We start from the raw sequence: 121,896 nt of genomic DNA, 5'->3' as shown, positions 1-121,896 counted from the left end.
TAAATGCTGGCATTTTAGCATGTATGGTTTGGGCTCTGAGAAAGAGCATGTCACCTTTCCCATATAACAGGGCTCAGTTAATATTACTATTAGTCTCATTAAAATGTAGGTTTTAATAAATGTTCGCTATTAAATTGTTGGGAAAAGTCTATTTCTGGAAAACTTTCCATCATTTCCTTAATCAGACTATTTATTTTTGTAAAGAAAGGGAAAGAGAAAAGTTAATCACTTATTAGGTTAAGAGTAGCTGGATCCATTAGTTTCAAAGAACCTCAAACTATTCATTTATTTAACATTTTAAAAAGACACTATGAACGTGTTAAATTTTTAAATGACTTAAGAAAATGAGTGTTTTTGTATTACATGAATACATGCTTTTAAGTTCAATTGTTATTTACCTAATAAATGGACAATGAACTGTTAATTTACATGAAAAGTTAAGTATTTACTGAGTGTTGATTATACAGAAAGCTCCGTGACCTTCACGGGGCTCTTACCAGGGCAAATCGAGGGTCCCCACTACTCCACAAAGGTTTAAAACTCATTTTACCTTGAGTTTAGTCTACCCAGTCGCACTTTCTTTTAGGGAGGAGTGTGGGGAAAGGGGAGAAAAGTATGAAAACACACCCCAGAAGTGCAAAAATTCGTGCACAGGTATCTTGAATCCGTTATCATTTACTAGAGAATTGGGTAACAGCTGAAAGTCCACAAAAAGTTAAAGTTTCACTCGTTTGATGTAATGTATGCAGCCGTTAAAATGAATCCTGCATTTCCCCATATTTCCAGTTAACAAACAAACATTATTTTTGCAATTAGGAAAATACAAGTGAAAAAAGCGAAAGTAAGTCACACTTCGCTTGCTCCACTAGGTGTTTTCGGAGCTAGGGGCCTGTCTGCGGGCTCCGATGAATTGTCAGCACCGGGAAACGCGTTCGCTCGCAATCTCGTAGGCAACATACCAGGTGCACCCCACAGGGCGGACCGTGGCGTTACCACGGGCGGCTCACTTCTAGAGTCGGGCGCCGGGTGCCGGGAGAGGCCGAACCCTGCCAGCCGGACCCACGCGCGGACGACTAGTGTAGCGCGCCTGCGCGCTCAGTCACGTGTTGGGCGCTCCGCGCAGAGCAGGTTAAAAGTCACGACCGCGGCAAGCCGTGAGCGCCCGGCTGGTCGGCGCGGTACTCTCCGCCTTCCTTACGCCGATTCTTACGGAGGCCGCTCCGCTGCTGTCGACCACCTCCCAGCCCCTCGGCCCGTTACAGCTCGATGCGACGAGCGGAGCCGCCTAGCGCTCTTCCTCGCCGACAACACAGGCGCGCGAAACCGCGTCTTTCAACTGACAATGAAACTGTACCCGCGCAAGCACGGCCGCTCCGGACGAATCGGCGCGAGGCCGGGAGGAGGAGGGGGGAGAACGGTTGGGTCAAGCCCCGCCCCAGCTCCTGCCCCTATTGGCGGGCCCAGCTATTATGGCCCCGCCTCCTAACGGACCTGTCGCATTGTGACAGGTGGAAAGGCCAGTTCCTGTTGGGTCGGGGCGGAGTCAGAGGCGGAGTAAAAGGCTTCCTGAGCTCCGCCCGGACTCCAGGGGGGCTCCTCCTCCTGCTCCTCACCGCGGGGCGGGCGGCGAGTGCGAGGAGGAATGTCATTGCTGCTCCCAGCGAGGTGCCGCCTCCGTCTGATCCTGCTCCTTCTCTGGCGCCCTCGTCCCGTCGGCTTTCGCCGCTGCCGCAGCTGAAGTGAGGATACGGATGGCTAGTGGGGCGCTAGGGCCATCCGAGTTGAGACAGCAGCGGTCGCGGCCGCTGCTGAAGCGTAGACTCCCCGCCGTCGCCTCCACCCCCTGTTCCACGGCCTCGCGGCGCTGAGGGCGGGAGCGCGCGGGGCTCTTCCCTCCTCCTCTTTTTTCTTCCTCCTCCTCCTCCTCCTCCTCCTCCGGGTCCCCGCCCAGCACCCCTCGCACCAGGCGGCGGCGGCGGCGGCGGCGAACGAGACCCGCCGCCGGGGCACAACATGGCGGAGCCCTCGGCCCCGGAGAGCAAGCACAAGTCGTCCCTCAACTCGTCCCCGTGGAGCGGCCTCATGGCCCTGGGGAACAGCCGGCACGGCCACCACGGGCCCGGGGCCCAGTGCGCGCACAAGGCGGCGAGCGGCGTGGCGCCGCCGAAACCGGCCCCTGCGGGGCTGTCCGGGGGTCTGTCGCAGCCGGCCGGCTGGCAGTCGCTGCTCTCCTTCACCATCCTTTTCCTGGCCTGGCTGGCCGGCTTCAGCTCGCGCCTCTTCGCCGTCATTCGCTTCGAAAGCATCATTCACGAGTTCGACCCATGGTAAGTGCCCCGCCGCCCCTCCCCCGCCCTCGGCCCGCGGGGACCCCGGACCCGCGCCTCTCTGTTCCCGGTGGCTCTCCTCGGACTTGGCCCCGCGCCGCCGCCGAACCCCGCTCGCGACCGGGCTGAGGCGGGAGCGGGTCCCGGAGCTCCGGACGCGCCCCTTGCTCGTGGGCGAAGTTTCCCCCGAGTAGTCCAAGGCGGGGCGTCGGGGTCCCCGAGTGGGATCTTGACCCTCGGTGGGGCAAGTGTGGCGACTTGCAAGAGGGTGAACGAAGCCCCTCACAGCCGGCTCGGGTCGCAGAGTCAGGACGGGCCACGCCGGGAGCCGGCAGGTCGCTGCTCGGTCGACTCGTGGCGGACTGCCCGCCTCCCCTCCCGCGGCTTTCGCGTTCTTTCATTTTTGCGGGCGCGTGTTTGCTGGCGGGGTGGGATCCGCCAGGGGTTGCCCTGTTGCGGTGAGTCCAGATGTGCAGGGGCTCTGTCTGCTCAGCCTCGCAGTTGAACGCTTTTACTGTTTCTCGTCTTGCTCTCATTATACAAGAATGGAAAAAGAGTGAGTGAGGTGTTTAGGAAAGGAAATAATATCCCTGAATGTGCAAGCTGGGGACTCTTATTTATTTAATGTTAGGTATTTTCAAGAGTGGCTTTTTTCAAGGCCTTTAAGTGCACTCAGCACCTCACTGTTCCACAATTATGCTGGGTTGCCTTTTAGAGCAAGATCATTACTCTCTTAGCCAAACTGTCACCCTCAGTATGTAGTGCACAATATCCGAAAGCATTGCATTAGTTCCTTTATTGGTCTCTGCAGGAAGGTTTGTGGGTAAGAGAACAAACAGTACCACAGTGATGAGGAGCCCTAGATTGTAATACCAGAGTTGCACATGGTGTCAGGCACTGACCTGAGTGTTTTAGGAAATTATCCCGTTAAAGGCACTAGCAATTTAGACACTATACTGGTCTGTGAACTATCTAGATAGGAAGATTGCTTTAATATTTTTCTTCCAACTTGCCCAACCTGAGGTTTTTGTTTGTTTTTTAACCTAAGCGTATGCCTTTTAAACTAACTTATTTCGTTGACCTACCAGCCTTGAGTTAATCTAACTTTCTAGACCTAACTAAACTTTAGGATATTTATTTATAATTTGAAATACAGAGAGAAAATCTTGAACGTTAACTAAGTACATAGATAATATTGTGTGGAGTGAGTTACCCATATATTCAAAATACTGGATTGGAGTTCTGTTATGAATAGCAAAATTGGTAGGTCATCTATTGAACACCAGAGAGGCCCACTCATGGCGAATTCTGAACTTAGGAAAACAGGTAATTACTGGGACATTCTTTCCTGAAACATTTTAATTCCATTTTAGAAGTTTTGAATTTTTCTAACACTTTTTAAAGACTATTATGTTATTTAGAATCACATAAGAAAATAAATTATTATGAAGCCTTGTGAACTAAGCTTTGAAACACCAAATTAGCTAAAAATGAAATTGGAACTAGAAAATGAAAACTGCTAGTGTTTTACTGAACAATGTGAAAAGAGAAAGTTCTGTCTTTTCAGATTACAAAAGAAGTGCATGGCTGACCAAACATTCCTTATAACAAAAAAGCGAATATTTTCAGGGTATCATTTTTACAATACTGTTTAGCAGTAATGTTGAAGCTGAAATTAAGGATTGCAGAAAAATTCACATCTGATCAGTTAAGGTGGTTTTGTCATTTTTCCTTATTTTGAAGGGAGATTAGAAATCTGCATTAAGTCAGCCAAAGATTACTACTAAAGTTGAGTATTGTAATCATGGAAAGTCTGATGGGGTTGCTTCACAGATAATACTCCCCCCCCTTTTTTTTTTCAAGTATGGCAAAGAATTGAAAGTTGATTTCTTCCTCTGGTTTCAAGAATATACTTGGAGAGCATAATAACCCTTTTTTATCCACGTGAAAATTTGTTTCACTTCTATTTTTCTATGTATAAAAACACATTTCAGAAACATTATCCTGTAGCTAAATGTGTAATATTTGAATTCTAAATCACATACATTAATCTAAAGGTATATATACTTCTGCAGTCTGAAAGATCTACTTAATTTTGATGTTCTGCTTTACTGATAGTTTGTTTTATTATATTTTAATAAATTTTATTAAATTTTAATATATTTTATTATATATGTATGTTTTATTATATTTCTGATTAAATGTTTATGTTTATATAATGTTAGGTAATTCCGATTAGTAGTAAACAGCCTTTTATGATAAAGGAATTGTCTCTATATCTTATTGAGAAGACGGATAAACCTAATTCTAATTCAGGTGACTTTAATGAGAGAATTAGGTTTCAGACCAAAAAAAAGTCCTTGTTGGCTTACTTTTGTTTTTCTTTTCATATCTTTTAAAGGTTTCAAGTAGTTAGACTCCTCATTCTTAAAATCCATTTTTAAAAGGGGGGGGATTGGGTGTAGATTGCCTGTCATTCATTATTACTTTGGACTTTTAAAGCACTTTTCCTTCAAAACCACCAATAGTACCAATACTTTGATTTTCTGTCTAACACCCTAGTGTTATCCTAGCTTGGGAGTCTCCCAGATTACTGTTTTAACATTTAGTAATGACATGTACTTTTAATAATATTTAAATGTTCCTCTCAGGTTCTGTATCCACAAACCAAATTATTATGGCCTTCCCTGATCCCTTTTTTCATGTCTCTTACAAACTTCATTTCTGAAGTATTTATAGTGAAAAGTTTACTTTCTTTGTTTGATTATTTCTCTAAATTTTATAGTAGTTCTTAAATTGTGCAAAACTGTAGTTAACTGCTGAAGGTGACTCATTGTCACAGTTATACTTGTTTTTTAAATTGTCACTCAGGTTTTTTAAAATAAATCTTGCCAGTTATAAGAGGTATATGATGTTGAATATTTTATATGTATTAAATTTTAAAGTACAATGCACTGGTTTTTTTTTTTAGAATTTAGCAACATTTTTGGTAATGATTTTCTTACCACTTATCTTCAGTAATTTCCTCCCTTATCAGTTGAGTTGATCAGACATGAGGAAGCAGTTTGAGAATATGTTCTTTGTACTTGCCAAACATTTGGTTGATCAACTAGTTTAACAGCACCTAATTTTATTTTTATCTGAAGCAAAATGTAGTTTTTACCTATTGTAATTGTTAATACTTTTACATTGTATTAAGCAAGTACTTGTTCCATAACCATTATCTTGGTAAATGTGGCAGCTTTTCCATTCAGAGGCAATGTAAAATCTCCCTGTGTAAGGAGAGCTGCCCTGTCCTCTGCCTGCACAGGTTGTAGTAGGTTCCCCCTAGAGCTGTAGAGAGAGAATTCTCTGAGCCTTGAGTTTGGGCTGCATGCAGTTAGCTGTAAAAGAAAGGGCAGCAGTTGCCTTTTTGCAGGGCAGAAAGCTGCAGTTTAGAGTTGAAACTTACAATGCTATTTTTCATAGAAACTATGATATAAATACGTTAATTAGTACAGAACATGTTTTCAAAGGGGTGATAAACCTTTGGAACATAAGCTGTTTGTAAGATGGGGACTACTTCCTGTGCTTTGAGGTCTCCATGTTTTTCTTCATTTTGCAGATGACAAAAAGAGGCTAGTGACCTCAGTTCTGAAGAAGACAAAATGGGTAACAAAACCAGTTTTAGAACACAAACATCTCTAAACCTTAAAAAGTCACTTTGTGGAATCATTAGCAACAGCAGTCCAGCTGCACTTCAGAACAGGTATACTGTGACTGATTTCATTGTAATTGAAGATTTTTCTAACCTTGAGCTCTTGATCATTCTAAGTTACAGAACGTGTAGGGAGGAGGTGTAGGGAGTACCTTGAGATTCTGTATTGGATGATGGGATTGATTAAACCTGTTCCCACTGGGTAAGTGTGCTGGCTCCTCCTGTAAGTAGGTAATAATCATGGGTTTCACGATGCATATAATAGGTCCTGGGGTAGTTAGAATCTGTCAGCAAAGTCTTTGAAACTTTTCCTTTCCCTTAAGGGCTTTCATATCTTGAGGGCTAACTTGGATAAGATTGTATACCCCTTACTGCCATATATAGTTTACATAAAGATAACATTGGTTGTAGACCAAGCATTAGAAACTCAGAATAAGGATTTACAGTTTAGGCTCTGACCCAGGTGTTATGAATGTGGGGAAATTTACTAGCTTGTCTGAACTTAATCTGTCTCTGATTTTTATGCTCAGTAAGTTTTGAGTGCTTTGGAATATGAGAAAATGTTAAAAGTTCTTTTCATTGTAGTGGCTTGGTATTCTTCAGTGCATACGTGCTCTCAGATATAGTGGAAAGATTAATATTTTTGAGTGACTGAATCATTTTTCCCCTCATTTCGTGTACTTTGAAAATGTAATACTCTTAGAGACAATACTGCAGGTTAACCTGGATTTTCAAGTACCCCACAATTCAACAGATCTATATATTGTTAAATTGTTATATTATGAAAATTTTCAAACATACAGAAAAGTTGAAAGAATTTTGTAGTGAGCAGTCATACTCAACACCTAGATTCTACAGTATTTTACTTCATCGTATCTTCCTATCTTTCCATTACTGCTCTTAAATCTTGCTTGTAGACACTGACCGTGCACTGTTCACTGTAATACGGAAGAATGTTATCTTTGTTCCCCAACTCCATGATAAAGAGGCTCTCTTATTTCTGGATAGCATTTGTTTTCTATAATACTTGAACATAATGAGTATAAATACTCTTTCTATATGATCCTAAATTGGACTGCAGATTAGAATCAGATTCAGTCATTCTGGGTTTTGGTACAAGTCAATACATTAGCCCATGTCTGTTGTATAACTTGACTTTGCTGAATTTGATATCTGAGGAGAAACTCAGAAGTTGTTAGAAGGGTATTTATGATGGTTTTATTAAACCTAATTTATGTGGAACTCCTAAATTCTCTTGAATTAGAAGCCTTTTATTGGTTAGCCTGTTCCTTACCCTGAGTTTTATTTATGCTCGTTCTTTGCCATGTTTTATCCAGATGTAATGCTTAATTTAGTTTTATGTATGGTTTCAAAAGTGAATATTATGCGTCCCTACAACAAATAGGAAAAAGGGGAAACATTTTCAAGTATTATAGGAACCCCAAATATGATGCATGGACCAAATTAATATTATTAATACTAAATGGAAATGGTTACTCTATCTTCACTCATTTATTTGATTTACCTGATTCTGGTGGATATTTTCCCTTTTAAAGTCAGTCTTTTCTGAGAAGGTTTCTGTGCCCTAAGTTTAACTACTTCTGACCACGAATAATTTCCAGGGTTTTAAAAATTGATAGAAAATGGCAGTACTGTAGAATGGGGGGTGTGGGAGCGGGGAGAAGCAGTGTGTTAGGTGAGGGTAAGAGTTAGAAGAGGCTCTTATATTTAGGTAACTGTAGGTTAACTGGCATTTGTAGACTTGCCAGGAAACCTAACCACTATTTGAAATTTTATTTCTTTGGAAAAATGCTTTCATAGTTTAAAATGAAAGATAGCTAAACATATTTTGGAATATAACCTGTATATAAGTTGGTGAATGCCTTTATGTTGGTCAAGTTTGTGCTATTTTTAGATACATGAATTTCTAAAGAATTGCAACTGGTACCCTAATTAAATTGACCATATCTGTGACCATTTTTTTTCCTGTGGAACTTAATGTTGCAGGATAACTTTAATATATGGCCTAAACAGTAGTAAACTGAGTTTTTACAGTGTCTTGCAACTTGATTTTAGAGATTAGAATTGAGGAAATAAGGTAGCATCTTTTGTTTCTGTGCATAAAAGATATTTCAATTTAGTATTCCCCACAAGGATTGAATAATACAGGTCTGCCAGTCTCCAAAATCTATGTCCTTTTTATTGTATCCTCTGCCTCCAAGGCCAGCTTAAATGAAAGTGTGCTCCACTTAATTTATGTTTTTTAATCAGCTGCCCTGATTTAAGTCTTAACATATTGGCCTGTGAAAATGTCTGGGCACAATCTGCGCTCTAGCTAAGCTCACTAGTTGGGTGGTTGCTAATTACTTTGTTTTGATGTAGGAAAAAAAAAGAGTTGATGGTGGTTTGAAGTTTTTAACCCAGAATGACTAGGGAATTTTCCAAGATGGGGCTAGTAAAGGAATAAATGAATGAAGAGGGAGAGAAAAAGTCGACTGCATCCAAGTGAATTGTTTTCATTTAGATTTATTTGGTCTGTAAAAAGTTCATAATAATGAGGTTGGAAGTATTAAGCCATTTCAGTTAAGGAAATTATGGGGTGGAAGCTAAACTTTCAGAGTAGACCCAGAATTCTATAGCCTAAAGGACTTTTATTAGAGTACTTACATAGCTTGTTTTGTTTTCTGGGCAAAGCTGACTACCAGTGGGGTGAAGTACTTTTTCTAAGGTGCTAGCTACAGTTGTAGCTTGGCTAGATTCTTTTCTATTTTCTTTGCACCTGTTTTTGCATTAGAGGGAGTTTTTTGAGAAGTTGTTTGAAATTGTTATTTCAGAAGATGAGGGGAAATTAGTTTCTACCACTTACTTTAAGTTGACAGTATTGGAAAATTTGGCGATTCAGGTTTTGCTATAGAAACAGCTTTCGTGTAAAGTTTGACTTTAGAATTAGTGATTTAAAAAATTGTGTTCATCAGTTATCTGTAACTTCCATAAGTTAAAAGTTTCCATACTTTAAATTCTCAAACATTTTTTTGACTTTTTTTTTCATTCTTATCCAAAGGGGAAATATTACATGAAGACATAAAGTTTATGTTTATATTAGTAGTGTAAATGATTTAGTTGATAATCAAGTTGATAATATTTCTTTTGGGGTTTTGTTTTTAATTTCTTTTTCATTCCTTACAGGCTTATTAACTATTCTCAGGTCATTAAATATTTTTCTTAACGGTACTGTGTTGTTTTCCTTAGTGATATCTAGCAATTTCTCCACCCTACAAGTTTCTTCAAATGAATGTGGTTTTTAGCTCAAATTATTGGATCCCTCTCTCTCCATAAATAGTTAATATTGCAGCATATACTGTTTTCCGTACTATTTTAAAAATTAAAATATAGTAATTCATAATTTCTAAAGTTTCCGTACATGCACAGCTTAAATTACTGTTTGTTGCAGGCCAAAAGGGTGGAATGGAGTTGGTAGAAAGAATTATGACTGGAAACTCACTTGTGACCACCATGTTTACTTGATGCTTTTTCTTTTTTAGTTGAGGTATAATTGATGTATATAATATATTAGTTTCAGGTGTATGACATAGTGATTAGATATTTGCATACATTTTGAAATGATCACCACGATAAGTCTAGTTAACATTCGTCACCTTACATAGTTACAAAAAAATTTTTTTTCTTGTGAGAACTTTTAAGATACACACTCTATTCTTAAAACACCAGTAACTCCTGTAAAGTACAGAATATCCTATTTAAGAAGGTTTAATTAAACTGTTATACCATCTTACCTGTGTAATTCATAGGAAAATAAAGGAGTACAGAATTATTGGAAGGCAGCACTCTTGTAGTTTTTGAGATATCCCTTGGAAGTGTCTTAAATGTTTACATAAGCAAGGGAAAAGAAATGTCTTCCACAAAGGCTTTTATTATCAATGGGAAGGTGTTCAGTTTCAGTCTTTAAAACTTTACCTTTTATGGTGAAATATGAACGTTCTGAAAAGTATATAAACCTAATTTACATTATAGTGTATAACATTCTGAAAGGTATATAAACCTAATTTGCATTATAAAATAAACACCCGTATAACTATCACCCAGATCAAGAAATAGAACATTGCCACCACCTCAGAAGTCTTGGTGTGTATTTTCTCATCCCTTCCCCTGCCCCTCCCTATTTTATAGTAAATACAACCTTGCTTCTTCTCATAGGGGTATAATTCTGTGTGCATTCCTAAATAATATAATTTAGTATTGTCTATTTAAAAACTTTATATAAATGCACTTGTGCTTCTATGTCTTGCTTTTTTGCTCAGCATTGCTTTAAATGTTCATCTTCATTGATCAAAGAGTCGAAATGTGTGGGTAATAAAGTTGAGCAATGATTTGATTAACCAGGCTTCTTACCCACCTGAAGATATTGCCTGCTCTTTTGCAGCAGGAAGTACTCAGGAAAGGGAAGGCATTCATCTCTTCACTGGAGATCAAAAGTTATTTCAAGATTGAACTCTTGAGCGGGAGTTAACCTTGCCTTTAGATAACCTTGACAACTTTTTTAAAGGTACTGGCCAGAGAGATTCAATCTCACAACATACATTGCAACTATAAGGAAGAGGCGGCAGGGGAGGAGACATCACTCTCTCGAGACAAATGATAAATAAGCAGATAAATTAGTTTTTAAGCTATGGCTTTTGCCAATTGTTCATTTTATAGTATATAAAAATTTACATAAGGCAAGGAGTGGTTGTGGTTAGTTCTTGATGGAAAAGGAAAGGAAAAAAGGAAGTTTAGAAGGAATGCTGGAAGGGGATACGAACTGAAGGAATTTAGGAAAACCCTGGGAATGGACTGTTGAATGTATTGGTATTTTTGTAGAGGACTGCTGAGCCTGGGCTGTGTGTGATTTTGTTTGGGTAGATATGGGATCTTGAATAACTTGCATTTCTCTTACATTGTTTTCTTCTTCCAGCCTTGCACGGCTACCGCTTTTATTTTTTCCCTAATCTATATTTCCTTTATTGATTTACTAGCTGCCTTGGTCTTCAGGAAGAATGGGTGAGGTATGATAGTAGTAGGATCCTTTCAGAAGCTGTTTTCAGCGGGTGTAAAGTTTTAGTCAAAGAAAGGTAAAGGAAAGGTCATGGAACTTTATGTAGAAGCTTACAATCTATTGGTGTGTGGAAATATGGCATTGCGTGTTAGCACGTGACTAAGGATATTGGAAATGTGATCCCAGCTTAAGGTTTTCTTTTCATGAGAAAGCAGTTCTTAAGTGAAACAAACTTGAATGCTCCCTAATGCGTTTCTGTTTATTGGTCAGAATGATTTTGATCAGAATCTGTGTGTTGTTGTTTTTGTTTTTTCTGCATGGTACTTGAATGGATAACAGCTGATTTCTTTGTGAACAAATACAGGACTGTTATTTATTCATTGTTACTTGGAGAAGAATTTAAATCTGGGAGTACCTTTCTTCAAACTTCCTATTTTGTCAACCAATATTTCTACATTATTCAAACTTAAAATTTAAACCAATTATAAGGAAGGTATACATTCTTATTATCCCTTCTCCCCCAAATCCCATGTAATGTATGCCAGAGAGAAATATGAATTACGTTGAATTTAGGCTCTAGTTGGATAATGGTCCAACTTAATGATTTAAGCTATTTTAATACCTCTCGTGTTCCTCTTACATGAATTCTCCAAGGAAGTAGAGATTCTTTTCTGAAATGTATTAACTGTTAGAAAAGATGCCAGGCATACTTATTTCATAAATAATAATCACATGTAGCTTCTCTGTCTTACGTGAGAGGTATAGGTACAGATTTTAGTAATCCCAATATAAAACATTTCAGTTAAATTTTGTTCAGGACTGTTCATTTAACAATTAAATAGGCCAGAGCCATTTTGAAGAATATTTTAACACCTGTAATGTAAAAACACTCAAGGAGACTTGTTTCTTGTTCTTTGCCTAAACTGGTAAGATACTGTTAATGGTGATGGGTTGCTCACTTCCCCCTCTAATGGTAATAATGTTAATAACTTATTGTTACAATTATTGAGACAGACAAACGAAGATCTTTTAGAAGATTAGAAGAACTTTTTTTCTAATCTTCCTAGAATATCCTACACCATATTGGAAACATAGTGTTCAATTTATATTAACATTGATCCTTTATTCTTAATAACCACATTTTATGTTTTGGTGATAATAGCGATAGTACAGGAAGTTATGTAATACCTTGAGAAACCTTGGATTTTACTGTGATGTCAGTAAAATCACGTGTAGTTGTTATATTGTGATTTATAATAATAAATATTTGTATGGTCTTCATCTCATTTCTGGTACACAGCTCCTAAAACGTGCAATTTCCTAAATGATGGGAGGAGGGGAGGTGTCTTATTATCTTAATGAGGTGACTTTTGGAAAGCCTCTAGGTAATCTAAGTATGGGGGCTGGTTGCCAGTAAAGCCAACCACTTGATCAGAGGGTTGCAACTGGAAGTTGCCGCCCCCTGACCTTCTGGGACGGGAGTGGGACTGGAAGTTGAACTACCAGTGACCAGTAATTTAATCAGTCCTGCCTGTGTTATGGAGCTTCCATAAAAATGCAAAAGGACTGAGTTCGGAGAGCCCCCAGGTGGGTGAACATGTGCAGATTCGGGGCGAGAGGTGCTCGTAGAGGGCACGGAAACTCCATGCCCCTTCCCACAGACCTTGCCCAATGCATCTCTTCCTTCTGGCTGTTCCTGAGTTTCATGCTTTTATAATAAACGGGTGATCTAGTAAGTAGAATGTTTCTCTGAGTTCTGTGAGCTGCTCTAGCAAATTCATTGAACCCAAAGGAGAGGGTCATTGGAATCCACATTCCACAGCCAGTTTGTTAGCAGCACAGGTGACAACTTGAACTTACAGTTGGAGCCTGAAATTGGTGTGTGTGTGGAGGTGTTGGTCTTGTGGACCTGGGCCCTGAACCTGTGGGACCCGATGCGATTGCCAGGTAGATGGTGTCGGAATTGAGCTGAATTGTAGAACCCCCAGCTGGGGTTGGAGAATTGTTTGGTGGTGTGGAACCCCCCCCCCCCCCCGCACACACACACATTGGAATTATTGGTGAACCTCTTATTAGTGAACATTATAATCTCTCAATTAAGATGTCACTTTAATCTTTTTCATTTATTCGTCCACTGATTTTTTTCTTTTTTTAAAATTAGTTTCAGATGTACAAAACAACATAATGATTAGACATTTATACCCCTCACAAAGTGATAACCACAAGCCTACTACCCCTCTGACACTGTACACAGCTGTTACAATATCACTGACTATGTTTCCTATGTGGTATTACACATCCCGTGACTGTGTGTGTGTGTGTGTGTGTGTGTGTGTGTGTGTGTGTATACACACACATATAGATACATATGTATATGTATATATGTATATAATTATAGTTGACATTCAGTATTATTTTATATTAGGTTGGTGCAAAAGTAATTGCAGTTTTAAAGGCATAGTTTCAGGTGTACAGCGCAGTGGTTAAGTGTCATTTTAATCTTGTAGAAAGAAAGACTTGATGAAGAGGCTTGCAGAAGTAATTTATGTGAGTGTCAGTGATTGCCATCAGCAGTTGGGAGACGGCTGGCTGGCTGGATAACTTAGGAAGGATTTTAAAGGAGGGAAATTTTAGTTCCATGAGTATTTCTTTCAAGCACAAGTAACTCTTAACTCGGTCTCAAGTGTTAACTCACTAGTTAAACATTGAATAAGGAAAGACTAATTAATATCCAAAAAATATATGAATGATAAAAGTTTCAGTGCTGTTAACTTTTAAGATAACTGAAAAAGACAGATGTCAGCAACAGAAGTAAAATCTTGGAGCTGGCATTTTGCTTGGACTTGAAATCTGTCTTGATGTGGAGGAGGGGTAAGGATAGAAATTATCATTGTATATATAGGCATTAGAATATACTAAATTCATGCAAAGGATGAGTTTGGGTGGGGTTAGATTAATGATCCATTTGGTTTCTTAGCTCTTGATTTAACTTTATGATTATAGGTAATTAATATGGAAATTAAGCAACACTTTAGAAAAGCATCACAGCTCTGGCCTTATTGAAACTTTATCATAAGAGGTTAAAAGGATACTAAATAAAAATACTCATTAGGGATGAAATAAGTTTCTTGTCTCCATTAAAGTGTCTGCAATGGAAATCGCTTTGTCTAAGTACTGGGACGATCGTTGAATATTGTAGATCTTGGATTGAACTCTAACAAAATGACTGGTCGGCTCTTTAATTATATTGTTATTCTATGTACCAATATTCCTCTGAATCCTAAAACTGATATGCTATGTTTTTTATTGAAACTGATGTTTATTAGTGATGTTTACTAATAAACTGACGTTTATTAGTTTATTAGTTTAAAGATTTAAAAAAAATCTTTATTAGTGTGTCTTTAAAAAAATCTGTTCTAGTGAACAGGGTTTGTGGTATACATATATTGACGATTACAACATTTCATATGTTCTTAATTTTTAAAATTTAATAAACTTGCTTCATGGAAGTTTAATTTCAATAATAAAATTATTTTTACTTTAGACCATCGCTAAAGAAAACTTTTATTTAACATGCTACCCAGCTTCCTGGTATTTGAAGGAACAGGATAATGAAGCAGTGTGGTTGATGAAATAAATCCAATTTTAAAATTGTGTAAAGGTCAGTCACTTGTTCAAAGTAGACGAATGAGCTTGAGGAGTTACTAAAATCTTTTTAACTAAAGATATTTGAAGGTTGTTAAAATGAGTCAGTCACTTCATTAGAAATGGAGCTTTTTTCTCCTGTTTAAGATACTTAATTTTGGTTGTTAAAATAATTTACCACATTTAAATAGTGTCTAATATCAACAGCATTTTAAAACAAAGCAGGATTTTCCTTTAGAAGTAAAAATCATTCTAGACTTTTAAAAAATTTGTGTAGTAAGTGTTTGATGTTATAACTTGGATAAGAATTGCAACCTAATAGAAAATTACAGAACTTTTATAAATCAAGCTATATCGAAAATTCTACTTGCACATAAAAGAATGTATATACCATAAATGTAATTACGAACATAATGATAAACACCTGTGAACTGCCCTGCCCAACTGTAGAACCAGTTGGGTTCTACCAGTTTCATATCTGTTCATGTTCCTTCTCTAGCCTATCCTCCTGGTTTTCCTCTTAGCACTAGGAAACTGTCCTGAGTCTTGTTAAACATTTTCTTTGATGTATTAAAAATACTCATATGCATGTACCTCTAGACAATATATTGCCAAGTTTTGCTTGCTTGGAGCTTTAAAAAATAGTATTCTCTATATAATCTTCTTTGACTTGCATTTATACATTTGCTAGTTGATGGACCTTTGGGTTCTGAATTTTTTGCTTTTTATGAGTAGTGCTACTATGATGCATATATGTGCGTGTTTACGAGTATATGTACCTAGTAATTTTGTCATAATACGTTTCAGTTATTTATAAAAATATAATACACCACCCCAAAACTTAGTGACAAAACACCATTTCATTATTTCACAATTCTGTGGGTTGAGTGTGAGGTCCTTCTGCTTCATGGTGTCAGTTTGTGGTGCTGGGATGATTGCAATTAATTATCTGGAGGTTCAACAGCCAACAGTCGTCTGGGGCTAGAATTGCTGGGATGCTGGACAGTTTAGAGTAATCTGGAGTTGACTGGGCGCTCAAATGGGCTTTTAGCTCCTTCGCTGGCTGCTTGGGCTGCCTCACAGCAGGGGGACTGGGTTCTAAGAAGGAGCGTTCCAAGAGAGGAAGCTGCCAGGCCATTTTAGGGCTAGGCTTGGTTGGAATGATCAGTGTTACTTCCGCTGTGTTTTATTGTTCAAAATAGACCCAGGCCTAGCTCGCAGTCAAGGGAGAAGATGCATGTGCAAGAAAGGACAGAATCGTTTAGGGCCATCTTTGGAGACTGGCTACCACAATGTGTTTATCATTTTTATTTCTTTTTCTGTGAAATACCTGTTCATTTCTTTGGTTAGTTTTTTTATTGGTTTGTTTTAATTTATTTGGGGGGGGGACAGATACTAATTGTGGGTTACATTTGTTGCAAATCTTAATGCATTTTGTAGCTTATTGATCTTTAAGCAGTCTTATAAAAAATACATTTTATTACCCACATTTTACAAACAGGAGGAAGCACTGCTTAGTACGTTAAGAGAATAGGCCTTGAAGTCAGACAGCCTCAGGCGATATTTTTGGCATAAAGAATAGCATGTGCAAACATGTACAGTTATGAAATGGCTTGACGCTTCCATCAGTTTACTTGTCACACCCCTCCTTCTCTAAAAGATGGAGGCTTAGAAAAATTTACAAGTATTTCTTATTCATTTATGGTCATTACAATGTTTTAGATAAAGTGTGACTTTTGTTCTGAGGAGACTCAGGCCAGGCTAGCCCAGTGACTTGCTCAGAGGGAAGGTGCTAGAACCAGTACACTACATTCAGCTCCAAGTTCTTTCTAGTCTTACCTGCCTTCCCCATTCCTCAATATCTTTTCCTCTAAATTATTCAGTTGGTCAGTCAGGATCTGCCAGTACATTCCAAACACTTGTGTTTTTGATGGTCAAATTAGTTCTGCTCTCAGTCCTCCCACTTTGAGGGTGTGCTGGAGTTCTCAGAAGAGAGGGGAAAGGAATTGGCTGATATTTGAGATTTTCTTCACTTACTCTACATCCAGACTTTATTGTGGAAATTAAGACTCTTAAGTGTTGTAGCCAGAATATTTTTACAAAATTATTACGGAAGCCAGAGATTCACAATTAATATTCAGACATTTCCCTTAGGTACTTTTAAGTTGCTTTAAAATTCTGAGTTGCTTTAAAATTGAAAATGTCACAGAGCAATTCCGAATTCCACAATTCAAGACTTTAAATAAAATGAACAATTTGCTTGAACATATACAAAATATACAGAAATAAGCTTGTAGATACTTCTTCCCAACCCTCAAATTTAGGAAGATTGTTCTGTATAAAATTATCGTTTCTGATTATTACAATCTGTATGTCGAAGATAGACACTTCAGTACATCCGTCAGTGTAGAAGCAGTGCTTCAGTCAGCATGACTTATTTTCATGTCACTTCAGATTTCTTGGATCTAAGATTCAAAGACAAACGAAAGTTATAACAGTACTACTTATTGGAGGAATTCTGTGACATGTAGTGGAACACAGAGCATGTTTCAGACTTTGACTCAGGGATGTTTTCCGCCACTGATACCAGCCATTGTGTGACTGAGCCTCTCATTCATTTTTATTCTTTCCTATCCCAGATTCTTCCACTTGCAATGTCATGCATGACAATTACCCTTCCTCAAGAAGTGTAACTTATTATAAGGTTGATACAGTGTTATCATGATAAAGCATAGGTACCAAGTAATTTGGCAAAAAGCGTAACGCCAGGTTCCACAAGATTGAGCATAGTATATAAAAAAAGAAAAATTAAGTCCATTTAAAATTCAATAAATGCATTTGTAACAGTTCCACGTTTTAAAATAGAGTACCAAAAACATACTAATCTGAGTTTAATATATAATGTTTCATAAAAATTAATAAAATATACTTTAGATATGTGAAGGATACCAAAGCTTTCTTATAGTTCAGTATTTCCCGTTTCCTCTCTTTCAACCCCTTTCAGGGGGAGGAGAAAACTCCCTTTTATTCTTTTTGCTCTTAATTCTTTGAGTATGTTTTCTCATACTTTTCTGTTTGAAATGGGGTGAGTAACTAGGTAAATTGTATCACTTTTGGTTTCTCCGGAATATAGAGTGAACTTCATACCTAGAGGAGAACATAGACATTATTTGTTATGGTGCTTACCAAACAAAGCATGTTCTGGAGAACATACATCCCAGGAATTGGAAAAAAAGTGCATACTCCATCCACTTATCTTTACAGTGCTTGTTACTGTGGTAGAGGCTGGGAAGTTCTTGAGTACAGTGTTAATTTTATTTAACCTAGTTTTGCCATATTTAATTTAGAAACCACTGAAGGATTTTTTGAATTAATGTGCCATGCAACGCAGTTTGGGAAAGACTGATCTATCTAGTTGCTTTATTTGATAGATGAGGAGTCTGAGGCCTAAGCATACTGAGCTGCTTTCTCAAAGTGGTAGAGCTACAACTAGGACTGACAGACAGTCTAGCAGGTTTGAAATCTTCATCTTTTCTCTTTTGAATTACTGTGTAGTGAACATCAAGTACATCCACATTATGGGAGCATATGTATTTTTTAAAACTAACCACATTACTACCGTGTTTCCCCGAAAATAAGACCTAGCCGGACCATCTGCTCTAATGCGTCTTTTGGAGCAAAAATTAGTAAAATAAGACCAGGTCTTATATTAATTTTTGCTCCAAAAGACGCATTAGAGCTGATGGTCCGGCTAGGTCTTATTTTCGGGGAAATACGGTATCTGCCTATTTATACCATCCCCCTGATTTATGTTGGTGACTAAGTACTTTGATACCCAGCTCTTCAGTACTTAGTAATTTGTCAAATTGTAGCATTGCACTGTAGCTTATGAATAGGCTGTCCTATAAGTCTTAAAGCTTAAGATGTCTAGACAAGCCTATATACATTGCTCATTTGGTGTGATTGTTTTGTTTTAGTGTATTCCTTGATGTTGCTTTCACCCCTGAATGTTCATTTTGATTTTGAGTTTATCAGTTGGCCAAACTATTTTGGTTCTTTTATCATAGCAAATTGTGGGTCATGGGATATTATTACTATAGGTAATGCTTGCTAGTTGGAAATCTTCTTTCTATAGTACATGAATATTTGTCTTGACTTAAATATATGTATTATAATATATATTTACATATATAATTCTTGTTAGTTGGAAATCTTATTTATATAGTATATGGCAGTTAGATATCTAATAATAAATAAATGTAAATATAACATGCTTATATGTAATGTTTGTTGGAGATCTCATTTCTATAATAAATGAACTTGTGCCTGACTTAAATATGTATTGCAAACACACATATGTGCTGGATAGAGAGAATACATGCAAGCACATGCACTTGTCCCTTTATCTTAAGCTTCTTAGATTTCAATCTGTATTGGATTTAACGGAGCAAAAAAGTATCATTGGATAGTTTTAACTTATCAAATATACTAGTATTTTATATGTACTCTTAGAATTTTTTTGAATGACATTAGAACATTTATATCAGCTTCTTATTTTGATGTAATTTTTTGGTCCGGCTTCTCATTGTTCTTTCCTTTTTTCCAATAAGTTTAATTGTCCTTTATAAAATAGAAGATACCCTCCTTTTAAAAATGGATACTTATGGAAATTGATAGCTGTCACTGCCAGTTGAGGCAGAAGAAATAGGACTGAAATATGGATCTTATTATCTATTAATACGTGTTTGCAGTTTTGCTCTGTGTGTTTGTGTGAATTCTAATGTCTTTTGATTTGTAATGCATCTCACCTTGAGTGAGAAGGTATAGAGAAGCTTTAAGAAGTCTGTAGGACCTTTTCAGCTTTTGAACAACCTTTGGTTTTTCCATGTGTTGCTCTGAAGTAGAGAAACCAGTAGTTTGTCAATCTGACACATACAGCCTGCTCTCTGTTTATGAAAGATCTTGAATCAGAATGACCCACCTATCAGTTGTAAGAGCAAGGAGTTTAGTGAGAGTATTCTTAACACCCAGTTGGAACTGCTTGTACATAAATGAGTAGTGGTGATTTGACGGTGTGACAGTGGTTAATCTGTGTATTTGTGGGGCTTTTCAAACTTCAGAATTGACTTAGTGAAACAGTAAAAAATGACTTTATTGTGTATCATTAGTAATCCCTTGAAATTTTATTGTTTTGCTGTTAAACACTGATAATGAATCTCTATAATTACAGTAGACTTGAACATATCCTCATGTGTGAGTTTCCATAGTTTAAATTATAAAATTAGCTTTGTGTTTAATATGATTTTCTAGACAATATTCATATGTATTATGTAGCAGGAAGGGATTTAGGTTGTTAGTCTTAGTAGTTTTAGTAAATTGGGTTTTTTTCCTCCGTGTGTTCTTGTTTAGCACATTAATCTGGCATGCTTTTGTTTTTGATCCTGCCACTAGATGGCAGGAATAATAAAAGGTAGATTGAAATGCCAACTTTAGCTTGTGGTGTTAGCTGCTTTGTACTTTTCTTTTACCTCGGTGGTTCTCTATTCCCGTTAGTGCTGAATTTGGGGTATATATAAGGTATGCCAACTAGTGGGACTTAAGTAAATCTGGTACCTTGTGCCTGAGAGTACCTAGTGATCATGGTGTTCCCACACTTTGCTTTTCATTTTTTCATTTTCTCTCTGTGGAATTCTATTCCTTTCCTTTATTTCTTGATTCTCTTACACTTACATAGGCATTCATAATTGGTCATTTCTGTTGGTGGCACTAATTGCCTTCTCATTTACTAGGTGAATACATGTTAACTTTGCCAATTTTGATAAATCTTAACGCTCTGCTTTGCAAACAGATTCTGAGAGTTATAATTGACAATATAAATCTTCACAGAATGCATTATTTTCTAAAGAGCCTGTCTGCTCATAGCCTTTGAAGAACAGAGGTGGACAGAGTCTAGGGTGATGTGATGTAGCTTCCATGGGTATGTTGTATAAGACTTTTACTAGTGGACTTGCACCCTTTTCTCCTTGCTGGCGTTGTGGTGTAAGCAGCCACGTTGGAGAAGTCCATGTGGCGAGGAACTGCAGGCAGCCTCTGTGAGGCTCCAACCAAGAGCCTGCAAGAACCAGACCTCACTCTATAGCTTCAAGGAAATGGGTTCTGCCAGCAACCTAATCAGTGACCTTGGAAGTAAATTTTTTCCCTAATTCAGTCTCCAAATGAGAACCCCATCCTGGTGACACCTTGATTGCAGCCCTGTGAAACTCTACACAGAGGATCCTCTTAAGCTATGCCTGGACTTCTGACTCGTGAAATCATGAGATAATGAATGTATGTTGTTTTAAGCATTGAGTTTGTTTTAATGTGTTATGCAGCAGTAGAAAACAAATACAAATAACCCTTGATAAACCTTTCCCATCTTTAAATGGTACCTATCTGTCAGGAGCTATGAATTCAATGATGTGAATTATTGAATCCATAGCATCCATAGTCTAGTGGGGGAGATAGATTTGAAACAATTAAGAATGACAAATGCAGTAAAGGCCCATGACACCATGAGAGCATCTAATAGAGATTTAATTAAATACAAATACCTCTGTAAGACTTTTTACAATTTATTTAACGTTTAATTGGGGTGACAATGGTTAGTAATGTTACATAGATTTCAGGTGTACAATTCTGTATTACATCATCTATATATCACATTTTCTGTGTTTACCACCCAGAGTCAGTTCTCCTTCCATCACCATATGTTTGATCAAGATTTTAAAACATACTCTTCCTAGGTTGCTTTCTCATTTTTTCTTTTGAAGCATATTTTTGCCATCAGAAAACTTGATCTAGCTTTATTTTCTATTAGTATCATGAAAACGATCCATGTGCATTTTTTACCCTTGCACATGTTCTTTCTAGACCATTTCTAGTCTGTGTTTTTGCTCAACAATCCATTAAGGTTTAAGTTAGATGTCAGTTGTAAACGCCTTCCATGAGAGCTTTGGGAGGACAGGTCCATACTGTTTACCAGTATTCCCAATATGCAGCCCAGTGCTGGTAGTAGACTCTAAAAAATGAAAAAGAAAAAAAAAATACTTGATATGGAGGAAGTAGAACTCTTATGCATTGCTGGTGGGAGTGTAAACGGTACTACTTTGGATAACTTTAATATTTTTAAATATATGTGTACTCTTATAAGTAGGAGTGGAATTGCTAAATATTTACTCAAAGAAATGAAAACACTTGTCCTCAAAAAAGACTTTAATATTTCATAAGAACAAGAATGTACAGCCTTATTAATTATTGCCTTCACTGAAAATGCATATGCACTTCCATAAGAGAATGAGTTGTAGTATTCATAAAATGGAGTACTACTCATCAATACAAAAGGAACATACTGCTGCTACGTGAATAAATCTCAAAGATATTATGTTGCGTGAAAGAAGCCAGACACCTATAGAAAGTAGACTCTGTGATCCAGTTATATTAAATCTGAAAACAAACGAATCTGGGGTAAAAGAACTAGAAGTATTTGGGATGGGGAAATAACTGGAAAGGTGCATGTGGGAACTTTCTTGGGTGGTTGTTTTGGGTGATATTTATGGTTGGTGGTATGTATAACATTGTCAAAATTCATTGAATCAAACATATAAGATTGATGTATTTTAATGCATGTAAATTATACGTCAGAATTAAAAAAAGAAAAAATGTCAGGTGTCCTTTATCCCATGTGTTCCCTTCTCCCCTTGATTATATTTGCTTACTGCCTGTCCCTCCTGCAAGATTGTCAAGGATGGTCAACTTCATGACATCAGGGACCAAGTTTGCCTTTGGCTCTTCAAATTGTGTACTTGTATGCATAATACCCAGGCTTATTGGCTCTGATTGAAAAGTTATTTGTAAACTATAATTTATTCATAAGTTGATACCCTTATTTTATGGTTGTATTTTCAAAACAAATATTTGTTTTATAACAGAATCTCGTAATCATTGTTCTTTATGCAGCTTCTAGCTTTTTCTGTTCTAGGATGCACAAAAGATATGTTTAAGTGTTGGTAATCTCTCTCCAACTACAACTTTGGCAAACATAGTTTGGCAAACAATAGTTTGAGATAGGAGAGTGCTATCTATATTTGTATACCAAAATTTAAAAATCAGATGAGTGTGAAGTTTATTACTCTTAAACAAATGAAAACGAAACATTAATCCTATTTTCTCCTGAATCTCTTCCTGCCATCTCCTTAATTTCTTGAGATAGGACAAAGAAAAGAGACCCTATGGTTTTACTTTTTTGATACAAAACGCCCGTAAGCACCATAGTAATTTGAAAAAGAACCAGGTGGTTACATAGCATTTTCCTAAGTAGTGCTACTCCTGTCAGGGTGATGTTACTGTTTTCCCTGATGAAAGTAGTACTAAATTTTAAATGATTTAATGGCCGAGTCCGAAGCTTGAAACATAAGTATAGTCTCAATTTCTCAAAACTGCCTCAGCGGCAGGTCACAGGTGTAGTTTTTTTTTTCTTTTTTTCTTTTTGAACTATTGAAGAAGGTAACTCCGAGCAGAGTTTTCACTGCTGTAAAGCAGTGCCTTTCTGTTGTGACGTATGTGTTGGGGGTTTTCTAAAAATAAATTCAAAATTCTGCAAAATTCTTCTGGTGAGAGAATCCATATTGTCATTAGATTCTCGGAGACCCTGTCCCAGAAAGATGAAAAACCCTGCCTCTCCCTGTTTTCTGTGAGGTTTTTTCATTCCCAGCTGATGATTTTGCCATTGAGTGTTTTCCATTACTGAACACTGTGAAAGTGTCTTTGATATATCTGTTGGTTCCCTTCATTTCTTCATTGTTGTTTTCATGATTTTTCTGACCTTTTTGGTTTTGGAACTAAATCATAATTACTGGGTTCCACAGACTAGCCTCTTCTGTGTTCCAAACCATCCCAGACATAGGTGGAAGAACGATCAAGAGGAAATATTTCATTAAACTGATATTTTGTTATGGAAACTCTGGCCAGAAATGCTTGTTCTCAATTATAATGCCAGTTTTGTGGGGGAAAATATGTATTTCTTGGTAAGATGTTTAGGAATGTCAAAATCTGAAACTGTGGCTGCATATATGTCTTATGTCACCTGTTAACTTATTCTGCCCTGACTCTCCTATTTCTAATCTTCTCTTATCCTTGAGTTGGTACCTAGCTATGAAAACCTATAAAAAAAATAAAATAGCATGATTCTTGCAAAAATTAGTTATTAGGATAAACTTCATATTTTAAGAAAACTCATTAGAGTCGCTGCATTTTTATACCTGTATTCTATTTTCATTTAAAAACTGTCATATTGATGTACTTTAAATAAAATTTTAATTTGAGGAAATGACATTTTTTATCCTTTCTGTTGAGAGTTAAATTACTCCTACTTGGCTTTGGTTGCTGGGAAATGAAGTCAGATTTAAAGTTTAAACTTACAGGCCCTCATGACCTACATTTTTGTGTTTTTATCTGGTCTTGAATTCTTGTATCTATGCGTCTCATGTCTTTTCCTTTCTATGTTACATTTATTATGTATTTTTGTGGATCAAGGAGGTGATAAATTAAAACATCTTATATAGATCCAGAATTTTAAAAAGCATTTTTTTTTTTTAAGACTTTGAGTACATACGTGAACAATGGTAGAGCAAATGCTTTTAGTACTAAGGGTACCATCAACATTCAGCTCATTTAACAAATAATTATTGTGTGATAACTATGTGCCAGGCATATTACCAAGTGTTTAGATATACACAGGGTCTCTGTTGTAATGGAACTTACTTTCTGGCAAGCAAGCGCATAAACAACAAAAGATCAAGATAAATTTAATTAGTGATAAAGGTTATGAAAAAAATTAAGTAACATGCCAGCTAGCGTCTGGGATGTGACCATGGGACTACCACTACAGATATGGAAGTGAAAGGGGCCTTTTTGAGGTGACAAATTTGAGTTAAGACCAGAATGACAAATAGTTAGCTAGTCCTGTGAAGATCTGAATTAAGATCATTCCTCTAAGCAGGAGCAAGTTTGGCGTGTTGAAGGAACAAAATAGAAGGCCCCAGTGCCCAGGGTACAGGAAGAAAGCCTGTATGGATAGTCTCAGGATAGGGCCAGATAGTCTTAGGATAGGCTGAGATTGGTAATTGTGGGAATTAAAGCCTTATCCAGACTAATTTTTAAAAAAGGAGTGGAACAAAAATTCATCTGGCTGCAACAGATGTTTTTCATTTCTGTACATGAATTCTGCACTAAATCACTTTAGCTTGGATGTTCATGGAGAAATATTTTCAAATTGGATCATGTGTAAAATGTTCAGAGGTGCTTTAACAAACATTTATTCAACTTACTGTGTGCCAGACACTGCTTCATGCTAAGGGTAGAAAGATTGAGTCATTGGTCTTTGCCTAGAGACCAAATCATGGGCGATGGACTCCTGGCTTGGTTAGTCTTTAGTTGAGTGACTTTGAGCAAGTTACTTCTTTGTATTTGTCTTCTCATCTGTAAATTGGGAATGACAATAAAACCATGTTAATCAGTTGTCATGAAGGTTAAATGAACTAAGAACAAAAGAAGGTACCTATTAGAACAACATATAATTCATAATCACTCGTTAAATGTTCACTATTTGTTTTTGTTATTATTTACTTAGGATGGAGCCTAATAGGTAAATTGATGCTATTTAGTATGTTGGTTTGAAAGAGGTAAAATGCAGAGTGCGTAATCCAGTAGCGGTATTAAGCAGGGAGTGCCAACTCTTATCTGAAAAGGATAGTTAAGGCTTAGGAGGAGGGGTCTTTAAAGGAGGAATTAGGTCTTTAGGTTAGTAGATGTGGGAGCACAACTTCTGGCAACAGGAACAGGTTGTGCAATGGTACAGAAGTATGAAAAAGCTCCAACGGTACGTGTTTAGGGAAGAAGTAGAAGTTTAGGTATATAAGGTGAGAAAGAAGTAGGGAGGAGCCATTTCAGGGTGGAGATGGGGAAAGGAGTCTTAAAGACATTGGGACTTTGTCCTGTAGATTTTGGGAAACAATTGAAGGATTAGTTACTAGTTTATTTTAGAGAGACAATTGTCTGTTGTTGTGTGGAGGATGGATTGGGAGGTAGGTAGGGAATACTGGAAGCTAGGGATTCAGGAAGGAGCCAAGTAAAATAGTTTAGATAAAACATGAAGAGGGCTTTAATTAGGGGAATTTTTAAGAGCTGGGTGTAGGGAGTGAGGTGTCTAAGATGATTCCCAAGTACTTGTGATAATGGTAACCTTTTAACTAAGATAAAGAGCAACTTTAATAGTGATGGGTAGAGTCAATAATGAGTTGGATTTTAGGTGTGTTGAGTGTGATGTGCCTGTGGAGACGTCTAAGTATTCAAGTAGGCTGTTCAGTATATGGGTTGAAATTTTAGGAAAAGGAATTGTGTTCTGGGGAATCATGTGTGGTAGTCAGAGTTCAGGGAACAGACAAAGGAAAACAGGACAGGTAACAGTGAAAAGAGAAAAAGGAAGACCAAGCCTAGACTTCAGTATTTGGAGCATGGTGACTATGTGGTACTTGAAGATTTTTTTATTCAAGGGATTTAGGAGCATGAGCATGTATAAAGGAATCAGTGTTCAGATGCTTGGCTGCTTTGTGTACTTTTTCTTAAAACTGAGTTCCAGGTACCATACTGATTTTCTTTTCCCATCTCTCACTGCACAGTCATTTATCTTTGATTTTACAAAAGGGAGGCATGGCACTCACCTGTCCTAATATGTTGCCCCCAGATATGAAAACCTTTAGGGTTTCAAATGAAGGCAGAGTTCACAATGCTGGTGTGGAGATACCATGTATGATTTCTCTCAAAGAGAGCAAGTAAAATATCTGTTATTGAGAACTATGTGATTCTGAGAATTTGATTTTTCAGAAATTTTTTTTTTTTTGCTAGATCATCATCTATAGAGATCGAGTATAGCAAATTTATCTTGAAAGTACTGACTATTATATATCCTGAAATATTTGTAAGGATAAGAGTAAAAATTATATTAAGACTGTCATAAAGTACAAAGTAGAGCAGGAAAATCAGTATTAAATGAGAAGAGAAAAAATGGACAGAGGTCAGTTTCAGGGACAGAAATTACAGTACAGACTTTGAGATGCTTGGCTTTGGTGAGGTGTGTCTCATTTGGAATTATGGTGTTCAGAAGGTCTCCCTTAGGAAAGAGTCAAGTTGTTATATGGCTTAGCATAGATTTTTCTTATTCTAACAAAACCAAACATGGTTAAACCGAGTTCTTTAGGAAGCAATGTATAATAGAACCCTGAAATTAGAAAAATCTTTTTCCGTAAAGCCAGTATCTTTTTAAAAAGTCAGTGAATGCTTTTTCTTCTTGTGTTTTCATGGTACAATTTTTGCTACTATATTTGAGTAAAAGAAAAAGCCTTTTGCTTTTATGAAAGACTTAGACTAATGCTGAAGAGAAAAGAGACGAAATGATATAGTTAAGTATTAGAAGTATGTAATGGAGAAGGTAAGCTTCCATTGCTTTACCTAAGGTGGAGACTGTTTTTAGATAGTGTCATATATTAGTTGAATAATCTAAGTGAAAGCCAAAAGGAGCTACACATTACCCATCCCTACAAATTTTTGACATTTTTTTTGTTTGTTTTCAGAAAAAGGGAGAAGCACTTCTTAAGGCAGACAAAATAAGTCTCATATATATAGACTTTTCATTCTGAAATGGGTATATGAATAATTTTCTCACTTGTCAGTTATAAGACTGTTTAAAGATTTACAGAAAATGGGATCAAGAGTAAATTTTTATTTTTAAATTTGATAAAAGAAGAGAAAATCACACTTGAAATCCCTTTGTTATTAGAAAATACTTAACAGGGGAAAGAGTAAGAGATGCAGAACTAATTGTTAAACTTTAAATCTCATCAGTAATTTGTTCAAAATAAAATACTGATAGATTATGGTGATGATTAATAATAAAAGCTATCTTTTGCAAGATGTTGCAATAATCGGCAATAGAAACAATAGAATTAACCTGTCATCATGTCTTGCATTCTTTATTTCTTTTCATGACAACTGATACTTCTCTTTCTATCAGATAAGTTTTTGATAAAAGTGAACCTGCCTTTTTAGATCAAATAGAAATTCCTAGTTCTTCCCTGTTCTATACCTTGTAAATGGTTTTTAAAATATGAAGGAAAACTTCTTTGAGGAAAAATACTTTCCCACCTTTTCTACTTTCTTTTTGATACTTTGAATATGCAAATGATAGTAGATATTATTTTCATGTTAATAGACAGTCTCCCAGAGTAGTCCTTTAACGTTTACTCATATGTGGCAAACTTGGCTATGATGGGACAAAGGATTGGTGTAAAACAAGCCTGTGTTGGGTGGAAGAGGAAGGCGGGGGACAGCAAGTCTTTTGGAAAATAAAGTGTACCCAGGCTTACACATACCTATTTTATAAGATGAGAGATAAACTTTGAGGGGGCTAAGATGAGAAGTTATACCTTACTGAGAAGCGTTTGGTTATCTGGAAACTGACAGTAGTTCAATTAGTTAATATATGAAGTATTAATGTAAGAAAAGTGCCAAGAAGAGAAGAAATTAGGGCAGAGATGGAAACCACCTGCTTTGTATCTCCATTGTGAGAGTAATACTTGTTGGAGGATTTATAAAAAGAAAAAAGCATCTTATACATCATGTGAAATGCTTATAAAATGATGATGTCAGTTATTGGTTAAGCAGTTAAAGTTTCCTGACTATAATTCTTTTTTCTTTGCCCACGCCTTATACTTTTGCTTTTTTTTTTTTTTTAAATAATTGCTCATTATATTTAACAAAGGGAAAAATGAGGCGTAATCTATTAACAGCTTGTGTAGCCTGCTGGGATTTCTTTAAAGGATACACAGTCTTTGAAATATTTAGGTAAATATACGTGCACACATGACCTTGAGTTTTTGGCCTAAGTAGGGTCGTATTATATAGACGAATGAATTTAGTTTTGTCTACAAACAACACAACACACAGAGGGTGCCAAAAAATGTATGCATGTTTTAAGAAAGGAAAACTATTAAAATTGTAATAATATATGCCGATAATAAAAGATGAATACTAGTCATGTTTGACGCCTGCATTTACAAGAGGTGCTCAAAGTGGTTACCAGAGTTCAGAAACTTCTGATATGGCGAACTGCGTGAGCAATGTTGACCAAAGTGTCCACTTGTACACATTTTTTTGGCACCCCTGGTATATGGTAGCCATTAGTGCTGTTCATCAGTATTTGGTTTCCCTCTCTTCTGAGCACATGGGTGTAAATCATACGTATTTCCTTCCAGCTGAGATTTTATTGTGCTCGACCCTCTAAAATTCCCTTGTCTCTCTGGCGTAGTGATCAGCAGTATTCAAGGAAGTGGCTCTTCTAGCCCTGATTGTTTAAAAGCTAATATCGGTACCAACATGTTGAAATCTGAAATGATATCATCAGAGATATATTGGACTTCTCGCTTTGTTTTCAAAGTAAATTAAGAAAGGGCAAAAATGACAAGGTTCAAAGTTGCATCTTAACTCATCTTAAGAGAACTATGCTAATGGTTTTTGCTTATATAATTTTAAACACATGCTAGTGTTTTTCAAACATTTACTTTAATTTTTGCACCCCTTTTTTTTTTTCAAATGAGAGTTTACACAAGAACCTAATATATAAGCAGATAAATGTGGATTAGATAGGGTGGTACCGTTTTCTCTTCAAAAGTGTGTACCCCACTCCTGTCAGAAGGTGGTCCTAGGGGGGCTTTTTGGAATCCCTCAAGTGTAGGGAACTGTTAGAAATTGACTGTTAAGGTTCCCAGTGCCCAGAAGGGGAGGCAAATGATTACTGGCATTTACTGCTCTGGTGCTGTTTGGGCTCATCCTGTGACCGTGCACAAGGACATGGGCACCAGCGTTAAAGTGCCTGGTTCAAATCCCATGGTGACCACTTCATGGCTGTGTGACGGGGTAAGTTATTTACCATCTTTGTGTCTTGAGTCTAATCATCTGTAGATCGGGCACGGATCCCACCTCAAAGGATGGTTTTTGTTTTGTTTTGTTTTGTTTTGGTCTGTGTGATGATTAAATGAAAACTATTATCACAGTACCGGATAATTGTTAAAAATTAGAAAAAAATGTAAATAGTGCTCAAAACACATGTTTTTGCCACTTCCCCTCTTGGGCACCTTTGTCCTTAAACACGCTAAACTCTCCTATCTCAAGTCTTAGCAGATGCTAGTTTCTCTGCCTAGGGACAGCTCTTTTTCCCCTCTTTGAATGGCTGGCTACGACCTCTTTTAAAGGTCTCACAGATGTTATAAGACTTCATTTACACCTTACCTAAAGCAGTCTTTATGCCTTCCTCTTTCCTTCCCATTTCACTGTTTTATTTCAGTCCTTTAATGTCTTCCAAAACTCGTTTCAATTTGTGATTATCTGGTTTGTGTTTTCTGTGCTTAAGCTCTAGGATGGCAGAGACTTTGCCTGTCTTTTACTGTTCTATCCCTATTGCCTGCTAGGAACCTGCTCACAAATTTAAAAAATATAAATGATTATTACCTGTTAATAATGGAAACCATACTAATGCCCAGCGCCTTGATAAGCAAGAGTTTCTGGGAGGCTTTGAAAAGTATGCTGTCAAATTGACATGTTCTATACCAGAGGCGATAACCCTGAGCCCTCACTTAGAGTCCATGTATCGTTATTTTTTATAGAAACTTAAGTTTAGTTAACCTGGTATCTCAACTCAAAGTAAATTAAAACGCTGGGGTGATTCAGGGCTTCAGCCTAAAGGGCACTGTGTTGCGAGGTGGTAATACTTGGTATAGTGCTCTTACCTACCACCGCCTTTCCCTTTTGCCTTTCCGCTTTCTTCTCCTACCCTCCTTTGTTACTCATATTTGCTATTCTTTATATCACCATCATTAATCAAAGCTGCTTGCCTCTCCTCTGTTGCTTCCTTCTGTTTCTGATGATTCTCCTGTTTCTTAGATTTTACTTGCAAAGGCGAGGCTAAACTAGACTTGTGTTGTCTTAGGAAAATTCAATATGTGAACTGAACATTTGTGGGATGTGGGACTCGTTTGTCTCCCATCCTCCCTCTGTATTTAGCCTACTCTTTCAATCAAAAGCTTTCTTTTTCTATTGTTTCCTGGTTACTTCCTAATTTGAATGTATTCTGTAAAGTCTGGTTTTTAAATTTCTGAGGTCTTTATTGTGTTATCTAAAATTGTGTTAATCTTGAATCTGTATAAGGATGTAATACAGAAGTGAAAAGGGTAAGAATTATAACAGGCACGTATTTTGAGACAATCATTTTAATGCCATATCACAAAAAAGAAACAGCCTGTCCACCCCACCCCCTCAAAAATGTCAAATAGCAGCAAACCTCAGAGATTTAATTGTATTTGTATGTATTTGGTAGTTTCAGAGAAGTAACATGGTTTCAGGAAAAGGACAGAAGTGGCCCTTGGGAAACTTGTGTTTTATTTTGAGCCGTTGCCTTTAGCCCATGTCTTTGGGCTAGAACAGAGAAGTTTGTCTTTCACTGCCTTAGCCATAAATTAAGTGAAACCTTTATTTCTCAGCTTTTCTAGCTCAGATTCTACACATATCATATATTATGTTTCAGAAGCTAGTCACAAAGATCCTAGGTACCTTCAGGTTGGTCATAGCATTAAGGCTAATAATATACTGTTCTTCCACTTATTCTTAGACATTTTCTAATTTTATTTGTTTTTCTGATACAGTGCGATATTTTTATACAGAACCAGAAACGTTAATTAAACGTAGAAAACTTTCCCACCTCCAAGGTTTCTTCTTGAAGATAGAAAAGCCAAGCCGTAGGCTAATTTTAGGGCTGAGGCATAATTTTTTTTAACTTTTAAGATTAAGGGTACATTGTGTTTTGCTTTATTAATCATGAGATTTCCTTGTTTTGAGTGTACATTAAGTATTTCAATATAATGTAAGATGAAAACAAATCTAACACCAAATGTATCAAGTGGTTAGGTCTCCAACAAGATCTACAGATGGAAACACAGAGGCAGCTCTTAGTGGCTTTCCCCTTGTTCATAAAGGCAGCCCTCGTTTACAAGTGGGTTGGTATTTAGTGTGTTTTCCTAGGGAAACAATATGGTATATGTTGGGTAAACTTTAACCAGCTTGTAAAGTTTTATTTAAGCTGTAATGTCTTGAATACCATATTGTACTAATATCTTTACTAGAACCCAAGAAGTATAATAAACATTTTTCCATACATGGGATTCCATCATTTAATCTTGTCTTGCTGGTTTAGGAGATAGTCTCTTCTCCCCAAATCTAGCACATAAGCTTTTCTTAGCTTTTAAAGGGTTTGTTGGGATGAATAAAAGACAAACTATGAGATTTACAAGGATTTTTTAAAAAGGTGTGTGGCTTCCAAAAGCAAGTTCTTTATCTTCTTTTCATTTGCTTCCTGTAGATATAGAGAAAGGCAGTTAAAAATGCAGTGTCTTTGGCTAGTCAAAGGACATTTTAGGTCTTGTTAAAATACATCGCAGAAGAAAACAATTTATATATCTTAGCTTTCTTGTAAAAGCAGGTCTTATTTATAACTGGAAGTTTGTATCTTTTGACCACCATTACCGATTTTGCCCCCATCTCTGGCAACCACCAGTCTGTTCTCTGTATCTGAGTTCCTTTTTTTTTTTATTCGCACATGTGAAATCGTACAATGTTTGTCATTCTCTGTCTGATTTATTTTGCTTAGCATAATGCCTTCAAGGTCTAATCTAACCTTGTCCCAAATGTCAGAATTTCCTTCTTTTTTTTTTAATGGTAGAATAATGTTCGTTTGTGTGTGTATACGTACGTACTCCACATTTTCTTTATTCATTTGTCAGTGGACACTTAGATTGTTTCCATGTCTTCGCTGTACATAATGGACATAGCGGTGCAGATGTCTTTTTGAAATCGTGGTTTTGTTTTCTTCAGAGAAATACCCAGAAGTGGAATTGCTGGATCATATGGTAGTTCTGTATATAATTTTTTGGAGAACCTTTGTACTGTTTTCCATAGTGGCTGTACCAGTTCACCTTCCCACTGACATTGCAAAAGTATTCTCTCTCCTCCACATCCTCACCAGCACTTATTTCTTGTCTTTTGCTAATAGCCATTCTAACAGGTGTGATGTGATGGCTCATTGTGGTTTTGATTTGCGTTTCCTTGATGGTTAGTGATGTTGAGCACCTTTTCATAGAGCTGTTGTCATTTGTATGTCTTCTTTGGAAAAATGTGTGTTCCGGTTGGGTTGAATTTTTAATATGCCAACTGAGGCATCCTGGGAATTCATGTAAAAGAAAATACTTGTAACAACTGATTGTATATAACACAGTGTCATGATATGTTATAAATGTGGATTTGGATGCTTATGGTTGTGGCAGCCTTGCATACCAGGAATGACTTGACCCTGGGATAAAGTAGAACTAAACACATTCCGTGTCTCTTTAAAAAAAAAAAAAAAAAAACACACCACATTCTACTCCCATTTGTTTAGTTTTTAGATACTTTGACTAGGTTTTCAGTAGAATCTTAATGAGCTTGCTTGTTTTAACCCTTTAATTCTGCCTTCTGGCTTGAATCTCAGGAAATATAGTTAATTTGGTCTTAGTCTTTAACTTTTGAGGATAACTATTTAAAATTCACATAGGTAGTGATCTGCAAAGCTATCTTAATTGTATCTCACCTCTATTTAAAACCGTATTTATGAAATCAGTTATTCATTCACAAATATTTTAGGGCTACTATGTGCCAGGTGCTGTGCTAGGTGTTGGGAGACACAGTAGTGTCCTCATGAGAGTATTTATCTCGTGAGGCAGGTGCCAATCAAGTAGACTAATATGAAATCACATCTGTGGTAAGTGCTAGGAAAAAAAGTACAATGCTGTCAGAACAGTATCCCTTAGAAATGTGCTCAAGTTTAAAGGATGAGCTAGTTAGGCTAAGGGGAGATATCAGTGATCCAGAGAAAGAGAATAAGCGGTCTTAACATCCTGAGATAGGAGGGGAACAAGGTGAATCTGGAGGGCTGAAAGATACCGTTTCCCCGAAAATAAGACCTAACCAGACCATCAGCTCTAATGTGTCTTTTGGGGCAAAAATTAATAGAAGACCTGGTTTTATATCATATTACATAAGACCTGGTATTATGTTACATTATGGTATGGTATGGTATGGTATGTTATATTGTATTATATTAGATCCAGTCTTATAGTAAAATAAGACCGGGTCTTTAATATTAATTTTTGCTCCAAAAGACACATTAGAGCTGATGGTCCGGCTAGGTCTTCTTTTCAGGGAAACACGGTAGGTATACCTATAGCAGGGAGATAGGTGTGAGAAGAGACTGTAAAATGGTGTAAGAGCTAGAATGTGTGGGGCTGTATGTTAAAAAGTGGAGGTTCCTTTCCTTTACTTTTAAGAGAAAGCTTTTGAATAGTTCAGCAGAAGGTTCCAGTATGCTCCTATTTGCAGTTTGAACAGCTGTTCTTTGTTGAGTCATGGTCATCAGAATGGGGGATTAGGAGGTGGGTAAACTGGCTGCAGGGAGACAAGTGAGTTAGAGGCTACGGCAGTAGTTTAGTTAAAAGATAATAGCTTGGATTAGAGGCTGGTATCTAAGAGTGGACAGATTTCAGAGATATTTAATAAATAAAATGACAATCTGGTTATGATTTGTGTATAGGATGTAAGAGAGAAGGAATTCTCAAGGATGATACCTAGATTTTTGGCTTCTTTAGCTTAGGTGGTAGAGAACACTGAAAGCAGACATACTGTATGTATTTCTTTTTGGAAGTGGGTAGGAGGTGTTCAGTCATGAGTTTAATTGGGTGCTGGGTTTCAGATGCCTTTGTGACATTCAGTGTAAAAAACTATGTAGGTAGGAAGACAACATTAGCAAATGTGGGCATACCAGTAATAATTGAAGATCCCGGGTATGACTGACATATCTTGGGGAGAGTTAGAATGAGTTAATGAGAGGATCTTGGTAGAGGAGGCTGCTTGTACAAAAAGCAGAGGACTGGCAATGTGGGGTAAAAATCAGGAGGCTTGTTGTAGTTATAAAAGCCAAAGGAAGAGAATGATTCAACAAAGAGAGAGATGTCAAGAATTATGTAAAATGAAAAGTAAAAAATATTACTCAGAAAAACTTTGATTATGAATTTGGAATCCCATGTTTTGTAGTTTTCAAAACATAATCTCTTGGAGTCAGTGTTTTTAGTTTGTTTTAATTGAAGTTTATTGGGGTGACAATTGTTAGTAAAGTTACATAAATTTCAGGTGTACAATTCTGTATTACATCATCTGTATCTGTCACATTGTGTTCACCACCCAGAATCGTTTCTCTTTCCATCACCATATATTTGATCCCCTTTCCCTTTACCCTTTGGTAACCACTAAACTATTGTCTGTGTCTATGAGTTTTTGTTTCTTCTTCATTTCTTCATTTGTTTGTCTTGTTCTTTTGTTGTTTTCAGTTTTATATACCACATATCAGTGAAACCATGTGGTTCTTTTTCTGTCTGACTTATTTCGCTCAGCATAATAATCTCAAGATCCATACATGTTGTCGCAAATGGTACTATTTCATCTTTTCTTATGGCAGGATAGTATTCCAGAAGTCAGTTTTTTTAAGTGAAAAATTATGTTTAAAATTTAAAACCTTGATTCTTGCTAGTATACCAGGCCTCTCTCATTAAAATATTTTCACAAAGTTTTGGGGATGCCACTTTTCCTGTTGTGTACTTTGTTATGGTGGTTCTTTACCTCCTATAGTTTGTAATTATTGTTTATTAACTCATGTGACTCTTTACTTACGTTTGATTTTGGCTTTTACCATTAATCCAAGAGTTTGCACCTTTTTTCAATGTTAGCTTACTGACTTGGAGATTCCTTATAAATCTGGACTGTACTCTTACACATGGTGCAAAGTTTAAGAATTTAACTTAAACCCTTGGGAAGAGAAAAACTTTGTCACTTCCATTCTGGTTGATTATTTCCCATCTCCTTTTACTGAAGGGACAGCCTTTGCATGGTCCCACCTTTAAATACAATAAATACATTGTTTCTAGCATTTGGGGATTTCCCTTTTAAAATTACACTCAAATACCTTTCTTTTGGAGGGTAGGTAGTATATTTAGCGTTGGTTTAGTTTTTTGTATTGCTGGCAGAGTTGCTTTACTTTAAGTTCCTTACTGATACTCTGTATGATCTATCCATTGTTGAAAGAAGGGTGTTGAAATCCCCTACTGTTAATTGTGTTGCTGTTTCTGACTTCCGATCTGTTAATACTCTCTTAATATATTTAGGTGCTCTGATATTGGGTGTATATATACTTTTTGAAATTATTATATTATCTTGATAAATTGACCTTTTGACATAATTAATCATTATATAATGACCTTTTGTCTGTTACAGTTTTTGACTTACAGTATATTTTGTCTGGTATAAGTATAGCCACTCCCAGACTGACTTATTTTTTATTTACATAGAATATCTTTTTCTATCCCTTCACTTTCAGCCTATATGTGTCCTGAAGTGAGTTTCTTTTAGGCAGCATATATTTGGGGCTTATATACACCAGGTCTTTTGATTGGAGAATGTGTTCCATTTATATTTAAAGTAGTTTTTGATAGGAAAAAAACTATCGCCATCTTGTTTTCTGGATGTTTTATAGTTCCTTTCTTCTCTTGCTGTCTTTGTGATTTGATTTTCCTTAGTGGTATTCCTTTCTCTTTTATCTTTTGTCTATTTACTACTTTTTATTTTATTTTACTATTTACTGTTTTTGCTTTGTGGGTACCCTGAGGTTTACATAAAACATCTTAGAATTATAATAGTCAATTTTAGAATGGGACTATATCAAACTTAAAAGCTTCTGCACAACAAAAGAAACCATCGACAAAATAAAGAGGCAGCCAACTGAATGGGAGAAGATTTTTGCAAACAGTGCCTCCGATAAAGGGCTAATATCCAAAATATACTAGGAACTCATGCAACTCAACAACAAACAACACAATTGAAAAATGGTCAGAGGACCTGAAGAGACGTTTCTCCAAAGAAGACATACAAATGGCAAATTGACATAGGAAAAAATGCTCAACATCACTAATCATCAGAGAAATGCAAATAAAAACCACAATGAGATATCACCTCACCCCAGTTAGAATGGCTATCATCAACAAGACAAATAGTAACAAGTGTTGGAGAGGCTGTGGAGAAAAAGGAACCCTCTTACACTGTTGGTGGGAATGCAGACTGGTGCAGCCGCTATGGAAGGCAGTGTGGCGGTCCCTCAAAAAATTATGAATAGAATTACCATATGACCCAGCAATCCCTCTCCTGGGCATCTACCCAAAAAATCTGAAAACATTTATACATAAAGACACATGTGCTCCAATGTTCATTGCAGCTTTATTTACAGTGGCCAAGACATGGAAACAACCAAAATGTCCTTTGATAGATGAATCAAGTTGTGGTATAGATACACAATGGAATACTATTCAGCTGTAAGAAAAAATGAAATAGGACCATTTGTGACAACATGAATGGATCTTGAGATTATAATGCTAAGCGAAATAAGTCAGACAGAAAAAGCAGAGAAGGATATGATTTCACTGATATGTAGTATATGAACCAAAAACAACAAAAGAACAAGACAAACAAAAATTCATAGACACAGACAGTAGTTTAGTGGTTACCAGAGGGTAAGTGGGGAGGGGGACGGGAGATGAGGGTAAAGGGGATGAAATATATGGTGATGGAAGGAGAACTGACTGGGTGGTGAACACACAATGGGATTTATAGATGATGTAATACAGAATTGTACACCTGAAATCTATGTAATTTTACTAACAATTGTCACCCCAATAAACTTAAAAAAAAAAAAAGTCAATTTTAAGCTCATAATTTAACTTCAGTCACATTCAGAATCTCTATCCCTTTACCCCTGTCTCCCATTTTATGTTATAAATGTCACAATTTACATCTTTTTATCTTGTGTGTTTTAACAAAGTATTATAGCTACAAATATTTTAGCTTTTTTTCTTTGTTGTTTTTTTTTTTGGTGGGGAGGGGTCTTCCAACGTTTACATTAAAGTGATTTACACATCATTACAGTACTAGACTAGTCTGAATTTATTTTGTACTTATTTTACTAGTGGATTTTATACTTCCATGTGTTTTTTACGTAAGTAACTATTGTCCTTTCGTTTCAACTTTAGGAAATCCCATTAGCGTTTTTTGTAAGGCAAGTCCGGTAGTGATGAACTCCTCTTCAGATTTTGTTTTTGTCTGCGAAAGTCTTTTCTGAAGGTCATTTTTTGCTAGGTAAAGTATTCTTGGTTGGCAGTTTTTTCTTTCAGCACTTTGAATGTGTCATAGCACTCTGTTGGATCTACAAGGTTTCTGATGAAAAATCTGCTGATAGCCTTATGCAGGTCTCCATGTATAAGTTTCTCTTTTTTCTCTTTCCCCTTTAAAACTTTCCTCTTTGTCTTTGATTTTTGATAGTTTTATTATGTCTTACAGTGAAGTCCTATATGAGTTGACTATTGGCACCTAAGAGCTTCTTTGTCTATCCGTCTCCCCAGATTTAGGAATTTTTCAGCCATTATTTTTTAAATAAGCTTTATACCCCTTTCTCTATTTTTTCTCCTTCTAAGACTCTCATAATGAGAATACTGCTTCCCTTGATAATGTCGCATAAATAACGTAGGCTATTTTTCAGTCTTTTTCATTCACTTTTTTCTTCTCTGCCTTGATAATTTCAAATGACCTCCTTTCTAGTTCTCACATTCTTTCTTCTCCTTGTTAAAGTCTGCTGTTGATGTTCTTAACTGAATTTTTCATTCCATTTATGTATTCATCAGCTCGAGTATTTCCATTGGTTCTTTTTTATGATCTGCCGCTCTGTTGAATTTCTCATTTTGTTTGTGTATTGTTTTCCTGATTTCATTGTCTATCTTGGGTTGTCTCATAGCTTGCTGAGCTTCCTTAAAACAATTATTTTGAAATCTTTGTCACGCAATTTATAGATCTATTTCTTTGTGGTCAGTTGCTGGAAAATAATTGTGTTCCTTTGGTGGTGTGATGTTTCCTTGATTTTTCATGTTTCTTATAGCCTTGCATTGATGTCTGCTCATTTGATGGACTGGTTTTGGTGGGGAAAGACCTTATCCCACAGGTGTGTGTGAGGGTGTCAGCTGGACAGGCTGTAGCAGTTCTTGCTCCAAGGAAGAACCAGAGATGTAGCTTCCAACAGCTGAGGTTAACGTTGGTAACGATTGCAGGGATTCTCATCAGCTAAAGCTGCAAGTGTCCACAGGGCTGGTGAGGGCTGTGTGGGGCCTCCTGGTCTCTTCCTTTTATCCCACGGGTTATTGTCATGGCTAAGTGGATCTCTCTTGGCACCAGGTCTGTCTCATGGACGCCCTCTTAGTAGTGGTGGTACTGGTGGGTTCCCATGGAGTAACCATGGAGCCAGAGACTGGAGCACAGGCACTCATGGAGCCGCCACGGAGCCAGGGTCTGGCGTTCAGGTGCCCACAGAGCGGCTGCAGAGCCAGAGTCTAAAGTGCCTCTGGGGCCCAGAGCGTTTGTGGGGTTGGGGTGGGGCATGGCAGCTCTGGTTTTGAGGCAGTGCAACGGCAGCTCCTTGTTGGCAACACAGCAGCATCTCCCTTTCCTGGGGATCTGTGGCAGTGATGGCTTTGCTTGCCCTAGTGGCTAAAGCTTCTGCTGTTCTCTGGTGAGCAGGCCACTGGGGTCTGCACCAATGAACACTGTGGGCTTCACCTTTGAAAGCTGCAGGGAATCTGGGGCTGTTGGGGCTGTTGAGGTCCTCAGCAGCAAAGCCTCTTTAGGTCCCCTCCACAAAAAAGGCCACTAGGGGCTGTGATGGCACCTACCATATGACTGATCCTGATAGCCCTGCCCTTCTTCTTTGTTCCTACCGTGTTTCCCTGAAAATGAAACCTAGGCAGACAGTCAGCTCTAATGCGTCTTTTGGAGCAAAAATTAATATAAGACCCAGTCTTATTTTACTATAATATAAGACCGGGTCTTATATAATATAGTATAATTTATGATATGATATGATATGATATGATATGATAATATAATATAAAATACCAGGTCATGTTAATTTTTGCTCCAAAAGACACATTCGAGCTGATTGTCTGGCTCTTATAGGTCTTATTTTCAGGGAAACCAGAGTAGCTGTCTCCAGATGTCTCAGCTAAGCCTATCTCCCTAGCAATCCTTTCTGTGTGGTTATTCTCCATTTTTTCCTTCATTGTGCTGTTGTAGGATCTTAACTGTACTTTCGAGCTTTTGCAGGGATATTTCCCCTCATGGATAGCTGTCTTATTTCTTGTTTTTTTGTGGGTGGGACAAAGGCTGGTGTCTCCTAATACTCCATCTTGCTGACATCATTCCTCAGAATACTTTCTATTTTGTTCTAATTTGCTTTTTATTTTTGAAATTTTTTCTATTTAGCCTATCTTTTGCTTATCTTGACAGTAATTTTTGACATTAAGAAATGTATAATTCTTTATCATAGGTCTTTTATTTAATAATAATAGTAGCAATAGTCTCTAAGTGCTTTAGAGACGTTATATTGTTTACTCATCACAGCTACCTTATGATATAGGTACTATTGTTATCCCTCTTTTACAGATGAAGAAATGAGAGCCCAGAGAACGTAAATTATTTACCCAACCAAGGTCACAAAGCTAGTAAAGTATGGAACTAATTAAACCCAGGCAGTATGATTTTAACAACCTGTACTCTTAAGCTTTAGGTTATACTTCCTTGTAGGCTATTGTGGCTTATCTTAGCCCTCCAAAGATATTGTTTCTGCTTCCTGTGATACTAGTTTTTGTCATTTGTTGATTTTGACGCTTAGCTTTTATATTGCTTACTTTTCTCAAATGTTTGATTTTTGGGTCTGTGCGTTTTTTGGTATTTGATCAAATCTGTCTAAAAATGCAATAGTGCTGTGTCTAGTGAAGGAGAATCATGCCTTGCTGTTGTGGTGGATACATCAAACTGTACTGGATACGAGGATTTCCTATTCATTTTCCTTCTGTCTAGCATTGTTGTGCTTTTTGAGTCTCTTGTCTACATATAATGCAGATGCCTCTGATGCCCACTAACTTAATTGGCAGTGGTAGGGGAAGGGGATCCACCTGCTTGTCTGGCTTTGTTCTAATGACATTACCCTGAGGATTTCTGCAGGATTCTCTTCTGCCCCCCTTAGCTGCTTTATATGAAACGGAGTATCTGTGACATTGCTGCCTCCCACCCCTACCCCCACCCCCACCCCCGTGGTTTAGTTTACTGCTGCTTTCAGTTTGGGCTGTGGTGTCTTCAAAATCATTTCTTCCCATTTGTCATCTTTCATTGATTAAATTTCTCATTCCTTAAGGTCATATTTTCTTGTTTTACAGTACTGTTACTGTTTTCTTATGGTTTTATTGATGTTGTAATTTATTCTTTAGCCTGTAATTTTTAGAGTTGTAGGATTGGAGGCGATTATGTCAAGTGTGCCCCTTTCATTTTAATGCTGTCTTCTGTCAGTGTTTCTTACTCTTTTGAGAGTCATTGACTTCTTTAACTATGTGGTGAATTCTGTGTACTCTCACCCTTTTTTAATTCAAATGCAGCTGTCTGCCATTTGTACACTAAGTGATGGCTAAATGTTAATTTGAGCATTCATTTGTAGTATTGTAGGCATTGAGGTGTGGGGGGTGCTTTGTTTTTAGTTGTGTTAGAGGTGTGGACCTATTTCTTGAAAAATAATTTCTTACCAAGTTTGAGGAAAATTGCTATAAAAGTTATATCAGCGGTGCCAAAAAATGTATACAAGTGGACACTTTGGTCAATGTTCAAGCAATAGTTTGCAGTAATCAGAAGTGTCTGGACGCTGATGGTAACCACTTTGAGCACCTCGTAACTGCAGAAGTCAAACGTGACTCGTATTCATCTTTTGTTATTGGTGTATATTGAGTATTACAATTTTAATACAGTTTTCCTTATTAGGTTGGTGCAAAAGTAATTGCGTTTTAAAAGAACAAAAATTACGAAAAACCATAATTACTTTTGCACCAACCTGATAAAATGTGTATACATTTTTTTGGCACTCTTTGTATTTATGTAGCCATAGAGTTAATAACTATAAAGACACTTGCATTTAAAATGTAATTAGAAGGATAGAGCTGTTTCTTTCTAGCAAGCAAAGTTTTGTAACATTTCTTTTTTTTCTGTTTTCTCTAGGTTTAACTATAGATCAACACATCATCTTGCGTCTCATGGGTTCTATGAATTTTTAAATTGGTTTGATGAAAGAGCATGGTATCCACTAGGAAGAATAGTAGGTGGTACTGTAAGTATATTTGCAGTTATTTATATTCATATCATAAAATTTTATAGTTATTTGAGTAAATCATTAACTGCTAAGATGATGGGGATTCCTGAAAGCTTTGCATGTTTAATACATTTTTCTGTGGCTGGTTATCCAGTATTTAATTTACTAAATCTTTTTTCTTGACACGCCCCTTTTCCCCCCACCCCACACACCTGTTTGGGGGTTATCTCAGGCTAACCACTATTTCTGACAAATGGTGGAGGCTGTGAGGGGATCTCTTGTCACAGTGTATCTTAATTTCGGGTTATTTGTGTGTTTTTGTTTTGTTCTGTAGCAACTTTATTGAAAAAACAGTTTTTGGAACTAAATAGAATTTTAGAAGAATCAGATCATTCTAATTTTCCAGGTCCCAAATCTGTCCTAAATTACTCCAGGTAATTGAGTATTGATCATAGTTCATGGGGAATTATTATCTTCAGAAGAAAATATTTTTAGTTATTTGGGATATAACAAGAATGCTGAAGAGAAGGTGAAAGACAGGACACCTATTGGGGAGACATACGCGTTTAGCATTGTTTTCTTCTTGATCATTTTTGTCAGAGGTTTATCAGTTTTACTAAGTTCATACTTAACCCAAATAAATTTGGACTTTGTTGATTGTCTTTATTAAATATTTGTCTTCTATTGATTAATTTCAGTTTCTTTCCTCCCACTTTCTTAAGTTTATTTTGATGTTTTTTTGGACTTCCTGATAAAATTTGCTCAATAATTTTCAATCTTTCGTTATTATGTGTTCATTAAAGCTATACATTTATAGCTATAAATTTAAAGTTAAAGTTGTAAGTTTTCCACTAATCAGTGTTTTTAGCAACATTGCATAAATTTGGCATGACCTATTTTCATTATTTCTCAAGTCAAAATGTATTTTAATTTCTATTATGTCTTCTGATTCATGGGTTATTTAGAATTGTATTTAACTTTTAAGCATAAAAATATTTCCAATTTATCTTTTTTTTTTTAATCTTCAAATATGTTTTGGTTGGAGAAAAAGTTCAGTATTTTCAATCCTTTGAAGTTTATTGAGACTTATCTTGTGGCCTAGGATTTGGCAAATTTTATAAATGTTCCCTCTGTATTTGTAAAGAATATATTCTCTGTGATAGTAAAGTGTTGTGTTTCTGATTTGAGGCATCTTTTTCTCCTGTATGTAAATAGAGGTAAAGATACAAGGAGAGTAGTCATGATGGTCTCCAGGGCAAATTAGAAAGACACTGAATGCTAAGAGATGTGGTAGATGGCTATTATCTGCACTTCTTGTGCTAGTCTTATCATTCACCTTATTGTATTAATATTTGATGACCAGTTTGTTTCCTGGTCTAACTTTTCATTTTAAATCCTCGGTGGAGGCTTATTTTCTGAGACTCCTGATGTCCTTGGGACCATTCAGATAATTGTTCTCTTTTGCCTTTGGGTGAACCTCTTAGGGTTTTCTTTTTTTTTTTGGACAATTTTTAGTCATGTCTCAGCTTGAGGTTTCTTATACCAGAAGTTGTTATAAATGTGGAACCCATATTCATATATGTGATGAATGACTTTATTTCTTCTTTTGTTTCTATTCAAAGCTTTGGAAGTGAGGCAAAATGTTTCTTACTGCTTCTCTTAATGAATGGGAAGTATTTGTCTAGTCTAGTTTCACAAATAGGCACTGGCTTTGTGCTGGGAACTAGGCCTTTCCTCTGATATCTCTGTTGAGCGATACCCCCTGCCCTCCCCCTCCAACCCCGACACACACACACACACACACACACACACACACACACACACACACCCTCCCTCCAGTTCTTAAGATGTAGATCAGACCAGGAGTATCTTTTTTTCCTCTTATTTGGGGCTCCCAAGGCATTAGTACCTACTTTGAACTTATTTATTTTTGGCATCTGGAGGATTCCCTTTCTTTTGAGCTTAAATATGCCCTTTTTATTGTTGGGTGGGAGTTTTGTTATTTGGTTAGGGTTTATTTTTTTGGTCCTTTCATCCAAGTACTTCCATGTATTTTTGCTGCTTTTTGTGTGTCAGCAGAGTCTGCCATGTTATCATGCATGTATTGACTTACCTTTAGAGATATTTTCAAATTCATTTTCATTGAAAATGGCTGACAAAATCGTACACTGGGACCTGATATTTTATGTGAAACATTTTCATTTTTAAGAAGGATGATGATTGTCACACTTTCCCCCTTTCCTTTATTCCATTCTCCTTCCACACATTTAGTAGGTATTGAGCATCTGTTTTATGTCAAGCATTGTTCTGAATGCTAAGGAAAATTTTTCTGCTAGTCTTTCCTGGAGCTTATATTCTTGTGAGGGTGTTTAGTTAATAGACAATAAATAAAGTAGGTAAAATAAATCGTTTGTGAAATGGTGGTCTGTCATGGAATAAAAGAGGGAATGATTAAAGACCATGGGGAGTTTGCAGTTTTAAATAGTATAGCTAGGAAAGAAAATTGATAACATTCTTTATAGTTTTAGTAATGGAGAAAGAAAAGAATCTTTTAGGATTTAGTTAAGGATGGAAATGTAAATATGCATTTTAATTACTTATGAATAGCTCAAAAATGTCCTATTTACTTTCCTTTGAATCCTCTTAATGTTTTAGATTCTTGTTTTAGAGTAAAAGTCAGGAGTACAACTGTTATTTTAAGTGGTATAAAAACATTCAACCTTCTAGGAGTCCCATAATATTATCTTTGAATTCACAAACTACCTAGTCCTTCATTCCTTAGCCAGAGTTGCTTACTTTCCAAATCTTGGCTTTAAAAGGAAGGAAGAATCATTTATAAATAATACTACATGTAACTTCATCTTCTCTTCTTTTCTCATTCCTTTATACACACACAACTTTAGGCAAAATTGGAGTATGTTAAAACCCTAAACTTAAGGGTAAGTTACATGAGGACCCTATTTTATAGTGAACAAAATAGTGGGATCAATAAGAAAGCTACCCAATTTTCCACTGAAAATCATTTTCAGTGTTATTACTCATTCATTTTATCTGATCTTTTTTCTTTTATTTAAATGCGTATCTCTCCATATATGAGCTTTTTCTTGTATCCAATCCAAAAGAACATTTAATTTTGTAGTGTATAAGGAAAGCAAACTGTTTTTTGAGATGTTATTTTCAAGCTTACTGTAAATGATATGTGATAATAAAGAAGAGAACTTATGTTAGTCTTTTCAGCTACCTTATTTTATATGTAATTAAGTTTGCCATTTTTTTCTTCCTAGGTTTACCCAGGGTTGATGATAACAGCTGGCCTTATCCATTGGATTTTAAATACATTGAACATAACAGTTCACATAAGAGATGTTTGTGTGTTCCTTGCACCAACTTTTAGCGGCCTTACATCTATATCTACTTTCTTGCTTACCAGAGAACTTTGGAACCAAGGAGCAGGACTTCTAGCTGCTTGTTTTATTGCTATTGTGCCAGGTTACATTTCTCGGTCAGTAGCTGGATCCTTTGATAATGAAGGCATTGCAATTTTTGCACTTCAGTTCACGTACTACTTGTGGGTAAGTAACATTTAATTTTTTGCTACTGTTAATGCCCATGAACTTTCTGCTGAAATGCTGTAGGTTGCACACATTTGTCTTTGATCAGTTAATTATAGTTGTACCGTGTTTCCCCGAATAGTCAGACAATCAGCTCTAATGCGTCTTTTGGAGCAAAAATTAATATAAGACCCGGTCTTATAGAAGACCCAAATATTGTATTGTATTGTATTGTATTGTATTGTATTGTATTGTATTGTATTGTATTGTATTGTATTGTAGTATTGTATTGTATTGTATTGTATTGTATTGTATTGTATTGTATTGTATTGTATTGTATTGTATTATATTATATTATATTATATTATATTATATTATATTATATTATATTATACCCAGTCTTACATTATATAAGACCCGGTCTTATATTATAGTAAAACAAGACCGAGTCTTATATTAATTTTTGCTCCAAAAGATGCATTAGAGCTGACTGTCCGACTAGGTCTTATTTTCGGGGAAACACTTTACACAGATACTTTTGTTACTGTTCACAATAAATTTAATAATGAATAACATTTAAAAATGTCAGGAACTGTATCTCCATATATGTAATACTGTTGCGGAAAACGGCGAGGACTGAGAAACTCAAGCAGCACGCAGAGATCAGGGAGAACAGTTGTATTACGCCGGCGGGCTCAGCGGGATCATTCCCAAAAGACTGAGCACTCGCTGGGGTCGGGCATTTTGTTATATAGCATTAGACTTCTGGGTTTGGGAGGGTTCGCGCCATAGCTATTGCGGCGCTAAGGGATTGGTTAAAGCTGGCCAGGGTGCCGGGGAGGTCCATCCCTAACATCTGTGATCGTCAGATACTGTTCTGACGGGGAAAGCCCCTGACGGCAGTGCGCGCAGGAAAACTACTCTCATAAGATGTCAGAGGAGGTAGGGGGACAGAAAGCCCCTAACGGCTGATATTGCCGGTGACTACACTAACATGCTGGAAACTGCTCTGACAATACATATGTATATGTAATTTTGCTGTGCCTATTTTACAGATGATGATGATAACGTCCTTTATAAGTCATAGCTTCAAAAAAGAGGGTATCACAAAACATGCTTTTGATTTTGTTTCTTTTTTTGTGGCGGGGAGAAGGGTCAGACATACTTAGAAAAGTTGAAATGTGGTTCAGTGTCTTGGGATTTTGAATTCTGTTTGCAAAATTAGCATTATTTTGCTGTTACCAAGTTATTTCTTCATTCCCAATCTGTGTATCTTTTATTTCCTTGTCTTTTTGTATTAACTAGTACTTCCGGTACGATGTTGTAAAGGAGTGGTGAGAGAGGACATCCTTGCCTTGTTCCTGATCTTAGTGGGAAAGCTTTGAGTTTCTCACCATTAATTATGATGTTAGCTGTACATTTTTTGTATATATTATTATCAGGGACGTTTCACTCTATTGCTAGTTTGCCAAGAGACTTTATCATGAATCGATGCTGAATTTTGTCAAATGCTTTTTCTGTATCTATTGATATATAATAGCTACATGATCTTTTTCCTTTGACCTTTTGATATGAATTACATTAATTAATTTTCAGATGTTGAACCAGCCTTTTGTACATGGGATAAATCTAACTTGGTCATGGTGTATAATTCTTATAATACATTGTTGCATTTGATTTGCTAATATTTTGTTGAGGATTTTTGCATCTTTGTTCATAAGAGATACTGGTCTACATCTGTAGTTTTCTTTTCTTATAATGTCTTTGTCTTGTTTTGGTATTAAGATATTGCTGGCCTCATAGAATGAGTTAAATATTCCCTCTGCTTCTGTTTTCTGAAAGAGATTGTAGAGAATTGATATTAATTTTTTCCTTAAATGTTTGGTAGAATTCATCGGTGAACTGAGCTTGGCCTGGTGCTTTCTGTTTTGGATGGTTATTTACTGACTCCTTTTTAAAAATAGATACAGGCTATTCAGATTTTCTATTTCTTCTTTTGTGAGTTTTGGCAGATTTTTGTCTTTTAGGAATTGGTTCATTTCATTTAGGATATCAAATTTGTGGTCTAGAATTTTTCATAGTATTCCATTATTATTCTTTTAAGAATGTTTATGGGCTCTGTAGTGATGTTCCTTTTATTTCTGATATTAGTAATTTGTGTCCTCTTTTTTTTTCTTTGTTAGCCCTGGCTAGAGTCTTATCAATTTTGCTGCTCTTTCAGAGAGCTAGTTTTTTGGTTTCACTGATTTTTCTCTATCTGTTGTCTGTTTTCAATTTTAATTTTTGCTCTGATTCTTACTTCTTTTCTTCTGTTTCCTTTGGATTTAAATTTACCTTATTTTTCTAGTTTCCTAAGGTGGAAACTTAGATTATTGGTTTAGATCTATCTTTCTCTTCTAATACATGCATTCAGTGCTATAACTGTCCCTATAAGTCCTGCTTTCTCTGCATCTCACAAAAATACAGTGAATGTTTAAATTTAAAAAAAAATTATTACAGTAAAAGACACATTGTAATTAATCCTCTTCAAAGTGCCCTCCCCCTTGCTTTGAACACACTTATCCCATCGTTCTTGCCACTTTCTGAAGTAGTTCTGGAATCCTCTTTCATGAGTGTCTTTAGTTGTACCGTCATGGTTGCCTGTGTCCTGAAGCGATTCAAAACATTTACCTTTCACGGTCATTTTGACTTTGAGGAAGAGCCAGGAGTCACACACTGCCAGATCCAGTGAATATGGTGGATGAGGACACAGCGTAATGATTTTATTTGACAGAAATTGCCATATACCAGAAGCGATGTGTGACATGGAGCCTTAATGCTGTGATACAGTGAATGCTGTATCAAAATACAGTGAATGCTGCTGCCAAGTGCCGTCCAGTGGAAGGGCAGGGATCTTCAATACGGGAAGCAGTGCATTGAACTTTAGTAACAGTGTGTGACTGAGTTTCAACTGGTTTGGTGCAGTCAGTCAGGTGTGAGCTACGGTTGAGAGAAGGTGTGTTTTAAAGTGTACTGTAAATCCTCCTCCATCATGACAACGCTCCTTGTCACATATCGCTTCTTGTATATGGCAATTTCTGTCAAATAAAAACATTGCCATGTGTCCTCATCCACCTTATTCACTGGATCTGGCACCGTGAGACTCCTGGCTCTTCCCCAAAGTAAAAATGACCATGAAAGGTAAACGTTTTGAATCGATTCAGGACATCAAGGCAGCCATGACAGCACAACTAAAGACACTCACATAAGAGACTTTCAGAACTGCTTCAGAAAAGTGGCAAGAATGATGAGATGAGTGTGTTCGAAGCAAGGGGGAGTATTTTGAGGGAAATTAATGGCAATGTGTCTTCTACTGTAATAAATTTTTAAAATTTAAACATTCATAATATTTTTTTATCACACCATATACCAAATTTTGTTTATCCATCAGTTGGTGGACACTTGGATTTCCAGTTTTGAGTTATTATAAATAATGGTGCTATGACCATTAGGTACAAGTATTTGTGTGGACATGTTTTCATTTTTCCTAGGTAATAAATACCTAGAACTGGAAATGCTGGGTTGTATGGTGTAACTCCTCCTTAATAAACTACCAAACCATTTTCCAAAAGATGTAACATTTTTCATTCAACCAACATTATATGGGGGTTCTAATTTTTCCTCATTCTTGAAAACATTGGTTTCATCAGCTTGATTATAGCCATTCTAGAGGGTAGTCTAGTAATATATCATTGTGGTTTTAATTTGCGTTTAGGATTTATAATGACTTAATGTTGATATCTTTTCATGCGCTTGTTGGCCATTCGTATGCTCTTTGAAGTATTTATTCAAATCTTTTACTCATTTTTAGAAGGAGGGTAATCTGTCTTATACTGGAGCTGTAAGATTTCCTTTATTTATTTTGGATAAAGGTCATGAATGTGACAGGTCCTTTGTCAGTATGTGTTTTACATATATTCTCTCTGGTCTAGCCCTCTTTTCTTTTTCTTTTTTTTCTTTTCCTTTTTTTTTTTTTTTTGTTTTTGAAGAACAAAAGTTTAGAATTATGATGAAGTCTTATTTTTTTTTATGGATTATACTTTTGGTGTCATATCCAAGAAATTGTTACCTAACTCAAGGTCACACATGTGTCCTAGGTTTTATTCATGAAGTTTAGCTGTTACATTTGTGTCTATGATCCATTTAGAGTGAATTTTTTAAATACAGTGTAAATTAAGGGTCCAAGCTCCCCACTCATTTTTGGTCACGTGGATATCCAGTTGTTGTTCAGACATTATTTGGTGAAAAGACAATCCTTTGTTGAAAATTAATTGACCATAAATCATGGGTTTATTTCTCAACTATTCTGTTTCATTGATCTATATGTCTATCCTTATGCCATTGACACACTGTCTTGATTAATGTTGCTTCATGTTACATTTAAATTTGGGAGGTACTATATAGGTTTTTATATATTGATCATGTATCCTGTGACTTTGCTAAACTTGCATGTTAAGTTTTTAAGTTCCCTTGGGATTTTACAAGATCGTGTTATGTGCAAATAGTTTTGCTTCTTCTTTTGCAATTTGTATACACTAATTTTTTTTTCTTGATTGATTGTAGTGGCTAGAACCTCTAATATAGTGTCCAATAAAAGTAATGAGAATGGACATCCTTTCCTTCCTGATCTCAAGGGAAAAGCATTCAGGCCTTCACCGTTAATTATGATGATAGTTGTAGGTTTTTTGTATGTGCTCTTTATCATAGATAAAGGAAGTTTTCTTCTATTTTCAATTTGAGAGGTTTTATCATGAATGGGTATTAGATTTTGTCAAATACTTTTTTTATGTCTATTGAGTTGATCATATGGTTTTTGTCCTTTGTTACATTAATTTGGGGTTTCTCTACTTCAGCACTATTGACATTTTGGGCCAAGGCAATTCTTTGTTATGCATGATGTTTCGTGCACTGTAGTATGTTTAACAGTATCCCTTGCCTCTACACACTAGATGCCAGGTTGTGACAACCAAAAATGTCTCCAGATATTGCCCCTGTGGGGGCAAAATCACCCTTAGTTGAAAACCACTGCATTAATTTATTTTCAGATGTTAAAATAACTTTGAATTCATGGAATAAATTACATTTGTTCATGATGTATGATCCTTTTTAATACATTGCCAGGTTGTATTGCATATATTTTGTTAAGGATTTTTACTTCTTTATCCACATGGGATATTAACATGTTATTTTTGTTTTCTTGTGATAATCGTTGTCTGGCTTTGGTGTTAGAGTTATACTGGGCGCCTAAAATAAATTAGGGGAATGTTTCCTTCCCCTCTATTTTCTGAAAGAGTTTTTACAGGATTGGGATTGTTTCTTCCTTAACTGTTGGGACTTTCACGAGTGAAGCCATCTGAATCTGGGAAGATTTTTTAAAATTGCTAATTCAATTTTTATTGACATAGCTCTGTTCTGATTTTGTTTCTTCATGAGTAATTTGATAAAGTGTATCATTTTTGAAATTGTTCCATTTCATCTAAATGATCTAATTTTTGGCACTTCATAATGCTCCTTTATAACTATTTTAATTTCTGTACAGTCTGTAGTGATTTCACCTCTTCCTAGTATTGGTCATTTGTATCTTCTCTGTTTTCTTGGTTAGTTTAAACTTTCTAACTAAAGTTTATCCAACTTTTGATTTCATTGATTTTTCTGTATATGTACTATTCTATTTTCATTTCTTGATCTTTATTATTTCCTTCTTTGTATTTGGTTTGCTCTTTTCTAGCTTCTTGAGGTTTAAGCTTAAGTTATTTTTGCTCTTTCACTTTTCTAATATGAGAATTAAGGCTATATAATCATTGCTTTAGCTGTATTCTGTATATTTTCATAATGTGTTTTCATTGTCATGCAAAGATTTTTTAATTTCGTGATTTCTTCTTTGACCCATGGGTTCTTTAGAAGGGAATTGTTCCAAATATTTGGAAATTTCCCAGCATTCTTTGTCTTGTTGATTTCTAATTCTTTTGTTGTTGAAGAATTCTAATTCAGGTGTTTCAATATCAACAAGTCAAAGATTGAGTTCAAAAACCACCCATCGGCACCCACCATCTGTTGGCTTTCCTCCTCCCCACCAATGGCTAGTAGCTCAAGCTAGGAAACTACCTTTTCTCAATTTCTTTTTGTCTATTACTCTTTAATTCCAGTAGCTCACCAAAAAATGTTGATTTGGTCTGTGAGCATAACCTCTCCTTTCTGTATAAATTCCTACTACTATAAATTTGGACCTCAACACCCACTTAGTCTGTTATACCAGTCTCGTAACTTGTATTTTTGTTACCAGGAGCATTCATGATCTCTAAGGACCTTTTGACACTCAGTGTCTGTACTCACCATATGGTCTCTATCATATTGAGCTTTCACTGTAGTCCTGAGTTATAATGTGTGTGTTCAACATAGCCCAGCAAAGTTTTCATGTATTAGTAAATACTGAGGATATATTTGGTTTACCGTATGTATCTTTTACTTATTCTCTCAGGCCACACAGTTGGCTTTAGTCTTTTTTTTCTTTTTTTTGTAATTGTAGCAGTCTGGGTCCAATCAATCACAGTAGGTTAAATAGAGAAGTTTTATATAACGAAATATTAACTACAATAGAAGAACAACTAAGATAGAAGGAAACTATATGGTATCATAGGGCTGAGGGAGAGAACCAAAAAAAAACAAGCTTGGAAAGGATTTAGATCTCATTGAGGAGGGTGTGGTTCAGCTCACCAACAGTAGAGAAGTTCTGTGGCTTGGCCAGGCTGGAGCTGGTTTGGAGCTGCCAGACAAGCAATAAACCACCCTCTGGAGTGTAGGCACATAGGGGGTAGGGAGCTGGCAACCTGTATAATGGTGTGCAGTAGGAGTCTGAGTACCAGCAGGGGACAGGGCAGGAGGCTTTCAGAGTTTGTGTGGTGCTTCTGGTCACCATGTCATGAGGACTGCAGAAAGGTCATTACTAGATCAAAGCTGCAAAGTCACAGACTACTTTGTTTTGGGCTCATGGCTGGTGGCAGTACCACCAGATGTCCTTACACCCATACACCGACTCCAGCCTACACCTGAAATGATTGGAGAGCCTCTTCTCCTGCAGTATTTGTCCGGAGCCTTTACTGAGAAACCTTAGCATCATACTCACTTTAAAGGAGAAATACTTAGAGGAATTCTTTTATCACAGAGCATATACCGTGTTTCTCTGGAAATAAGACCTAGTCGGACAATCCTGTCTAATGCGTCTTTTGGAGCAAACATTAATATAAGACCCAGTCTTATTTTACCATAAGACTCGGTCTTATATGATGTGATATGATAGGATAGGATAGGATAGGATATAATACTGGGTCTTATTTTGCTACAAGACCGGGTATAATATAATATAATATATAATATAATATACAGGATCTCATATTAACTTTTGCTCCAAAAGACTCATTAGAGCTGATTGTCCGCCTAGGTCTTATTTTCGGGGAAACACGGTATTGAAGGCTGTATTTGGATGTAAGAGGCAAGAAATGGTAACTGGTACACAAATATAAGGGACTTAATGGTCATTTGCAAGCTTTCCCTGCCAACGTTTTTTCTTTTTCTCTACCTCTAGTGTACTGGACAGCCTATCCTTTGTACTCTCAATCTCTGTTTTTTCCTTGTTTGCTCTATTAATCTACCTACCACAGCCTTCTGTGCCCCTGTCCTTCAGATTCCTTTTTGTTTCTGTTCCATCTCACCTCTGAGAACACTGTTTCTTTTACTCTTGCACACTTAGAATTAGGCCTTTCTAAACATTCTTTTCCATTTCCCTGGTACTCACTCCCTTCCCTAAAAATTATCTTTTGCCCTCTGTGCCTTTGGTCTCTGTATGATTTGGCAGCACTACTTGGTTCCAACTCACTTCTGCAATTCAGTATAGGAATAATATCTCATCTGCCCTGGAAGTTTTTCTCACTTAAAAATTTTCAATATTTTAGTATACCCCCTTCCCTATTCACATTTTGACATAGGGCCTACCTGTCGTTTTACCCTGTGAAAGATAAACCTTTTTAAAATCAAGGTAGATTTTGGGGGTCAGTGGGAAGATACTTTGTCACATATAACGAGTGTGAACTATGATGTTCAATTCAAAGCGGTTTGTCACTAGTCTAATAGAAGTCAACCTCATATATCTTTCAAGTGCTGTAAACTAAGAATGGTTTCTCTTCCCTTCCTCTGTCCCCTTTTTTTTTTTTTTTAACATTTCCCCCAAAGGTTGGATGTCACCTGTAGTTTGCTTTAATGTACTAGTAGAGGCCCATTTTAAAAGTAAAGAATTACTTGAAATCAGCTCTATAGGATACTGTTAAATTTGAACTTCTATCAGGACATGGCAATAACTTTTTTAATACAGAGTTGCTCGTAATGGGGCTTACGTCTCTCATTTCTTTAGGACACTCACGTGGTTCATCTTAAAATTGACCCTTTGGCATAAGTATTTAGAACTTGTGTTTCTAAAATTTAAAATTCAGTTTTCTAAGGTTGCTAACGTATTTTTCTTTTTTGAGATGAACATATATAAACTCTTTTCCGTGGATTATTTTTTATGTTTCTTAAGTCAGTAGAGATTTGTTAACTATTTGAATCTTTTTGTACTGCAAGATGTCTTTCCAGTTCAGGGGAATTGAGAATTTTACTGATACATCATTAGGCCATCTAGAAACTAATTTTGGGAATATAAATTTCTTGGAGATATTTATTATAGTATCTGAAAATTTCTAGATGAGAAGTTTTCAAAAATGGATGCTCATAATTAGAATTATATGTGAGATATAAATAATCACATTCAAATAAAGGAAAAATTCAGCTTAAAGTATAATGTCTAAGCAAATTAACCATATGGAAATGTAGATTAAACAAATTTATTCTTCAGTTATAGTCTCAGTTTGTTGATAGTAATCATTTTAAGGTAGAAGATATAACAAATGGAAAAATATAATTTGTTTCTGTTAAGTTGATACATTTATAGAAAGCCAAATAACTAGAAATAAAATCAAAGCTATTCCTAACGTGTCTGACTACTGTCCAGTGTTGTAAATGCATGTATTAAGTGGATCTGAATACCTGAATAACTTCAGCACCTTTTTTTTAAAATAACTTAGCTTTTTGTAATACAGGTTTACTAAACATTTAACATTTTTTAATTCAGCAGGAGCATTTGTAAATATTATTACTACGTTTGCTTTTTTTTTTTTTTTTAGGTAAAATCTGTGAAAACTGGGTCAGTTTTTTGGACAGTGTGCTGCTGCTTATCGTATTTCTATATGGTAAGAGTTTATATTTGAATATACAGGATGTCTAACAAGTCTTTGTGGCAGTTCATCCAGTTCCTCTTCATCATTCTCCTCTTATCCAGGGCTAGCGCTCCACTTTGTTTCTCCTGAAATCTTTAGGATCTTAATTTTGTTTAATGTATACTCTTTTATTGTCACCATTCTCTTCCCTACCCTTACTGTCAGGACCCATAATGACTTTTCTTTCAGTGGGGAGGGTTAATATTCAACCTCTCAAATAGAATATTTGCAGCAAGTGAAACAAAAATTTTCTTTTCAAATAATGGTCACATCCTCTAGGTTAACCTGTAAACTGCCTATATAATTTTTTTCAACAGATTACTTAAGATAGGGGTTCATTATTACCTTTTCATTCTCCTGCCTTTCTTTCCACACCACAGTCTATATCAGGGGTTTCCAAACTGTGGCCCATGGGCCAGCTGCGGTCCGCAATCCATTTTTAATTGGCCTGCAGCAAATTCCAAAAATATATTTAGTTTACTTTAAAAAACCAGGTGAGGCAATACGTACTTCACCTCGAGTGAGTGGCCCGGTTGTTTGTGTATTTTACCGCATGTGGCCCTTGGTGAAAAACGTTGAAAAAAGTTTGGACACCCCTGGTCTATATAGTAGTCTTGTGCTGAAAATTAATGACAACCTTAGGTACCGTTTGGTTTTTTTTTTTTAAACAAATGTCATGAAATTTGTGCGTCCAGATTATCCATTCCCTTTTTAAAGTGGTTCAAGCTGGGCATATTCGGCACAGTTGTACTCAGTAATAGAAAACCCAGTCTCTTTCAATTTTAGACGTACCCTATTTTGCCGTGTATAATGCGCACCCACATTTTTGGCCCAAACTTTCAGGGGAAAAAAATCTTTCTTTTTAATTTTTTAATTCAAATTTTTATTTGTTTACATTTAGGTACTTATTTTTTCTATTATAAAGTAACTTTAACATTTATTTTTAAACATATGGTACAGGAAATTTTATGTACTGGTAATAAATTTACTATATGCATCATAGAAGACCAAGAACTCTCTTCGTCGTTGCAAGTTCGTCATAAGTTCAAAACTGATTATTGTATTCCAGGGTATTATTCTGCATACCGATATCGTCATTGATTTCTAAAGTTACACTTTTAATTCATAAGCATAAATAAAATAATTAAAAACGTTATGTAGGTACGGAATTAGTACTACATAATTATACCCATGTATAATACACATCCTTATTTTTCCTTCAGAAATTTGGGTAAAAATGTATGCATTATACAATACAGCAAAATGTGGTAAATTTTGGAAATAACCAGAAGTCCTGTTAGGATTGGTGCGCAACCAGAGTAACGTTTTAGGTGAAAAATAGCATGTGACTGAAGTGGTAAATTGTAGTTCTTGTATGCATTGTAAATTGAAGGCAGTTCCTTTACAAGTGGTACTGAAATATTGTAGACAAGGGCAGCATTGTTAGAATATATATGTTAACGTATAGTCTCTTAAGATGACTCTTTCAAACTTTTGAAAGTATAAATGGCTCTTTCAAACTTTTGGTGATTAGAGCACATCCAAGAACTTTGATCTTAACAAGACTTTATTGCCTGTTACTAATTTATAAAAATTAATAAATTCTATTGGTTGCAAATAAACATTATCTTTAGAATCTTTATTAATTTAGACCAGAACATACTCAATTATTCTGATTAAATAGAATTGTTCTAACTTTGTGATACAGGCCAAACATTAAAATGGGATCTTGATTTATATAGGAAATAATTTATACCCAAGGTAGCACCTTTATTTTGAGGATCTCAAAGCGTATCCAGATCATCTGAGTATTCCTTTTATTTGAGTTGTTGATTGGTGGTAACATTCATTGTGTTTATTCTCAGTGAAATTTTTTGCAATGTATTTATCACCAAAAATAGGGGAAGTAAAAGCCATTTTTCTCTTAAAAATTTATAATCTATATCCTAAAAGTCCTAACTTCATGAGTCTTTTTACTTTCAATTAACAAATTATTAATATAATGTTCTCAACATTCTTGTTAAGTTTAATTTGTTCATTTCTCCAGTGAATGTAGAGAAGCATATTGAATTTATGGGATTATGTTATTTTAATTATCAACAAAAATCAGGAGAAATAGGTTGTTTGAAGGTTATAGTAATATAAATATATTTTTAAGCATATCTCAAAATTGCTAAAAATCCTAGTGTTTATATTTGCTTATGTGTTTAGATTTTATTATGTGTTTAGATTTTATGACAAATAAAATGCATCTATTTTAAAAAGCAAACATACAAATTATTTAATGTAGCATTTCTTTGCCCATAGGTCTCTGCTTGGGGTGGTTATGTGTTTATTATCAACCTTATTCCACTGCATGTATTTGTGTTATTACTGATGCAGAGATACAGCAAAAGAGTCTACATAGGTAAGTGATTTTACTTTTGAAATCTGTCAATTTCTAAGAGATGTCTCATATACATTGTTTTCATTGAACAGACATTTCTGTTAGGTCAGTATTAGGCATTAGAAGGTAAAAATAATTACAATTATTTTGCTTTCTATATTTATAGGGAGGGTCAGGCATTTTTACCTAAGTTACCGTCTTCTCCTTGATGAGTTTTTTTAGAAATTATTTTAGATTTAATATTTGTCAGCCATTTTTCTTTTTTATTTTATTTGAGGGAAGGTGCATTTCTATCATGAAATCATCCACATATACATATTACTCAAAGTCAACTCACTGTAAGAGATTGAGCATCTTCAAAGTAAACAGTTTTAAACTTTTGAAAGCCCTTTCTATACAATATACCAGACTGTCTTAGTTGGTTTGGGTTGCTATAACAAAAACCACAGATTAGGTAGCTTATAAACAACAGAAATTTATTTCTCACAGTCTAACTCTCTGGGTCCTCTTTTAAAAGGTTACCAATCCCTGTATCCCTCAGGACCTAATTACCTCCTAAAACCATCACCTTGGGCATTAGGTTTTCACCATATGAATGGGAGGTGGTTGAGCACAAACATTCCGACCATAGCATAGTCTGTGCAAATCTTCTCTACACAATCTTTATTTTTGCTACAAGTTTTTAAATACGTCTTTTGAATTATATACTTAATGATAGATGGTGTCTCAAATCTTAGAGTCCATTTTCTGTGATATAGACAGAAAATTCTTACAGGTTAAATTAGAGAGAAGTTGTGATCAGAAACTAATGTCTTAGTAAAATAATAGAATCCCATTGTAATGTTGTTGGAAAACAGTAGCACAATGATATAAAGCATGTTTATTTGATTAAAAAAAACATAGTAATTTAGCAGTTCCTCAAAAACTTAATCAGTTACCATATGATCCAGCAATGCCACTCCTAGGTATATACCCAAGATAAATGAAAATATATATTCACACAGAAACTTGTACACTAGTGTTCATAGCAGCATTCATTGTAATAGCCAAAAAGTGAAGACAACCCAAATGTCCATCATTGATGAATGGATCAAGTGTGGTATATCTATGCAATGGGATATTATTCAGCCATAAGAATGAATGAAATACTGATACATGTTACATTGTGAGCCCTGAAAACATTATACTAAGTAAAATAAGTCAGACACAAAAGGCCATGTATTGTAGGATTCTTTTTGCATGAAATTTCCAGAATAGGCAAATCCAGAGACAGAAAGTAGGTTAGTGGTTGCCAGGGGCTTTCAAAGTGGAGGAGTGACTGCTAATGGGTAAGGGATCTTGTGGGGGATGAGGAAATGTTCTAGAAGTAAATATTGGTGATAGTTATGCAACTTTGTGAACATAAAAAAATACTCAATGGTACATTTTAAATTTTGAATTTTATAGAACATGAATTACAGCAATTTAAAAAATGCATAGTGTTTTAATTATATTTCTAGCCATTTCAGCATACCGTATAACAATCACCACTTAAATAATTAATGTATTTCTAGTTCTTATACACCACAAACTGTCCTAAGTTTTTTATGTGTATTAACTCACTTAATCTTCATAACCCCACCATGAGGGTAGGTATTGTTACTATCCTCATTTTACAGATGAGGAAAGAAGAGAACAGACAATTTGCTGAATATCTTGTAGCTAATAAGGGAGCTGAAGCCTGAACTTAGATGTTTTGGCTCCACAGCCCATGATGCTAAAAATCACTGTAACTATGTACTTAGCATGTAAATAAATACTTTACTGTTAAAATATACCAACCTATGAGGTCTCCCTACCCTGAAAACATTGTAAACAGTCATTGGGATCCAGAAAGGAGAATAATAGATTAAACTATAATTTTCAGCTGTTTTGTTTAGGAAATATATAAGGAAAGAAATTTTTTAAGTTATATGGTTATAGGGAAAGAACTAAGATTTTTGTTTGTTGAATTTTTAAAATTTGGCTTCCTGCAAATTTGTCAGGAATAGAGTGAGGAGAAGACTGAGGGATTGAGTTTTGTAAAATGCCCATGAATTAGGAAGATGGAGAAGAGACCAGGGGGAAGTCAGGTGTAGTCAAATAAATAATGTTTTTAAAGAGGTTAATGGAAGTCTACAAAAAAGTTTAAAACATGAGCAGTATCCAAATCCCCTTGAGTGTTAGCACTAAGATCTAGTAGGATGAAAGCTGAGAAAAAGACCTTGCATTTGGTGAGTAGGAACTCTGGTCACTTTAGAAAAAGCATGCAATTAATACTGCTTTGGTTGGCTCTTGAGAATATTTCTTTTTTTTATAGAGAGAATAAAAATAAAATGGTTTAGGGATGTTATATATGTGTATAAAGTTAGATTAGTAAATGTCTCCTAATTTCATAGAATTCAGTTTCTCTACCCCAACCTCCTTGTTTCTTTTCTCTCTTATTCTACTCATGTAACTAAGTGATTTTTATGCTCTTTCATAGAGTTTACCTTTAAATGGATGAAAAGTGATGGTATAAAACAATTGTTTCTCTTCTTTCATCCTAAATGTATCAGGATTTAAGTTAAATTTTACCTAACATTATGGTCCTAAAAAAAATGGAAGCATTAGCAAGTGTGTTTGTATATACAGGCTGTCCTGTGATTTTAACATATAGCATCCTTTCTCTGTGGTTATCCCTCCTTGTGAGCAGAAATATTTAGATAAGGAAATAAAGAATTGATGTATGGCAAACTCATAATTAATGACCAAAAGTTTGATTGGGTTCTAAGTATCAAATTAAGTGAAGAAAAAGTGAATCATTTGAAATAATTATGAGAAAAATGTTTCCCTTTGAGTAAATTTTTTTAACGTGTCCTTAGACTTGGTTGTTAAGCCAAAAAAAACTGTTAAGTTTGTTCACATGTGGAAAAGGAGGTACATCGAAGATAATGTGGATGAAATTTGGGGAAGGGGGGTTGAAGTTCATAAAGTTAAATTATTTCGTGAAGGTATATTTTGGACTTGTTGAATTTCACTGTATTGGAAAGTAAATTTTACAAAATTATGTTATAAATAGGATTCTGATGTTTTAACAAGAATAAAGTCTTATTTTGCATTTATAGAAAGACTGGTTTGCAGATATCATGTAACACTGATGAGATGTAAAATGATTTTAACCTTTCTAATTTGATAAAAGTGTATCACATTATATGTCATAAGAAAATTATTAAAGATACGAAGACATGTTTAGGGATATTCAGTGTGGTGTAACTTATAATTGTGAAAAGAGCTTAAATGTCTAATTATAATTTATAATTATACTTAAATTGTAGCATTTTCATACCATGAAATACTAGTGTCACTAAATTGAATATTTTTTACTATTTGATGATATAGGAAAATGTTAATAAAAAGCAGACAGCAAGGATTACTATTGATGTTTTTTCTTTATACTTTGCTTTCTAAATTTTCTACAATGAGCATGTATTAAATTCATAATGAATGAGACTTGCTTTTTCATTTATAGAAATATGAATTTTACCTCTTATGGTTTGTACGTGTCTCATTAAATAACAACAATAATTTAAGAAGGAAGAAATTAGTTTCTAATATTGATAAATGATTTTTAAATGTTACTGAAGAAATTTGTTTATGGTATTGTCTATGTTTTCTCTAGTGAGTTAATTTGAGTAAGGAGAGGAGCAGAATCGCTTTTTATATTATACCTGAAAGGTACTTTTGTGGTAATATTTTCTGGAAACCATCATTGAAAGAGTAAAGTGTTGTAGACATACTACTTTAGTTTTGTGCAAATTATTGTAGGATTGTCTATCTTGTGAATAAAGATAAGATCATCCTACTGTTTAGTGAATTAAAAATAAAGCCATGAACTTTAAGAATCATAATTACATTTTACCACTACAAACAGAACATATCTAATGCTAAATTAACTTATAAAACAACGAACTTAAAAGAAAAATTGCATGTAAAATTTCTAGGATGCAAAAGCTGGAAGTGCTAGAATTTATTTTGTCTAATGCTACCTTATTATTTTTCAGGAAATTCAAGCAAATTGGTTCACTAGAGATTTAAGTGTTTAATAGATAACTAAGTTTTGTGCTAGCCATTAGGATTCTTCTAAGGAGCTTTCATAATGTAATCCATGATTACAGTGTCATTATAGCATGTGAACAAAATGGAAATGGGGAGGGGTTTGTGAAAATCAATTTCGATTTTGAGTTTAAGGGAAGTCTTTTTAGGCTTTCCAACTAACCATGCCCTTCTGAAAATTTTGGAGATAAACCTTGATTTTTTGCTTGTTTTAATTATTGGGGTGACAATGGTCAACAAAAGTACGTGGGTTTCAAGTGTACAATTCTATAATACATAATCTATATTACATTGTGTGTTCATCACCCAGAGTCAGTTCTTCCATCATCATATATTTGACACCCTTTACCCTCTTCTACAATTCCCCCTCCTCCCTTCCCCTCTGGTAAGGACTAAACTGTTATCTGTGTCTATGAGTTTTTGTTTCTTTATTGGCTTGTCTTGTTCCTTTGTTGCCTTCAGTTTTATATCCCACATATGAGTGAAGTAATATGGTTCTTAACTTTTTCTGTCTGTCTTACTTCATTTAGCATAATAACCTCAAGATCCATCCGTGTTGTCTCAAATGGCAGTATTTCATCTCTTCTTATGGCAGAATAGCATTCCATTGTGTATATATACCACAACTTCTTTATCCATTCATCTATCGAAGGACACTTTGGTTGTTTCCCTGTCTTGGCCACTGTAAATAATGCTGCGGTGAACATCGGAGTACATATGTCTTTATGGATAAATGTTTTCATATTTTTGGGGGTAGATACCCAGGAGAGGGGTTGCTGGGTCATACGGTAATTCTATTCTTGATTTTTCAAAGAACCTCCATAATGTTTTCCATAGCGGCTGTACCAGTTTACATTCCCACCAATAGTGTATAAAGGTTCCTTTTTCTCAACAGCCTCTCAAACACTTGCTTTATTTGTCTTGATGATAGCCATTCTAGCAGGTGTGAGGTTGTATCTCATGGTGGTTTTGATTTGCATTTCCCTAATAGCTAGTGAAGTTGAACATTTTTTTCATAGATCTGTTGGCCATGTTTGTATGTCTTGTTGGGAGAAGTTTCTGTTCATGTCCTCTACCCATTTTTTAATTGGATTGTTTGTCTTTTTGTTGCTGAGTTGTATGAGTTCCTTATATATTTTGGATATTAGCCCCTATCAGAGGTGTTGTTTGCAAATAATCTTCCATTTGGTTGGTTGCCTCTGTTTTGTTGATGGTTTCTTTTGTTGTGCAGAAGCTTTTTAGTTTGATATAGTCCCATTCATTTAGATAAACATTGATCTTGTGAGCGGAAAATAGTATAGAAACAGACTTACAGAGGATTTGTGGTGATGTAATCATAAATACGAAGTGCCCTAACAGAGGGTCAGAATATGCACTGCAGAGCAAAATTAACTGGATTCAGTTCCTGGCCTAGTCACTTATTAGTGGTGTAATTTTGGTCAAATTGCTTAATTTCTTTATGCCTTTATGCCCTCATAGGTCAGATGGAGATAATAATTCCTACCTCAGAGTTTTAAGGATAATGAGTTAATGTGTGAAAACTGCTTATAACACAGTGCTATTTAAGTGTTTGTCTCTGTCCATGGTGGTAAAATTTTGAAGGAATAGCCAGATAAAACAGTTCCAGAGGCTGAGAGAAGTGATTATAAAGACTGAGGAGATAAAAACCCCAATGTGAGTCTGAAGATTATTCCTTTTTTTTAAAAACTGAAAATTTTCACTACAGCTATTTTTGATTATGAGAATTGTAGTGGAGAAATAACAGCAAAGTGTTATATAAAGTACAAAATAGTAACTAAAACACAACTTCTAATAGAGTGGCATGCTTATTTTTATTTATAATTTTAAAATTTAAGGTAATAAATGTATGTAAGTGAAAAAATTAAATACTACTATAAGGTTTATAAGCAAAATCAGCAGCCTCTTTCTCTACTAGATTACTGGTTTATAATAAAAGGGTGTAATAATTCAGGAACAGCCCAATGGAAGAGATACATTAGGCATCCTAAGTTGACACTTTGTCATAGAAGATACTTGTTTGGTTTGGGGAACCTCAGGAGCTTCTTGAAAACTAAAATTTCAGTGGAATCTGAATCAGACCTTTCAATGCCTTTTATCTTACAGAACAACTCATTTGTGCATCTTAAGTCAACAGAAGTGGTTTTTGTTCTTCTCTGTATCAGTCTGGTCTCCCCCCACCCCCCACCCTTTCCACCTCCCCTCTTAGATTTTTTTTTTTTTTAAGTACTTTAAGAGTGAAAGATATTTAGGCTCTGTTTAGAAGATTACTATTTGTTCCAAATCAAAGAGGTTTCTTTTTTGTTGTTGTTGTTGTTATTGTAAAAAATAATCAAAGAATAATAGACTGTATATTTCTAATGGTAATTTTTCTAACACATTTGAGTATGATCTTCAGTAGTGAATGTCAGTAACTGTGCTTCCACAGGATGGCAGTGTGGTCACATTTTCATGGTGTAATAAATGATTTACAACATTACTACTGGTGGTGTGCATTTCCTTAGAACTCACTACTTTGATGGAAAGCTTTATTCTTCAGGTGTAAAGGGTAAGAAAAGTAGGTTAACACGGCTAGATACAAAGTTGTAATAGATGTGTATAGTAGTTTGGTCAAGTCTCCTAGAGAGTTGGTAGGAAGAATTGGTGGGGAATGATTGCTGTCAGTTTGTATTGTTGAGGTGGTCTGAGAACATTAGAGAGTGGTACTGGTGTGGTTGATTGCTTCTTCAATGCTCATGTCCAGAAGAGGCAAATCTCTCCCTCCTCTAAGTTTCTATAGGGCGAAGGTTTTTTCATCATTCTCGCATGTACTTGCTTTATTGTATTGTAGTTATTTGTGTACATCTCTGATTTTCCCAATTAGATATCTAACTCTTACAGCATAGGATTGCTCTTAATAAGATTTTGTATTTTTAGAATGTCTTGAACACTGTTAGATGCTATAGTACATAGCCTGGAGAAAAACATGTTTTCATTTTGCAGTAGAGATTGTCTTTATTTTTAAGAATTGAGAGTTAATTCACTATTTCTTTCTACTGGGTGTATCTAATTCTTATTTTCTGTTTTAAAATATGAGTTGTACATGGGATTTAAATTGATATCTACCTAATTTTACATACTCAAGGAGAAGGGCAATATTAAGCAAGTGATATTTTATATAACCTGACAAGCAATCCTGAATTTTATTTAATGGAAATACTTATCTGTGTATCAGAGAGTGCTATGAAATAGAACTTATATCCCCCTATGTAAACATCTCAGGATCAGTGATCCAAAAAATATAAAGTACAGAAGACATGAATCCAATTCTCTTAAAAGAAAATGGTTATCTTTGGATTATTGCGTTTGTCAGCCTTGTGTCATTGGTGCATATAAAGTAGGTATAAATGAGGCTAGTTTGGATAGAGGAATTTCAAAGGTAAAATGTTGAGCACTTGTCTGTTTACATTAGGTCAGCTTTATTTGATACTAACCTGCAGTATGTTTACAAAGTAATACAAATGAAAGCCGCCGCCCCAGCCTTTAATGTTCTCTGAGATTGAGTTTCTTTTGAACTTATCTCCATTTCTCTTATTATTAACTTGAACCCTAGTGCATCTATTTCTGTATGAACTGTTTTCTTCTTTACTAGTAACAATAAATGTCTTTGTGAAGTTGCATAAAACCGCTGAATTGAGAATATTACCAGGTTTATTCTTTTTTTGAATATGTCTGGAAATGTACTTGAGCAAATCCCTGACAAGAAATTTCATTAGTGGTTCCCAAACAAGTAATTGCTGAAAATTTTACACTGCCAAGCACAGTGTAGCTCCATTTGAAGAGAGAGAATATGAATGTGTGTTTTTATGCCCACCATACCTTTTAGTGGTTATTGCTGAAAAATGTGACATATAGGGAAGTCAATGGACCAGAGACTTCCACTCTTTACTGTATTTTTTTTAAAACAAACGGGGGGAAAAAATACATGACTTTTGTAATTAAGAACAAGCCAGTAATCCGGAGAGACAGACAGACAGAGATTTGTGTTTGCCTTGGGCTGGGCTGGCTGGAATGGGGAGCAACTGCTTAATGAGTATGGAGTTTTCTCTTTATGAAAACGTTTTGGGACGAGAGAGAGGTGGTGGTTGCACAACATTGTGAATGTACTGAATGCCCCTGAATTGGTCACTTTAAAATGATTTGCCCCTGATTTGGTCACTTTAAAATGATTATATTTCACCTCATTTTTTCTTTTAAATCTTCACCTTTTTGTCAAGATGTGCCATTTATCATATTTAATCCAAATTCCATGACAGTGTTACAATATTCATTGTTCACTTGTGTTTATAAAATAGAGAAATCCAGCCTCAGAAATTGTGGTGTTTGGATGTAAGTGGACTTAACTATAATTAAAACGCATAAATGACATAAGGTTTTCTCAGGCTTGATCTTTCTAGTTGTGCCTTTGTTGTGTTCAATATTTGTCTAAGGTTTGATTGGGGTTTGGTTTCTCAGCTCCAGGTGTTTAAAAGGCCTGTTGATCATAAAATCTTAGGTTAATCTATAAATCTTCTTGTCCAAACCCTTTGTCAGGATATCTACAAAAGGATTGATTTGTAGAAGAAACATATTGATATTAGAAAACCTGTCAACCAAATAGACTGACAGTTCAAATCATGTGATAGAGAAATTCTTATTTACTTAACTTTTTTGCATTTGTGTTCATATACCTCATTGAGAGTAATTCCATTCCAACATTGATATATCTGGAAAGTACATTATATGGGATGGATTATTTCTGCAGACTCCTAGATCACCATTAGCTTGCAGTCATCAGAAATTTTACTCACATACATTGGTCCATTCTATTAAATTTACTTGAGCTTCTTATCCTTTTCCTAACACTGTAGTCATCTCTTACGAGACAGCTTGGGAGGCAACTTAACATTTGAACCATTAGCCCATAATTTAACTCCAGTCTTTTTTTCTAATAGAGTATTTTATTTGCCAACAACTGAATATTGACTGTGCTTCGTAAAATGACGTGAATAAGCTTTATAAATGGAATAATTTTCACATTAACTTATTTCAGATGGGTTTTATCTTCATTTCTAAATAATTTTTTATTACAGCAATTCCAATATTCTCTGTAATTATCTTATAGTGGTCTGTGAACACCTAAATGCAAAACAAGTCTTATTAGACAGATTGTAACCCCTCCCCAATTTGCCTATACATTTAGGTTGATACAAGCCAAGAATATTATAATATACTCAGTGGCAAGAGCAAATAGGTTTCCTTTATTAGAACCTAGTAAATTCAATAACTAGTCAGTTTTATGGCTTAACTTCTGTGTACTAAGTCCTTTTTTTCTTTAATCACAGAAAACTTAGTGGACTGGCTTTTTTTTTTTTAACTGTTAAATACTATACAAAAAGTAGTAGGAGACTATAAAAAGGGTATAAAATACTTGAGAGCTTTTGAGATAATAACAGCTCTTCATATATGGAGATGATGATAAGTATTCACTAGGTCATGCATACTTTAGATTAATGGCAATAGGAATGGTGTTTACTTATTTCTATATTATGTAGCTTCTTGGGTTATAGCAATGATTATTAATGATTGAAAAAGTTTTCCATTTTGGGGAGAAGAAAGAAGCACCAGTCTCCTAACTGTTCTAAATTATATTTTACAAAACAAAGTACTTAAAATAATTTTTTAAATTGGCAGAAAGAATTTTCGTGATTTGTGATGTATGATTAACTATAAAATAGCATAGAGTAGAACAGTCATTTCAAGAGTCTGTTCTTAAAATTAAGTTCAGTTAAAACTTTGCTAAAAAGATAAGAGTTATGTATACATTTATGTTTGAAATACTTAATGTAGTAGTAAACTATCATTGTTTCCTATTTTGTCTTTATAGCATATAGCACTTTCTACATTGTGGGTTTAATATTATCCATGCAGATACCCTTTGTGGGATTTCAGCCAATCAGAACAAGTGAACACATGGCAGCTGCAGGTATGAGAGAATATTTATTTTCCTTCCTCTAAAGAATATATGACTTTATGACTAGACAGTCTTCAAGGGAACAAAGTGAGTTTTTTCGTTTTCTAATTTTCATCATATTGGTTCTAAAATATCACCACTGTAAAATAAGAATATCATAGTTTTATTGAGACTTTCTGCTATTGTGTTCTCAAAATTGCCTATCTTCTCAGCCACTGCTGTTTTGAAAAGCAGAGCATCTCGTTTTGCACAATTCATGTTACTTGCGAACACTAAATAATATTCACTTGTATAAACAAACATTAAACAGAATATCTGTACACTGAGTTACTGTACTACTGAGTTTCCATTTCAGCAAATTTAGATGGAACATTTCATTTTTATGTTCCTTACCTCTCACTAAAATATTTTATCTATATTTACTAACTGGAATTAATGGCCTTTATATTAATTATAAAGTCATATAATTCCCCTCCATATAAGCAGAGTACTTTGGCATTATTAATCTGGGTCACAAGTAACAAGATAATGGGAGCTATGTGAATAAAACTTTGGAAGAGATTCTGAATGTGAGGTCCATAGCCCATATGAAGGCTGTGGGTAGTTACTTTATTTGTAACATTTTATAAATATTCATGTGTTTAATTTTCTGAGGTGATGTTCCATAGCTGTTATTTATTCATTTATTTATTTTTGAACTTGTAAGAGTTTATTTGAGCCAAACTGATGACACATGCTGGGGAGCAAGATCTCAAATGTTTCCCATCCATAGCTTTTATCATCAGATTCTTAGTGAGACTCTTGTAACATCCCACTCCCCCAAAATGTTAAAAACCCACAACTTACTATTATATAGCACTTTTAAATGTGTGAAATACGTTTACTTTTATTTCTAATGTGATGTTTTAAAATTACCAAGTAGTAGTTTGAGAGAAATGTAAATTCAGTTTGGAGTATACAATTGTGTATAGCACTGTCTATGTAGACACACAATCACCTGACTCTATACATATGCATTATTACATTTCCTAAAATCTAAATACTTGATAATATTTATTAATCATTCGAAAACATATTGTTAAAAATAACCCTTATTGCTAATTTTTTTTTAAAGAAAAATCAGTATTCCAGATGGGTTAGGGTTCTCATCCTTTTAGTTTTATACTTAATGCTTTTGTATTGTGTTTTGTACGTTTTGACAAATACTTTTAGCTATTGCTGCTTTAATTTTGTTTATCTTAGCACTCACTCTTATATCTACTAATTTAGAATCTTATATAAGTGTGTAATTGAGGTCACATCCCATCACTCAACTATGAACAGTGACTATATATATCAGGATTTTCCTGATCCAAGTCATTTGTATCCTTTAGTAAATCTTCGGATTGATTAACTGTCATTTGACAGGGGAGATGTTGGTTAGATGAAATGACTAGTCTTTGATATGAATGGTACAGGATTTTCTAAGTATTTCTTCCAAATTAACATTTTTAAATGTCTTTGGAAAAGTGCTTTGTTAATTATATGACCTTTTTCTCTGATTAGGTGTCTTTGCCTTGCTGCAAGCTTATGCTTTCTTGCAGTATCTGAGAGACCGATTAACAAAACAAGAGTTCCAGACCCTTTTCTTTTTGGGTGTATCAGTAGCTGCAGGTGCTGTGTTCCTTAGTGTCATCTATTTGACTTACACAGGTAGGTGTAAGTAGGATGTGAATCTTGACTCTAGATTATTCAAAAAGGTAATTGTTTCACAAATTTTGTGCATGTTCCATTTATCCTAGGGGGTCAAATACTGTGTAGTCTTTACAAATAATAAAATAATAGCCAAAGGTTCTACAATATGAATTGCACTACAAGTTGTGATTTTTTTTTTTTTTAACAGTATCTTAATTTTACTGCTTCAGGATCTGATAAGTTCACTTTCTAGCATCCTTCTCTTGATAGATGAACAGGCCCAAATTGTATAATTCAAAGTTTCCGATGTTAACCTCTACTGCATGCTTGCATGTTCTCTCTCTTCCCTACTTTTAAACAATCTACCAAATTAGTTTCAGTCTGCTTCTGGATTCTAAGTTACTTTCTGATGCTGATTTCACTAGTCCCTAGAACAAGTCAATCTTCTTTCTAAAAGTATTCCATCTGTTAAGTGAATGTACCAGCCTAGCTCATAAAATCATGAAGAATTAATTGATAGGAGTTAAAGGCATGAATGTTTAAAATCATCTTGATAATTTATCTAAATTTGACATACTAGATTAGATTGCTTAAACAATTCCCCCCTTTTAAAAATTATCCAATGCTATCTTACTGTCTTAGCTTTATTTGACTAGTCAACTAGAAGTTTAAGGAAGAATTGGAAAACTTCCTATAATTTTATCTGTCAACTTATGTTTCTCTGGTAATGTAATCTCCATGAATGTTTGTTTTTATTTGATCACTTACCTTATTTTATCTGACTGCCAGCCCTGTGAAATATGTTGTCACCTATAAGAAAAAACTGAAATTCTTCTAATATTAGGTTAACTTAATCCATAATAATCAGTAAACTTAAAACCAATAAAACAAACAAAAGCAATAAAAAGGCCGATTAATTTCCTCTACATTTTTCCTTCCAAGGTTACATTGCACCATGGAGTGGCAGGTTTTACTCATTGTGGGATACTGGGTAAGTGCGGATAAGTTATTTGCCCTCATTTTATTAAAATGCCCTTTTCCCTCTGTTCTTATTGTCAGTATCTTCGTCAGTACTTGGGCAACATTTCTAAAGTACCTACCATATACTAGTTTAGTAAATGTTGAATCTTTTATATTTTGCTTTGTTATAATACCTGTTTGGAATGCACCTTTAGTATGATATATAAGTCATGTTCTGTGTGGGCAACTCCTTTTTTTAGTTTTGTCGAAACATTTCAGGAAACATTTGTGCAATTTTAATAATTGATTTTTATTTTTACCAGTGTATTCAAAGTTGCCATCTATTAGTAATCTTTAACTTTTTATCTTTAAGACTAGGTGTTATGTAATAAACCCATATGCTGTAGATGTTAAGAAAAAATTTTAAATTTTTTCAAATGCCACATTATCTAAGTTTGATATTTTTAATCTATTAAATATACTAGAGAATATTTTTGTGTTTTTTAAGAGTGCCATTATAAAATGACCTAATTTTAAAATTTGGTTTTAAATTTAACAACTAGTTCAGTAAAACTTTTTATCCCTAAAATATTTTCCTAAGGATAAAAAAAATATCTGTTGATGGTAATTTACCTCTTGCCCCTGTTCCCACTGTTCTGTCTTCTTTAAAAACCTACCACAATTTATTGAATGGACCTACCTTTTGATGTGATACCAAAAGGGTTCATGCCCAGGTTTAATTAAAGGGCATAAGCTAATTATGTATGAATGACTGAAACTAACATGTGGATACATATTTGAAGAGATCAGCCAGTGAGAGTTTGAGGGAAAACCCCTGTTGTAGTTATTCTGATTAGGTTAAATTACTGGGTTAAATACTTATCAGTCATACTTATCTTTGCTTTCTCAACTTTAATGGATTACTTTGAAATCTCAGGTCATTTCAGAAATAATTTGTCCTGTCCTTTCCATTTCCCTCATCTGCCCCTATGCCATTGCCTTGTTAAGAAAGGTACTGAGACAATATGCTTTCTTACTGGACAAGGTATATCTGCCAGTAATAAGTCCAAAAGGTAATAAACCTTGTTGATGCAAACATAGGTGATGCTAAGTTAAACTGCAGAACAAATTCCTGTTTGAGCAAAGATTTTTGTATTAAATACAACCAATACTTTTATAATATAATTGGCCTTAGATAACTCGCCCAATTTTAAGGAGGGCATATTTTAGTTTTATCACTGTGGACCAGATTTATATTCAATATTGCAGTTTACATTGGAATGTAATTTTAAGTGAGACGGGATAGGAAATAGGAACCATATCTACAATCAAAGAAATTTTTTTTGTCTGAAAAGAACTGTTCTATCATTTAATTTTAAATAATATTAACTTTTTCAATACCAGGTATGCAAAAATACACATTCCAATTATTGCATCAGTGTCTGAGCATCAACCTACAACTTGGGTGTCTTTCTTCTTTGATCTACATATTCTTGTGTGTACCTTCCCAGCAGGCCTATGGTTCTGCATTAAAAATATCAACGATGAAAGAGTATTTGGTAAGAGATTTTTGATGAATACTTTGATTTAGAACAATTGTTTATTTTTGTTATTGAGATTATCACTTTAAAGTTTTGTTGTTCTTTGCATAACTGCGTACTCAAGATAAATTTCCCCCCTTATTTTGCATAAATCTTAAGAAAAATCCAGTGAATTTGCATTATATATACTCTTATATATATATAACTGTTTTAACTTAGGACTAGTATATAAAATTTTCAGTCAGTTTATTACTTTTTCTGACAGATTAATATTATAGTTTGTGGCAGAGGATTGGAAATTATAACTTTATTTACAGTTTATTCTTGACTTAACTTTAAGTTAGATCTGATTAAGTACTCTGTTTCCCCGAAAATAAGACTGGGTCTTATATTAAGTTTTGCTCCAAAAGACACATTAGGGCTTATGTTCAGGGGATGTCATGCTGAAAAATCATGCTAGGCCTTATTTTCCAGTTAGGTCATATTTTCGGGGAAACATGGTAGGAAGAAGTTTGCAGGGGCGTCCCATCATTGAAATTTCAGTGCAGAGTACATTTTGTAATGAAGTAAGAATCACCTTTAAGTAAACACCCTCTTCACCGATAGATTTGTGTATATTTTCAACTTAGAAGACTTAGAATTATAAACTATTTAAAAGCAAGCATTCAGGATCTGGCATTCAAAATATAAAGGATAATATAAGCAGATACCAAAGACTTATACTTGATTCCATCATCACAAAAAGTATCCTGGGGCTGTTTTGCATGTAATAAAACCTGAAACTGAAAAAGAAGTAATATGCACAGTCACACGAGTAAATAATCTGTAGTACTAGGACTTGGACTTAAACTTGTACAAGTAAAGTATGGGGCCTGGACCATGAGTGACACTCAAGTTACTATTCCAGAGTGAAGTCGGGAGAGAAAAAAATAGCACCTACATGAGTTCTAATCAAACGGTGACACTCATTCTTCTCTAGTTTACATAGATCAGTGCCTCTGGAGAAGGCCATGTTAATATTGCATCATTAAGAAAGATTTAGCTTAGATATTGCCCACCTTATGACTCAGCAGTCCCAATCCTAGGCATATACCCAGGAGAAGTGTGTGCATATGTCCAACAAAGGACATGTTTAGGAATGTACATGGCAACTTTTTCCATAATAGTCCCTAATTAGAAATATTCCAGAAGTTATCAGCTGTACAATAGATAAATTTTGATATATTTGTATAATGCAATACAATACAGCAATTAATAAAAGAATAGCACTGGTAAATTTTAAAAAGCCCAGTACAAAAGAGCATTTTTATATAATTTCATTTCTATGAAGTTAAAGAATAGGAAAACTAAATTAATGCTTTAAAAGTCCAAATAGTGATTATGCTTTTTATGGGGTGCGGGGAGGGCAGTTACTGACTGGGAAGAGGCATGGGGGATCCTTCTGAGAAGGTACACAAATGTGCTATGTTTTAATAAGGATGGTAATTACATAGGGGTGTGCATATATAAAAATTCAGTGAGTTATACACTTAAGAACATGGTCTAATAACATGTATTTTTAGTCAGGAAAATAAATTTTAATTAGCTTCAGATGAGAGAAGAGCTCAGATGACTCATTGACTTTATAAAGTCATATAGTCTACTCGTAAAACCTTCAGCCAGAAATGGTAGTAGAGCCTTTCCCTCTGATTAGCACATTATGTGGAAGGCTTTGGCTGTTGGGAATTAGTTTGAATTTTTTTAAAGTCTTTTAGCAGTAACTTTGACTAATTATATTCTTCTCATCCCGCTCTTACTTTAAAGCAGACTTCGTGCCAGATAGTGGCACTAGCTTTTCATAGACTTTGATTCTACTGTAAACTTACTGTGCCTGATAATATAATTCACCAAATGTGTTTTCATCCATCAGCCAGGGATTTTCTAATATGTGATGCTATTGACAAATAATGAATTGTTTCATTCCCCATAATAACTATAATTAAATTTGAATCATGATACATTTCTCTAAACTGTTGACATGCAGTGTTTATTTAGTCAACATTAGTTATAATTTCTAAATATGACTATTAAATCATTTGGTCAGCATTATCAATTTAAAAACAATTAGCTCTTTTATGAGATGTCTGTCTATTTTTAGATTTGGTTTATAATATGGTATTAAATATTTAGTTTCCTGTGAACATTTTCTTGTCTGAAGTGTTTTAAAAGAGCTTGTCTTTGCAGTTGCTCTGTATGCAATCAGCGCTGTCTACTTTGCTGGCGTGATGGTGAGGCTGATGCTGACTCTGACGCCAGTCGTCTGCATGCTGTCTGCAATTGCCTTCTCAAACGTGTTTGAGCACTATTTGGGGGATGACATGAAGAGGGAAAACCCACCTGTGGAGGACAGCAGTGATGAGGATGACAAAAGAAACCCAGGAAATTTGTATGATAAGGTGGGGAATCTAAAGTAAGGCCTTTAAAAATTTTTATGTGCTTTGGTTTTTCCACCACAGTAAGAACTATACATATTAAGAAACGTGATTAAGCAAGGATTTAGACAAACTGTGACATTTCAAGTTGTTCTCTACTGTTTGCCTCAAAATTCTAATCCTGGTTGGTCATTTAGCTCACAATAAGAAAATAGAATGTAATCAGACAAGGAATTTTCATTTATTTTTGGTCAGGTTTTATTGAGAACACCTCTATTTTTGAGAGCAGAAACTTGGTGCTCTACTAAATTACATAAAATTGAGCACTATAAATCCTTCTGAAACCATTTGCACAAGTGCTTATTCTTGAGGTCCACATTCCATGTAAACTTTTTAATTATTTAGCTGATTGAATACTAAAATAAAGGGAATAAAGTACCTTTTAAAAAAGAAAGCCTCTAGTTTGTTAGCAATATGCAGCTGGCCAGTATGATGTAACTTATTTTTAACCTCTCAGGTCACAGCAAGATTCTATTTGTTGCAAGTATGGAAAAGACTTGGAAGAATTATGAGTAGAGCACTTGTCTTGGATGACATTATTAAACTTTATTTGAATGTTAACTAGGTTTTAAAATACCAATAAGCAATGAAACTTCCCAGTATAAGTATTCACTTTGAAATTCTTTCTTTCCTTACTATAGATCCAATATAATACACACAGATTCGCGTTAATAAGCACCTGCTTTCGTGTTTGTGGTTATGTTCTATTTTGTGGTGTGTTTTTTTTAAACTAGCCTTGCAGTTTAGAACTTATGACTCTGTTCTGTTCTCTTCTTTTTAATGTAGTTTTCAAAAATGAATCTTCATTTTAACAAGTGTACTGGCTTTGGGGTTTGGAAACTGAAAGATTGATTCTGATCATGCAGTTTTTGTCCTGTACTGAAGTTCTATGTGGTCTGGATTATAGCTGGACAGTGTCATTTTCAGGATGAGGAATTTGGATTTTGTAAGAAAAGGTTGCCAGAAGGAGTCCATTTGGATATCTCCTTTACGTTTAAGTAAAACATAGGGACAACAGGATTTGGAAACAGCTCCCTAGTGGAGATACTTTGCTCTGTGACCAGCTCCTGTATTGGGTATAGTCCCAGGAAACCTCATTCACGTTTGACTTCAGAATCCACCTTGATAATTTTTAAAAATCATTGTATCACTCACACAAGAATACCTGATGGTTATACATTTTCCTTCTCAAAGAATTAAATTGACAGATTAACATGCTCTCAACTTTTCCCCCTTGAGTATCTTAATGAAAAAAGTCAAATGATGAATCTGTCTAACCAGTTTTTTGTATCTTTAGGCAGGTAAAGTGAGGAAACATGTAACTGAACAGGAAAAAACTGAAGAGGGATTAGGTCCTAATATAAAAAGCATTGTCACCATGTTGATGCTGATGCTATTGATGATGTTTGCAGTCCACTGTACCTGGGTCACAAGCAATGCCTACTCCAGTCCAAGTGTGGTCCTGGCCTCTTACAATCACGACGGGTAAGAAAATCACTTGGCTACAAAAGGATTTTATACTATCCTTTTTCTCTGTCTCAAAAGTTAGAATTCAAAGATAGAATATTCCTGAGGGTATCTTTGAATCTACCATGTTTTTCTTTGTGCCTTGCCCCCCAGCCCAGCCCCTTTGGAAGATATGGATAGCAATCATTGTATTTCATGCTCTTGTCCAGAATATCTTTGCATATATAACATATACATTAGGTTTTCTCAAAATGTGGTCCTTGGGTACACAGTAAGTTTTCACTTAATGTTGTTGATAGGTCCTGTGACTTTTAATCAAAACAACATACAATGAAACCAATTTTACCATAGATGAACTGAACAAGAGTTAAGTTTATATGGCATCTCATCAGTGTTATAACTTACAAGGAAAATTATTCAAGAACCTGTTGTACAGCAAAGTCATTACCAGGAAGCTTGTTAGAGATGCAAATTCTTGATCCCACCTAAGCCTGTTGAATCAGGCCTGAGGGTGGGACTAAGCAATTTGTGCTTAATAAGCCCTCCAGGTGATGATTGAATAACAGCTGACTTATATATTGGCTCTCCACTCTCCCACTCCAGCTTCTGCTTCACTTGGGTGCTTGATAGACTTGCAAAATATCAGGCCCCACTCCAGAACCACTAAACCAGAATCTGCTTTTTATTTTTTTTCCACCAGATATCCAGGTGATTTGTATGCACATTAAAGTTTAAAAAGCATTAGTCTAGCTCTTCATTGATTTTCCCCCGCCCCCATCATTGAGGCTTTTACTTAACTATCCTTAACGTGAAATTATTCAGTGGCTTTGTAGCTCAAGATTTTAAGTTACCCTCTTCATATTTATAGATATCATTTAAAAGGATTTTGTGATTCTTTTTCAGCACCAGGAATATCTTAGATGATTTTAGAGAAGCTTACTTTTGGCTAAGGCAGAATACAGATGAACATGCCCGAGTGATGTCTTGGTGGGATTACGGCTATCAGATAGCTGGAATGGCTAATAGAACTACTTTGGTGGATAATAACACCTGGAATAACAGCCACATAGCACTGGTAAGTGGTAAACAAGATCAACATTACAAGTCTTTATTTACTACTTAGCAATCAAGCTTTACTTGTGATTAAGTAGGAAAAATGAAGGTAAAAGTACTCTTTGCTTGCTGAATTCTCAGAATTCCTCTTTATACATTTATACGTTCATTCAATAAAGTGAGTTCAAGGTAATACATATTTATTTTGTTTTTAAGAATGGTATTATTTAAGTATCATTCAAAATTATAGGCTGATTCCTAGCAGATCTCATGATATATTTAGCTCACTGTAAAATTAGACAAAATCTGAAAGTTTTAAAACACTAAACTTGTATTTTCTATTTTATAAATTAAGAAAATTATTTGCAAATATGTGAAACAAATGCACTGTATTTTATAGGCGTGTAAATTATGTTCACTCTATTAAATAACTAATTTATATAAGGTAATCACTTTTCTGTTCTTTAAAGATTTTAAATAGATAACGGGTGTTAACCAAATGAGTTTTACATATTTGTAATTGTGTTGTAGCTAATCATCAGATGTTTGGTAGACTGAGGAGAATATATCTGTGCTAGTTAGATAGCTGGTCATTCCTGGCCTTGAGGTTATGAGAAATTTTATTTCTTTTAAGCTTGCCTGCTTATTTCATGAAATTTAATTATTAGCAAAATATTAGAACTTGTATTCTGATTTCTGCTATAATTGGTTGTAGTAAGTGAGGTGTTTATAAATGTCAGTAAATTTATTGAATTCATAGAAAATAATTTCTGTAAAACTTTCATGTAAGTCAAACTCTTGAGATGCATTCTATCTTAAGGTAAAAATATACATTAATTTTCATTTTTAGCATATTGTGGGACTAAGTACACACATTCTCATTTTTTTATTCTCTAGGTGGGAAAAGCTATGTCTTCAAATGAAACAGCAGCCTATAAAATCATGAGAAGTCTTGATGTAGATTATGTTTTGGTTATTTTTGGAGGGGTTATTGGCTATTCTGGTGATGACATCAACAAGTTTCTCTGGATGGTTAGGATAGCTGAAGGGGAACATCCAAAAGACATTCGGGTAAGAAACTCTTCATCAGTTCAGGTCTGTGAAAGGCAGCTCACAGTGTCCAAGTAATTCTTATCTTGCTAATCACATCATCCTGCCCCCAAATTAGTTTCACTCTGACTTTACTGTTTATTAAATATACTATAAGCATTTTTCCAGTCATAAAACTTTTGAAACCCATGCCTGATACCACTGTTTTCCCCTCTGAAGCAATCCGTTGTCAAGACTCTTGCTTTGACTCCTTCGCTTTACTTCTGCGCTTTCTTTCCATTTCCATTGCTTCCACTATGTTACTGACTCTTATGATCATACACTTGAAATAGGACAGTAACCTTGAAATTGCTGTCTTTGCCTTAGTCTTGTTCCATCTCCCAATCTAACGTTACATTGATCATGTCATTTTACAGCTTAAAAGTCTTCCATAGATTAAGGAAAAGGACCTTGAAAGGTCCAGACAGACATGGGTTCGAATGAAAACCCTGCCACTATCATCTTCGTGCTATGGGCAAGTTATTTTGGGCCGGTCAGCATTATATGCTCAAAGCACTAGGTCTTGTCCTATGTTCTGGTGTTATAATGGTGACTTAGGCAGCCTCAGGTTATCTCTGATGGGGATGCCAGGAATAATTCATTTGTATCGCTGTTACAAGACTTTGGAGTACTGTAGATGAAGCCTCAGCCTAATGGCTGCTGTACACCGTAATCTCTAATGGGGCAATGGTGTAAAATCCAAACTCCTTCGCTTGGAATGCAAACCCCTTACTACTTTGCTTTCTTTACTGGCCTCTTGTCCCTCTACTAATTTTTGCCCACTCTGTCAGTCTACTCTAGCCCATGAAACTTGCCCTGTGGTTTCTTTCCTTGACACATCTGACACATGGTATTTTATACTCTTCTCTTTCTTGGGCTACCTTACCCACCACAAATTTGTCCTCTTTCCAGAAACCCTTCTCTGGTACATTCATATCTGTACTCATCATTAAATCACATACAACCTGTTTTGTAGGTAGATTATGTCATGTATCTCACACTGAGTTGTAACCTCTTAGAGGATAGGTACCCAACATTGTGGTTTACATGATGAAGGCACAAAAGATGAGAGTGAGACTCACCACTGCTCCAGAATAAAAGAACCTTTGGGAGAATATATGCATATGTTTCATGTGACAGGGATGAAATAGAGCAAAGCCCTGGATTTCCTGTTCAAATGTAAATACTATGACATTTTTCCTTAACTATAATTAATAATTATTTGTAGAAATTAATCTTAATTTTCCCAGTGTGTGATTTTCTTTTGTGAATTTCCTTTAGCAGTCTTAAAATTGTGACGTGATAATTCCAGATACATGCTTTGAACATTTATATAGAAATTCTGAATTCCTATGCTTTTTAGATTCACTATTTTAAAACTTTATGAATAGGTAATACAGTCACATGGTTCAAAAAGTGAAATATAAAAGAATATACAATATAAGTTTACCCCCACCCAAAAGAAAACGAGCCCATAGTAATCACTTGTCATTTTCTTAAATAATTTTCTACACATTATTTTACCCGCGTACAAGTACCTCTGTATGGTAAATTTCTAGACAATTTCTATTTATAAAAGTGCCAAACTGGCGCCCTCTTAGGGTTTTTTAAGCACTGCCCATCCCAACTAAAGAATTGATTTTAGAGTTCACAGGAAAAATAAAGAACAACAATTAAGAAAACTCTCAAAAGGAGTAATGGGAATGAGGATGGGGAAGTTGGAGAGAGCGAATCCACCTGGTATTAAAACCATAGTGTTGGTACCATGCTTTTTAAATTAAAGTTTTATATCATGGTTGAAATCTGGTAGCATTAATGGCCTTTTCTCCCTCCAACAGAGTATTGTTCTTTTTCTGTGTTTTCTTGGATACTCTTATTTTTTATGAATGATTTCTAGATTCAGCTTTAAAAAAGACGTATGATCGTTTTGTGGGCTTTTTTAGGGATCACATTTAATTTATAAATTAATTCTCTGATACAATACTTTTTTGAGATGCAACTAAATATGACTTTATGAAGATACCCTAAAAGCTGGTTCTTAGAGAGAAATGTAGAGGGAAACCTATAGCTTTGAATGTGTTAAATTGAACTGGCACAGAAACTTCTGGGTTTTTTTCTTGTAGGAAAGTGACTATTTCACCCCACAAGGAGAATTCCGTGTAGACAAAGCAGGATCACCCACTTTGTTGAATTGCCTTATGTATAAAATGTCATACTACAGATTTGGAGAAATGCAGGTTAGTTACATCCAGTTTTTCTATAATCTTTATTTAAAGGAATATTTTAAAAATTTTGTTTGCATCTGGAACACAAGATAATGATATTTCTGTTGTGCTGTAAGAACAATGTTCATATCTAGAGTCTTCCACCTCCATTAAATTTAGATTTCTGAAACTTCGATGTGAAAAATTAGGGAAAAAATTTCAGATCAAATATTTATTTCCAAAATATTAATACTAGGGTCAAATCCAACCTTTTACTTGCCATCCAACCTTTTGGCCTCATGCTTTTTGAAGACATTGTTCTCCAGGTAAGAGGTCTTCCAGCTTAGGAAACAGTGTGGTATTAAGTGGGTTACTTCGCTGCTTGGTGGGGAAAACACCTGAAATTAAAGAGTTTAATTATATAGACACTTCAGATATTCACTCTATCCCTATTCTTCATTACCACAGATAGCTAGGACTATCTGGGTCAGAGTTTCCAGAAAATTAGAATGATGTGGTACAAAAGTTTAAGGACCCACAAAATGAGTGAATGTGCACAGAGACATTGTGCCAAAAAGAACAATGGATTTACTGGCATAATACATGGGTTTTAGATCTGGCTCTGTCAAGTCATATAACTCTTAGACAAGACATACCGTCCCTGGGTTGTTGTTTTTTTCTTTTCTGTATATAATAGAATGAGTTGGACTGATGACTTCATTTCTAAGGTTCTTTATGGCTCTTACATTGCATGGCTATAATAAAAGTTAAATGTCCACACCAAGATTTCAGTGAAAGCTACCTTATTCCACATTGTGTTCTGGTTGATACTAGAAGGAAAAATTGCTTGTTTAATTTTATGCAAACACCAGGGATCAAGATAATGTTCATCACTGTTAATTTGGAATTACTCTGTAGGTGGCTTTTAAAAAATAGACAGTAATTTTACTACTAAATTAAGGTTTTTGTTTTTGTTTTGATTTCTTCTAAAGGCCACTGCCTAATCTCTAAACTCTTGCTAAGAAAGAAGCACTTCAGCCATAATAATTAGCTACCTCAGAAAATGCGTCAAAGATTAGTTTCTCTGTTCACTAATGAAGTACCAAAGGAGTTTTTTTCCTGTCCTTTAAGTTTATCAAGTTTTAAGCCATGCTCTGGCATGCGTTCATTTTGGTGCCTTCCCTACTTAAGAGTAATAGATGTTTAAGACGTGAAGTATATAACTTTTCTATTGCGTAGATATGCAAGAACAAGTAATTCCGTCATTAGAGTAGTAGATTTAGGTTTGCTTTCAAGTTGACTTCGCTTATGCTTTGTTTGTGTGTCAACATAAACTTGTCTGAGAATTTCTTAGTCTTCTCCCCTACCCCCAATTTTTCAAAATCTCTTTATTCCTCATAAATCCTCCCTTGGTTTGGCTTTTTAAACTTCCTTTGTAGTTCCCACTGTCAGGTTGTAGTTTCACTGCTTGCTTGTGCATTTATTGAGCAAGTAACACTGGGGAGATAAAGCCACTCTGAATAAGATAAAGTCACAATGCAGCTTACATCCTGGTGGAGGATACAGGTAATTTTTTAAAATAAATAAAAACATTGACAATGAACACAATAGAATAAAAGATAAGGAAATAGTGGAGGAGACTTCTCAACTACTAATCTCAAGAAAATGTTTTCCCAAAGAGATGATATTTGGGCTGAGACCAAAGGGAAGAAAGCAGCCAGCTATGCAAAAGAGCTGAATGTGGAACTTTCAGGCTGAGAGGATAGATAGTGTAAGACCCTGAGGCAGAAAAGAAGCCCCTCTGTGTGTTCCCTTACTACCTAAAAAAAAGGGCTTTGATGGATTTCATTTTGCTGTTTCGGTTTTTTTAATGCCTGCAGGCTCCTCATCCACTCTAAGGATTCAGTGAAATTCTAATTCTGATATATTTAGTTTCTCTCTTCCTTTCTAGTTAGCAGCATATGAGAACCATTTATAATACATTACTCTGGTTCTGTTTTCCTAGTTTAAAGGTGGAGAGTTACTTTAATGATAACATTTACTACCTCCTAATACTGAATGTTTTCTAATATAGTTAACATCCAGTACTAATATCACTTTTGCAGCTGGATTTTCGTACACCCCCAGGTTTTGATCGAACACGTAATGCTGAGATTGGAAACAAGGACATTAAATTCAAGCATTTGGAGGAGGCCTTTACATCAGAACACTGGCTTGTAAGGATATATAAAGTGAAAGCACCTGATAACAGGGAGACACTAGACCACAAACCTCGAATCACCAACATTATCCCAAAACAGAAGTATTTGTCAAAGAAGGTGGGTACCAAGTGAAGTCATGTCTGTAAAAGGGTAACACAAGGTTGGTTGGTTTGTCTGAAAAATAATTACTGAAAATTGCTAATAAATTTCCTTTTGCCAGGTCTATAAAGACTATGGTTTATATAAAAAGCAAATAGCAAGCTAGCCTGCTTTCAAACTGAGCACTCAGATATCCCAAACAGCACCTTTTTTTTGGATAGCTTAGTAGTTATCAGAGAACCAAAGCTGAGATTTTCCAGAGGTGTTATGGCTTATTTTGTGCCGTTCCCATTAGTAAGACTTATTCATAAAGTAAGACGTGTCTGATCATTGCTTTCTGAACCTTTGTGAAAGTAAAAATGCCAAACAATTAATACAGCGAGAATTGGTTCCTCATCTTTGGTCAAAACAAATTTATATTGCATTTTCACGTTCTGTTCTTAGTATGATGTACTTTATTAATCATTGAGTAAAGAATAAGCTTGAGTTGGTTGAGTATAGAATCTAAAAAAAAAAATGGTTTCTCTTAAGGAAATTAGTGTCAAATGTAATTATGACAAAGTGTGTAGGCAGGAATTATGATGATCTTATCATTACAGCTCTTTTTTACTAAATATTTAATGAGATATAAAATATATTATTGGAGGTCATTCTTGCTCACTTAAGCCAAGTACATCTAATCTTTGCTATAAAAGACTAGTAAAAATGAGTATTTATATAGGTTGCCCTCTGTGGGAGATGGGAAACAGGAAATGTTAAGTTGTATTTTAAAGTACTATCCTTATAATACTAATTATTATTAGACTGCTTTCAGTCTTAAGCCTTGAAAGGTGCTTCAGTTTACATTGCTCGCATCAGTTACAGTAGTCTTTCCTTATATTCGGGGCATATTTCCAAGGACCCCAGTGGATGCCTGAAATCGCAGATAGTACCGAACCCTATGTAAACTGGTTTTTCTTATACATACGTACCTTTTCACTTAAGGAAGTGCTTTTACAAGGCTTCGCTTTGGCACATCCAAGTTGTCAGCACCACTACTCTTGGGCCATTGTTGAGTAAAATGAGGGTTATTTGAACACAAGTACTACAATATTTTGACAGTGGATCTGATAACCAAGAGGGCTACTTAGTGACTAACTTAAGGGAGTGTGTACGGTGTGGAGACGCTGGACAAAGGGATGAATCACGTCCCAGCTGGGGCAGAGCAGATAGATGGCACAACTTTACATCACACTACTCAGATTGGCATGAGATTTACAACTTAAAGGTTGTTCATTTCTGGAGTTTTCCATTAAATATTTTCAGACCAACATAACTGAAACCGTGAGTAAGAGGGGACTATACTGTATTTTAAATCATTGAAGCAATTGTCTTATCCCTTTACATTACTTAAAATATACTTCAAATACCAGGCGTGCCAAAAAAATGTATACACATTTTAAGAGATGTTATCTATGCTGAAGCAGTAGTTTGCATAATCAAAAGTGTCTGGACACTGATGGCAACCACTTTGAGCACCTCTTGTAATTGCAGAAGTCAAATGTGACTTGTATTCATCTTTTGTTATCGGTATATATTGAGTATTACAATTTTAATACAGTTTTCCTCTCTTACAATGTGTACTTTTTTTGGCAACCTCTGTATATTCAGAATACAGATTAATTTGTACTATAAAAGTGCTGAGTATAGCTGTATGATAGATAGGTCAATAGAAACTTTGTAAATGAATACTTTCTGTGCCAGATATAGATTACCATATCTAGGCTAATGTATTTAAATATGTCACATACAGCTGACATTCATGTTAGTCATATCAGATTCACTTACCAGTCTTTACATCAAATGATCTGGTTTCTCACACGCATGTGGTAGGAGAAACTGGTGAGTCACATCAGTGCAGAAGTCAAAGCAAATGCCACTAGTCTCAAGGCAGTTACTCCTAAAACATCTAGGCCCAGTTAAGTCTACTTTTTCTGAAAAACACGGCCATTGAACTTGTCTGCCTGATGATAGTGAATTTTCTTAATCTGACCTCTTTTGTCTTCCCATTGTTTCCAAAAAATAAATAAGTGAATGGATAAAGATTTTGATAGTCTGTTTTGTATGCCCCAGACATACTCTAGTAGCCAACAACATGGATCTTGAATTTCTGGTTTCCATGGCTTTATGTTCTCTGCTGTGTACTAGTACTAGGAATGCTTTTTGTTTGCTTTCCTCTCTCCACCCTGGTTTTTACTTTGAGGGTGGAGGGTATGGATACAGCAGTCATTCTGGGAGTTTTCCTGCCACTGCCAAGCTGACATGGCTGAGGCACTAGGAATTGTAGTCCAGGGCTGCAGAAAAGGCTTTTGGGCAGGGCTCACTGCCCGTCGAGAAAAACACCCTGAGGGCCGAGCTACCTACTTTGCTTAGACCCAGGGCATTTTATATGATCTCACAGAAAGGTTTCATATTAGAAACCATAATGGTGATAAAAAAAAAAAAAAACTAACTCATTGACCTGGTTTGAATTTTTTTTAAATTGTGCCCTCTGAATTTTTTTACTTTTTGCCTTAGTAACTTAGTAATAAGTTAACATATATTGTGAACAGGTTAACAGCAGCTACTTTTTGTAACCTTAAAAAGGATTGCATTTTGCCTTGTCCTTGTATTCTTGTCACTATTAGAAAAAATTATCAATTATTTTAAACTGAACATCATAAATGTACACAGTACATGATTTATGTTAAGTTTCTGAAACCTCCTCTAAAAGTTGTATTTAAATGTAAAAATTGAATTGAGCAATCAATCTGTTGAGTTTTCAGCCTCTGCTAACCCAGTGCTTTGATAGTGCATTAAATTACTTGTTTCCAAAACACTATTTCCTTTTTTCAATATCTGTGGGTATACCTGATTGGCAGATACCTGTGCCGATATGATTTATCTTATAGGATTCTAACGTAGCAAACATTTTTGCAGTAATTTCTGCCACCACATTTGTACTAATTTGGTTTTTTATACCAGAAAACATCTGTTGAAAGTAGTTTAGTGGGATCCTGAAGTGTTAAGAAAAATGTATTATTTTTTAAAGATCTATGAAACTCAAGGAAGAGTACGGTTTTTTTCTTGGATTTTTGGTTTTTGTTCTTTTCATTATTAAGTGCTTTTTTTCCTACCTAAATTGGAGAATATGCCAAGTAATTTTATTTGTTTTATTTTTTTACAATCATCCTCATTTTACAAATAAAACTGACTCTAAAAGTTACTAGTTAATGTGTATTTCTGACATACAGCAAATTCTTGGAGGCCAAACCAGGAGCAGCATAAACATTTTCTGACTCCTTAGTTTAGTGTTATATTCTTTCATACCTGGAAATGTAATTATTACAGCTAAGCATTAAGTGGTTGAGAGGGGAGGTGAGTAAAGAGTATGCAGTATGCATTTGAGTAATGCCCGGGTAGTCATTTCATCCGAACGCTAGGGACCTAGTCCGGTTTGTCCTGGATCTCAGTATACTCGGCGTAGAAGAGTCAGTGATGCTCACTGACTGTTCAAGGAGTTCAGCCATAGGAAGAGCTGAGACTACGAGAGTCTTCATTACAGTACAGTGAACTGTGTGTATTTAATCTGTAGGGAACCTGTGCTAATACCATGTATTCTATTTTCTTTTTAGACTACGAAAAGGAAGCGTGGCTACATTAAAAATAAGCTCGTTTTTAAGAAAGGCAAGAAAATATCTAAGAAGACTGTTTAAATATACTGTTCTGGTTCCTAACTTGAAGCAGTTGTCCTTGTGAGAACCGGTCTTTGCCTTTAGCTCATGTCATGTTTCACAGCAACAGAGGGTACAGAACCATCACTGGTCCAGGTTAATGTACAAAATTTTCTGGCAATGCCTGATTTAAAAAATAAAATTGGCTTATTGAGAATAGCTGTTTTCGATTTGTCATGTGAAGCAAGACAGAGCACTGCTGTAAATGTCTAACAGCAGGGTTTTTGTTTTTGTTTTTATTGGTACATTTATCCTTCAAATCTGAGAATTTGGACTAATTGCACCAAAGAACCTTCTAATTTGGTCCCTGGCACATGCATACTTGTCAATGTTTTTATTATTTTACAAGACTTACATTTTATTTGAATTACCCAAATAGCAATATATAAATTACAAATGACAAAATGTGATGTGAGAGCTTATTGAACCAGTAAACTAGTACAGGTCTGAGAAAGAGGTATTAGGAACGTAATTATAATTCTTTGAATTATATTTATTTTCATGTTTTTCCAATGCAAAGAATGTTTCATCAAATGTACATTTTTCTGTTGCTTACTGTTTGCTCTAAGAATAAGCTGCTGTTTCAAAGATGAACCTCTGAGTAACTAATTGATTCAAATAGTTTTTTATGTTGACATATTACTGCTGCTGTTAGCAGTTATTTTCACCAGGTACTTAACAGAGCAGATCTCATATATTGTTCATTCAAGGGCTAAATTTATATCCTTTGGAAATCATGGCAACTGCACAGAATGTTGCTTACCAGGATGGAGTTAGTCTCTTAGTACTGAGATTAGCACTATGTTTACATGTAAGAGATTAAGGGAAAAACTCTTAAAGTGGACAGGTGTCCAGAGACCAAGGATTTGTAGTTTGCCTGGACTTCTCATGTTATAACAGTTTCATCCATCACGATAATTTTTGTCGTCTGCTCCATATTTTTTTAATCCCTTAAAGCATTTGATGAAACACTCTTTAATGCTATATGCATTTTCTTACTTTTATTAAAAATGTGATGGTTGTCAAAAATGCACTAAAAATATAAATGGAGATTGAACATGTTCACTTTTCCAGCTTATAGGCAACTTTATATAGATTTGAGAATTTTCTCCAGTTGTTTAGTAAAAGTGAAAAGAGAAAGGGTTTTTCCTGCCACAAGATATAACTTTTTTTTATAAAACAAGCATAACTTACACCACTGCTTTTGGTGGAAAAGTGCAGAATAGTATGTACCTTTTATGAAGAAAAGTGTAATTTACAATATTCAGTGAGAATGTTACTGATTTTCTTTTCCAAAGTGTAGAATATTCTTTGATTTATAGAATTCATTTTTGACCCAGATGGTGGTTCTTTTACAGACCAATAAAATGGCTGAACATTTTCACAAATAAAGTGTAACTAAATCTGGATTTCTGATACCTTGTCATTTGGGGGATTTTATTTTACTTTGTTGCTTTAAAATTCGATGCAGAGACATTGTTGACTGTAGGGAAAATAAAATTAATTCAAGTTTTGTGTTAAGTGTGGTGTCTTTTACAAATCTTCTGTGTTTCAAAGGAGTTAGAGTACTAAACACATCCTTCCTTTCTTGTTCACTTTTACAAAGGTTTTAGAGAATATGTGTAGAAAAGAAGTGCTCAGTCAGTTCAATTTAGACCTAACTATTTTGTTTTGCCTTATTTTTACCCCAGAATGAAAAAATTGTTTTGACTTTTTATCAGTTAGGGGGAGAACACCTAGCTACATAGCAATTTTGTCTCCATTTAATTAAATGAGGATAGGACTCTAACAACAGCCCTGCTTCATAAAGTCCTGGTATTTAATCTTCATTGTAGAATTGTCTCATTCAGAGTAGGAATGATCGATCGCTCACCTTTCTCAGTTTTAGGGAACACCATTTTGATTCAGTGGATTGCCTCAATAAAACACCATACTGTAACAACATTTGGTGATTTTATTGTAGCAAAGAAGTGAAATTATAGTAATTTAAATACATTGGAATATAGGATAATTGGCTCAGAATATTCTTTAGATCTCTAAATTCATTTCATGTGTGATCACCAGCACTGTACATCACAGGGCGAGGTATTGAATATCAAGACCTCCAAGTTTTATACTGTACAACAGCTTTTTTTGTTCCACATCTTAGAATTGAAGTTTGTAATATAAATTAGGCAGTGCGGCAGCAAGTGCAAAGATAAAATACGGTTTTCAAACTTGTATTGTTACCTACCTGAGTTTGCATTTGTAGAATTTTACTTCATTTTGAGTCTCTAGGCCATGACCAAGAGGTCAGCATCCTATAGAATATTGCTGTTTCCATAGCTGAGGGGCCATAAGAACATCGAATCTGGAGCTACTGCACCATTTTTAATTTCTTAATTGTAATATGTAACAAAATGTACCATCTTAACCATTTTTAAATGTACAGTTCAGTAGTGTTGAGTACATTCGTCTTGTGCAATAAATCTCCAGCATTCTCTTCATCTTGCTGGAACTGCTGCTGCTCAATGGTGGGTTTTGTCGGACATTTGCCTTGTTGCGTATAATACTCAACCAAGGTAGGTGGAATAATGGATAAGTGTAGAGCTCAACAAGCAGTCTGCAGCTGAGACCTAGAAAATTGAGGCAGCAACCAGTAAAGAAATGTGATGTCCATTGTTTCTTTTAAATTAAACTTTTTTAAAAAACTGAAATGTAACAGAACACAAAAATGTACGTGGCCTGACAGCGAATTCGTTCTAGAAAAAGTGCTGCATACCTCATTGCTGAATATCACTACGGTCACCTTTGAAGTACTCCCCTTGGGAAGCTATGCACCGATGTCAGCGCTTAGTCCACCCTTCAAAGCAATTTTGGAACTCTTTCTGGAATGGCCATCAGAGCTGTCGTATTACCCTTGATGTCCTGAATGTCATCAAAATGCCTTCTTAATATTTCCTTTATGTTCCGGTAAAGAAGTCATTGGGGGCCAGATCAGGTGAGTAGGAAGGGTGTTCCAATACAGTTACTTGTTTACTGGCTAAAAACTCCCTCACAGACAGTGCCATGTGAGCTGGTGCGTTGTCGTGATGCAAGGGCTCCTTTGGGACCATTTTTACACACACCTTTCTCATGCCAAGATTTTCAGGTAAGATTTTCCTAACTTTATCAATGTTTACTTGGTTTGCTATGCTTCTCACAGCCGATGATTTTGACGCACAATTCGATGAATTTTTGCAATGTTTTCATGAGTTCTGCTCGTTACTGGCCACCCTAACCTCTCTGTCAGTGACATGTTCTCTCCCCTCAGAAAAACGTTTAATCCTTTTGTTCACTGCTGTTTTCTTCATGGCATTATCCCCATAAATTTGGACTAAAATGTCCCTGATTTCACTTGCCAAGTTTAACAAGAAATTTAATGTTTGTTCATTGCTCTAATTTAAGCTCAGACATTCTCACGACAGCACACAATAATGAACGCCACTCAGCAAGACACCGCCACACATCGACACAAACACAGCTGTGAGACACTTGATACACCAAGGTTATGAAACCTTACCGAGCTGTTTGTACAGTGCTACCAATGTAAGCGCATGGTGACAAGTTCGCAAACTGAATTGTCAGACCTCGTATACCCTTAGTGGACACAAACAGCTTTGTAACTGCAATCCCGGTCACTAACATAGAACAGTGCCAGTATTACAGAAACTTCATGCCCCCTCCCGGTCACTGGCCTGTCCCACATCCCCTCCATAAGGTAATCACTGGCCTTGCTGTTAGGGTAATTACTTTGATTTCTTGTTTTAACACTTTTAAGTATTTCCATACATACTGTTCAGTTGCATCTAACAACAATATGTGTGGGTTTTTTTTGTATCTAGCTTCAGTTCTTGTGAAATTCATCCAGAATATTGCATGCAGCTGTAAGTTTGTTTTTGTTGATATATACTAGTATAAAAAAATGTATACAAGTCGACACTGGTGAATGTTGCTCAAGCAGTAGTTCACCAATATCAGAAGTGTCTGGATGCTGATGGTTACCACTTTGAGCACCTCTTGTAATTGCAGAAGTCAAACATGACTTGTATTCATCTTTTGTTATCAGTATATATTATTACACTTTTAATAGTTTTTTCCTTAAGATGTGTATACATTTTTTTGGCACCTCTGTATACAGTATTTCCCTATATGTTGTCTCCCTGGCCCTCTTCCTCTCTCCTCTCTCCCCCTCCCCACATGCCCCATTCTATTGTTGTGGTGTATTTGCGTTGTTTCTAACTTGAGGATATTACAAATAATACTATAGGAATATTTTGCATCTCTCTTGGAGGTTACGCACATATATTTTTGTGGGTATTTACCTAATAAAGTAGAATTGCTAGGTAGAATATGAAGGTTTTTGTTACTCCCAGATCCTAATCAGCCTTTGTCCATCTTTAATTTTGCCTTTCTGGTGGATGAATAATGATTTCTTGTGTTAAACTTGCCTTTCCCAGGTTACCAATGAGGTTGGCCATTTGGAAATCCCCTTTTTATACAGCTTTAGTTCTAGCCCATTTTTTTCTGATGTTTTTTCTTTTTTAAATTTATTATATTAGTAAGAGTTCTTTATATATCCTGTATATAAGCCTTTCATCTTTACAAAATGCCTGGAATTCATTATTTTAATGTCTTATTTTTCAATCTCTTGTCTGCCTTAAGCTTTGTGTCCTATTTAAAAATTCTTTTCCTAACCTGAGGTGTGAATAGTCTCATATTTTCCAGAAACTTTATTGTTTTACCTTTTATACTTAGCTTAGAAATTCATTTGTTGAGTATGCTGTAAATTGTTTTATGTTTGGGGTTTTGTTTTGCATGTGTATACCTAATTGTCCATGCACCATTTATTGAAAAGACCATCCTTTTCCTATAGCTGTGCAATAGTCCTTTGGCTGTAAACCAAGTATTTGTATGAGTCTGTCTCTTGATCCTGTATTTTATAGAGTACTTAGCTTTATGTGTTGACTTAATGTAATTTGAAGATAACTAAGATACGGTAAAGCAAGTCTCCCATACCCACCTTGTTTAAATTTCTCTTGGCTGTTTATGTCCCTTTGCTTTTTCACATAAATTTTAGAATTAAATTATCAGTTACACCAAAAAAAAAAAAAAAAAATCAAACAACAACAACCTTTTTGGACTTTTAACTGGGCATTGCAACTATATTTGGGGAAAATTAGCACCTTTGAAATATTGTCTTCTGTGAACATGGCATATCCTTCGATTTATATTGGTCTAGGTCATCTTTAATTTGTTTTGTATTTTTAAAATAGGTGTTGCAATTTTTGTAATTTTTAATACAAGGTATGTTATTTTTGATAAATACTGTCTTATAAAATTTTATTTTCCAATTGTCAGTAATATAGAAAATTTGGTTTTATATGTCAAAATTGTACTCAACAATCTGTTAAACTCATTCTGATAATTCAGATTTATTATAAACATGCCATCATAATTGGGGAATAATGACAGTTTTATTTATTTGTTTTTAATGGATGTATATTTAATTTTCTAGCTTTTGCTGCACTGGTTAGGACATCCAGTAATGTACTGCATAGAAAAGGTAAACTTGTCTTGTTCCCTAAGTTTACTGTACATTTTCTATAGATACCTTTGGTCAGATTGAAAACATATTTTTCCCAGTTTGTTATGAGTTTTTTATCATAAAAGAATTTTGTTTCATCAAGTGTTTTTTTTTCTTAATTTATAGAGCTGATTCTGATTTTTCTCCTTTACTGTAAATATAGTGAATTACAGAGACTTTCTGTTCACAGTGTAAACTAAGTTTGCATTCCTGAAATAATGATCAGTGTTTGATAGAATTTGCTGGTATAAACCATTTGGGCCTAGATTTTTCTTTGTGCATAGGTTTTTAATTACAGATTTAGTTATTTTATAGACAGGATTGTTTGATTTTTCTGTTATGTCAGTTTTGGTAAGTTATTTATTTTTTTTTTTTTAAGGAATTGTCCACTTAATCTAAATTTTCAAATAGATTAAAGTAAAATTATTGCTATTATCACTTAATGGTTATTTTAATGTGTACCTTTCACTCCTAAGATTTGGTTTTTTTTTCCTTGCATCCCTGTTTCTGTTTCTGTCTCTTCTCCCTCATTATATTGCTCCTCATTTTCCTTCACAGTTTTTATAAGTTTTCTTAGCTTTTTTTTTAGAACAGCTTATGGCTTTGTTGACATTTTCTACAGTGTTTATTTCATTAATCTGTGTTAGTTTCCTTGGAGGAGAGGTGTTCTTTTTAACTGTAGTGTGTTGATTTCTTCTTCTTTTCCTAATATATGAATTTCAAGTTACACATTTACTCCAAACATAGTTTAAGTTCCATTCTCACAAGTTTTGATGTCAGTGGTCATTCAGTTTAATGCATATTTTAATTTCCATTGTAGTTTCTTTGAACCATGGGCATGGGTTTTTGATGTACATTTCTTGAGTTTCAAATACGGTGGTTTTCTAGTTACCCTTTTATTATCAGTTTCTATCTTAATTGCATTGTCGTCAGATATTCTTGATTATAATCCTTTAAAAATGGTTAAAATTTGCTCTGTAATCCGTGTGTGTGCGTGCGTGTGTTCATGTCCATATCCCTGAAACTTGTTGTTATTCGCTGAGAAGGATGTGTTGTAATCATTTACTATTACAAATTTGCCTAATTTCTCCTTGAACTGTCAATTTTTTTCTTTGTATGTTTTGAACCCATATTATTGGATGTGTATGCATTTGGAATTTTTTGGTAAATTGAACCTTCGATATTTTTGCAAATATCAGACATTATTTTCAGTAGTTTTTTGTTAGCCTATTTTGTCTGATCAATAATAGTGTTATATTCGCATTCTTAAGATGTTTGCGTGATGTATCTTTCTCATCCTTCTAAGGTATCCTACTTTGGATTTGTTGAGCTTTTAACTTTGTAGCATGTTGATTTTCATTAGTTTTTTTTAAGTTCTCAGTCATCTCTTTAAATATTGCTTCATCCCCATTCTCACCCTGCTCTCCTTCTGAGACTCCAATTAAACATAATTAGACCTTTGTTGGCTGTGTATCTTCCCTTTTGCCTTTCCATTCTGTGTATTTTCTCCTGATTCACTTATCATTTATGGCTAATTTGATGTAAAACCCATCCATTGAGTTCATTTGACTTATTTCATTTTTTAATTCTAGAATTTATCTTCCCCCTCTCCAATCTGTTGTTTCTTTTCATGGTTTACAGGAATATGAAAAATAGAGAGACCTGTGTCAGTGGCAAACTTACCATTTTGTATCTTTGGTCTATATAGAAATAATTTTTAGGTCTAATCTATTGAGTTAATTTTTGTATATGGCTTGAAGTATGGGTTTTATTTTTTGTTCAGTTTAGCCAACACCATTTGTTGAAAAGACTTACTTCTCCCATTTAATTGGCACCACTGTAGAAAACAAACTGATCAAAATGTGTTGATCTATTTCTGAATCCTCTGTTCTGTTCTATTAATCTGTGTGTGTCCTCACACCATTAACACATTGTCTTGATTAGAGTTTTCAGTAAGTCTTAAAATCAGGTAATGTGAGTTCTACACCTTTGTTCATGGCCTTTCAATACTTAACCCTGGGTCCACGTACACTATATATCTTGGGCACACGAGGTTGTATGGTCACCGAACCTACAACTGGCATAGGATTAATATCTAGGATATGTAAACAACTCTTAGGAAAAAAAACACAAGATTTTGATTAGTCCTTAACAGAAGAAATCTAAATGGCAAATGTATTAAAAGGAACTTATCTACTAGGTTAGCTAAAATGTGCAAATAAATGTTAGACAGGACGTGCAAAAACAAACTCTCATACATTGCCAGTGAGAACTTAATGTCACTCTGGAAAACTGTTCAGCATTAGCTGACACAGTTAAAGATATGTATCCCCATGACCCAGCAATTCTAAGTCTGTCAAAAATCACTAAGATAAATTCATAGCAGTATGTTCATATAATGGAATAGTATAGAAGGAGAAAGAATGAATGACACTTATGAGGAATAACGTTCCATTTATATTCCATTTATGTACAGTTCAAAAATAGGCAAAACTAATATATATCGTTTAGGAAAGTATACCATAGTATAAAGCTATAAAGCAACGCAGGACTTGATTACCAACAAAGTTCACCAGGGGGTGGGGGGAGAATATTGAGGGCTTTAATTAGGAATAGGTTAAGTTAGGGAGATTCTGAAGTGATGGCAGTATTTTTTTTTTTTTTTTAGTATCTATAAATTTATTCAAAGCGTTGTAATATATCTTTATAAAGTTTTTTATTTTTTAATTACATTTGACATACAATATATTAGTTTCAGGTGTATAACATAGTGATTAGACATTTATATAACTTACGAAGTGATCTCCGATAAGTCTAGTACCCACCAGGCACCATACATAGTTATTACAGTACTGTGGACTATATTCCCTATGCTGTATTGTACATTTCCATGACTATTTTGTAACTGCCAATTTATACTCCTAATCCTTTCACCTTTTACACCCTTCTTTCCCAACCCCCTTCCCATCTGGAAACCATGTTTGTCCGGTGAATCTATGGGTTTTTTTGTTCATTTGTTTTTTTAGATTACACATATAAGTGAAATCATATGGTATTTGTCTTTCTCTGTCTGATTTATTTCACTTAGCCATAAATACCCTCTAGGTCCATCCATATTGTCGCAAATGGCAAGATTTCATTATTTTTTATGGCTGAGTAATAGTCCATTGTATGGATGTATCACATCTTCTTTATCCATTCCTCTATTGATGGACATCTAGGTTTCTTCCATATCTTGGCTGTTGTAAATATTGCTGCATTGAGTAGGAGTGCATATATCTTTTTTAATTAGTGTTTTGGATTTCTTCAGATAAATACCCAGAAGTGGAATTGCTGAGTCATAGGGTAGTTCTGTTTGTAATTTCTTGAGGAACCTCCGTACTCTTTTTCCATAGTGGCTGCACCAATTTACAATCCTGCCAACAGTACATGAGGGTTCCCTTTTCTCCACATCCTCGCCAACACTTGTTTGTCGTTTCATTGATAATAGCCATTCTGACAGATGTGGGGTAATATCTCATGGTGTGTTTTTCTTTTTACTTTTTATTTTTTTTAATTGTTTTTGTTTTTCCTTGTGGTTTTAATTAGCATTTCCTTGATTAGTGATGTTGAGCATCTTTTCATATGTCTATTGGCCACCTCTGTACTCTTTGGAGAAATGTCTGTTCAAGTCCTCTGCCCATTTTTTAATCGGATTTCTATTTGGTGTTTTTTTTTGGTGTTAAGTTGTATGAATTAGTTCCTTATATGTTTTTGGATATTAATCCCTTATCAGATGTACCATTGGTGACTTATCTTCTCCGATTTAGTAGGTTGTCTTTTCATTTTGTTGATGGTTTCCTTCACTGTGCAAAAACTTTTTAGTTTGATGTAATTGTGGTCTGAGAAGATGGTTTCAGTCATTTTAAAATTATGGTGACTTGTTTTGTGACCTAACATGTGGTCTCTCCTGGAAAATGTTCCATTGGCACTTGAAAAGAATGTATATTCTGCTGCGTTTGCATGAAATGTCCTAAAACTATCTGTTAAGTCCATCTGGTCAAATGTGTCATTTAAGGCCATTTTTCCTTGTCAAATGCCGTTTGTCTCTTGTTACAGCCCTTGTTTTAAAGTCTATTTTGTCTGATATAAACATTACTACCCCAGCTTTTTTTTCCATTTCCATTTGCATAAAATCTTTTTATATCCCTTTATTTTCAGTCTGCATATCTTTCGACCTACTTTCAGTCTGTGCATATCTTTCCATCTGAAGTGGGTCTCTTGTAGGTAGCTTATTTATGGGTCTTGTTGTTGTATCCATTCAGCCACCCTGTGTCTTTTGATTAGACCATTTAGTCCATTTAAATTATTGATAGTTATATAGTTATTGGCATTTTGTTTTTTGATTGTTTTTGTAGTTCTTCTGTTCCTTTCTTATTCTCTCGCTCTCTTAGGCTGGTGACTTTCTATAGTGTTGTTTTGATTCCTTTCTCTTTATTTCTAACATATCTCTTGTAAATTTTTGGTTACCAAGTGCTCCTTTTGGTTACCAAGGATGGTTTGACATACAAAATCAACATAATACACCACACATTTAACAGAACAAAGGGGGGAAAACACACGATCGTCTAAATAGATGCAGGAAAAGCATTTGACAAAATTCAGCACCCTTTCATGATAAAAACACTCAACAACTAGGACTACAAAGAAACTACCTCGACATAAAGGCCACGTGAAAATGCCACAGTTAACATATACAATGATGAAAGGTTAAAAGTTTTTCCTAAGATCAAGACCAAGACAGGATACCAGCTTTGCCACTCATTCAAGTATCGGCAGCTCTAGCCAAAGCAGTTAGATAAGGGGAAAAAAAGGCATCCCAATTGGAAAGGAAGAGTAAAACTGTCTCTGTTCACAGATGATATGGTCTTATATCTGGAAATCCCTAAAGATTATACACAAAGTTGTTATTATGGAACTAATAAATCCAGCAAAGTTGCAGGATACAAAATTAACACATAAAAATCAGTGGTTTATACTAACAATGAACAATCCAAAAAGGAAATTGAGAAAACAATTCCATTTGTAGTAACATCACAAAGAGTAAAATACTTAGAAATAAACAAACTGAGGTGAAAGACTTGTATACTGAAAACTACAAAATATTCCCGAAAGAAATGGAAGATGACATAAATAAATGGAAAAAAAATCCTGTGTTCATGGATTAGAAAACAATACTGTTAAGATGACAGTATACATGGTAATTACACTACAGAGTCAGTACAATGTTTATCAAAATTCCAAAGATGTTTTTAGCAAAAATAGAAAATTCTATCCTAACATCCATATGGAATCTCAAGGGACCCCTAGTAGCCAAAACAATCTTGAAAAAGAAAAAAGTTGAAAGTTTCACTTCCTGATTTCAAAATTTACTACAAAGCTAAGTAATCAAAAGAGTGTGGTACTAGCATACAGACAGACATAGACCAATGGAATAGAAATAGCCCAGGAATAAACTTTTGCACAGTCAAATAATTTTTGATAAGGGTCCCAAGACCATTCTATGGGGGGAAAATTTCTTTCAACAAATGGTCCTGGGAAATCCAAACAAGATATGCAAAATAATGAAGTTGGACTCTTACCAAATACAGTATACAAAAATAAATTTTAAATGGATCACAAATGTAAGAGCTAAAACTATAAAACTCTTGGAAGAAAACAGGGCAAAAGCTCCATGAAATTAGATTTGGCAATGATTTCTTGGATATCACAACAAAAGCACAAACTACGAAAGAAAAATAGAGAAACTGGACTTCATCTAAATTAAATATTTTTGTACATCAGAGGATACTGTCAGCAGTGAAAAGGTAACTCACAGAATGGGAAAAATATTTGCAAAAGATATGAAGGATTGATATCCAGAATATATAAAGAACTCCTACAACTCAAGACATAAAACAACCCAATCAGAAAATGAGTAAAAAGCTTGGAACAGACATCCCTCCAAAGAAGATATACAAATGGCCAATAAACACTTGAGAAGATGCTCAGCGCTAATCATTAGGGAAATGCAAATCAAAGCCACAATAAGGTAGCATTTTGCACACGTGAGCATTTTGGTTAATATAAAACCAAACCAAAAAAACAAAAGGCAGAAAAGTATTGGGGAAGATGAAAAATTCAAATATTTGTGCATTGCTAGTGGGAATGCAAAAAGGTGTAGTCACTGTGGAAACTACAGCAGGTCCTCAAAAAATTAAACATGGAGTTTTCATATGATGCAGTACTTCCACTTCTGGGTATGTATCTCCAAAAGTATTGAAAGCAGGACTCGGAGATACCTGTACTCCCTTGTTCATGGCAGCATTAGTCACAATAGCCAAAAGATGGAAACAACCCAAATACTTATCTATGGGTAATTATACAAACAAAAGTGATATATATATATATATATATATATATATATATATATATATATATATATATATATATATAATGGAATATTATTCAGCCTTAAAAAGGAAATTCTGATGAAACTTGAACACATGCTAAGTAAAATAAGCCAGATATGAGAAGACAAGTATCATTCCACTTACCTGAGGTACTTTGTTGTATGAGGTACAGTAGTCAAATCATAAAAACAAAATAGAATGGTGGTTACTAACCATTACAAAGAGCGGGGTGGAATGAGGAGTTACTGTCTAATGGGTACAGAGTTTGGACAGATAGAGTTCAGCAAAAAATAAGTAGAGCAACTCCTAACAACTTGGATTGGCCTAAAAAACAAAATAGCTCAAATCAGCAAACTAGGATATAATTCCATTAGTACAAAGTCCAAAAATCGGCAAAACCAAGCATGCTCTTTAGAAATACACAGATGGTATGTATGCAGACAGGGAAAAGACCAAAACCCAAAAGGATGATTACTCTGGGAGTCAGGACACTGGTGGTGTCACGTCTGGAATCGAAGCAATACAATTTTATAGGTGTACAAATGTGGCTTTTAAGGTACTGACAAACAGGTTTCTTAAATAGTGAATGCATGGTGCTTATAATTATTCTTGGAACTGTAATGTTTCATGTAAATCTGTATTTGATATTTAACAGTTTTGTAAAAAGCAATGAACACACCCCACCCCCCTACACACACACACAGAATGAACCTCAATGTTTACTTACCAGATGGTTTATACTTTGAAGTAAGACTGGAAAATCTAATAACACCAGTGATTACTTTTCAGTCTTCTCATTGAGGATTTTTTTTTTCAAAATAGCATCTATTCTGTTTTCCCTCTCAGTAGTTCCAAACACTTTATTCTCTCAGATACTGTAAGACGATGGACCTAAACAGACCTACATTATGATTTTGCCTGGTTAAATGTTCTTATGAACTTGTAAGAAAATATCCATAAATAAGTTTTATCTGGTAGATATTTCAGTGTGTTTGAAACACTGTTTTGATGTAAATGGATTCCTGTTCACATCAAATTAATACTATCTAACCAAAAAAAATTAAGCTCATTCAGAGCCACCAATTCCAACTTTTGAATCCCTAATAAAACACAGACACAGGTATAGTATTTAATCGAAATATATTTGTCTAATATCTACAAAGTGTGAACAATTGGTCTTAGGAAAGCAGACAAAAGGCACAAAATTAGTATTACTACAGAGAAGCATTCATGCTACTGGATTTTATAAATAGTCTCAGAGTGGCACAGTAAAAAATAAATTAAGCATTGAGCAAAAATCAAATACATCATTTTTTCCTTGTTTTATATTCTAGTCATGTCTTGACCTCATTTGTAAAGGCTGAGGACTGAAATTCAACTGAAACCATGGACCACCTGTGTAGGCTTTATGGATGTTTTAATCACAGTGGTTTTCTTGTGGAGTTTGGATCAAATAATAGAGGTGCGCTAAAAAGAAAAAAAAATCCACAGGAAATTCTTTCCTCTTTCCCCAAACTAAATACAAGATTGAGGCTGTGATTGTGCATGTTTGTATATGTATGCATGTATTTAATGTTTAAAGCCCTTTTTTTTTCATCATAAAAGTAGTGAAGTCTCTATGACTTGTTTTCTACTGTAAAAGAAGCAGCTTCTGAAAAGTGTGTGACTAGTACTTTGAGCATGAGAAATTGTCAGAAAGGTTTTGGGGCAAGTAGATGGGAGGAAAATTCCAAGGTGGGCCTGGCCCTAGGCTCTCCCAGCAGTGCTCCATCCTGGAAGGCTCTGGCATAAACATTTAATAGCTTCCTGCCCACTTCCCATCCAGCAGGAAATAGCAGGTTATCTTTCTTGAGTGTGGACAAACAAAATGCTGAAGTGTGGAGGGAGGTGGGGATCACAACAATAATTTTGAAATGACAGCCACTTACATTTCTACCAGAAATGAGCCACTTTCTACCAGACGGATGTCAACTAGGCCATGCCAATTCACCTTTGTTTTGACAGGAGTTGACTACATGAGAATACCTGTGTGAGTGCAAAACATTTTTGGCAAAGTGAAAAATAGAAAACACCAAACCTCATAGGATAAAAAGGAGCTCATAATTACCCACTTAAATCTTGGTAAGTGCAGTATTTACATGTGTAATAATACCCAGCAGACATAAACATAATGCATGTGTGTGAGCACGTAGTATGCCGAGAGCTCACACACAGACCTGTGTACACACATATGCCCCAAATGGCTCTTGAATAAGTTCAATCCTATAGTAGAGTTTGGGGGTGCATTTTTCACAGTATATAATGTGTCTCTTGGGTACCATTTCTTGAATGATATCAAGAGGTTTCCATGAATACCAGCAGAACTTTGATACTGTACCATTTTAATTCCTACAAAAGCAGGGCTCTTTCTGAAGGCTCTGTACCTCTACCCCATCATTGTGCCTTCCAAAGGGGATTGAAGTAGACCCAGCCGTCACCCTGTAAGAGAAGGAAAGAGACATGACATGGAGACCTCTCGGCAGGCAAAAGGGGAGAAGGTAGGAGAGTCCCAGCCCCTGCCGCTGGAAGCTGAGCGCCAAAGCAGTGCTGGGAGCTCCGTTCAGGACACCACCTTTGTGCGTGGTGTGTCTGCCTTGTTCCTGGTCGATGTCTCAGCCCTGCGAGGCCGCTAGTTTCACCTTTCCACCTCAGCCCAGTTGCCTTTTGGTGCCCCTATGATCTTCACATCCTGGCATTTCAGGAGGACACCCCACAAAAATGACCAAAATAACAGAAGAGGGGATTTGTTGGTTTACGTCAAGGAAGATGAGTTGGGAAAAAGGAAAAAGCCTCTTGAAATGGCAGGACAGGAAAAAAGGGGATGTTGGATGAACAGACAGGAGAGAAAAGGCAAAGGCCTGCACAAGAGGAACTTGCTCCAACCAGTGGTTTACAGCCCACCAGCCTGGGGGCAACTGCCCAGGCCGGGCTGTCCAGCAGTGGTGCACACGCCAGTCAGCACACAGGACGTGACACCAATCACGTACGTGTTCCCTAAAATCACACCTAGCCAGACTCAGCTCTAATGCATCTTTTGGAGCAAAAATTAATATAAGACCCGGTATTATTATATTAAAATAAGACCAGGCCTTATATTAATTTTTGCTCCAAAAGACGTATTAAAGCTGATAGTCCGGCTAGATCTAATTTTCGGGGAAACACGGTGTCACTGAGGAAAAAGCAAGAACCAAAACGGTGTACACAAGCCGGTTCTAGATTAGAAGGAAATACACTGAATGGTCACAATTCTGGTTTTCGGGTGATTTGTATCCTTTACATATTCTCAAGCCTTCTGTTCTGAACCTAGTGGCTTTTATTAATCCCAGCAGGAAGAATTAGTCATTTTGTGTTTCAATGTGCAACTTTCCACAGGAGCCAGGCAAACTAGTCTCAGAGAGACTAGATGCACGTCACAGAAGAATCCTAGAGGGATTCTGTGATGGTTCGTTTTATGTGTCAGCTTGGCTGGCCACGGGGTGCCCAGACTAAACATGACTCTGGATGTTTCTATGGTGGTGTTATGGATGAGATTCTTATTTGAATTGGTGCACTCAGCAAAGAAGAGTCCCCTCCCCAGGGCCTAAAAAGAAAAAAAAAGGTAGATAGAGGAAGGAGGAATTTGCCCTTTGTTTCTGCCTCACTCCTTCAATTGGGACATCTCATCTTCTCTGAGATGAGCCCTCTCTGAGCTGCGTTCCCCTGGTCCTCAGGCCTTCAGACTTGGACTGGATTTTACCATTGGCTTCCTGGGGTCTCCAGCTTACAAACGGCAGATCCTTTTCAGCCTCTGCAATCTCGGAAGCTAGTTCCTCATAATAAATCTATATGTATTTATGTCTCCTATTGGTTCTGTTTCTGTGGAGAACCCTGAGTAATACAGATTCACCTCACCTGGGCAAGACTGCCAGACAGGGTTCCCACTCCGCCTCCTAAAGGCAGAGTCTCCCCAAGCAGGCTGCCTGTTTGAACCAGAATCCAACCCTGGAGTCTCCATTCAGTCCACAGCCCTAGTTCCTGCCTCTGGGGGACAGCGGCTGTTTCCTGCTCCTGACGAGAGGTCACTACCTCACCCCACAGTTTCCTAGCTACACAGAGTAACCCTTCCTTGTAGTGTAAATCAGACAGTAGCAGCACCAGAGCCAAAAACCACTCAGACATAATTTCAATTGGCTCTGAGTTTAACTGTTTTAAGATTACATCACACCAGGTGAATATCAGATTTCTCATTAAAATCCAGATTTCTGGCTTCTCATGATGAACTGGACAGTTTGTGATCACCTGGAAGTAAGCGGCATCTCACCCTTTGCTTGTGGACTCTCACATCTGCCCCAGTCCTTGCCCGCCTGTTGCTCTCATTGATGCTGCCAGGCTCCTGAGGGTCCTGCCTTAACAACTGTGGCTCCTGCACTTGCAGTATTTCCAATTCTGTTCTCAGAATGTTCCCTAATTGCTCCACAAGCTACATCAAAAGCATAAGGGCCTCAACTGGGCACACAGTGCCTTGCTCACTTGCCCCGTGGGTGGGCAGTCATGTGGATATAATTTCTGCCTTCCAGTGTCACTTTCCTGGGTGACAGTAGCAGCATTTTAGGCATAGGACTCACTGGCCTAGCATAACCATCCCCTGTGGCCCACAGGAGGCAAAGCTCTGAAAGGCAGCGCTCAATTACAAAGGTTCTATCTACCCCACCCCATGTGGAGATGGGCTGTGAGGGGCTTCATGACTGACTGGTTGCGAATGATAAAGTAGCAGGGGATATGAATGGTGGTTTTTTGTTTTGTTTTTTAAGTAGGACAGCATCCAAATCTGCAGTCCCATTCCTTGCCCTCCCTGGCAGGCTGATGGGCTTCTCTGGTGGAGGCTGCCAGAGGGGCAGTGCCAGGTGCTCAGTTCTGCCCACACAACAGCCTGGCCCAAAGCTGGAGCCAGAGCCAAGCTGCCCAAAACCTTCCCAGGACCTCCCGTGCCCTGTCCTCTTTCATCCAAACCGCTGTATTAGCCAGACAAATCCATCTGCCCCTCACCCAGGACTAGCGCCCAATGACCGATGGTGGAGTTACCTCCTGGATAAAATACTTGGGCTGCCATGGGGTGCGGAGGCTTTCTCGTTTCCGTTCTTCCACCCTCTGCTTCTCCTCCAGGCGCCGCTTCTGCTCCGTGGCAGCGTCTATGTCCCCGAGTGTCAGATATCGGGTCACCTCCCGCCAGAGGTTCCTGGGGATGCATGGAGGAGAGGAAAGCGTCAGGCAGGGACAGCAGGTTTGAGGATAACCATCCTTGGCAAGAATGGGGCATCTGGGCAGGCCATCTGTAGGGGTAGCGCATTCCCAGTGCCTCAGAGACCCCTAGAGCCAGGACTTGAACCCAGGGCTACCAGGCTCTAGGTCCATGCTGTATCCACTCTCCTCTGTCCTGAGCAGCACGCCTCTTGGTGTCTAGGGATTGAATCTAGTAATAACAGTAGTAGTGACCAGAAGTAGTACTATTACGCTTTAAACAGCAATAATAGCAGACGCTTATGTGGCATTTACCATATTTCTAAGCATTTTACATATAAACTCATTTAATCATCACAAGAACCCAATGATACAGATGCTATATTATCCCATTTTAAAGAGAAAAATAAGGTCTATAGAAGATGAAGTGAATTGCCCAAGGTCACCAAACTGATAGATACAAACAATGGCTGCTTTCCCACAGGGAGCCTGGTGTTAGGAGTTACAGACCAGGGTGAGCAAGTGTGTGTGTGTTCGCGCTGCAGGCTCTGTCATCTCCCCCGCGTCTACATGGAAAATGACGTCTCTGCCACATCCGTTCATTATAGAAGACCATCTACAGTGCTCCTGTCTAATGGGCAGCTTTCCTCAGAAATGTGCCAGGACCATCCCTGATTCATACACTTCTAGAGGGTGAGGAAAAGCACTGAGGTAGAGCAGGACACCGCCGCCCATGCACGTCCTCACTTAAATGCATCAGGACACGAGGGATTTCACAGACGAGGAACCATCTGAGCCGGTTCATTAGACCCTGGGCCAGGGAGCACTCCCACAGCCCTTGACCCTGACCACGGGAGGCCCTCGCAGAGCAGGAAGCTTCAGCGCTGGCAGGATCAGACTGGCTGCCAGCCAAGCGAGTTGCCCCTTCTGAAGGGGATCAGAGGAATTAACGAGGGTCGAGCTCCTGCAAGCCCAGCCTGTCTACCAGACCTGCCCTGAGTCCCACGGTACAGAGACCCAGAGAGGCTGATGCTCTGCCTCCTATTTTACAGCAAGAAACTTCTGAAACTAGGACATAGAGCCAGCTCTGACGGGCCTCAGCCCTTGCTCTTTCTACTGTGCCCTGATAATTGACAAGAGGGAAAAAGACTGGCCAAAACGGTACATTGAGGGGAGCGGAGGAAAGTGAGGGGCTGAGTGCTGGCTCATGTCAGTCTTTTTCATCACCCACACCCTTAACACACACCTGGTGCTGAGGGAGGGGCTGAGCACAGACATCCAGAGTGCGGGGGGCAGGCCCTCCCATGATAAGCCCCAAGTTTAGAGGGCAGAGAACCCCCAAGGACTGGAAAAGGGGTGTGGGACAAGAATGGGCCCCAGGTGAAGCACTGGCCAGACCCCACCAAGTGCACTATCTGAGAGAGGGGAGGGTTGGGGGCTCATCTGGGGAAGGCTCTGAACTTTAAGCCAAGAGAAAGCAGAAAGGTAAGGGAGCTTTCAGGTGGGGAGGGTAGGAGCAGGTTAGTAAGAAAAACAAAAAGGAAGCCAAGGGGAGCCCTCCCTGAGGGGCGGGGGGCATGGCAAAGGGCTGGTGAGTGGCTGAGCCAAGCTGTGGCCGGCATCACTGGATACTGGTTCTGCCTTGACTCACCGGGGTCGTAATGGGGCAGCGGTTCCCCTGCAAGGAAGCTAACTGGGTGAGGCCTGGGAGCCTTACCCTGAGGCCTGGCACCACTGTGAGGGCTGAGATACGGTAACTGGGCCAACCTGTGGCCCAGCTAGCCACGCAGATGGTCCCTCCTCTGCCTCTGTAGGTAAGGCCTGGAAGACCCAGCAAGGTGAGTGAGATCAGGTTCTCTAAGCAGCAAGGGAGCCCCTGGACCTGCCACTCCACCTCCCACGGCTGTTTCCTCTGGAAAACAAGGTGGGCTGGGCTTGATTGCCCCCTAGTTTAACCCCATGTTTCAGTAACATCCACATGTATACGACAAAAACAGGTAGCGCCCCTCTATCTTACCCTGGTACCAGACGCCATCCCTGCTCCAGGCTGAATTCTGAGTTCCCCTGGGCTAACTGAGGCAGCAAAGAATCTTAATGAGGAGCAGCTAACCTACTCGATCCTTGCGTGAACACAAGGTAATCAGTTTTGTTTTCAACGGTCAAACCCGAAACAACAGCCACGCCATGATAAGAGCCAGAGTCCCTGGCTCAGGGAAGGCTTCATCAGAGGTGCTGTGGGCAAGGGGATGGCTTTCTTTCCTGCAGCCATCGGTCCCTTGTCCTGCTACTACCGCCCAATAGGCTGGGCTCCATACTCTACCCCTACGTGCAGAACAGTGACACTGAAAGCTATGCAAAGGTTCTACTCCTAAGTGGTGCACATGGAAAACGCAAATATCTCCACAAGTCAGAAGAACGTGATTTCTGGCCCATTTCCATTAGCTGAGCTTTCTACAGCTTCCTTGTTTGTCCCCTGGGTTGAGCCTCAAGACAACTAAGCTGGAGAGAAACAGCCTGTTCCCCACCTGGACTCCATGGGGCCCTGCTTGTCCAGAGGCCTGATCTTCTTACGGTACACGGGCAAGGTGGTCGTGTCGATGACTTTGGTTTCCCCGCTGCTGTAGGTGAACTCCAAGGTGCCGTTCCACTCCCCGTGGGCTTTACAGACAATGGTGTTGGTGGGGTTGTGCTTCACTTCTGCCGTGACCCTGGATGAAATAAGTCAAATGAACATGCTTTGAGAGATGATCGAAACAGAGACTGACTTCAAAAGGTGGATTCACAAAAGGTAGACTCACATTTAGAGATTTTTTTTTTTTGGTGGGAAGTAGGGGAGGAGGAATAGTTTTTGGCTGTTTTGCTCAAAGACTAGCTCTTAAAATGATGATGTGACCTAATATCCTTGAGCAGAAGAAGAAGGCATTGGTGGAAAATTGGCAAGAGTTTAATAAAGTCTATGGACAAGTTAATGGTAATACAGCGATATTCATTTTAAGGTTTGATAATATGGAAAGGCTATGTCAGTTGTTATCACTGGCGTGGAAATCCAGCAGTAAATTCAGTAAAAATAAAACAAAATATACCCTTTTCCTCTCCCACCCCCCTGCCACCACCCGTCCCCAAACAGCATCTAATAGTGCTACATTTTAACCACCAAAAAAGTGTGAGTGTACAGAGAACTTTTCAATCCCTAAACAAGGTCAAATCAGACTGTGGGTCAAACACGGCTGCTCACAAGCCCACCAGACGAGGACAGAAATGTTCAGTGCACGTTCTGTACGAAGGCCGAGCAGAAACTAGCCTCTCGGCCTCGCACCAATACCTTCCAACACAGCAGCGGCTCGGAGGGACCACCTTCAACCTGGCTTTTAGAAGACGGTTGTGGAGATTTGTGGTCTCTCGCTTCACCTGCCTGGCTGGCCTGAGGGAGCTCCAGGTCTCCAGCTCTGGGTGAACGCAGAGCCCAGCTCCATCTCTACCTTGAGGTTTGTTGCAGTCAGAGGAACAGAGCAGAATCAGGGAAGCCTGCTCCAAGCAGCCAGGCCTACTAGGAACCAAGCTCCTCACTTCCTAATGGCCCAGTGCAGGTTGGATTTAGTTTTCAAACACAGGCTTAGAAGCTGCCTCCCTGAGCCTGAACACAGCCCGAGTTCCTCGGTGGCGAGGCAGAAAGCTCTGGGCTGCGCACCGTGGAAGGGTGTCAGTGGTGTGCTGCTCAAGTTATAACAACCAGATTCATAGCATTTGCCAATTTCTGTGTGGCCCCATCTCAGCTGACTGCAAGCTACCAACTTGGTATAAAGGGGTGTGGAGCTGCGGAGAAGTGCACTCGATCAGCTTGTGAACTGGTGTGTCTGGCTCCGAAATGGCCATGGAAGGCATCTGCTTTCCCACACCACCCTCCGACATCCTCACGTGAATGTCACACAGGACCCTTTCCAAGAGAAAGGGCAGATGTGGGAGCTTGTTTATATGAGGATCAACTCTGAAGAAGGGCTTTTTAATAACGAGCAGGGAAACCAACATTGCGCTTCCGCAAGCCGCAGGATTTCGTGGGATTGAGCTTCCCCAGTTTCTAAAGGAAATAAACGGTCCTGACCTCACAGACGATATGGGATTCAGGACATTTAGTGGAGCCAAGACAGCATGAAATGGGAGGCTCGCAGGCAGTGTCTGAGTGAAGATCAAATTGCTTCAGGGCAGAGAAACAGGCTGCGGCCTCGGAAGGGAAAGTTTATTGTAACAAAGTGCCTTTTATTCTCCGGTGTGTTTTGCCAATACATCACCAAAGGATTTCACCGTAAATTTACATGGGGGAGGGTTCAAAAAACTGCCGTGTGAGGGGGAAACAAAGCAGCAGTTCTTTTGACAGAAAGATATTAACAACTTTATCTTGATTTTTAACTAATCCTATGGCCGGAAACCAATTTCTGAAGGAGAAAAGAAACTCAGGGCATTGTGAGGAGACAAAAGTTGGAGCCCCCAGGCCAGTTCCTACCTGTGAACTTTCCCTCCGTAGAAAGGCTTCGTGTGGAATATCACGGTGGCCGAGTACCCAGTCTTGGCACAGCTGATGCTGACTTTTCCTCCAAGCTCCACCCAGGGGATGGTGAGAATAGAGCGAGCGTAGGCACTAGGCAGGGTGAACACGTACTCCTCCTCGTGTTCCAGGAGCGTCAGCACACCTCCAGGGAGAGAGGAGGGAAGTTAGGCACAGACACACGAAAAGGCAGCTGGGGCCACAAGGCCTCCCGCCGGGGGCTCTGGGTCTCCCACCTGTGCAAAGGTCATTCGCTATGTATTTATTCACTGTGTGCCCTACTGTGTGCCAGGCAGTGTGTGAGGCGCTGAGAATACAGTGGTGAACAAGACAGACCCACTGTCTGCCCTCAAGGAGCACAACGGAAAGGTGGACATTAATTAATCACAAAGCAAACACAAACTTATAACTGTGAAGAAGGCATGGATGCCTCCAACAGGAGTTGACCTGGAAGGAAGGTTTCCCTGAAGAAGGGACACTTGAGCTGGATGAGAGTTAAGTAGGTGAAGGGGAAAAGGAAAATGATTCCAGGCAGAAGGAAAGGTACATGCAAAGGCCAGGTGGTGGGAAGCAGCCTGGTGACACGAAGGGGCTGAGAAAAGGGCCCACGAGCAGAACGGGGGGTGGTGTGTACAGGTATGGCCAAGTCAGGAGGGGCCAGACCTTGTGTTTCCAACTGCAAAACAGAATGTTAAGGCATTTTGACTGTATCCTCAGAGCAGCAGAGACAACTTCAATTCGAGAAATCAGACTGTGCAGCTGCTGTCAGCAACCCAGGAGGGTATCGGCCATGCACTGGAGCTCGACACGCATAACCCACCCATCTCTAGATCAGGGGTTCTCCATCCTAGGACCCAAGCATTACGCATGAATAGGTCTAATCCTCTTTAAACAATGCAAAAGTATGTGGGTGGGTTTGTCTATTTTTCTAGGGAAAAGGGTCACGGTTTTCATTAAATTCCCAAAGGCTGATATGAACGCCCCCCCCCCCCCCCGCAAAAAAACACACACACTCCCAGAGCTGCTAAATAGTTTGTGAAGTGCACGCAGGTGCCCAGCGAGGGCTGAAATCCAGCCCTTGCTTTGGCTCGTCTAGCCGGCCACCCACAGGGCTGCCTCTGTGTTAACAGGCAGCATTGCACTTCCCACGGAGGCCCACCGTGCAGGCTGGCAGAGGCCCTGAGTTGTTCTGTATCCAGCACATTCTCGCATCCCTTCCCAGCACTGGGGCTGAGCTCCCTGTACACAGGCCCTCACAGCTCCACTCCAGCTCATTCTGGGCCCGGCGATTATCAAGGCCACTGAATCAGACATCGGTGTCTCCGTCCTTATAGTTTCTGATCAGGACCCATCTGATGAGGAGGAGAATGGCCACACCTGATCTATTTCCTGTTTCCAAACCTGCTTTGTGTCTGACTTCCCTGAATTAGGTTGCTTGAAAAGACAGCCCAAAGCAGACGGAAAAGTGTAGCTCATGCCAAACACAGACATGAGACCAACTGTCAAGAAGAACCAGTCAGAAGTGAAAGTTGAAAAGAAAGAGGTCACCTCGGATTCCCCTTCCTGCCCCAGTTCTACTCACACGCCACCTGGTCCCTCGAATGCCAGCCACAATCTCAGTCTCGTGGCAGCGGGGAGAGGTCCCGGCCCCTTAGAGGAGGATGTTAGTCACCCCACCTTCTAGGCCTCAGAGAAGACGGTCCCCCTGCCCTCTGTGCCCATGGACTAGTTGGTAGGGAAATCCTCCCAGGTGGCCAATGTGTCTCTGACAGCACCCCCTCCTCGCTGATGTCTGTGCTGTCCCTGTCTTGTGGTCAGCCCTTCCTGTCCTTAACTGGGAGTCCCTGCGGACTCTCGCCCATTTGCATCTCTCGCCCATTTGCATATCTTGCCAGCAGCCTCTCCCTTCAGACCAGGACCACACACAGCCATGAGCTGCTCACGCTCAGTCTTCCTGGTCTCCTTCACTAATACAACCTTAGCAAGGTAGGACCATACAACCGATGTTTTCTTTCCAACACATTTACACAGAGAACATGCCACATCGTTTTTTAAAGACCTGGATGAGTTCTTAGAGGATCATTCCAAGTCGCTCACCAGCCTGGTGAGCTTAACTTCTCTGTGCCTCGGTTTCCTCATCTGTGACCCAGGGATAATGGTGCCCGTGCTTCACAGGGTTGTGGGGAGGATGGGAAAGCAACTCTGAAACTCAGCTCCGAGCACACAGCCTGATGACACACCACCAGGAGCCCGAACGTTTCATATCCTAACCACTCCTCTCTCTTGACACCAGCTGTCTTGATGGGTGGATTCTTAACGACAGTATTTCCATTTGGGAATAAAGAGGAAATCACAAAGTCTGGTGGTGGGATGAAGAGATAGATGGGAGGCATCCTTAGATGCCAGTCATCTTTAGAGAAATCTCTTCTAAGCCGAGGTGAAATTGCTGTCCAGTTCCCAGAAGGCAGTGAGCCGCACAGCGAAGCTGGTTTGAAGGCACTGGCCACATCACATTCCTTTGGCTCTTTTCTGAAAACCCATAAATGGGTGCTCACTCATTAAATCACCTGTAATTATGGCTTCTCAACACTAACTCCTTTTTTCAGGGTTGCAAAAAAAAAAAAATACCTGCCGCTAATAGGAACAAAAGACCAAATATATTAAAACTAGACTTACGGACAAGATCACAAATGAAAGCTACTTTTGCATCAGCCTAAGAGCTGAGAGGAGCTGAAAAATGCCCCCCCAAAACAAAAACAAATCAATCCTTCCATCCTCAAGATGAAAGACATGCGTTTTAAATCCCCACAACCTGATTTATCAATAAACATAAGGCCAAGCATTAAGATTTTCAAACTGATAAATTTAAAATAATTTTGTACCCGATCTCAATGCGAGGAACCAAAATATTCTGAGAGCACGTTTACTCTGGAAAGCACAGAATCACAGAGAGTAGCTCTGGGGAATTGGTCTGCAGGCATCAGCGGCATCCACATTCATCAGCACCGAGCAAACGTGTCACTTCTCTTACTAGAACTAATTGCCTTTCCCCACAGACTCAATTAAGAGGCTGTGCCATTTGCTGAGCACCAGCTCTGGTGTGTGTGGGGGGAGACGGGTTGCGAGAGCAGCTGCATAGGCCTTGGCTCACCAGCAGGGTGGGGGTAATGAGGAGAGGGCCTCTGCTTCCCCATGGACATAGCTGCCGGGTGACTGAACACGTCTCAATTAGGGGCTTTCAGTGTCAGAGCTCAGGACCCGTGAGGGATGGGGTAGGCTCTGAGCTGCAATCTAAGTGATTTCAAGGCCTAATGAAGAACCTCATAATGGCATTTTATGATAGCCAAATATGCCACAGCCTAAGGCATAATTTAAAAGATAAGCCCATGTATTTATGTACAAAATTTCAAGGGGACCCATCTAAGATCTAAAGTTTAAAATGAGGGGTTGAAAAAGAGGTTACTTCAAACACAATCAACCAATTCATGGAAGGGTGGCTGGATCCATGCAGGGAATACATGAGAAAAGAAAAACATCCCCCCTTCCAACGCCTGCTGTCCGAAGGAGCTCTGAGTACAGGAACCAGAACCTTTTGCTTTGAAGTTTGGGGATTCTTGGAAGTATTTTGTGTGGCAAAATAAGAGCATGTGTGTCACAGAGTGAACACGTAATTAATATGAAAGCAAGGAGGGCGTGGCTACTGAAGGACTCAGATGGCAAACTTAAGGTCTCCAAGAATGAGCCCAGCAGTCCCCTGACCCCTCCCAGGTCTGTCCACACCAGGAACACCCTGGGTGGGTGGCCAGGAAGGGCTATGTCCAGGGAGCGAGCCTAACAGAGTCTCTTTCCAGAATTTTCTTCCTGATTTCAACTCTCTCCTGAGAAGTTCTAAGTTGAATTTTCAGGCAGGTAGAAAAAGTGTGAACAGCAAATTCTAATTCAGCTTCAGGAATGGCCATAGCAGAGGGCCTCAGGAGAAGGCGTTATATGGTTTCTAACCCCTGCAGTAAGAGCTTTGTCTGCATCTCCCAGCGTGCCTGGCGCTGTGCAGAGGGCATTACAGGCCTCGGCCCCTACGAGCAGCCTGTCAGGAACAGGGGAGCTAAGACGCTGGGACATCAGAGGACGACCGACCGTATGGAGACACAGACACTTAACTGCCAACAAGAGAAACGGAAACTGTTGGCTCACAGCAGGGGACAGAGTGGGGAAAGCAGGGATCCAAGGACCCCACCACTCTCAAGTGAAGTTTCCGAGGAGATGGACAGAGGCCATCGATTCTGCTGGGCCAAGGAAGGAGCCCTGGGGGAAGTATGGCTTAAATGGAAGGGCTGGAGACCCGGGAGGGCTGACAGGATGGATGAGGGTACGGATAATCGAGGAAGATGGGAGAGGCAAGCAAATGGGCTGGGAGGGAAGAAATAGCATTGAAACAGGCACACAGGCTATGTTCTTCCCCACCCACCTCCTCACCAGAGCCCAGCCGTCTGGTGGATGGATGGCTGTGGGCGGGTGGGGCACCTGCTATTTGGTGAGAAAAGGAAGCATCACAGAGGCTACAGAAAGACTTGCGTTTCTCTGAAGAAGTCCCTAAATCATTAGAAACAGATTTGCAAATCGTTACCATTGGGGAAAATTTCCAGATATTCTTCTATATCAAGAATCCCTGCTTTGGGGCCAGCCCGGTGGCTCAGGCGGTTAGAGCTCCATGCTCCTAACTCCGAAGGCTGCCGGTTCGATTCCCACATGGGCCAGTGGGCTCTCAACCACAAAGTTGCCAATTCAATTCCTCGAGTCCCGCAAGGGATGGTGGGGTCCACCCCCTGCAACTAAGATGGAACACGGCACCTTGAGCTGAGCTGCCGCTGAGCTCCCGGACGGCTCAGTTGGTTGGAACGGCGTCCTCTCAACCACAAGATTGCTGGTTCAACTCCCGCAAGGAATGGTGGGCTGTGCCCCCTGCAACTAACAACGGCAACTGGACCTGGAGCTGAGCTGCGCCCTCCACAACTAAGATTGAAAGGACAACTTGACTTGGAAAAAAGGCCTGGAAGTACACACTGTTCCCCAGTAAAGTCCTGTTCCAATAAAATATTAAAAAAAAAAAAAAAAAGAATCCCTGCTTTGGGGGCCCAGAGACTGGGAGGTGTCCAGCCTACTCATATGTCCTAATTTAAGTGTCTGTGGTTTTCCCACGCCTTGACCTGTGGCAACAGGTGTTTCTGCTGAGTGCAGGGAAATCCCCAGAAAGGACCTGAATACTTTCTGTGGACCAGAAAATGCATTTGGTTTTATCAGACGGTGTTATATGCACAGCGCACTTATTATCTCAGATTTAAAGTGTGAGTGTGTGTGTGTGTGTGTGTGTGTGTGTGTATGTGTGTGTGTAGGAGGGAGGAAGAGAAAAGAAACAACTTGTCTGTCTACTTCTAGCTTTGCCACAGAGCCCTCCCCATTCCCACCTTCAGTCTAGTCTTCACACCAGCTGCCATGGGGATGCTGCCAAAATCATATCCACCCTCCACTGACTCCCATCTCACTCAGAGAAAAAGCCAAGTCCCTCCAGGACCCCAAACCAGTCCCCATGACCTGGCCCTGCTCTCTGACCTTGTCTCCTCTACCCGGCCCCCCACTCACTCTGCTCCAGCCTCACGGGCCTCAGGATGTTCCCAGAGGACCCAGCCACACACTGACACCTCAGGTATTCGACTTGCTGTTCTTTCTGCTCAGAACACCCTTCCTTAAGTCATCTCCATGGCTTACTCTCTCCCCTGCTTCAATCCTTTACGTAAAGGCTCCATTCTCCTCGAGGTCGCCCTATTAGAAATTGCAGCATACCCACGGTCATCCTTTTCTGCTTTGTCTCGTTAGACCCAGCCATCACCTGTCATTGCAGATTTCCTGCACGTATCTTGCCTTCTGTCTGACTCATCCATTAGAACATCAGCTCCCCAAGGGCAGGAATTTCTGTCTCTCCTGGTCTCATGCTGACTCACTCAGTCCCACTTGGGACATGAATCACCCCTGGGTCCAGTGTATCCACACTATGTACCCTCTCCGCTCGCCAGTCACTTCGTAGTTCTCTGGGTTATCAGATTAACCCAAAGCACGAGAGTAAACTTATCATAGGTATATGCGTATGGGAAACAACAGTACATGTAGCATTTGGTGCTATCTGTGGTTTCAGGCATCCCGTTGGCTTACAGGAAATTCATTCTTCCATCCCATCTACTTCTCGAGCCCCCAGCCCAGTTTCCTTGACTGGTGCTCTTCATCTTTTGGACCTCTTAATGCTGGAGGGCGGTGGGGACCAGTGCTCAAGGTCTTAAATTACAAATTTTTACCTCAGCTGGGACCTCCCCCCACAACCCCAGCCTGTATATACAACTGTCAACTCAAGCACTCTGCTTGAATGCCTACCCCATAACACAACCTAACTGAGCTCCTATCCTCTCCCTCTAAACTAGCTCTCCTTCCCCCAGCCCTTTGTCTTCCCACCTCAATTAATGGCTATTCTGTCCTTCAAGTAGCTCAGCTCAGAAGCCTTGGCGTCTCCTTTCTCTCATACGCACGCCCCATCCACAGGCACAACCCCTCGGCTCACTATACTTCAGAATACGTCCAGACTTACCACGTTTTACCTCTTCCACCACTTCCACCCGAGTCCAAGCCAACATCATCTCTTGCCTGGATTATTTTCAGAATCTCCTGACTGGTCTCCTTGCTTCCATCTTTACCCCTCTTATGGTCTATTTTCAACAACAGCTGGAACAATCTTCCTAAATGATAAGTCAGATCATGATACTCTTTTGCTCAAAACTCTCAATGTCTTCACAGCTCACTCAGTAGAAAAGCCAACACCTCTAGCAATGGCCCCACGGCCCGACGTGACCTGGCCACAGTCTCCTCTCTGACCTTGTCTTCTCCAATCCCTGCCTCATTCACCCTGCTCCAGGCATATGGGCTTCCCATCTCCCACCCACATATCGGGACCTACGCCTCGTTCTTCTGTTGCACACATTCTTCCCCTGGTCACCAAGAAGGCTTGTCCTTTATCACCTACTTCAGGTCTTTGCTCAAATGTCACCTTAGTGATGCCTTCCCCGCTGCTATCCCATCCCATGCTAAAGCTCCACTGCCCCCCCCCTCCCCACCACTTCCATGTCCCTTCTCTGCTTTATTTTTCTCCATAGCACTTACTTTCCAACACAACAAACATACTTTTATTTCCCTAGTAGAATAGAATAGAAGCTTCATGAAGACAGAGACTTTTTTGGTCTGTTTTGTTCATACAAGTATCTGTAGCTCTTAAGACAGTGTCTGGCATCTAGTAGATGCTCAACAAAAATGTGCTAAGTGAATGGTGTTCTTATTTCATGGGCTTTGGGAAGGGCTTCCAAGTATCCATGTACTCCATGAAACTGAAAGCCAAATTGTGGGTTGGATTTTTTTTTTTTCCTGAGAAATGAATCTATTGCCTTAGCATCTCAAAAGGATTTGTGACTCAAAAAAAAGTTAAAGAACCATTAATACAGATGCTTGAATTTAACAAGAATATTATAGATTTCTTCAAACAATCAACTGCATTCACAGCTATTTGCTAAAACAGATACATGTAATCTAGGAGTGGTTTGATTATACTGTGTTCTTCCTTCAGACTCTGTAGCACAGAGTCCAGAGATTTGCCTTGGGAATTTTAGGAGCACATTTGAATAGTACTATTATCCTCATGGTCTCTGAGCCAGAGAAACCAGTGAGAATAAATAAAAGTGCGTCTCACGGATTTGGAGCCACTCTAATATTCATGCAAATCTGAAAATAAAGCGTATGTAAGGCAGCTCACACACACGCGCACAACATGTAAAGATCCAGGTGGGCGGCGAGTTAAGCAAACAGCTGCATCCCATCTCGTCCATCACTTTGGCGCCACTGGGAAATTACCAGGACCTGGTCTTCAAGTAACAAAATTCATCCCTCCTGTCCACGCCCCGCCCCCCCCCCCCCAGACAATTTCAAAACAAAATACAAACAAAGAACACACACAAAATCATCCATCAGGTATACAAATGTCACTGTGTAAGAGTGAAACTCCATCACACATACGCCATGGCTTACCTTCTCCTATCATGGAGACCCCCACGGACATGCCCAGGAACTTGCTTTTGGTCCATACGTGAGTGTTGATGCACAGTCTCTTCTCCTTGCACTCACAGTAGAAGCAGGAGATGGGCGGGTGATGGGACACTTGCTCAGCTACAAACCTTAGTTTGTAGTTTTTGGAAGGGTCATCGGCCATTGGGGGTTCGTGGCTGGCAGAAGAGTGGGAAGCAGTCCTCTTTGGCTTGACGTGGTCCTTGGGAACTTCCCAGGAGCAGTGAAACGTCTCACCAATGATGGGGTTGTAGGGCTTCTTGGCCAACGCCCCCTTGCGGCCCTCATGGAAGGCTGTGAGATAATACTCCACGAAGCAGATGACCCTCTCCTCTGGTGTGGCTCCTGCAGTTACGGCCAGTAGCAGGTCTGGGTGTGCCATGAAGTCTGCGTACATCTCCAGCAAGGATCGCTTCTCCAGAATGAATGTGGGAAGCACCACCTGCATTTGGAAGGAGACCAAGTCAGACAGAAATCCCTGTTTACATGCAAAGGAAAATAAAAACGAAGGCTGCAACTGCCATCAAGCAAATTCACAATGGCTTATGCCAGGGAATGATTTCTTTGGCTTTGTATACAAATGACAAATCAGGGTAAAAAATATTGAAGAAAGTGGGAATGGCTGCCATGGTGGCACCAATGCCAACCCAGCTCTATGGATAAGACTTCCCTGAGCAATCTCCTTCTTTGCTCACCTGGGCTAAAACAACAGCTTCTGTCTCTCCACAGCCACCACTCTCCTAACACACAGCCCCCTTTTTACTCCCTATTATTTAGAGATGTGGCGAAAACAGCTTGGAAGGGCTCTTTCATGTTTATCGGGCAGAACCACGGGGGCTCAGTGTGTTCCCACAAACATGGATATTAGGCTTTGTTGGTGCCGCATCAAAGGGGGTCCAGGTAGACCAGAACCCACCACCACCAAGAGTGTCTATTTGGAGATCTCTGTAAACACCCCAACATGATCAAGGCAGGTGGGAGTGTCGAACGGGCCCCTGGCTCAGGTCTCCAGGACAATGTCCACGGAGCTGCCACAGAGAAGGGGGGCCATTTGCAGAGCCTGCTCCACAAGGCTGGACCAGAAGACACGAGCGGAAGTTACAAAGTAGGCTGGTACTTAATAGAGAATCTTCTGCTAAATGGACTGGCACCTGTAGAAGTGTTACTGGCCCTATTACCATAGAGAAGGAGAAATCTGCACGGCTGTGTCTGGGGCTGGGCAAAGAGACCTGTCGCTGATCCAAAGTGGATCTAGGTAGTCACTCCCCATACAAGCCCAAATGATGGCAACCTAGTGATTAGGTCATTTAAAGCAAATGAGAGACATTTGAAAACTGGGCTGGAAAGCAGGTAACTCATTACTATTACTGATACACGAAAGAGAGAGCCTGTTTCTCAGGGCTCTGGGAGGATTTTACAATGACTTAGTTGCAGGGTGTTAATCACCGACCCACTTAGTATGACACAGCTCGCTTTGACCTGGAGCATCTCACATTGAGTGAGGGGAAAGGCGTTCAAGCAAGTTGACCAAGGTCACGCAGCAGGGTTACGCTCCCTCCTTCCATGGCCACATCTGTCCTTCCTTCACATGGGTCCCTAACTCCCATGAAAACATTTGCAAGGGGCACATCACTAACTATGAGTATCACAGCTTACAGATCTGTCACCTTGCCTCCACATCAGCTTACTAAGGCCCTTCGTTGCGAAGGATGTAGATACAATGGAAGAGACATATCCTGACAGAGACGGACAGGCAGACATGAGATCAGCAATGCAGAGATTTCAGAGGAAACTAGAGAAAGCCCAGCCCACTTCGTATCTTTGTGAATGCCTATCTTTCATTTAAAAACAGTCGGAGGAAAACATACCTGTGTTAACACGTTGCATACGGATCACGAGAATCTTCACGAGGGATTTAAACCCCGCCATACGCAACGTGTTAAGTTAAAAAGCAGCCGGATGTAAAATTGAGCTTAAACTACAATCCAAGTATCATAAAAAGATCTCAAATGTTAGCATCTCTCTTGGTGATAGAAATGAATGATTTTCACTTTTGTTTTTAATATCTTTCTGCTTTGCTTTTATAATATGCTGGAAGAAGAAACATTATCTGAAACACAACTATGCAACTTCAAGGGACTTTCCTGATTTTTCTTTCAGCCACAACTTGACAAAAGTGAAAATCTGGCTGCTCAAGGATACGAGCCAGCCAGGAAAAGCACACCTTGGCTCAGGTGGCCTTCAGATGCCACTGTTATTGCTTCCTATGTCTTTTGCGGGCCAGGTCATCAGCAGCAGCCATCCCCTTGCGCTCCGGGGCCTGCTCTTCCAATGAAGCTCCCAGGGGCCAGGCTGCTGTGTTCTCCCCGTGGCCTCCCACCATGCAGGTGGCCGATGGCAGAGGAAAAAGGGAGGTACAATAGCCCCCAAACACTCACCATCTCTCCCTTTCCCACCCCTAGAGCCACTCCAGTTCTCCCCTAGAAACTCCCCCAGACACGCTGTACAGGTTGGAAACTTCCGATTGAAGGAGACGTGGAAACCCCCTCAAGGAGGCCAAATCAAGTGAAAAGGAAAGAAGCCACAAATGTTCGTCTGGCCAGACCAGCCCCAAAGCACTCCACTTCCGCTCACTTCCTTCCCAGGGCCCGGGGGCCTCTGCTCAGGGAGCAGGCAGAGTCACTGGGAGGGAGGTCAGCCCCGACACACAGGACGCCAAGTGACGATGGTTCCGTGACTTTGATGCACGTCCTTCTCCCCAGCCTGTGGCAACGGGGCTTCTCTGGCAACAAGTCCACCTCTGGTCAGCAAGACCGTTCGTGTTTGTACCCACGCTTGAATGACAAGGAAAGAATCAGCTACAGTATCTACTCATGGTGCACTTTTGAAATGGGCAAGAATTGAAAGCGTTTTTTTGCCTTAGTCAGCATTTCCGAACTCAGAGGCTGAAGGATTAAGGCAACATAAATAAGAAAAAGGACTCCGCTTAGAATCCCAAATCACTGAACATCAGAAACAAGAGGGACCTTTAAGACGATGGAATTCAATGCCTCCGAGGTGAGGGGACAGAGACTGGGGAGGACGGGAGAGAAGGCACCCTGCCAGGCGTGGTGCAGGCAAGGGACCTCAGGGCTCCCAACTGCCACCCTCAAGTTCTTTCCGTTCCCCCTGACACCCGTGATTGTCTGTTTGGGGCTAATGAGAACATTTTCTTTCCCTCAGAGGACTAGCAAGATAAGAGTTCACTGGACATAAGAACTGGAAACATGGGGCCATCACCCCATCTACTGTCACTGATGAATAAATCAGTGGGGGGAGCAGGAGGTCGCACAGGGGAGAGGGTGGGGCATGAGCCCCCCATCTACTCCCTTGGAATGGCAAGGCAGTTCACCAGCCCAAAAGCTATCATTAACATTACAGTCAGGAGGGACACCTTTGGCAAGTAAGAAAGGACTCGCATGGTGCCCTCTTTCCGGAAAGCACAGCTGTAGCTTCTAACTGGCCTTCCAGCTTTCTGTCATGCCCCCCCTTACTTCTTCTCCACACCACAGCCACATTCATCTTTCTATAATCTCCATAAGAGGTGAATAAAGTCTAATTTGGACCCCACCTCTCTCTAGTCTCACATTATCCCTCACTTTCTGCCCCCAGGCCTCCCCCCACCACACACACACATTAACTCCTATTACCCTTTTCCGCCTGTTCTCTTGCCTTCAGCTCAATGGTAACCTCCTCTGTGTAGCTTCTTCTGACAGCTCCTGCTCCCAAGGCTAAACCAACAGCCCCCTCCTTCATAACTTCACTGCACCCCACATATATCTCCATCATAGCCTCCACAATGCTTTTTTTGCTCTTATTGAAGCCATAAAGAACATTATTTGGATAATTTGGGAAAGTTTTACTGTGGGCCGTATATGAAATAGCATTGTGTCAATGTTAAATTTCCCAAGTATGACAAATGTAATTTGTAGGACAATGTCCCTGTAGGAGATTCTCACCGATGGATGTAGGGGGGAACTGTCATCTCTACAACATACTCTGAAATGGTCCATCAAAAAATGAACTACACATATATATGCACATGTATATTTGGGGTTTCAGAGGGAGAGAGAAGGACAGGCAGAGAGCGAAACAGAGAAATAGAAAAAGGCAGGGGAGGAGAGATTGGGAGAGAGGAATGAAGAAGAAATAAATGCAAAGAGGCAACATGTAACAATCGGTCAATAAAGGTGATATATGAACGTTCATTGTACTAGTCTTGCAACTCTACTGTAGATTAGAAAATGTGCAAAATAAAAAGTTGGAGGAAAAAGGCTCTACTAGGGATGCAATACCTGAGAACTTATCAATTTTCAAAGACAACCCTCCTGAAATTGCAGACTCGGAAATTATGGTCTCACAGCCAACGCCAAGTCCAACCCACTGGATATATATTCTGCACCTGACAGCGATACTGGAGCTTTGTCAGAGCTGGGGAAAGTAGAGCACCTGGAGAGATGGAGGAGATGGGTTGGGAGTGGAATGACTGTTTCCCCTTTCGTCTTGTTGGGATGCTCTGACCGCGTTTTGTGCAGAACACCAGATCGATGTCTGTCAAAAGCAGCACCCTGCACACTCTGGGCAAGATATCATAGTTTTCATTAAAGCAGATTTCTGTCTCTCCTACGATCTCCCTGCCTTTTTTATTTATTTATTTTTGGTGTCTTTGCAAATAAGTCACTTAATCATCTGTTCTTTGGGTGGTGGACCTGGAGACACAGAGCCAAGAAGTGGTGAGTACTAATTGGGCTGTCTGCCTCCAACGGAGAGGTGAGTGATGGCCCAGCTGCGCCGACGGATGGCATCCAAATGGCTAGAATCGCTGCTGCAGATTTATGGAGCCATCAGTAAGGGCTGCCTTTTCTCCCGTTAACATAATTAAGACAATGAACAATTCGGGGGAAAGGGAAAAATAAAAGAGAAGATCTGCACTCGGGGCTCAGAAAACAATTAATTACATTTAAAGCTGCATCAATCTAGAAGTAAATAATCTCCAGGTTGGGCTCTTAGAACTTGGAAATAATTGATCACCCATTGAGAAAGTCAAAGGGCCCCCACAGAAAGAGGGATAGTCCCTTCCCCCCAACGGAGAACACAGCAGGCCTCTGCAAAGGCAGACCCAAGGCAGGTGCATTTTTCTCCAAAGACATATCAGTTAACTTACTAACCTTGAGAGTTATCTACAGAATACTCTGTCCCTGGACTGGCAAGCCCACCCACTGCAAACAAGCAAGCCAAGAGAGGCCGAGACCACCCACCGAGATGACCTATGGAATCCTTTAAGGAAGTCAAGGGAAATACACAAAAATCCAACCTTACAAAATAAAGGGCAGATCATTCACACTGCCAAAGGTTTCTCTCCTGAGCTAACAGGGCTCCCCTGGCTTTTCTTAAAGCACCAGCTCCATTCATACCCATCTCAAGGTGCTTAGAACATCATGGAAGGCATCCATTTACATTTTTGTTAGAAAATTTGAAATATAATTTTATTCTATTTCCTCAGAGTCCCAGACCTTGGCTTGCAGAAGGGACTCAGCTTTGAGCTCCGGTCCTTGGGCACCTTCATCTCTCCCAGACTCACTTCCTCTGCTGTCAAATGGGGCAAAGCAGAATACCAGCCTCCGGGGGCTTTTTGGGGAATATTAAATGATAGTGTAAAATTGGCCCACCCAGCACATAGTAAAATGCTCACTCTGCTAGAGACCAGGGGACGATAAAGACAATAGAGATCAGTCACAAAGTTGTCACCTAAGTTTCAGTGACAAAGCTGAAGACTAAAAGCAAGTCCCCTG

General features: G+C 37.7%; 2 protein-coding genes across 4 annotated transcripts in view; one reads left to right on the top strand and one right to left on the bottom strand.

Annotated features, from left to right (window-relative positions):
* The first annotated feature begins 1,621 nt into the window (after positions 1 to 1,621).
* STT3B (STT3 oligosaccharyltransferase complex catalytic subunit B) lies at positions 1,622 to 87,603 on the top strand. The gene is made up of 16 exons (XM_019727747.3): positions 1,622 to 2,327; positions 42,077 to 42,185; positions 45,452 to 45,739; positions 54,970 to 55,035; positions 57,370 to 57,469; positions 67,485 to 67,583; positions 69,117 to 69,263; positions 70,188 to 70,236; positions 71,610 to 71,764; positions 73,970 to 74,181; positions 75,515 to 75,702; positions 76,588 to 76,759; positions 77,635 to 77,808; positions 79,950 to 80,063; positions 82,136 to 82,348; positions 85,984 to 87,603. Exons 1-16 carry the CDS (start codon positions 2,014 to 2,016, stop codon positions 86,062 to 86,064), a joined length of 2,481 nt encoding a protein of 826 aa, XP_019583306.1. The 5' UTR covers positions 1,622 to 2,013; the 3' UTR covers positions 86,065 to 87,603.
* Positions 87,604 to 99,241: 11,638 nt separating this feature from the next.
* The window catches only part of OSBPL10 (oxysterol binding protein like 10), a 324,252-nt gene continuing 301,597 nt past the window's right edge, over positions 99,242 to 121,896 (bottom strand). For all 3 annotated transcript variants that reach the window (XM_088798290.1, XM_019727744.3, XM_019727745.3), the window contains 5 exons: positions 116,030 to 116,507; positions 107,873 to 108,059; positions 105,900 to 106,082; positions 103,219 to 103,372; positions 99,242 to 100,596 (listed from right to left, as the gene is read on the bottom strand). In XM_088798290.1, coding sequence (XP_088654416.1) covers positions 100,552 to 100,596; positions 103,219 to 103,372; positions 105,900 to 106,082; positions 107,873 to 108,059; positions 116,030 to 116,507 — 1,047 coding nt within the window. In that variant the 3' untranslated portion in view covers positions 99,242 to 100,551. The remainder of the gene's footprint in view (positions 100,597 to 103,218; positions 103,373 to 105,899; positions 106,083 to 107,872; positions 108,060 to 116,029; positions 116,508 to 121,896) is intronic.

Source organism: Rhinolophus sinicus, chromosome 5 (genome assembly GCF_057876585.1).
Source record: "Rhinolophus sinicus isolate RSI-liver-muscle chromosome 5, RSI-T2T, whole genome shotgun sequence".
Taxonomy (NCBI): domain Eukaryota; kingdom Metazoa; phylum Chordata; class Mammalia; order Chiroptera; family Rhinolophidae; genus Rhinolophus; species Rhinolophus sinicus.
The sequence above is the reverse complement of the archived record's forward strand: the minus strand, read 5'-3'. Positions and strand labels throughout refer to the sequence as shown.

Bases quoted from the DNA above. Each gene is read 5' to 3' on its own strand.
- STT3B (XM_019727747.3), top strand. From the start codon at position 2,014: ATGGCGGAGCCCTCGGCCCCGGAGAGCAAGCACAAGTCGTCCCTCAAC. The intron at 55,036-57,369 runs GTAAGAGTTTAT...CTTTGCCCATAG, and splicing joins GCTTATCGTATTTCTATATG to GTCTCTGCTTGGGGTGGTTA. The intron at 70,237-71,609 runs GTAAGTGCGGAT...TTTCAATACCAG, and splicing joins TACTCATTGTGGGATACTGG to GTATGCAAAAATACACATTC.